The sequence below is a fragment of the Rhea pennata genome, unplaced genomic scaffold, assembly GCF_028389875.1.
Source record: "Rhea pennata isolate bPtePen1 unplaced genomic scaffold, bPtePen1.pri scaffold_32, whole genome shotgun sequence".
Classification (NCBI taxonomy): Eukaryota; Metazoa; Chordata; class Aves; order Rheiformes; family Rheidae; genus Rhea; species Rhea pennata.
The window spans coordinates 3,374,730-3,514,897 of record NW_026907679.1 but is presented as its reverse complement, the minus strand read 5'-3'; the positions used below and the strand labels follow the sequence as shown (position 1 = coordinate 3,514,897).

Genomic DNA, 140,168 nt, shown 5'->3' with positions numbered 1-140,168 from the left:
CTTATCCTTCCTGCAACATATCGACTGGCTCATCACCTGCTCCAAGGCAAAGGTCACTGCACTGCAGCCACTCCTGTGCACAAAGTGCATCTGCACCTCCTCACCATCCCAGCCTGTGTTCTTCAGGAGCCCATTTTCATCCCACCATGTGAGCTGACCATCACATGTGTGTAATTCCACTGGGAGAGGGGAGAGGGAGGTGTCAGTAAAGTGGACATGACTGAGATGTTGAATGTGGGGCCAAAAGAGAGGATGACTCAGAAGAGGTGTCAGGGAGATAAAGATAGAAGTGATATACCTTTAGTATTGGTGGTGAGGTCACCTCTTGTGAGGTGACCACCCTGTGCTGGGGTCTGGTAGGAGCCGTTCTGAGGACAGAAGAGAGTCAAATCATGTCTCATCCCAGCAGAGATGAACTACCCATGGGAGGATGGGGAGAGGCAGGCAAAGGGGACATGGCTGCAGTGTTGATTGTGAGGTCACTTCCACTGCAGCGCCCTGATTGGCCCTCAGCACACGTGCTGGCCAGCCGGCTTTGTAATGTCACCCAGTGCCTCAGAGAGTCCACTCAGCAGAAACGACCACCTGTGGAGGGACAGCAGGAGGTGACGCAGGTGACAGGGCCCTGTCTGGGTGCCGATTGCGAGGGCACCTCTGTTGCAGCCACCCCACCAGCCCGCGGCCAACAGGCAGGCAGGCACGGCTCATGGCCCCCTGCTCAGGACTAGCCCTCTGGAGTGGACCTACCACCAAGCAGCATGTATCTCCTCACCGAGGTCTCCTCTGAGCCCAGTGTGCTGTCCCTGTGGCCCAAGACATCTTGGACACTATCTGGGGGATTGCTCTTGCAGCCCAACCTTCCTAAAGTAATACACAATACATTATTACCGGCTGGAGGGTTTTTTTATAGTGCGATACCAAGAAGGAGTCCTACTGCAGGCTCCAATGAACAAACTGATGATGGATGGGTGAGATGAACTCTGCGAGGCCTTCTGGGATAGTTGTGGCCCACGCTAGAACTGATGCTCACTTGCTTTTATTCACATCTCACTGCCAAGAGGGGACCTTTGTCCAAATTAACCTGAGAGCCACACTTGGGATTTCATCTCAGAGCGGGTTCTCTTGGGAGTCCACAAGTGAGCTAATGCCCTGGCTATGTGTGGGCTGGTCAGGCAAGAGCTGCAGGAACTGCAGGCCTCAACCAGGTCCAGGATACACGGCAAAATGTGCTCAGCCGAGTTGGACCCCTGGACTGTCAGGTCAGAAATGACTCAGAGACCAGAGAAGCATGTGGAAAGGTTAGGGAGCATAATTCTGAGGAGGCTTGCAAGTTATTTGGATAAATTAACTTCAGTTTTGCAAGCTGATTCCCACCTATGACCCCTGAAGTATTTCCTGCTGACTTGCAGGAAAGCACTTGAACATTACTACTCACTGTAGTATGCATGTCCAGCAAAAGTGGTTTTAATGGCCAATTATCTTCTGAAGAAACACTTTGTCTTTGGAAATTTCCCTTATTTTGCCCATTTCAAAAGCTAATGACTATGGCACTGTCACTTGAAAGGGCACCTCTGAGTGCCCCACTGTACCAAGACCATTTCCTTGTTAACTGTGTGGTGCAAAAACAGTCCCACATGATCCAAACTGCTCTCTGAAGCCTCCTGCTGGATGTCAGCCCCTGGATGTCTTGTGTCAGAGCCCAGGGCAATGCACAGTGTGCAGGTTGCACCAGAGAGCCCTGAAACAGAGAGACCTTCAGCAGCCGGGGCTCAGGACCATCTCTGCCCAGCTGTAATTCATTTGATTGGAGAGGGGTTAACTGAATTTTTAATTAATGGCTAATTCAGGGGATACTACAACATTATTAGCAAAGAGTTTCTAGGGGTCATGCCACCCGGATGGAAACAGTGTCTGCACCAATGCTGTATATTGGTAGTATGCCCACATGTAATAGGAGATACTGGGAGAAGCAGCAACTGCTGCACCTCTAGCCTAAAAGAAAAAAGCCAAAAACAAAAACAAAAAAACCGCTTGTCGTTGGCTAGATCTCTGAAGTGTTACATTCAAGAATTTCCAACAAGAAACCCTTTCTGAAAGATGACCCCCGTATACTCCATATACTCTAAGCCACATATTTGTATGCATTTCAGTTTATGTGGGATGTCTGGTTGGAGATCCTGGCAAGAATTATGCAAACTCAACACCTGATCCTCAGCGCACAGAAGGCAGCAGGCTGCCAGCATCCCTGGCTCACGTCAGCAGGGCAGCCTGGGCCAGGTGAGACAGGTCACCTCCTCACATAGCAGCACTCCCCAGCTCCCCAGCCTGATGGTGCTCCCCATGCACAGCACTGCTCTCTCCAGCTACTTCCCCCTGTGTGCAGCACCAAGACACTGGCACCACTGCCCACCCCACCACAGGCTGTGCCATGCTGTGACACACTGCAACCTCCCCATACACATACTTCACACAGAGTTGCCAGACAACACTCATCTCTGCAGCAGGGACATGCAGGGCACAGCACCACACGTGGCAGCTGCCAGGGAACCCCCAGGGGCCCCAAACCGCACAAACCCCAACTCTTCAGCTCTTCCATTCCCTTCATGTCCTCTATAACCTTGCAACAGGCACAGCCTCTGAACAGTCAGGCGTAGCCCTGCACCGGCTCACCTTACACCTCCAGGAATCAAAGGACAGAGATACCCTTCAGATCTTGGAGAAAAATTGCAGAAGCACCCTGGTATTTTTGTGGGGCAGAATTTCTACAGCACATAGACCTTGGAAAGCAGTGATTACTAATGTCACTGCTCACATTAGCACTTCATTCATTTAGCAGTCTACAAATTTTAGCTGGACTTCCTCGTCAGCTGGTGCCAGGCTATAAGCCTATACTCTGTAAGTAGTACATAGTCAAACATCACGTCTGTGCTTACCAGAGAATGTCATCCTCATTTTAAATGTAGCACTACTAATTCATTTTGACAAAGTGGAATAAAATTAGTGTCAGATGGTGAGGAACATTATTGTCTACTTCTTCATTTATTAGTTGCATCTCTATATTGCTGAAGAACTCTGTAAGTGTCAGTTCCTCCTCCCAGCCCACTCACCAAACCCAGAAGTGAACTCACCGCCAACATCCAAGCCATGTGCCTTCTCCCGGTCTATTAGCTGCTCAGATAGAAGTGACTTCACAAGTCCATACTCCCACCAGGTGCCTGCTTATGGCCAATGGGATTCAAAGACAGAAGCTGCCTCAAAGTAACTTCCCTTGGCATGAACAAGCTGCTGCCCTACCAGGTACTCTGACCAAGGAGACCTCACAATCACCTTCAGATCTATCTGCCTGCTGCTGGCCTGCTGGTGACTCAGGCAGATGTGGGCTCACAAGCAAATAACCAAACCATTAGCAAATTGTGACCCTTGCAGAGAAAAGTGGCCTCAGAGCCACTTTCCCAGCAATGTGCCTCTACAGAGCCCATCAGGTACTGCAACAGAGGTGAGCTCACAAACATTTCTCTGCCAGTGCCTGCTGCTGCCCTACCTGCTGCTCTGGAGGAAAGGACCTCAATGTCCTTTCCCACCAATGGGCTTGCTACTGACCACACACACAACTGATCTCACAAGCACTTTCTCCACTTTAGAGCCTGCTGCTGCCCTATCAGCTTCTCACACAGAAGGGACCTCACAGGCACCTTTACGGGCATTTGCCTGCTGCAGCCCTGTAGGCTGCTGGGGCAGGAGTGACCTCAGAGTCATTTCTCAGCCGTGTGCCAGCTGCTGGCCTTCCAGCTGTTGTGTTTGCAGTGACCTCACAAGGAACCTCCCACTCACGTGCCTGCTGCTGGCCTACCAGGGACTCAGAAAGAGCTGACTGCACAGTCACCACCACAGCCATATGTCTGTCACTGGCCTGTAAGCCTCTGAGGCAACAGTCACCTCACAGTAACTTTCCCCAGGCATGAGCCAGATCCTGGCTTATCAGCTCTGCAGGCTTATAGACGCTCAGGCAGAAGTAAGCTCCAAAGTACATATCCCAGCCATGGACCAGCTGCTGCCTCATCAACTGTTCAACTAGAAGGGACCTCACAATCACCTTTCCAGCCATCACTCTGCTGCTGCCAATCAGCTCATCAGTCTGAAATGATCTCACCATCAACACCCAAGCCTTATTCCTGCTGCTACCCTATGGGGTACTCCAGCAAAAGTGATCTCATCCTCAATAGCCCTGTGCCCCCTGGCTGGCCTGTCAGTAGGACTGACTCGACATTGGTGATTTTCTGGCATAACTCTTGCCCAAAGCCATGACCTCCCTGCCCACACCCTGGCCACAGGTCTATTGCTGCCTGCAGCTCCCCCAGCTTCCCCCAAGGCTCAACCAGATCCTGAATGGCTTCCCTGACTCACCTCATGGCCTCATATCATAGTGCAGTGAAACAAACGTTAGGAACTAGTTACTACCTCAGAAAAAATCAGCTTCTGCCTAGGTAGTCTGTACACCTAGCCCACGAAACTTATGAATTGGAAAAAGGCCTGCAACTAATTATTGGCAACGTTGTCTAACAGGAGGATTGCATAGGATAAAATATTATGAAACTGAAGACAGCAGGACCTCACATCCCTGTCAGAGTTAGAAGCCTTCCTCCAACTCACAAGCCTTGTTCCTTCCTTAACTCTGAACAAACCCAACAAATCATCTATGCATTCAAGACAAGAAGATGAAGATGGGGTTGAAGGCCCACACCTTAGCTTAGATGGGTTCCTGGGCTGTGTGTGTGTGGTGGTTCCTGGTGAGGCTGGTCAGGGCTGTGAAGGCCTGTTATTGGCCCCAGAGCCCTGACAACAGCCTGACCAGGAGCAGCTCTGTGGAAAAGGTGCTGGAGGTCCTGGTGTATGGCCAAGTGAACATGAGCCAGCAGTGAGGCCTGGCAGTGAGAAAGGCCAAGAGCCTCCTGCACTGTGTGCAAAGGAGCATGGCCAGCTGATCAAGGTGAGTGATCACATCCCATTACCCAGTGCTCGTTAGATCACATCTAGAGTGCCACATCCAGTGTGGGGTCCTATATAAAGGGAAGACAATGACAAACTAGACCCAATCAGTAGAAGGTCTTCAGGAAGCTCAGACAGCTGTCGCCCAAACTTCTGTGTCCAAGCGGCCAGCCACTCCTGCCTCTCCAGCCAGGCCAGAGGCTGAGGAGACTACATTTCATGACAGGCAAGTCCAACAGGGCTGAGAGGAGTCGTGCCTGGTGGCACGTATTGCTGCAACAACAGGAGCAAAGGAAGCCTGTGGGAACCTCCAAGGTCAAAGATGGACAGAAACCAGGAGAAAATTTCAATAGCTCTGCTCCCCTCAGCCCCTGACATGTCAAGCCCCTGTTCCTCTGGGAGATGTTGGGGGACCCTCTACTCTCAAGACATAGAGCCTTAAACCTGAGAGGGACTCACTCCATGCCCGAAGGCAGTTCTCCACAGCTGGGAGGAAATGCTGGGCACTCAGCCTTTTCCTCCGCACTGTCCACCACAGGAGGCTGGAGAAACTAGATCAGGCAAGCAAGATTCTCTAGACCTGAGAGAATCAGTGAACAGACAGTTATCAGCAGGGAGGTGAGAGGAATCCTATTCACAGAATCTCTCTTGGCTTTCTGTCATGAGTTTGGAGGCCTGAGGAGTTCTCTGCCTCAGTTTTCTTTTCAAAGGCGCATATCCCAGCATGTGACTGACCAGAGATATGGGGAAACCTGTATGCTAGAAGTGTTAAAGTTTCCAGTAGCTCAGAGGTTTCAATCTCCTTTGAGAGCCAATTATGAATAGCTCCCTCTCTGTGGTCCCTAGGGAGAGACCAGCTGCAGCAGCAGCCACCAGGGACTCGTTAGCGCTTTAAATCTCAGGACAGTTTGGAGAGCAGGGACATTCAACGGCTGCTGGACGTGCACCACAGGCACTGCTGGAAGAAGATAGTAAGGGCAGAGAATGCCTGAGCCCTGAGTGCTGGTTTGCAGAGCTCAGGGAAGAGAAGGACAAGGTGGGGAAGAAGCAGAGGGTGAGACTTTGACCCTGATCGTCATTAACCAGCACCATCAGTGCAGTGGTCGTGACCTCCTTCTGAGGATTACAGGTTTGTGTTGTGCCTTCTGAGTCAGGTCTGTTCCTTTTTAGCTGGTGAGGCTTTGCATGGTGGAATCTATGGGAGAGAAAGGTTTGGGGCATGTCCTTTCCTAGGTGTCTTCTGCTCCAGCTTCCTCTTCCCTCCACTCAATTCTTCTGATGTCGTTGTTAGTTGTGCAGAGTTCTGGGGACCTTGCCAGTCAATGATGTGAAGTTAGTTTGTGCCTTTGCTGCCCCTGAGCCAGCTCAGAGCCCCACGAGCACAGCTGGCAGTGCTGAGGTCTAGCTGCTGGGCTGTGCCACGGGGCAGCCCCAATCCCCTCAGAAACCATTGCTGAGAGGGAACTACACAAAGCAGATGATCTTCCCTGTCCTCTTCCTTCCCACCCTGCTCCAAATCTCTCCTCCTCATATTGGCTGATTAGCTCAGGTGTCCATCTTCTCTCAGATCTATTTCACTATTCTCTCTCAAGCCCATGTAGAGACTCTCTGAGAGTTCTCCAAGGAAGTCTACTCTGCAGTGCCATGGATGTCAACTCCTGACCCATGCACTGCTGAAGGAAGCATACAGCCTGTCCCTTCCAAAAAGAAAAACAAACAAACAAACAAAGATCCCTGCTTCAGAGAGCTGAGATCAGTGATTTGGTGAAGTGTCCATCCTCCTACCCTGAGGAAAAGGGCATCTGGCATGATGTGCTCTCATCACAAGGGGTTTCCTTCCTTGGTAGGAAGTGTGGTTGCTCTTTGGAATGAGTTCAGGTGGAGGAGAGACACTGTCTCAGTCTGAGAGAATGTTTTCTCTTTTCTACCTGTACTCCATGTGGGACGTCTGTGCCTCTGAGGAGCAGCTCACAGATGCGCTAATTAACTCTGTGGAAAATCCTAGTTCTCTCCTTTCACTAGTCATGGAGGCCCTAAAGGGAACACAAATCCAGTCAGATGAGTATCAGAATATACATTTTCTTTGATAGAAACTTCCTTCATGATTCTTCTACACAAGAAAGATGTTTCTTTTTTTTCTTTCTTGTAGGTTGCCTTGTTGGTAAAGGAGGAATGAGGGACCTGTAGTGCTACATGGAGAAAGGGGACTTGGACAATAGCACATTGCCAACGGAGTTTATACTGCTGGGAATAGGGAATGTCCCCTCACTCCAGGCACCACTCTTCCTCCTCTCACTCATCATCTACTTGGTAACGATTGTTGGGAACATCCTCGTTGTTGTTGTTGTGGTGGCAGACCAGCACTTGCACACGCCCATGTACTTCTTCCTGGGCAATCTATCCTCCCTAGAGACCTGCTACTGCTCCACCATCCTGCCCCGGCTGCTGGCTACCTTCTTGACTGGGGACAGGACCATCTCTGCTCAGGGCTGTATGGCTCAGTTCTATTTCTTTGCTCTTTTTGCCACTAGCGAGTGTTACCTGCTGGCCATGATGTCCTACGATCGGTATTTGGCCATATGCCAGCCCCTGATCTATGCAAGCCTCATGACCTGGAAAGCATCTCTACAGCTGGCAGCAGCATCTTGGCTAGTGGGATTTCTTATATCTGCAGTAGTCACTTCTTTATTATCCCACTCAAGTTTCTGTGGCCCCAAAGAAATTGACCACTTCTTCTGTGATTTTATCCCCTTGCTGGAGCTCACTTGTGGAGACACCAGGGTGGTCACACTACTAGCTTTCATATTTTCTGTCCTGGATACAGTCTTCCCCTTCCTGCTCACGCTGGCCTCCTACATGTGCATCATCACTGCCATCCTGAGGATCCCATCTAGTGTGGGTAAGCAGAAGGCCTTCTCCACCTGCTCCTCTCACCTCACCATTGTCTCTGTTTTCTATGGCACCTTCATCATTGTCTACTTGCTGCCCAGAACTCCCCAGCTGAGGCAGCTCAACAAAGTGTTCTCCTTTTTCTACACTGTCCTCACGCCCCTGGTCAATCCCCTCATCTACAGTCTGCAGAACAGGGAGGTCAGGGAGGCCCTGAGAAAAGTGCTCAGAGAGCTTTGGCCATCTCCAAGAGCTCAGAGCATTGCTGTGCCAGGATGTTAAAACCACATCTAGTGCATATGTGAACTGCAAGGAGACAGTGGGGGAAGGTATGTGCTCAGTACAAGGAATCTCTCAGGAGGGTTGTTTTGTGGAGTTGAAATGCAAAGGGGGGGAAGAGTTCATTAGAGAAGAAAACAAATATTTCTCTAAGCCACCTAATAAAAGTCTGATGAAAAAGACGTGTGTATACATATGTCTATAGATGGTTAAGATGACATAAGACAAATTTGACACACAGATATATTACCCTTTAATAAGCACAGCTAGTGAAACCCTTGCCATGTCCAGCAATTTCAGGTCTTTGCTAATATCCCATTTTACTGTCTCTATTGCTTCCAAGCCACTGAGCTTCCTTTCCCATCTCTACTAGAGTAAAAGATCTGTTCTCTTTCCTTTAGATTAACTGACTCAGTGCTGAGCTTCTAGAATACCTGTCAACACCGATCATGGAATCATAGAATCAGTAAGGTTAAATCGATGGCCATGCTGTCTTCTGTCAGTCTGCTGCAGCATTTCAAATGACTCTTTTGAAGAGAGAAATTGAATTGAAGAAATGAGCTGAGACTTAGATGTTGGGATCAGAGGAAAATTAAGGTAGGAAGGGACCTCAGGAGTCTCAAACATAACCTCCCAGTCAAAGCTGGGTGAGGTCAGACTAAGTTGTTCAGGGGGTTATCCAGTTGGGTCTTGAAAGCTCCAAAGATGGAGACTCCAACACTTCTCTTGGTTGCTTCTGTCTGTCTGTCCTCCTTGTAAAAAGTTTCTCTCCCTACCCACTCAGAACATCTTTTGTTTCAGCTTATGCCTCTCATCTCCCATCCTCACACTGTGCACCACTTTGAAGAGCTGGGCTCCATCTTCCTTATTACTTCCCCATAGGTATTGGAAGGTTACTCTCAAGTGCTCCCCAAACCCTCTCTTCTCCAGGCTGAACAAGTCCAGCTCCCTCAGCCTGTCCTACAGGACAAGGGCTTCAGCCCTTGAGGACCATCAGAGCCCTCTGCTGAACTTGTTCCAGTTTGTCAGTGTTGTTCCTGTACTGGTTGGGGGCAACTCAGCACATAGCATCTAAATGGTGGTCTAACAAGGACTGAGCAAAGGAGGATGTTCACTTCCCTTGATCTACTGGTCGTGCTCCTGTTGGCCTTCCTTGCTGCCAGGTCACACTACCGGCTCATATTCAGCTTTCAGGGAACCAGGACCCTCAAGGCCTTTTCTGTAGAGCTGCTTCCAGCCAGAATGTCTCCTTGGTGGGTCATTGCAAGGGGTTCTTCCCTCTCGGTGCAGGAGTTGGCAGAGTTTTTCTCTGTTGAATTCCCTGTGCTTCCTGTTTACCTTTTTTTTTCCAACCTGTGGAGGTTCTTCTGGGTGATTGCCCTGTGTTTTAGCATATCATAGTCTTCCTTAGACTTCCTCCAGGTGAGAAAGAAGTAAAATGGGAAAAGTTTGTGTAAGAGTCTGCTAGTTAATGTCCCCACAAACACTATGTCCCTTGAACCACTCTATTTTGAGCCCATTCACTCAACCAGCATTTTATTCAGAGCGCAGCTAACAGAGGCAGCGAACAGACAGTAGTTTGTGCAGCAGATCATGCAAGAGGAGCACAATTAGGTGCAAGAGGACATTTTTCTTTTTTTCCAGTCCTGCTAGTCCCCACTTCCACAAACATGGTTATATCCCGCCGCAAAGCATATTTGCCTGTAGCTATTGAGTTGCTGCATCAGCTGTGTCGGAAGCTTCAATGCAGACAGACCCTCTGACAGCAGATGCAGCCCCTCAGGTCTCAGGCTGCAGGGAGTGCTTGGAGCCTCTCCAGAAGGCTTGGACTGATAGTCAGCCCTCCTGCAAGAGGTGTGCTGCTGTTGACGAATTGTGTTGTCAGGTTAAGTAGTTGTGAGAGGAAGTGAGCAGACTGCAAAGCATCTGAGAAAGTGAGCAGGAGATAGACAGGGGGTTCTTGGAGACCATACTGCACTGGGAGTCCCAATCCCCTGCAACAGGGGAGTTGCTGGAAGGCTCTGCGCAGAGTGAAATAGTACAGCAGAGCAGTGTAGAAGAAGGCTGGAAATTAGTTGCTTCTTGTAGAAGAAGAAGAAGAAAGGCCCCTACTCCTCCAGTAGACTTGGACTTACAGTTGAAGAACCGATTTAATGCCCTCCAGGATGAGGAGGACTCAGACCTGACTTCAAGGGAAGCAACTGGGTCGTCAGACCCTGTGCCTTGCGTGAACACTTGGGAGAGGCAAAGAGCAGTTGTAGTGGGTGACTCCATGCTGTGGGGGATGGAGACACCTATCTGCCGACCTGACCTCTTGTCTAGAGAGGATTGCTGCCTGCCAGGGGCATGGATACAAGATGTTACTGAAAGGCTGCCAAGGCTTGTCCACTCATCAGACCTCTACGCTCTGCTGCTCTTTCACATGGGTGCTAATGATATAGAGAGCAAGCTGGAAACAATCAAATAAGACTTCAGGGCTTTGCACATGGTGGTAAAGGGTCTGGGAGCCCAGGTAGTCTTCTCCTCGGTCCTACCAGTGAGGGGTAGGGATGGGAGGAGGAGCAGACAAATTTTCCAAATAAACAACTGGCTGCAACACTGCTGTTGGCAACAGGGTTTTGGTTTCTATGATCATAGGACATTGTTTGAAGATCAACAACTGGTGGGGAGAGATGGGACTCACCTCACTAAGTGGGGCACCTGTGTCTTTGCCATCAGGTTGGGCAGCCTGGCAAAGAGGGCTTTAAACTAGGTAGGAAGGAGGAAGGGGAGAGGGTACTCAATAAAACACAACTCAATTTGGGAGGCCTCCAATGGGTGCATGCAGCTGGGGATGTCCACGTGGGGCATGGCTATGGGGGATCCCCGTACACCCTTCCTGGGAAACCTGCAGGCATGACCACCTCTCCAAAATGCCTGAACACCAGTGCACGCAGCATGGAGAACAAACAGGAGGAGCTAGAGATCTGTGTGTGATCACAGGGCCATGATCTCATTGCAGTCACAGAGACATGGTGGGATAGCTGACATGACTGGAACACTGTCCTGGGTGCTATGTGCTTTTTAGGAGAGACAGGCCAGGAAGGCGAGGAGGTGGAGTTGCTCTTTATGTGAGAGAGCAACCGGAATGTATCGAGCTCTGCCTAGGGGTGGAGGAGGAGGCAGTCGAGAGCTTATGGGTGAGGATCAAAGGTCAGGCTAACACAGGGGACACTGTTTTGGGTGTCTACTACAAGCCGCCTGATGAGGAAGAGGAAGAGGAAGTCGATGAGGCCTTCTGTAGACAGCTGGAAGTAGCCTCACAATCACAGGTCCTGGTTCTCATGGGAGACTTCAACCACCCTGATATCTGCTGGAAGGACAACACAGCAAGGCACAAACAGTCCAGGAGGCTCCTGCAGTAAATCGATGATAACTTCTTGACAGAGGTGGTGGAGGAAGGGTGTGCTGCTGGACCTTGTCCCAGGCATCAATGAAGGACTGGTTGGAGGTGTGAAGGCTGGGGGCAGCCTTGGCTGCAGTGACCACAAGTTGTGGTGGAGTTCAGGATTCTACATGGAGGAAGCAAGGCAATAAGTAGGGTTGCAACCCTGGACTTCAGGAGAGTGGACTTTGGGCTCTTCAGAGACCTATTTGGAGGAATCTCATGGGTTAAGGCCCTAGAAGGAGGAGGGGTCCAGGAGACCTTGCTGGTGTTCAAGCATCACTTCCTCCAAGCTCCAGAGCGGTGCATCCCAAGAAGAAAGAAGTCCAGCAAAAGGGACATGAGACCTGCATGGATGATCAAGGAGCTCCTGACAAAACTCCAACAGAAGAAGAAAGTACACAGAATGTGGAAGAGGGGACAGGCTACTTGAGAGGGTTATAAAAATGCTGTAAGAGTATGTAGAGATGCAACTAGGAAGGCTAAGGCCCAGCTGGAATTGAGACTTGCAAGGGATGTCAAGGACAATAGGAAGGGCTTCTTCAAATACATCAGTAGAAAGAGGAGGACTCGGAAAAATGTGGGCCCACTACTGAATGGGGCGGGGGCCCTGGTAATGTAGGATACCGAGAAGGCAGAATTACTGAATGCCGCCTTTGCTTCAGTCTTTGCTGCTAAGGGCAGCCCTCAAGAATCCCAGAGCCTGGACGTGAGGAAGAAAGTCTGGAGAAAGGAAGACTTTCCTTTCATTGAGGAGGAAAGGATTAGAGACCTTCTGGGCAGGCTAGACATCCACAAATACATGGGCCCAGATGGGATGCACCCACGGGTACTGAGGGAGCTGGTGGATGTTGTTGCCAGACCGCTCTCCATCCTCTTGGAAAGGTCCTGGAGAACTGGAGAGGTGCCTAAGAACTGGAACAAAGCCAATGTCACTCTAGTCTTCAAGAAGGGCAAGGAAGAGGACCCGGTCAACTATAGGCCGGTCAGCCTCACCTCCATCCCTGGAAAGGTGATGGAACAGCTCATTCTGGGTGTCATCTCCAGACATATGGAGGAAAAGAAGGTGATCAGGAGTAGCCAGCATGGATTCACCAAGGGGAATCCTGCGTAACCAATCTAATAGCCTTCTGTGATGGAATGACTGGCTAGGGAGATGAGGGGAGAGCAGTGGGCGTTGTGTACCTTGACTTCAGCAAGGCTTTGACACTGTCTCCCATAACATCCTCCTAGATAAGCTAAGGAAGTGTGGGTTAGATGAGTGGACAGTGAGGTGGATTGAGAAATGGCTGAAAGGCAGAGCTCAGAGGGTGGTCATCACTGACGTGGAGTCAGGTTGGAGGCCTGGGGCTAGTGGTGTTCCCCAGGGCTCAGTACTAGTCCTGTCCTGTTCAACTTACTCATCAATGACCTGGATGAGGGGACGGAGTGCCTCCTAAGCAAGTTTGCTGATGATACCAGGCTGTGAGGACTGGCTGACACACCTGAGGACTGTGCTGCCATTCAGAGAGACCTGGACAGGCTGCAGAGTTGGACAGGGAGAAACCTCCTGAGGTTCAACAAGGGCAAGTGCTGGGTCCTGCACCTAGGGAAAAATAACCCTAGGCCCCAGTACAAGGTGGGGGCTGAGCTTCTGGAGAGCAATTCTGCAGGGAAGAAAGACACTGGAGTGCAGGGGGATGACAAATTGACCATGAGCCAGCAATGTGCCCTTGTGGCCAGGAAGGCCAATGGTCTCCTGAGGTGCATATGGAAGACCGTTGCCAGCAGGTCGAGCGAGGTGATCCTGCCCCTCTCCTCAACCCTGGTGAGGCCTCATCTCGAGTACTGTGTCCAGTACTCAAGGGGACTCAAGCCCACCAGGGAACACCAGCACTGCCTGACCCTTTTCCTCTTGTAACCTGCACACACGTGAAGGTCTTCAGAGGATGGGGGGGGGGGAGGAAATCCCAAAAACGTGCTAGAGTTGGGGGAAATAAACCTTTCCTGGGCCCAGCAGGGGACCACTGGGTGCTCAAGGGATTGAGTGAGAGTGATGACACTTATGTTGTACAACCATGCTGACAGCATATCTTCATATGCCATTTCCTGCGTTGACTAGGTGCTGCATCTGGCACTGAACAAGCTATGTATGGGGAGCTTTTGGAAAAGACTTCAACAGCCTTCTCCTCCTGCCGGAGGAATGACTGCAGTCTGTGTAGGACCAAGGTTACAGCCAGCTTTGAATCTGAGCCAGCTTGGAGCAGGAACTGGGTCAGACTACCTCCAGAGAACTCTTCCAACACAAATTCCTCCACCATCCTGTGGCTGCACAAGGGCTGCATCAGGTGTGAGATTCAACCTGTTGTCTTCCCAACAGGAAATGCGTGGGCACAGTCTCCACTCCCAGAGGAATGGCTGCTGAGAGTGGTGGGTGGTGTCCCTGTCCTTTCCCACACGAGGCGGGCACAGGGCAGCAGTGTCCAGCAGTGCAACGTGAGTACGGCAACAAACCCTGCAAGCCTGCTTGCTTTGGCCTCTTTGGGACAGCTCATCTGATGGGGCTTAGAAGAGACCCTGAGCTGGAAGAAGCTTACTGTCCACTGCTTCTCAGAGAGTGAAAGCACTGCCATTGCTGTCACTTGTCTCTGCTGTCTGTGTCTCTGGAGGCATCCCAGGCAGAAGAGGAACTGCATCAGCAGTCTTTCCGAGGCATTGTGTATGGGAAAATGCCAAAGAAAGTCAAGAAGACAGGTGATGGAAGGTATCCAGCCTGTTCTGTGGGAAAGGAGCATCAACAAGGCAGGTTGACCCCTAGTCGTGATCATCCTGCTGGGCCTGTGCCAGCGTGGCACTACACCTGGACTTTGAATCAGAATTCACTGTGAGCTCAGTACGTGTACAGTGCATGTGTATAGGACATAAAAACCCCTTCTAGTGCCCCCCGCAGCGTTCCTCAGCGTGGACCGATGCTGAGAGTTCCTTTGGATTCCCCCACACCTTTATTGACTCGATCAGGAAGCTGCTGGGAAATCCGCATTTAGACACAGAGGTAATAAATGCTCAGTATCGACCACAGTGTGCCCCGTGTTTGTGTTTGTGTCCCTGCTGGGGGTCCAGGCATTGCCTCCATCTTGCTCTTACAATTGACGCAGTTGGCAGGATACACAACCACAATGTTGTGGCTGAGGAGAGCAAAGATAACTGGAAACCTGCTGGAAAGACAGGACAGCTAGGCACAGACAGTGCAGGAGGCCCCTGCAGAGCACTGATGATAACGTCTTGACACAGGTGGTGGAGGAGCCACCGAGGAGGGGTGTCCTGCTGGACCTTGTGCTAACCAACAAAGAAGGACTGGTTGGAGATGTGAAGGTTGGGGTCAGCCTTGTCTGCAGTGACCACGAGATGGTAGAGTTCAGGATTCTACATGGAGGAAGGAAGGCAATAAGCAGGATTGCACCCCTGGTCTTCAGGAGAGTGGACTTTGGGCTCTTCAGAGACCTACTTGGAGGAATCCCATGGGTTAAGGCCCTAGGAGGAAGGGGGTTCCAGAAGAACTGGCTGGTATTCAAGCATCACTTCCTCCAAGCTCAAGAGTGGTGCATCCCAAGGAGAAAGAGGTCCAGCAAAGGGGGTAGGAGACCTGCATGGATGGGCAAGGAGCTCCTGGCAGAAGTCCGACAGAAGAAGAAAGTACAGAAAAAATGGAAAAGGAGACAGGCCATTTGGCAGGAATATAGGCATGTTCTCAGAGTGTGCAGGGATGTGCAAGGAAGCCCTCAAGAATCTGGGAGCCTGGAGATGAGACTTTCCCTTGGTTCAGGAGGATTGGATTAGAGATCATTTAGGCGGACTTAACATCCACAGATCCATGGAGCCTGATGGGATACAATGACAAGTACTGAGGGGGCTGATGGATATTATTGCGTGGCCGCTCTCCATCACCTTTGAAAGGCCGTGGAGAACTGGAGAGGTGCCTGAGGACTGGAAGAAAGCCCGTGTCATTCCAGTCATCAAAAAGGACAAGAAGGAGGACCCAGTCAACTATAGGCCAGTCGGCCTCAGCTCTATTCCTGGAAAGGTGATGGAATAGCTCATTTGGGATATCATCTCCGAGCATGTGGAAGAGAAGGAGGAGGTTAGGAGTAGTGAGCATGAATTCATGAGTTCCCCAGGTTCAGTACTGCGGCAAGCGTTATTCAACTCATTCATCAGTCACCTGGATGAGGGGACAGAGTGCTTCCTCAGCAAGTTTGCTGATGATACCAAGCTGGGAGGAGTGGCTGAGACACCTGAGGACTGTGCTGCCATTCAGAGAGACCTGGACAGGCTGGAGAGTTGGGCGGAGAGGAACGTCCTGAGGTTCAACAAGGGCAAGTGCAGATTCCTGCACCTAGGGGGAAATAATCCCATGCACCAGTACAAGCTGGGGGCTGACCTTCTGGAGAGCAGCTGTGCAGAGAAGGACCTGAGAGTGCTGGTGGATGACAAGTTGACCATGAGCCAGCAATGTGCCCTTGTGGCCAGGAAGGCCAATGGTCTCCTGGGGTAAATTAGGAAGAGTGTTGCCAGCAGGTCGAGGGAGGTGATCCTGCCCCTTTATTCAGCCCTGCTGAGGCCTCATCTCAAGTACTGTGTCCAGTTCTGGACTCCTCAGTACAAGAGAGACGTGGAGCTACTGGAGAGAGTCCAGCGCAGGGTTAGATAGATGATCAGAGGACTGGAGCATCTGCCCTCTGAGGAACGGCTGCCAGAGCTGGGCCTCTTCAACCTGGGGAAGAGAAGACTGAGGGGGGACCTTACCAATGTGTACAAGTACATGAAGGGAGGGTGTCAAGGGGACGGGGCAGAACTCTTTTCAATGATTCCAAGTGACAGGAGAAGAGGCAAAGCACACAAACTGAAACACTGGAAATTCCTTGTGAATGTGGGGAGGAATTTCTTTCCTGGAAGAGTGGCAGAGCCCTGGAAGAGGTCGCCCAGAGAGGTTGGGGAGTCCCCCTCTCTGGAGATATTCACAACCTGCCTGTATGTTACGCTGTCTATCATGGTCTAGGTGACCCTGGTTGAGGAGGGGGCTTGGACTGGATGATCTCCAGAGGTCCCTTGCAACCGCGACCATTTTGGGATTCTGTGGTTGTGCACAGGCACCCCAGTGTGTGCACACCCATCAGGGCAGGGGCTCAGGGAGAGCAGCTGCCTGGCCCCAGTGTGGGGCTCCAAAAGCACCCATGAACCCAGGGGTCCTGAGTCTCTGGGGCAGGAAACCACCCTCACTCCCTGAGCTGGGCACAGCACCCCAGTGCCCGAGCTGCCTGGCCTCCTCGACCTACTGCCCCAGCCCCAGACTGAGCCCTTTGGGACAGGGCACTCACCAAGGCCCCACAATAGCCTACTGCCTTCTGCCTCTCCAAAGCCCTGGTAGGGAGCTGCAAGTCCAGGAGATGCTGCCAGGCAGAGCCCAGTTGTGCAGTCACTGTCTGAGGAGAAGGGACCTGGAGGCACCTGCCCTCATAAATACCCTTCCCCACCCCCCCACACACACAGAGGCTAGTTTTGTTGACTGCATTTATTGATCATTGGGGGAAAATGGTCCCGGTCTCCTGAGGATCACGTGAGGCATCCAGGAATGACCATCTCCTCATGCTGCTGGAGGGGGACAGGGCAGAGGGTCATCCACAATGCCAGACTTCAAGGACAGGGAACATGATGTTAATCCAAATTCTGCTGGGAGAAGGGAGAGGTCATCTCCCCACCAGGTCCCTCTGAAATGCTTGGGAGAAGGAGAAGGGGGTTGGAGCCCCCAGTGGCCCCAGGGCAGGGCTGGGATCTCCTTGGTCTATTGAAAACCTAGAGCTGCTGCTGGTCCACGTGGCAGTCCTGGAGGTCTGTATAGACCACAGAGCCCTGCCCCATCCATACCTTGACCCTGGGGGTCCATACAGCACCCAGAGCACTAACAGCACCCAGGCCATCCTGTTGCCCTGCTGGCCTGTGTGGCCCCACTGAGCAAAGGGGAAGGGGCGTGTGTGTGTGGAGAGTGTCTCTGTGCAGCTCTCCCCTGGGGCAGATCTGTCCTCCCACCCAGGGCCAGGTTCTCCCCACCCCAGAGGGCTCTGGGATTCCCCCAGGTCATGGATCCCTTGGAGGGCTGGGGATGCCCCAGTGCTGCTCACCTAGGCCAAGTGGGCTGCAGCTTGGTGTCTCTGGTGCAAGGGCAGCTTCAGATGCTGTGGAGAAAGGGAGTGTTAGGGACACATTGGGGTGAACTGGGTTGTCCTGGGAGGCAGGGAAGGCACTGGGAGCCCTGGGGAATGGGGTCTCCGGGGAAAACACTGTACTACGTGCATGTGCACAGGGCTCCAATGGCCACACTGGGCTGCAGTGTGGTCCGCTGAGGCACACTGGGTGCACGGGAGTAGCCTAGCAGAGGAGGGGAGGGGAAGGATCTTGGGCCTGCAGGAGCTGTGGTACCTACCAGAGCCCTCTCCTCTCGCACGAGGTCTACCTGCAGCAGGAAAGAGACAATTAGTCTGTGCAGGACACCAGCATGTCCCCAGGTCCCAGCTGTAGACAGGGGGGACCAGACCCCCTCCAGCTCCCCAGGCTAGCTGCACCGCAAGTGCACCCTGTTACTTACTGGCACAGCAACATCTCCATCTACAAGCTGACCAGCATCTCCCACCTCCTAGGCAAGAAGAAGCATGTGTCAGTCTGGACTGGGCTGCGGTGGCTTCCCCATTACTCCCTGCCCCAAGGCTCCCCCTGGTCAATTGGGGGCAGGGATGGGCTTCCTTGTCCCTCTGCCCCTTGCACACCTCTGCCCTACCCAGGCCAAAAACAGGAATAGGGATGGGGGTGAGATTTCTGGACCCAACAGGAGGGGATCTGGCACCTGGAAAACAAGGAAGGTGGCTATCAGGTGGATGGTGTCAAGGAGATGTGATCTGGAGGGGACCGAAATGCAGGGTCTGGAGTGGTGGGGGCCTAAGGGGAAGGGATTGAGGCCCCCAGAGCATGGTATTGGGGATGCTGAAGGGACAGGATTGTGGGACATTGTAGGGAGGGCAGTGGGATTCAAACAGAGGGACTTGGAGAGGGCAAGAAGGGTGACGGGGGTGAGCTGAGCACAGAGGATTGGGGGAAGCCAAACCAAGGGCTTTGGGGGACTGGAGGGGTGGGATTTGGTAGCCTAGGTGAAAGAAGGTTCATTTGAAGAGCACAAGGACCCACTGGGGGGAATCAAAGGCAGAGCACTGTGGTGGGGACTGAAAGGAGGTGTCTGGGGGAGACTGAAGGCAGGAGGTTTGGGAGTGTTGGCTGGAGGGAGATCAAGGGCACGTGGTCTTGGGGAGACAGCAAAGAGGGGATGGAGATCTCCAGAATGAAGAGATTTCTGGCCTCCCAGAGAGGGAGTTCTTGCCTCCTCTCCATCAGAAACAAGAGCCATAAGGGTGGTGAAAAATCCCACCTCTGTTCCCCACCCAGGGCTCCCCTGTGGTGTCTGGAGGGGAATCTCCAGGCTCTTTAAGGGCCCCAGACTCCTACCTGGTACCTGGGGTGGCCATCAGGACACTTACCGGAGAGTTCAACACAACGCCTTTGTCTTCCACCTGAAGCGGCCCCACTTGCTGGAGAGACAGGAGAGGGTCAGGGTGCAAGAGGGACCCAGGAGTCTGGGAGGGCACTGTGACTGCCACAACATCCACCTGGCAGCGGAGAGCCACGGCCCCGGAGGCTATGGTAGCCACAGCGGAGCTGGCAGGGCCCCAGCAAGGATTATCCCCCTCCTCTCAGCTCGGCTCAGCTCATTGCACTCATGTCAGGGGGCTGCAGAGGAGGGACCAAGCTGGAGATGGAGACCCATTGGTGAACCCCATTTTGAAGGAAATAGCACCAAAGAAGTTTCTGGCCTAGTTCCCCACCAGGCCCCTGCAGCAGCTGTGTGTCCCTCTGCCCTCCGCAGGCCCAGGAAAGCCATGGCCCTGCAGCCACCCCCAGCCTTGAGCTCATCACCGTGGCTTTGGGGCTCACCACTGCATCTGCTGAGTAGCACAGGATGGCAAGAAGCAGGGCCACGCTAACCACTGCGACCTTCATCTTCCTCCCAGGTCTGGAGAATCCTGGATGAGGCTGCAAAGGGTGAGGAGCAAATTTATACTTCCCAGGACTCCCCGTTGCTGCCTTCCACCCCTGTCCCAAGAGCCCTGGGGCAGCATGGGTCTTGGCAGCGACAACCACCCTGGCAGCCATCCCACCCTTGGCACTGATCCCCCTGCCTCCGGCAACAACACAGCCACCTTCCCTGGCACCAATCCAATATCCTGCATGCGGCAGCCTCATGGAGAAGGACCCAGGTGTCCGGGATGGGCAGGGGACTGTGCCCCTGTGACAGCTGGACCCCCTGCAGTGGCATTCTCCTGCCCAAACCTGTTCCCTTCCTCACAGCCCCACAAAGTCACATTCCCCCAGTCTCCCAGGGCCCACATCTCCCTCCCTGCTCCTTGTCTCCCAGCACCCCTCACCTCCCAGGACAGTTCTTCCCCCCAGGGCTTCCCCAGAGCTGTCACCAGCCTGAAATCTGGGGTCTCCAAGCAGAGCCATGCCTGGCCCCTTCTCCAGATCTTTGGGGTAATGAGATGCTGAGACTGAGTCCTTTTCTAGGGGTACTGAGGACGGTGGGAAATGGGGAGCCTTTGAGGGAAGGGTACTTAGACACATGGGCAATGTGGACACCACAGTGACTGGGCACTGAAGGTCAGTGGGAGTCCTGGGAGGAGGCTCTGGAAATGAGGAGCACTGGTGAGTGGTGGGCACTGGGAGAGCAGGGGTTGTTGGGCTTGGAGCAACTGCTGAGGATGGTCTCAGTGCCCAGCACCAACTCACCTCAGCTCAGCACTGGGGACCCAAACTGGTCCCAGGCTCCAGCTGCAGCCTCCTCAGAGCACAGCACAGCACAGCAGAGCAGAGCAGAGGAGGAATCAGAGGGGAATAGTCCCTGTCCTGGACCTGCCACTGACTAGAGACCATGCCCTCCCGGACAGCCAGGGCCTTCTCTGCAGAGCTGGCCATGCCCAATGACTCCCAGCACCCTGTCTCCAACTAGGCTCCAGCACCAGCCTCTTCCCTGGATGGTGCTCAACCAGGACTCTGTCTCTTCCCCACGGAGTGTCCTTTCAATGCCCTGGTCCCCTGCAAAGGCCTCCGCTGTCCCCAAGCAGGATGTGGCTCTTCAGAGGGCATGCAGTGAAGCAGGTGCTTGTCCCTGGGCAGCCACTTAGAGATAATTGTGCCCATGGAGTGTCTCTGATAAGCCGTGTGTGCCCAGGACTCCAGGCACAAGGACTCTATTCAGGGAGCCGGCCGCCTCTGGAGAGGGCCCATGGGCCTGACCCGGAGGTGGGTGTGGGCTAGAGGGTAGAGCTGCCCGGATGCCTGGGTTCCTTCCATCACCTAGAAAGGCCTACGCTCCCTGGGGTATGGGGCCTGTGTGGGGTAGGGGGATCATAGGAGCTGGGACACTGTTTCATCTTGCCCCTCAAAGTGGGGAAGGCCTAGATGGCCCGGGGAACAGGAGGTTTTTATCTACAGTCCCACTCTCCTAGCCAGGGCAGAGGAAGGAATCAGGTATCTGAGCCCTCATTCCCATCCTATCCTGAGCCAGCAGCCCTTGTGAGACATCCCGCTGGGCTTCCTCCCCACTGGGGCTGCGTCCCATGGCTCAAGGCAGCCCAGACGCTGCGATCCTTTACTCATCTGGGGTGCTGTGCTTAAAATGGAAAGGGAGCCGGTATGCCTCGATTCCTCTCCAGCCTTGCAGGGGGAGGCTGGGCTCCTGTCCGAACCACTGAGGACTCCTTCGGGAGTGATGCAGATGTTTGCTCCCGTAACAGGCCTCTTCAGTACCTCTGCGGTTTTCCTATGTGCATCAGAAGTTACAGAGTTAAAGAATGCTAATTGTTTTCCCTGCTTTGAGACCTTTAATCTCCAGCTGTTACACTGCCAGCACTATGCTGGCGTTTTCTGTCACGTTGCTGCTGGCGTCTGGGCCCTTGTGAGAACAGAAAAGTGCCGACTGTCTCCAGTAACTTGCAGATGGCCAAATGCTTTTTCCTCACTTGCATAAACTACCTCAGCCACAGTCCTATGTTCAGCACACAGGAAAGGAGAGGAGAGGATAGTCCCCGGCCCCGGCTGACTGAAAAGCTGCGTGAGAAATGCTTTTCCTCACAACGGCGGCTCCCCTCCGCAGCAAAGAATAACGGCCTTGCTTTGGAAATGGATAAGCAAATACATAATGTTACGTACACTCAAAAGTGACCTCTTCATGTAGTTCTTCTTGGAAAAGAAGAGGTGAAAGTGCATGAAACAACTAAAATAGCAACCCGGGAGGGATGATCCTGTAGGACATGGTAATGCTGAGGCCTGTGTCACCTGTCTGAGAGTAAAATACTCTGGGCTTGCTCCATCTGTGAGTGCGTGCGAATAATTTCTTTTGATGACACCCAAGACTGGAACCAAAGGCTGGTGGTGAAAAACTGGTTTAGGCTTTGAACCTAGTGGGAGACTTTCCCCAGTTTCAGGGATCTGAGCTGTCATACTGATTTTAGTTCCCCTCATGCTTGTGAGAACTCTTTTCATTTAACTTCTACAGCCAAATGCCTCCATCCTCTCCCCGTGCACCATTCTTTGAACACCCTGAGCCACTGGAGCATGTGGAGCAATGGCCCTGCGCTCCCCTCGTTTGGTGGTTCCCCTCCAAACTCCCTCCTTCTGTGGGGGTGGTTTGTGGCTTCTTCTACACAGCAGTCTTGAGGGATCCATTTCTAACCTACGCGAATGTGGGAACTAATGAATGGACTGAGTTTGTCACTGCCCAACAAATGAACTGTGGGCTCTGAGCAAAGGCATTTTATGGAGTTCTTCCTCCCACAGGTGACATTTCCTTCTGTTGTGTGCCAGACTTAGCTCGTACACTACCAATGGAGAGTCTCCTAGCACCTCTATATTCTTCCACTGTTTGTATTAGGTCCCACCTCCTTCATCGCTGGCCTTTCCTTTTTTTTTAATTTGTCATATTCGTTATTTGAACCACATACCTCAAAGCAGGAGTTTAATTTTTGTCAAGTTCATTGATTCTGAAGGAATATTATTATTATTTAAAAAAAAAGACTAGGAAAGCAGGTGCTTCTCAATTGCCTTTGAGAACTAGAAAGTGTGCCATGAGCACACCCTGACCAGGCAGAAACTCCTGCGAGTGAACCCAGGCGGCAGCAGCAGCACCACAGCCCATGGGGCAGCAGGAGCTGCTAGCTGGCCTGCTGCAGGGAAATGGGCCACCGACCAGCCTGTGAGGGAGGAACCGTCTTCAGCGCACGTCTCTTTTCGGTTACTAAATGGATCAAGCAGGAAACAAGGATCTGAAACTGAGTTACAAACAGAGAAGACATCAAGCTGTCAGATAAATGGGGACACATAGCCTAGCCAGAGGACACGATGACTTCATGGCTATTTACAGGTAGTGCACCCAGGCTGTGCTAAGGCACGAACCTAAAACATAGTAGAGCCATAAAGCATGTTCTTCAAACACTAATATTGCTCATTTTGTGCTGTTAGGGTGTTAGGATAACGAACTACCATGAAACTCTACAGCCTTCCTCACCCTCCATGCAAGCTCGGGCCCTTTACATTTGCCAAATGCTGTCCCATACCCCACACTAGAAGGAGATGGGAAGGATACTGAGAGCACCCTAAACAGCTTAGCAAAAGCTTTGACCACTTCCAGGTCAGGACAAGGATCACCTCTTGTGCCTTCTGAAAGGTAACCACTGAGGTACGTTGACAAATCAGCTCAGATTTTTCTCTCTCTCCACTGCCATTCGCTTCTCCTCCCAGCCAACTTGTTGTCCTGATGGACAAGAGGGCAGAGGCTGCTGGTCCCAAAGAGACAGCTGCCACAGGGAGCATCTGCCAGGCGGAGCCCCCTACCCCCTCCAACCCCCATGGCTTGTGGGGTGAGAGCCGCCCCCTGCGTCCAGCCAAGATTTTCTTCCTGATCGTCCTTTCCAGCTTAATTGCTCCACAGGGAAGGTGCTGGCTACGGCTGTTAAAATGCTCCTGCACTGTCTCAGGTGCCTAGCTGTCCTGCAGGAAGGTGGCCTGAGATCAAAATTGCCACAGCAGAGCCATGAATGCCTCCTTGAGACTGCACGTTCCTCTGTAAACTCCTCCTCTGTTTACTAAGTGTCACTGTAATTCAATATATCATGCTGGTTCCCATTTCTTACTCCCTCCTAAAAACAGGCAGCAGCCTGTGTCACCTGTCTGAGAGTAAAATACTCTGGGCTTGCTCCATCTGTGAGTGCGTGCGAATAATTTCTTTTGATGACACCCAAGACTGGAACCAAAGGCTGGTGGTTAAAAACTGGTTTAGGTTTTGAACCTAGTGGGAGATTTTCCCCAGTTTCAGGGATCTGAGCTGTCATACTGATTTTAGTTCCCCTCATGGTACAGACTCCATCATGACTTCAGAGAGACTCTGTCTAGTTTTATCCAGATGAAAAGAGATAAAGGAAAGACACTGAGACATGGCTCACAAGAGCTTTAAATCAGTCGGCTTATTTCATGAAACATTATATGTCATTTTGCAAGATTACTTCTTGCAGGATGGATGTTTGCTCTTGTCCTTATGGGAGGCTTACCATAACAAGGAGGGCTGCTGTGGATTGCTTGTGAAAAGACTCAAGCAACCCAGCACTGACTCAAATATTTGCTTTGGAAATTGTCCAGAAAGGAAGCAGTCGACTGGAAAATTTTCATTTTGACTGCCTCTGCTTTTTGCGTTATTTGCTGGAAAGCTGAGTTACAAAGTGTTGAATTATTGCTTGTACTTAAATAGGCTGTGACACTATTTGTCTTCTGAAGTTATTGTGAACATAATTAATGAAGTGTATGCATGGCCATAATTGAGGAATATTGGCTTAAGACAGGTCAAGACTCTTTTTGAGAGAAGTCCAAAGCAAACTGATTGCATTCGGTCCTCACTTGACATTAAAGTGCTCTTCAGGGAGGCCCTGTCTGCCCTGCTCTGATGTGAACTAGAGATACATAAGCATATACATCATACATCTACAGAAGCAAAAGCCAATTCAGTAGTATCCAAAAATGCGTATTTCTTTTGGGATAGTAAAACATGAAGAGTTGCCTCGTTCACAACGATGCAAAGCTGAGAGGAGACTTTAAAAGTCACCGAGCCACAGAACGATTGAGGTTGGAAGGGACCTCTGGAGATCATCTAGTCCAGCTCCCCTGCTCAAGCAGGGTCATGTAGAGCACATTGTACAGGATCATGTCCAGGCGGGTTTGGAATATTTCCAGAGAAGGAGACTCAACAGTCTCTCTGGGCAACTTCTTCTAGTGCTCTGAAGCACTGGAACCTCAAGGCATAGCTACTGCTGCTTGTGTTGCCTCCTTGAACCCTCACTAGCAAGGGACAAGAGCACTAAACGGAGGGTTATGCCAGATCTGAAGGTTGCCCATTTTTCTTGCAGAGTCATTTCCCTGAAAAAGTGACCTTATTCCCTCACATACTTCCCAAATAAATTTTAGTGCGGTTGCTCTCTGCAAGCCTTAACCTGCGGTGAGATGTCTCAGAGCTGACAGGCAGTGCATACCAGGAGCTAGACCATTGGAAACCGAGCCATCCGGGCGGTTCTACCCCTCCAGCCCGCACCCACCTCCGGGTCAGGCCCATGGGCCCTCTCCAGAGGCGGCTGGCTCCCTGAATAGAGTCCTTGTGCCCGGAGCACTGGGCACACACGGTTTATCAGAGACACTCCATGGGCACAATTATCTCTGAGTGGCTGCCCGGGGACAATCTTCTGCTTCACTGCGTGCCCTCTGAAGAGCCGCATCCTGCTTGGGGACAGCGGAGGCCTTTGCAGGGGACCAGGGCATTGAAAGGACACTCCGTGGGGAAGAGACAGAGTCCTGGTTGAGCACCATCCAGGGAAGAGGCTGGTGCTGGAGCCTAGTTGGAGACAGGGTGCTGGGAGTCATTGGGCATGGCCAGCTCTGCAGAGAAGGACCTGGCTGTCTGGGAGGGCATGGTCTCTAGTCAGTGGCAGGTCCAGGACAGGGACTATTCCCCTCTGATTCCTCCTCTGCTCTGCTGTGCTCTGCTGTGCTGTGCTGTGGGGAGGCTGCAGCTGGAGCCCCGGACCAGTTTGGGGCCCCAGTGCAATGGAGCTGAGGTGAGTTGGAGCTGGGCACTGAGACCATCCTCAGCAGTTGCTCCAAGCCCAACAACCCCTGCTCTCCCAGTGCCCACCACTCAACAGTGCTCCTCATTTCCAGAGCCTCCTCCCCAGGACTCCCACTGACCTTCAGTGCCCAGTCACGGTGGTGTCCACATTGCCCATGTGTCTAAGTACCCTTCCCTCAAAGGCTCCCCATTTCCCACCGTCCTCAGTACCCCTAGAAAAGGACTCAGTCTCAGCACTCCATTACCCCAAAGATCTGGAGAGGGGGCCAGCCATGGCTCTGCTTGGAGACCCCAGATTTCAGGCTGGCGACAGCTCTGGGGAAGCCCTGGGGGGAAGAACTGTCCTGGGAGGTGAGGGGTGCTGGGAGACAAGGAGCAGGGAGGGAGATGTGGCCCTGGGAGACTAGGGGAATGTGACTTTGTGGGGCTGTGAGGAAGGGAACAGGTTTGGGCAGGAGAACGCCAATGCAGGGGGTCCAGCTGTCACAGGGGCACAGTCCCCTGCCCATCCCGGACACCTGGGTCCTTCTCCACAAAGCTGCCGCATGCAGGATATTGGATTGGTGCCAGGGAAGGTGGCTGTGTTGTTGCCGGAGGCAGGGGGATCAGTGCCAAGGGTGGGATGGCTGCCAGGGTGGTTGTAGCTGCCAAGACCCATGCTGCCCCAGGGCTCTTGGGACGGGGGTGGAAGGCAGCAACGGGGAGTCCTGGGAAGTATAAATTTGCTCCTCACCCTTTGCAGCCTCATCCAGGATTCTCCAGACCTGGGAGGAAGATGAAGGTCGCAGTGGTTAGCGTGGCCCTGCTTCTTGCCATCCTGTGCTACTCAGCAGATGCAGTGGTGAGCCCCAAAGCCACGGTGATGAGCTCAAGGCTGGGGGTGGCTGCAGGGCCAGGGCTTTCCTGGGCCTGCAGAGGACAGAGGGACACACAGCTACTGCAGGGGCCTGGTGGGGAACTAGGCCAGAAACTTCTTTGGTGCTATTTCCTTCAAAATGGGGTTCACCAATGGATCTCCATCTCCAGCTTGGTCCCTCCTCTGCAGCCCCCTGACATGAGTGCAATGAGCTGAGCCGAGCTGAGAGGAGGGGGAAAATCCTTGCTGGGGCCCTGCCAGCTCCGCTGTGGCTATTATAGCCTCCGGGGCCGTGGCTCTCCGCTGCCAGGTGGACGTTGTGGCAGTCACAGTGCCCCCCCAAACAGCTGGGTCCCTCTATCACCCTGACCCTCTCCTGTCTCTCCAGCAAGTGGGGCCGCTTCAGGTGGAAGACAAAGGCGTTGTGTTGAACTCTCCGGTAAGTGTCCTGATGGCCACGTCAGGTCCCAGGTAGGAGTCTGGGGCTCTTAAAGAGCCTGGAGATTCCCCTCCAGACACCACAGGGGAGCCCTGGGTGGGGAACAGAGGTGGGATTTTTCACCACCCTTATGGCTCTTGTTTCTGATGGAGAGGAGGCAAGAACTCCCTCTCTGGGAGGCCAGAAATCTCTTTATTCTGGAGATCTCTATCCCCTCTTTGCTGTCTCCCCAAGACCATGTGCCCTTGATCTCCCTCCAGCCAACACTCCCAAACCTCCTGCCTTCAGTCTCCCCCAGACACCTCCTTTCAGTCCCCACCACAGTCCTCTGCCTTTGATTCCCCCCAGTGGGTCCTTGTGCTTTTCAAATGCACCTTCTTTCACCTAGGCTACCAAATCCCACCCCTCCAGTCCCCCAAAGCCTTTGGTTTGGCTTCCCCCAATCCTCTGTGCTCAGCTCACCCCCGTCACCCTTCCTGCCCTCTCCAAGTCCCTCTGTTTGAATCCCACTGCCCTCCCTACAATGTCCCACAATCCTGTCCCTTCACAATCCCCAATACCATGCTCTGGGGGCCTCATTCCCTTCCCCTTAGGCCCCCACCACTCCAGACCCTGCATTTAGGTCCCCTCCAGATCACATCTTCTTGCCACCATCCACCTGATAGCCACCTTCCTTGTTTTCCAGGTGCCAGATCCCCTCCCTTTGGGCCCCCAAATGCAACCCCCCATCCCTATTCCTGTTTTTGGCCTGGGTAGGACACAGGTGTACAAGGAGCAGAGGGACAAGCAAGCCCATCCCTGCCCCCAATTGACCAGGGGGAGCCTTGGGGCAGGGTGTAATGGGGAAGCCACCGCAGCCCAGTCCAGACTGACACATGCTTCTTCTTGCCTAGGAGGTGGGAGATGCTGGTCAGCTTGTAGATGGAGATGTTGCTGTGCCAGTAAGTAACAGGGTGCACTTGCGGTGCAGCTAGCCCGGGGAACTGGAGGGGGTCTGGTCCCCCCTGTCTACAGCTGGGACCTGGGGACATGCTGGTGTCCTGCACAGACTAATTGTCTCTTTCCTGCTGCAGGTTGACCTTGTGCGAGAGGAGAGGGCTCTGGTAGGTACCACAGCTCCTGCAGGCCCAAGATCCTTCCCCTCCCCTCCTCTGCGAGGGTACTCCCATGCACCCAGTGTGCCTCAGCGGACCACACTGCAGCCCAGTGTGGCCGTTGGAGCCCTGTGCACATGCACGTAGTACAGTGTTTTCCCCGGAGACCCCATTCCCCAGGGCTCCCAGGGCCTTCCCTGCCTCCCAGGACAACCCAGTTCACCCCAATGTGTCCCTAACACTCCCTTTCTCCACAGCATCTGAAGCTGCCCTTGCACTAGAGACACCAAGCTGCAGCCCACTTGGCCTAGGTGAGCAGCACTGGGGCATCCCCAGCCCTCCAAGGGATCCATGACCTGGGGGAATCCCAGAGCCCTCTGGGGTGGGGAGAACCTGGGCCTGGGTGGGAGGACAGATCTGCCCCAGGGGAGAGCTGCACAGAGCCACCCCCTTACACACATACGCCCCTTCCCCTTTGCTCAGTGGGGCCACACAGGCCAGCAGGGCAACAGGATGGCCTGGGTGCTGTTCATGCTCTGGGTGCTGTACGGACCCCCAGGGTCAAGGTATGGATGGGGCAGGGCTCCGTGGTCTATACAGACCTCCAGGACTGCCACGTGGACCAGCAGCAGCTCTAGGTTTTCAATAGACCAAGGAGATCCCAGCTCTGCCCTGGGGCCACTGGGGGCTCCAACCCCCTTCTCCTTCTCCCAAGCATTTCAGAGGGACCTGGTGGGGAGATGACCTCTCCCTTCTCCCAGCAGAATTTGGATTAACAATCTGTGCCCTGTCCTTGAAGTCTGGCATTGTGGATGACCCCCTGCCCTGTCCCCCTCCAGCGGCATGAGGAGATGATCATCTCTGGATGCCTCACGTGATCCTCGGGAGACCGGGACCATTTTCCCCCAATGATCAATAAATGCAGTCAACAAAACTAGCCTCTGTGTGTGGGGGGGGGGTGGGGAAGGGTATTTATGAGGGCAGGTGTCTCCAGGTCCCTTCTCCTCAGACAGTGACTGCACAACGGGGCTCTGCCTGGCAGCATCTCCTGGACTTGCAGCTCCCTACCAGGGCTTTGGAGAGGCAGAAGACAGTAGGCTATTGTGGGGCCTTGGTGAGTGCCCTGTCCCAAAGGGCTCAGTCTGGGGCTGGGGCAGTAGGTCGAGGAGGCCAGGCAGCTCGGGCACTGGGGTGCTGTGCCCAGCTCAGGGAGTGAGGGTGGTTTCCTGCCCCAGAGACTCAGGACCCCTGGGTTCATGGGTGCTTTTGGAGCCCCACACTGGGGCCAGGCAGCTGCTCTCCCTGAGCCCCTGCCCTGATGGGTGTGCACACACTGGGGTGCCTGTGCACAACCACAGAATCACAAAATGGTCACGGTTGCAAGGGACCTCTGGAGATCATCCAGTCCAAGCCCCCTCTTCAACCAGGGTCACCTAGACCATGTTAGACAGCATCACATCCGGGCAGGTTGTGAATATCTCCAGAGAGGGAGACTCCCCAACCTCTCTGGGTGACCTCTTCCAGGGCTCTGTCACTCTTCCAGGAAAGAAATTCCTCCCCACATTCACAAGGCATTTCCAGTGTTTCAGTTTGTGTGCTTTGCCTCTTCTCCTGTCACTTGGCATCATTGAAAAGAGTTCATCCCCATCCCCTTGACACCCTCCCTTCAGGTACTTGTACACATTGGTCAGATCCCCCCTCAGTCTTCTCTTTGCCAGGTTGAAGAGGCCCAGCTCTGGCAGCCGTTCCTCAAAGGGAGGTGCTCCAGTCCTCTGATCATCTATGTAACCCTACGCTGGACTCTCTCCAGTAGCTCCACGTCTCTCTTGTACTGAGGAGTCCAGAACTGGACACAGTACTTGAGATGAGGCCTCAGCAGGGCTGAATAAAGGGGCAGGATCACCTCCCTCGACCTGCTGCAACACTCTTCCTAATTTACCCCAGGAGACCATTGGCCTTCCTGGCCACAAGGGCACATTGCTGGCTCATGGTCAACTTGTCATCCACCAGCACTCTCAGGTCCTTCTCTGCACAGCTGCTCTCCAGAAGGTCAGCCCCCAGCTTGTACTGGTGCATGGGATTATTTCCCCCTAGGTGCAGGAATCTGCACTTGCCCTTGTTGAACCTCAGGACGTTCCTCTCCGCCCAACTCTCCAGCCTGTCCAGGTCTCTCTGAATGGCAGCACAGCCCTCAGGTGTCTCAGCCACTCCTCCCAGCTTGGTATCATCAGCAAACTTGCTGAGGAAGCACTCTGTCCCCTCATCCAGGTGACTGATGAATGAGTTGAATAACGCTTGCCGCAGTACTGAACCTGGGGAACTCATGAATTCATGCTCACTACTCCTAACCTCCTCCTTCTCTTCCACATGCTCGGAGATGATATCCCAAATGAGCTATTCCATCACCTTTCCAGGAATAGAGCTGAGGCCGACTGGCCTATAGTTGACTGGGTCCTCCTTCTTGTCCTTTTTGATGACTGGAATGACACGGGCTTTCTTCCAGTCCTCAGGCACCTCTCCAGTTCTCCACGGCCTTTCAAAGGTGATGGAGAGCGGCCACGCAATAATATCCATCAGCCCCCTCAGTACTTGTCATTGTATCCCATCAGGCTCCATGGATCTGTGGATGTTAAGTCCGCCTAAATGATCTCTAATCCAACCCTCCTGAACCAAGGGAAAGTCTCATCTCCAGGCTCCCAGATTCTTGAGGGCTTCCTTGCACATCCCTGCACACTCTGAGAACATGCCTATATTCCTGCCAAATGGCCTGTCTCCTTTTCCATTTTTTCTGTACTTTCTTCTTCTGTTGGACTTCTGCCAGGAGCTCCTTGCCCATCCATGCAGGTCTCCTACCCCCTTTGCTGGACCTCTTTCTCCTTGGGATGCACCACTCTTGAGCTTGGAGGAAGTGATGCTTGAATACCAGCCAGTTCTTCTGGAACCCCCTTCCTCCTAGGGCCTTAACCCATGGGATTCCTCCAAGTAGGTCTCTGAAGAGCCCAAAGTCCACTCTCCTGAAGACCAGGGGTGCAATCCTGCTTATTGCCTTCCTTCCTCCATGTAGAATCCTGAACTCTACCATCTCGTGGTCACTGCAGACAAGGCTGACCCCAACCTTCACATCTCCAACCAGTCCTTCTTTGTTGGTTAGCACAAGGTCCAGCAGGACACCCCTCCTCGGTGGCTCCTCCACCACCTGTGTCAAGACGTTATCGTCAGTGCTCTGCAGGGGCCTCCTGCACTGTCTGTGCCTAGCTGTCCTGTCTTTCCAGCAGGTTTCCAGTTATCTTTGCTCTCCTCAGCCACAACATTGTGGTTGTGTATCCTGCCAACTGCGTCAATTGTAAGAGCAAGATGGAGGCAATGCCTGGACCCCCAGCAGGGACACAAACACAAACACGGGGCACACTGTGGTCGATACTGAGCATTTATTACCTCTGTGTCTAAATGCAGATTTCCCAGCAGCTTCCAGATTGAGTCAATAAAGGTGTGGGGGAATCCAAGGAGACTCTCAGCATCGGCCCATGCTGAGGAACGCTGCGGGGGGCACTAGAAGGGGTTTTTATGTACTATACACACGCACTGCACTGCACACGTAAGGAGCTCACTGGTAATTCTGATTCAAAGCCCAGGTGTAGTGCCACGCTGGCACAGGCCCAGCAGGATGATCACGACTAGGGGTCAACCTGCCTTGTTGATGCTCCTTTCCCACAGAACAGGCTGGATACCTTCCATCACCTGTCTTCTTGACTTTCTTTGGCATTTTCCCATACACAATGCCTCAGAAAGACTGCTGCGGCAGTTCCTCTTCTGCCTGGGATGCCTCCAGAGACACAGACAGCAGAGACAAGTGACAGCAATGGCAGTGCTTTCACTCTCTGAGAAGCAGTGGACAGTAAGCTTCTTTCAGCTCAGGGTCTCTTCTAAGCCCCATCAGATGAGCTGTCCCAAAGAGGCCAAAGCAAGCAGGCTTGCAGGGTTTGTTGCCGTACTCACGTTGCACTGCTGGGCACTGCTGACCTGTGCCCGCCTCGTGTGGGAAAGGACAGGGACACCACCCACCACTCTCAGCAGCCATTCCTCTGGCAGTGGAGACTGTGCCCACGCATTTCCTGTTGGGAAGACAACAGGTTGAATCTCACACCTGATGCAGCCCTTGTGCAGCCACAGGATGGTGGAGGAATTTGTGTTGGAAGAGTTCTCTGGAGGTAGTCTGACCCAGTTCCTGCTCCGAGCTGGCTCAGATTCAAAGCTGGCTGTAACCTTGGTCCTACACAGACTGCAGTCATTCCTCTGGCAGGAGGAGAAGGCTGTTGAAGTCTTTTCCAAAAGCTCCCCATACATAGCTTGTTCAGTGCCAGATGCAGCACCCAGTCAACGCAGGAAATGGCATATGAAGATATGCTGTCAGCATGGTTGTACGACATAAGTGTCATCACTCTCACTCAATCCCTTGAGCACCCAGTGGTCCCCTGCTGGGCCCAGGAAAGGTTTATTTCCCCCAACTCTAGCACGTTTTTGGGATTTCCTCCCCCCCCCCATCCTCTGAAGACCTTCACGTGTGTGCAGGTTACAAGAGGAAAAGGGTCAGGCAGTGCTGGTGTTCCCTGGTGGCTTGAGTCCCCTTGAGTACTGGACACAGTACTCGAGATGAGGCCTCACCAGGGTTGAGGAGAGGGGCAGGATCACCTCGCTCGACCTGCTGGCAACGGTCTTCCATATGCACCTCAGGAGACCATTGGCCTTCCTGGCCACAAGGGCACATTGCTGGCTCATGGTCAATTTGTCATCCCCCTGCACTCCAGTGTCTTTCTTCCCTGCAGAATTGCTCTCCAGAAGCTCAGCCCCCACCTTGTACTGGGGCCTAGGGTTATTTTTCCCTAGGTGCAGGACCCAGCACTTGCCCTTGTTGAACCTCAGGAGGTTTCTCCCTGTCCAACTCTGCAGCCTGTCCAGGTCTCTCTGAATGGCAGCACAGTCCTCAGGTGTGTCAGCCAGTCCTCACAGCCTGGTATCATCAGCAAACTTGCTTAGGAGGCACTCCGTCCCCTCATCCAGGTCATTGATGAGTAAGTTGAACAGGACAGGACCAGTACTGAGCCCTGGGGAACACCACTAGCCACAGGCCTCCAACCTGACTCCACGTCACTGATGACCACCCTCTGAGCTCTGCCTTTCAGCCATTTCTCAATCCACCTCACTGTCCACTCATCTAACCCACACTTCCTCAGCTTATCTAGGAGGATGTTATGGGAGACAGTGTCAAAGCCTTGCTGAAGTCAAGGTACACAACGCCCACTGCTCTCCCCTCATCTCCCTAGCCAGTCATTCCATCACAGAAGGCTATTAGATTGGTTACGCAGGATTCCCCTTGGTGAATCCATGCTGGCTACTCCTGATCACCTTCTTTTCCTCCATATGTCTGGAGATGACACCCAGAATGAGCTGTTCCATCACCTTTCCAGGGATGGAGGTGAGGCTGACCGGCCTATAGTTGACCGGGTCCTCCTCCTTGCCCTTCTTGAAGACTAGAGTGACATTGGCTTTGTTCCAGTTCTTAGGCACCTCTCCAGTTCTCCAGGACCTTTCCAAGAGGATGGAGAGCGGTCTGGCAACAACATCCACCAGCTCCCTCAGTACCCGTGGGTGCATCCCATCTGGGCCCATGTATTTGTGGATGTCTAGCCTGCCCAGAAGGTCTCTAATCCTTTCCTCCTCAATGAAAGGAAAGTCTTCCTTTCTCCAGACTTTCTTCCTCACGTCCAGGCTCTGGGATTCTTGAGGGCTGCCCTTAGCAGCAAAGACTGAAGCAAAGGCGGCATTCAGTAATTCTGCCTTCTCGGTATCCTACATTACCAGGGCCCCCGCCCCATTCAGTAGTGGGCCCACATTTTTCTGAGTCCTCCTCTTTCTACTGATGTATTTGAAGAAGCCCTTCCTATTGTCCTTGACATCCCTTGCAAGTCTCAATTCCAGCTGGGCCTTAGCCTTCCTAGTTGCATCTCTACATACTCTTACAGCATTTTTATAACCCTCTCAAGTAGCCTGTCCCCTCTTCCACATTCTGTGTACTTTCTTCTTCTGTTGGAGTTTTGTCAGGAGCTCCTTGATCATCCATGCAGGTCTCATGTCCCTTTTGCTGGACTTCTTTCTTCTTGGGATGCACCGCTCTGGAGCTTGGAGGAAGTGATGCTTGAACACCAGCAAGGTCTCCTGGACCCCTCCTCCTTCTAGGGCCTTAACCCATGAGATTCCTCCAAATAGGTCTCTGAAGAGCCCAAAGTCCACTCTCCTGAAGTCCAGGGTTGCAACCCTACTTATTGCCTTGCTTCCTCCATGTAGAATCCTGAACTCCACCATCTTGTGGTCACTGCAGCCAAGGCTGCCCCCAGCCTTCACACCTCCAACCAGTCCTTCATTGATGCCTGGGACAAGGTCCAGCAGCACACCCTTCCTCCACCACCTGTGTCAAGAAGTTATCATCGATTTACTGCAGGAGCGTCCTGGACTGTTTGTGCCTTGCTGTGTTGTCCTTCCAGCAGATATCAGGGTGGTTGAAGTCTCCCATGAGAACCAGGACCTGTGATTGTGAGGCTACTTCCAGCTGTCTACAGAAGGCCTCATCGACTTCCTCTTCCTCTTCCTCATCAGGCGGCTTGTAGTAGACACCCAAAACAGTGTCCCCTGTGTTAGCCTGACCTTTGATCCTCACCCATAAGCTCTCGACTGCCTCCTCCTCCACCCCTAGGCAGAGCTCGATACATTCCAGTTGCTCTCTCACATAAAGAGCAACTCCACCTCCTCGCCTTCCTGGCCTGTCTCTCCTAAAAAGCACATAGCATCCAGGACAGTGTTCCAGTCATGTCAGCTATCCCACCATGTCTCTGTGACTGCAATGAGATCATGGCCCTGTGATCACACACAGATCTCTAGCTCCTCCTGTTTGTTCTCCATGCTGCGTGCACTGGTGTTCAGGCATTTTGGAGAGGTGGTCATGCCTGCAGGTTTCCCAGGAAGGGTGTACGGGGATCCCCCATAGCCATGCCCCACGTGGACATCCCCAGCTGCATGCACCCATTGGAGGCCTCCCAAATTGAGTTGTGTTTTATTGAGTACCCTCTCCCCTTCCTCCTTCCTACCTAGTTTAAAGCCCTCTTTGCCAGGCTGCCCAACCTGATGGCAAAGACACAGGTGCCCCACTTAGTGAGGTGAGTCCCATCTCTCCCCACCAGTTGTTGATCTTCAAACAATGTCCTATGATCATAGAAACCAAAACCCTGTTGCCAACAGCAGTGTTGCAGCCAGTTGTTTATTTGGAAAATTTGTCTGCTCCTCCTCCCATCCCTCCCCCTCACTGGTAGGACCGAGGAGAAGACTACCTGGGCTCCCAGACCCTTTACCACCATGTGCAAAGCCCTGAAGTCTTATTTGATTGTTTCCAGCTTGCTCTCTATATCATTAGCACCCATGTGAAAGAGCAGCAGAGCGTAGAGGTCTGATGAGTGGACAAGCCTTGGCAGCCTTTCAGTGACATCTCGTATCCATGCCCCTGGCAGGCAGCAATCCTCTCTAGACAAGAGGTCAGGTCAGCAGATAGGTGTCTCCATCCCCCACAGCATGGAGTCACCCACTACAACTGCTCTTTGCCTCTCCCAAGTGTTCACGCAAGGCACAGGGTCTGACGACCCAGTTGCTTCCCTTGAAGTCAGGTCTGAGTCCTCCTCATCCTGGAGGGCATTAAATCGGTTCTTCAACTGTAAGTCCAAGTCTACTGGAGGAGTAGGGGCCTTTCTTCTTCTTCTTCTACAAGAAGCAACTAATTTCCAGCCTTCTTCTACACTGCTCTGCTGTACTATTTCACTCTGCGCAGAGCCTTCCAGCAACTCCCCTGTTGCAGGGGATTGGGACTCCCAGTGCAGTATGGTCTCCAAGAACCCCCTGTCTATCTCCTGCTCACTTTCTCAGATGCTTTGCAGTCTGCTCACTTCCTCTCACAACTACTTAACCTGACAACACAATTCGTCAACAGCAGCACACCTCTTGCAGGAGGGCTGACTATCAGTCCAAGCCTTCTGGAGAGGCTCCAAGCACTCCCTGCAGCCTGAGACCTGAGGGGCTGCATCTGCTGTCAGAGGGTCTGTCTGCATTGAAGCTTCCGACACAGCTGATGCAGCAACTCAATAGCTACAGGCAAATATGCTTTGCGGCGGGATATAACCATGTTTGTGGAAGTGGGGACTAGCAGGACTGGAAAAAAAGAAAAATGTCCTCTTGCACCTAATTGTGCTCCTCTTGCATGATCTGCTGCACAAACTACTGTCTGTTCGCTGCCTCTGTTAGCTGCGCTCTGAATAAAATGCTGGTTGAGTGAATGGGCTCAAAATAGAGTGGTTCAAGGGACATAGTGTTTGTGGGGACATTAACTAGCAGACTCTTACACAAACTTTTCCCATTTTACTTCTTTCTCACCTGGAGGAAGTCTAAGGAAGACTATGATATGCTAAAACACAGGGCAATCACCCAGAAGAACCTCCACAGGTTGGAAAAAAAAAAGGTAAACAGGAAGCACAGGGAATTCAACAGAGAAAAACTCTGCCAACTCCTGCACTGAGAGGGAAGAACCCCTTGCAATGACCCACCAAGGAGACATTCTGGCTGGAAGCAGCTCTACAGAAAAGGCCTTGAGGGTCCTGGTTCCCTGAAAGCTGAATATGAGCCGGTAGTGTGACCTGGCAGCAAGGAAGGCCAACAGGAGCACGACCAGTAGATCAAGGGAAGTGAACATCCTCCTTTGCTCAGTCCTTGTTAGACCACCATTTAGATGCTATGTGCTGAGTTGCCCCCAACCAGTACAGGAACAACACTGACAAACTGGAACAAGTTCAGCAGAGGGCTCTGATGGTGCTCAAGGGCTGAAGCCCTTGTCCTGTAGGACAGGCTGAGGGAGCTGGACTTGTTCAGCCTGGAGAAGAGAGGGTTTGGGGAGCACTTGAGAGTAACCTTCCAATACCTATGGGGAAGTAATAAGGAAGATGGAGCCCAGCTCTTCAAAGTGGTGCACAGTGTGAGGATGGGAGATGAGAGGCATAAGCTGAAACAAAAGATGTTCTGAGTGGGTAGGGAGAGAAACTTTTTACAAGGAGGACAGACAGACAGAAGCAACCAAGAGAAGTGTTGGAGTCTCCATCTTTGGAGCTTTCAAGACCCAACTGGATAACCCCCTGAACAACTTAGTCTGACCTCACCCAGCTTTGACTGGGAGGTTATGTTTGAGACTCCTGAGGTCCCTTCCTACCTTAATTTTCCTCTGATCCCAACATCTAAGTCTCAGCTCATTTCTTCAATTCAATTTCTCTCTTCAAAAGAGTCATTTGAAATGCTGCAGCAGACTGACAGAAGACAGCATGGCCATCGATTTAACCTTACTGATTCTATGATTACATGATCGGTGTTGACAGGTATTCTAGAAGCTCAGCACTGAGTCAGTTAATCTAAAGGAAAGAGAACAGATCTTTTACTCTAGTAGAGATGGGAAAGGAAGCTCAGTGGCTTGGAAGCAATAGAGACAGTAAAATGGGATATTAGCAAAGACCTGAAATTGCTGGACATGGCAAGGGTTTCACTAGCTGTGCTTATTAAAGGGTAATATATCTGTGTGTCAAATTTGTCCTATGTCATCTTAACCATCTATAGACATATGTATACACACGTCTTTTTCATCAGACTTTTATTAGGTGGCTTAGAGAAATATTTGTTTTCTTCTCTAATGAACTCTTCCCTCCCTTTGCATTTCAACTCCACAAAACAACCCTCCTGAGAGATTCCTTGTACTGAGCACATACCTTCCCCCACTGTCTCCTTGCAGTTCACATATGCACTAGATGTGGTTTTAACATCCTGGCACAGCAATGCTCTGAGCTCTTGGAGATGGCCAAAGCTCTCTGAGCACTTTTCTCAGGGCCTCCCTGACCTCCCTGATCTGCAGACTGTAGATGAGGGGATTGACCAGGGGCGTGAGGACAGTGTAGAAAAAGGAGAACACTTTGTTGAGCTGCCTCAGCTGGGGAGTTCTGGGCAGCAAGTAGACAATGATGAAGGTGCCATAGAAAACAGAGACAATGGTGAGGTGAGAGGAGCAGGTGGAGAAGGCCTTCTGCTTACCCACACTAGATGGGATCCTCAGGATGGCAGTGATGATGCACATGTAGGAGGCCAGCGTGAGCAGGAAGGGGAAGACTGTATCCAGGACAGAAAATATGAAAGCTAGTAGTGTGACCACCCTGGTGTCTCCACAAGTGAGCTCCAGCAAGGGGATAAAATCACAGAAGAAGTGGTCAATTTCTTTGGGGCCACAGAAACTTGAGTGGGATAATAAAGAAGTGACTACTGCAGATATAAGAAATCCCACTAGCCAAGATGCTGCTGCCAGCTGTAGAGATGCTTTCCAGGTCATGAGGCTTGCATAGATCAGGGGCTGGCATATGGCCAAATACCGATCGTAGGACATCATGGCCAGCAGGTAACACTCGCTAGTGGCAAAAAGAGCAAAGAAATAGAACTGAGCCATACAGCCCTGAGCAGAGATGGTCCTGTCCCCAGTCAAGAAGGTAGCCAGCAGCCGGGGCAGGATGGTGGAGCAGTAGCAGGTCTCTAGGGAGGATAGATTGCCCAGGAAGAAGTACATGGGCATGTGCAAGTGCTGGTCTGCCACCACAACAACAACAACGAGGATGTTCCCAACAATCGTTACCAAGTAGATGATGAGTGAGAGGAGGAAGAGTGGTGCCTGGAGTGAGGGGACATTCCCTATTCCCAGCAGTATAAACTCCGTTGGCAATGTGCTATTGTCCAAGTCCCCTTTCTCCATGTAGCACTACAGGTCCCTCATTCCTCCTTTACCAACAAGGCAACCTACAAGAAAGAAAAAAAAGAAACATCTTTCTTGTGTAGAAGAATCATGAAGGAAGTTTCTATCAAAGAAAATGTATATTCTGATACTCATCTGACTGGATTTGTGTTCCCTTTAGGGCCTCCATGACTAGTGAAAGGAGAGAACTAGGATTTTCCACAGAGTTAATTAGCGCATCTGTGAGCTGCTCCTCAGAGGCACAGACGTCCCACATGGAGTACAGATAGAAAAGAGAAAACATTCTCTCAGACTGAGACAGTGTCTCTCCTCCACCTGAACTCATTCCAAAGAGCAACCACACTTCCTACCAAGGAAGGAAACCCCTTGTGATGAGAGCACATCATGCCAGATGCCCTTTTCCTCAGGGTAGGAGGATGGACACTTCACCAAATCACTGATCTCAGCTCTCTGAAGCAGGGATCTTTGTTTGTTTGTTTGTTTTTCTTTTTGGAAGGGACAGGCTGTATGCTTCCTTCAGCAGTGCATGGGTCAGGAGTTGACATCCATGGCACTGCAGAGTAGACTTCCTTGGAGAACTCTCAGAGAGTCTCTACACGGGCTTGAGAGAGAATAGTGAAATAGATCTGAGAGAAGATGGACACCTGAGCTAATCAGCCAATATGAGGAGGAGAGATTTGGAGCAGGGTGGGAAGGAAGAGGACAGGGAAGATCATCTGCTTTGTGTAGTTCCCTCTCAGCAATGGTTTCTGAGGGGATTGGGGCTGCCCCGTGGCACAGCCCAGCAGCTAGACCTCAGCACTGCCAGCTGTGCTCGTGGGGCTCTGAGCTGGCTCAGGGGCAGCAAAGGCACAAACTAACTTCACATCATTGACTGGCAAGGTCCCCAGAACTCTGCACAACTAACAACGACATCAGAAGAATTGAGTGGAGGGAAGAGGAAGCTGGAGCAGAAGACACCTAGGAAAGGACATGCCCCAAACCTTTCTCTCCCATAGATTCCACCATGCAAAGCCTCACCAGCTAAAAAGGAACAGACCTGACTCAGAAGGCACAACACAAACCTGTAATCCTCAGAAGGAGGTCACGACCACTGCACTGATGGTGCTGGTTAATGACGATCAGGGTCAAAGTCTCACCCTCTGCTTCTTCCCCACCTTGTCCTTCTCTTCCCTGAGCTCTGCAAACCAGCACTCAGGGCTCAGGCATTCTCTGCCCTTACTATCTTCTTCCAGCAGTGCCTGTGGTGCACGTCCAGCAGCCGTTGAATGTCCCTGCTCTCCAAACTGTCCTGAGATTTAAAGCGCTAACGAGTCCCTGGTGGCTGCTGCTGCAGCTGGTCTCTCCCTAGGGACCACAGAGAGGGAGCTATTCATAATTGGCTCTCAAAGGAGATTGAAACCTCTGAGCTACTGGAAACTTTAACACTTCTAGCATACAGGTTTCCCCATATCTCTGGTCAGTCACATGCTGGGATATGCGCCTTTGAAAAGAAAACTGAGGCAGAGAACTCCTCAGGCCTCCAAACTCATGACAGAAAGCCAAGAGAGATTCTGTGAATAGGATTCCTCTCACCTCCCTGCTGATAACTGTCTGTTCACTGATTCTCTCAGGTCTAGAGAATCTTGCTTGCCTGATCTAGTTTCTCCAGCCTCCTGTGGTGGACAGTGCGGAGGAAAAGGCTGAGTGCCCAGCATTTCCTCCCAGCTGTGGAGAACTGCCTTCGGGCATGGAGTGAGTCCCTCTCAGGTTTAAGGCTCTATGTCTTGAGAGTAGAGGGTCCCCCAACATCTCCCAGAGGAACAGGGGCTTGACATGTCAGGGGCTGAGGGGAGCAGAGCTATTGAAATTTTCTCCTGGTTTCTGTCCATCTTTGACCTTGGAGGTTCCCACAGGCTTCCTTTGCTCCTGTTGTTGCAGCAATACGTGCCACCAGGCACGACTCCTCTCAGCCCTGTTGGACTTGCCTGTCATGAAATGTAGTCTCCTCAGCCTCTGGCCTGGCTGGAGAGGCAGGAGTGGCTGGCCGCTTGGACACAGAAGTTTGGGCGACAGCTGTCTGAGCTTCCTGAAGACCTTCTACTGATTGGGTCTAGTTTGTCATTGTCTTCCCTTTATATAGGACCCCACACTGGATGTGGCACTCTAGATGTGATCTAACGAGCACTGGGTAATGGGATGTGATCACTCACCTTGATCAGCTGGCCATGCTCCTTTGCACACAGTGCAGGAGGCTCTTGGCCTTTCTCACTGCCAGGCCTCACTGCTGGCTCATGTTCACTTGGCCATACACCAGGACCTCCAGCACCTTTTCCACAGAGCTGCTCCTGGTCAGGCTGTTGTCAGGGCTCTGGGGCCAATAACAGGCCTTCACAGCCCTGACCAGCCTCACCAGGAACCACCACACACACACAGCCCAGGAACCCATCTAAGCTAAGGTGTGGGCCTTCAACCCCATCTTCATCTTCTTGTCTTGAATGCATAGATGATTTGTTGGGTTTGTTCAGAGTTAAGGAAGGAACAAGGCTTGTGAGTTGGAGGAAGGCTTCTAACTCTGACAGGGATGTGAGGTCCTGCTGTCTTCAGTTTCATAATATTTTATCCTATGCAATCCTCCTGTTAGACAACGTTGCCAATAATTAGTTGCAGGCCTTTTTCCAATTCATAAGTTTCGTGGGCTAGGTGTACAGACTACCTAGGCAGAAGCTGATTTTTTCTGAGGTAGTAACTAGTTCCTAACGTTTGTTTCACTGCACTATGATATGAGGCCATGAGGTGAGTCAGGGAAGCCATTCAGGATCTGGTTGAGCCTTGGGGGAAGCTGGGGGAGCTGCAGGCAGCAATAGACCTGTGGCCAGGGTGTGGGCAGGGAGGTCATGGCTTTGGGCAAGAGTTATGCCAGAAAATCACCAATGTCGAGTCAGTCCTACTGACAGGCCAGCCAGGGGGCACAGGGCTATTGAGGATGAGATCACTTTTGCTGGAGTACCCCATAGGGTAGCAGCAGGAATAAGGCTTGGGTGTTGATGGTGAGATCATTTCAGACTGATGAGCTGATTGGCAGCAGCAGAGTGATGGCTGGAAAGGTGATTGTGAGGTCCCTTCTAGTTGAACAGTTGATGAGGCAGCAGCTGGTCCATGGCTGGGATATGTACTTTGGAGCTTACTTCTGCCTGAGCGTCTATAAGCCTGCAGAGCTGATAAGCCAGGATCTGGCTCATGCCTGGGGAAAGTTACTGTGAGGTGACTGTTGCCTCAGAGGCTTACAGGCCAGTGACAGACATATGGCTGTGGTGGTGACTGTGCAGTCAGCTCTTTCTGAGTCCCTGGTAGGCCAGCAGCAGGCACGTGAGTGGGAGGTTCCTTGTGAGGTCACTGCAAACACAACAGCTGGAAGGCCAGCAGCTGGCACACGGCTGAGAAATGACTCTGAGGTCACTCCTGCCCCAGCAGCCTACAGGGCTGCAGCAGGCAAATGCCCATAAAGGTGCCTGTGAGGTCCCTTCTGTGTGAGAAGCTGATAGGGCAGCAGCAGGCTCTAAAGTGGAGAAAGTGCTTGTGAGGTCAGTTGTGTGTGTGGTCAGTAGCAAGCCCATTGGTGGGAAAGGACATTGAGGTCCTTTCCTCCAGAGCAGCAGGTAGGGCAGCAGCAGGCACTGGCAGAGAAATGTTTGTGAGCTCACCTCTGTTGCAGTACCTGATGGGCTCTGTAGAGGCACATTGCTGGGAAAGTGGCTCTGAGGCCACTTTTCTCTGCAAGGGTCACAATTTGCTAATGGTTTGGTTATTTGCTTGTGAGCCCACATCTGCCTGAGTCCCCAGCAGGCCAGCAGCAGGCAGATAGATCTGAAGGTGATTGTGAGGTCTCCTTGGTCAGAGTACCTGGTAGGGCAGCAGCTTGTTCATGCCAAGGGAAGTTACTTTGAGGCAGCTTCTGTCTTTGAATCCCATTGGCCATAAGCAGGCACCTGGTGGGAGTATGGACTTGTGAAGTCACTTCTATCTGAGCAGCTAATAGACCGGGAGAAGGCACATGGCTTGGATGTTGGCGGTGAGTTCACTTCTGGGTTTGGTGAGTGGGCTGGGAGGAGGAACTGACACTTACAGAGTTCTTCAGCAATATAGAGATGCAACTAATAAATGAAGAAGTAGACAATAATGTTCCTCACCATCTGACACTAATTTTATTCCACTTTGTCAAAATGAATTAGTAGTGCTACATTTAAAATGAGGATGACATTCTCTGGTAAGCACAGACGTGATGTTTGACTATGTACTACTTACAGAGTATAGGCTTATAGCCTGGCACCAGCTGACGAGGAAGTCCAGCTAAAATTTGTAGACTGCTAAATGAATGAAGTGCTAATGTGAGCAGTGACATTAGTAATCACTGCTTACCAAGGTCTATGTGCTGTAGAAATTCTGCCCCACAAAAATACCAGGGTGCTTCTGCAATTTTTCTCCAAGATCTGAAGGGTATCTCTGTCCTTTGATTCCTGGAGGTGTAAGGTGAGCCGGTGCAGGGCTACGCCTGACTGTTCAGAGGCTGTGCCTGTTGCAAGGTTATAGAGGACATGAAGGGAATGGAAGAGCTGAAGAGTTGGGGTTTGTGCGGTTTGGGGCCCCTGGGGGTTCCCTGGCAGCTGCCACGTGTGGTGCTGTGCCCTGCATGTCCCTGCTGCAGAGATGAGTGTTGTCTGGCAACTCTGTGTGAAGTATGTGTATGGGGAGGTTGCAGTGTGTCACAGCATGGCACAGCCTGTGGTGGGGTGGGCAGTGGTGCCAGTGTCTTGGTGCTGCACACAGGGGGAAGTAGCTGGAGAGAGCAGTGCTGTGCATGGGGAGCACCATCAGGCTGGGGAGCTGGGGAGTGCTGCTATGTGAGGAGGTGACCTGTCTCACCTGGCCCAGGCTGCCCTGCTGACGTGAGCCAGGGATGCTGGCAGCCTGCTGCCTTCTGTGCGCTGAGGATCAGGTGTTGAGTTTGCATAATTCTTGCCAGGATCTCCAACCAGACATCCCACATAAACTGAAATGCATACAAATATGTGGCTTAGAGTATATGGAGTATACGGGGGTCATCTTTCAGAAAGGGTTTCTTGTTGGAAATTCTTGAATGTAACACTTCAGAGATCTAGCCAACGACAAGCGGTTTTTTTGTTTTTGTTTTTGGCTTTTTTCTTTTAGGCTAGAGGTGCAGCAGTTGCTGCTTCTCCCAGTATCTCCTATTACATGTGGGCATACTACCAATATACAGCATTGGTGCAGACACTGTTTCCATCCGGGTGGCATGACCCCTAGAAACTCTTTGCTAATAATGTTGTAGTATCCCCTGAATTAGCCATTAATTAAAAATTCAGTTAACCCCTCTCCAATCAAATGAATTACAGCTGGGCAGAGATGGTCCTGAGCCCCGGCTGCTGAAGGTCTCTCTGTTTCAGGGCTCTCTGGTGCAACCTGCACACTGTGCATTGCCCTGGGCTCTGACACAAGACATCCAGGGGCTGACATCCAGCAGAAGGCTTCAGAGAGCAGTTTGGATCATGTGGGACTGTTTTTGCACCACACAGTTAACAAGGAAATGGTCTTGGTACAGTGGGGCACTCAGAGGTGCCCTTTCAAGTGACAGTGCCATAGTCATTAGCTTTTGAAATGGGCAAAATAAGGGAAATTTCCAAAGACAAAGTGTTTCTTCAGAAGATAATTGGCCATTAAAACCACTTTTGCTGGACATGCATACTACAGTGAGTAGTAATGTTCAAGTGCTTTCCTGCAAGTCAGCAGGAAATACTTCAGGGGTCATAGGTGGGAATCAGCTTGCAAAACTGAAGTTAATTTATCCAAATAACTTGCAAGCCTCCTCAGAATTATGCTCCCTAACCTTTCCACATGCTTCTCTGGTCTCTGAGTCATTTCTGACCTGACAGTCCAGGGTCCAACTCGGCTGAGCACATTTTGCCGTGTATCCTGGACCTGGTTGAGGCCTGCAGTTCCTGCAGCTCTTGCCTGACCAGCCCACACATAGCCAGGGCATTAGCTCACTTGTGGACTCCCAAGAGAACCTGCTCTGAGATGAAATCCCAAGTGTGGCTCTCAGGTTAATTTGGACAAAGGTCCCCTCTTGGCAGTGAGATGTGAATAAAAGCAAGTGAGCATCAGTTCTAGTGTGGGCCACAACTATCCCAGAAGGCCTCGCAGAGTTCATCTCACCCATCCATCATCAGTTTGTTCTTTGGAGCCTGCAGTAGGACTCCTTCTTGGTATCGCACTATAAAAAAACCCTCCAGCCGGTAATAATGTATTGTGTATTACTTTAGGAAGGTTGGGCTGCAAGAGCAATCCCCCAGATAGTGTCCAAGATGTCTTGGGCCACAGGGACAGCACACTGGGCTCAGAGGAGACCTCGGTGAGGAGATACATGCTGCTTGGTGGTAGGTCCACTCCAGAGGGCTAGTCCTGAGCAGGGGGCCATGAGCCGTGCCTGCCTGCCTGTTGGCCGCGGGCTGGTGGGGTGGCTGCAACAGAGGTGCCCTCGCAATCGGCACCCAGACAGGGCCCTGTCACCTGCGTCACCTCCTGCTGTCCCTCCACAGGTGGTCGTTTCTGCTGAGTGGACTCTCTGAGGCACTGGGTGACATTACAAAGCCGGCTGGCCAGCACGTGTGCTGAGGGCCAATCAGGGCGCTGCAGTGGAAGTGACCTCACAATCGACACTGCAGCCATGTCCCCTTTGCCTGCCTCTCCCCATCCTCCCATGGGTAGTTCATCTCTGCTGGGATGAGACATGATTTGACTCTCTTCTGTCCTCAGAACGGCTCCTACCAGACCCCAGCACAGGGTGGTCACCTCACAAGAGGTGACCTCACCACCAATACTAAAGGTATATCACTTCTGTCTTTATCTCCCTGACACCTCTTCTGAGTCATCCTCTCTTTTGGCCCCACATTCAACATCTCAGTCATGTCCACTTTACTGACACCTCCCTCTCCCCTCTCCCAGTGGAATTACACACATGTGATGGTCAGCTCACATGGTGGGATGAAAATGGGCTCCTGAAGAACACAGGCTGGGATGGTGAGGAGGTGCAGATGCACTTTGTGCACAGGAGTGGCTGGAGTGCAGTGACCTTTGCCTTGGAGCAGGTGATGAGCCAGTCGATATGTTGCAGGAAGGATAAGAGGGCGCACCAGTCTGGATGACATTCTGGTTGTATTTGTTAAAGGCTGCCTGAGGAAGGAAGAGAAGTAGCTGAAACCTTGTGTAGGTAGCTGGGGGAAGCCTTGTGGTCACAGATCCTGGTTCCCACAGAGTAGTTTAACCACCCTGAAACCGACTGGAAGGGCAGTCGGCCTGGGCACAAGCAGCCCAGGAGATTCCTGGAGAGTGTTGAAAATAATTTCTTGGTCCAGGCAGTCAATGAGCCAACAACAGCTGGACTCTGTCAGTCACAAGCAGAACAGAACTGGATGGGGCTGTAAAAGTTGAGAGCAACACAACTTGATATATCAGAGGGTTGTGCTGCCATTCAGAGAGCCTGGGACAGACTGGAGAGCTGGGCAGAGAGGAACCTCATGAGGTTCAACAAGGGCAAGTGCAGGGTCCTGCATCTAGGGAGAAATAATCCTATGCACCGGTACAGGCTGGGGGCTGACCTGCGGGAAAGCAGCTCTGCAGAGAAGGACCTGGGAGTGCTGGTGGATGACAAGTTGACAATGAGCCAGCAATGTGCCCTTGTGGCCAGGAAGGGCAATGGTCTCCTGGGTACATTAGGAAGAGTGTTGCCAGCAGGTTGAAGGTGGTGATCCTGCCCCTCTACTCAGCCCTGGTGAGGCCTCATCTCGAGTACTGTGTCCAGTTCTGGGCTCCCCAGTGAAAAAGTGACATGGAGCTACTGGAGAGAGTCCAGCATAGGGCTACGAAATGATCAGAGGACTGGAGCATCTCTGTTAAAAGAAAATGCTGCAGGAGCTGGGCCTGTTTAGCCTGGGGATGAGAAGACTCAGGGGGGATCTTATCAATGTCTACAAATACCTGAAGGGAAGGTGTCAAGAGGATGGGGCCAAACTCTTTTCAGTATTGCCATGCAAGAGGACAAGAGGCAATGGGCAAAAACTGTGCCACAGGAAATTCTACCTGAATATGAGGTGGAATTTCTTCACTGTGAGAGTGACACAGCCCTGGAAGAGGTTGCCCAGAGAGGTTATGGAGTCCCCTTCTCTGGAGATATTCAAAACCCACCTGGACGTGATCCTGTCTTACATGCTATAGGTGACTCTGTCTGAGCAGGGAGGTTGGACTAGATGTTTTCCAGAAGCCCCTTCCAACTACAACCATTCTGTGATTTTGTGTTTCTGTGTAGTCTGCTGGCAAGGGGCTGCCAGGCATCCATGCTGCCCACAGGGCATGCTGGGATCAGGGCTTGGGTGGGGCAACAGTGCTGAGGAGCAGTGGCCTGGGAGAGGTTGATGTGGAGATGTCCTGTTGTGGCAGCTCCCAGGACAGCTTCCCCACAGGGAAATGTGAAGGGTGCTGCAGCTGCCCAGGGATCCCCAAACCACCTTGAGACCCTGGAGCAAACCCAGAGTAGCAGGAAGAGGGTAACAAGGGAGGTGTGTTGTAAGGGGCAACGCAGTGGAGAGGGGACTTTCCCCACTGCGCTGTTCTAGGAGCAAACTGCATAGAGCCTGTGCTGAGAGGTGACTTGCTTATTGTTTACTCTGTCAACTACCTACTGCACCCCAGAGCCTATGTTTGCCCCTAGTCCCCTCAGGATCATCTGTTTCCCCCCAGTTGCCTCAGGACCATCCATTTGGCTGTGGCACTGACACTGACATTTGTCCTTTTATCCTCTCACAACACTGTCATTTACCCCCAAGTCCTCTCAGCAGCCTTTGTTTCACCATAGTTCCTGCAACGTTACTGTTTGCCTTCTGGTATCTGTGGCCTTCTAGTAACATGAAGACTCCTAGCTCTGCCCTCTTGTCCCATTAAGTCCACTCTGTTTTCCCTCTGGGCCTCTCAAGATACTTCCATTTGCCTTTGGTTCATCCCAGAGCCCTCATTTTCTCTCTAGTCCTCTCAGAACCCGTCCAATGGCTACCCACTCCCTTCAGGATGCCTGTATTTGTCTTCTGGGGCACCCCAGAGCCCTGTGTTTTCCCTCTCTTCAACCCAGAGGCCTCCATGTGCACTCTGGTTCTTTGGGGATCCTTCTTTGTCTGTTCCAGTCTTATGAAGACAATCCTAACTGCCTATAGTGCACCCCAGAGCCCCCTACATGTCTTTTACTTCCAGTAGGACTCCTAGGACTCCTCTGCTTTTTTTTTTCTTTATTTATTTTTTCCTGATGTACTCTGGAGTCCTCCTTTTGTCTTTGTTGCAGCACATAGCCTGCAGGACCTCTCTGTGTCCCCTCTGCTCGCCATGTCCATGTTCTCTCCAGACCTTTTGGAACCTCCCTGTTTCCCTCTTGTTGAACCTCAGAGCCCTCTATATGCCTTCTAGTCCCCTCAGGATCAATGTGCCATGTAGTCTCCTGAAATCTGCTGGCCTTCCCTGTGCTCCAGTACCTCCAGTTGAGAGTTCTCTGCTTCCATCAAATCTCCTTACAACAACTGAAACACCAAAGGCCAAGAGAGTTGGACTGTTCAGCCTGGAGAAGAGAAGACTGAGGGAGTATCTTATCAATGTGTCTAAATACCTGAAGGGAGGGTATAAAGAGGATAGGGCTAGATTCTTCTCAGTGGTGCCTAGTAACAGGATGAGAGGTAACAGGCACAAACTGAAGCACAGGAAGGACATGAAGCACATGTCTCTCTGAACATAAACATTTTTTACTGCGAGGGTGACTGAGTGCTGGCACAGGTTGCCCAAAGAGGCTGTAGAATCTCCATCCTCGGAGATATTCAAAAGCCGCTTGGACAGGGTCCCGGGCATCTGCTCTAGGTGACTCTTCCAGAGAAGGGTGGTTGGACGAGATGATCTCTAAAGGTCCCTTCCAACCTCAACCATTCTATGATTCTGTGATAACAGTGTCCATGACCTGTTTAACAGATGCTGCTGAGTGGCCACTTATTTAGGACATTATCTGTATGTACGTTGTGCTTTTGTGATATTTTTATTGTTTGCAGCTCCTTGGCCAATATTGCATGAGCAATGGTAGAGCTATGTTTATTACCCTGTGGTAAATGAGTATATTGAATTCCCTACCAGGTGAAAGCAAATCTCTCCCTATCTGCCTCTGGTAGTGGGATCATAAAAACATCCTTGCATCTTTGGTTGCCATCCAAGGAAAAGCATATTCATTCAGAGAACTGACAGTATCTGTTACACTGGGAACAGCCGCAGCAATCCGTTTGCTGGCAGTATTCAGGGTGCTATAATCTACTGTTAGCTGCCACTTGCCATTAGGTTTCTTTACAGGCCATACAGGAGAATTAAAAGGGGAATAAGACTTGATAACGATACCCTGTTTCTTCCTTTTTTTTTTTTTTTTTTTTTTTTTTTTTAATCAATTCAGTAACAGCATGGTGGCTTCAGAAGGTCTCTTGCACTGTGGAGTATTGACTAGCTTGCTACATAATAGGGAACAGCCGTCTGAAACAAGCTTGCAGTTAGGGGTGCATCAATGTGGAGAAATGTGGGATGGGAACGGGGGGTACTATCCCCACCGACCATCCACAAAGCATATGGAGAAGTCCAAGGCACTCAATGCCTTCTTTGCCTTGGTCTTTACTGGTGAGATCAGCCTTCAGCAGTCCCAGATCCCTGAAGCCAGTGGGCAAGGCAGACTTCCTTTGGCAAGGTTCAGGGCATAGTCAGGACTCAGTGGGGATGCTAAGCTTGTTGCAATCTGTGTGTTGGCAGAAATGGATCTGTCCCAGATCTTGCCTCCTACTTTTCTCTCCCGCTTATTCTGGCAGAGAGCTAGGCCAACACATCAAAAAGTGCCCTTGACAAACAAACTGTCTTCATTTAGCCCTCCAAATTCTGCCCCTGGACTAGTGGTGCCTATGATACCATGTAAAATGGACAGAGTTGCAAGGGTGAGCTGCCCTGGAAATATTTATGAAATATCCTGAAAGGAATTGCTCTCAGTGCAGCAAAGGTCATCCAAATCTTTTAGAAAGCCATCATCATCTCTATAATTGTGTCTCAGTATCTAAGAAAACAAATGTTGCCTTGAAGGGTAAAAACCCCAAAGAAAAGAAACCATTCCTTTCCAGGATCTCTCCTGGAGACATTCTCTTTATTGCAATGTTTTGCTGCTACACAGCTTGTGCAATGGAACAGCAAATGTGCAGTCAGACAGCAAGCTCGCAGTGTTGTAACTGCACTGCAGTGTTTCAGAGTGCTCTGTCATGGTGCTCAGGCAAGGAAGTCTTACTGAGTTCTTCTGAACCACTGAGAAAGGAGATCTCTGGTTAAGTACAGTGCAGAGGATCATGACTGGATGGTTTAAAGACACCACACCAAACAACATCCACACAAACAGGGACATGTAGCTGGACACAGAAAACAGAAAGAACTTCAAGTTATTTTGGAAAGCATGAGGTGACTTAAAAATATCCAGTAGGCAGTGCTACAGACAGAGAAAGTTCACAAGCTTTGGACCCTGCTATTTTCAAGTGCAGTCCCAGCCTCCCAAATCAGCTGCCAAGGCTCTGCTCCTGCTTGCAGGCTTTGTCACTGCAGCCCAGCAGCTATGCCTGAATGAAAGGGCAAGTCAGTCAAGAGCCTTCATGGGGCTGTGCACCACAGGAGGAAAGGATAGACTCACCTCTTGGGCAGGTGACAATGGCCATAGCCGGTCACTGCTTGGCACCTCTTCCCTGGGATCACATCGTGCTGCCATCTCTGATGTCGCTTCCATAAAAACTATCCTTGGAAGCCTCCTGGGAGAGACTGTTATGGGAAGAGAGGGGCACAGAGTGACTCCTGACTCTGGCAGAGCAGGGAAGAGGTGGGGACTTCATGGTCCCCAGCTATCTTTCCATCGTGCTCCCTCAGCAACCCCACCCTGCCCCACTGCCCTGGCACGTGCCAGTTCTTTGGGGATGTCAGAGCTCCTGTGGCTGCAGCTCCTCTGCCTGGTGCTGAAGTCCTCTGCTGGTGGGCTGGGGCTGAGCCAGGCTGGCATGCTCTCCTCCTCATGGCCTGGTCCTGGAATGTCACTGTGACAGGGACAGCCCTGGCCCTGACCAGAGTCCCTCACTGCCTTCCCTCCAGCTAGGGCATCCCCTCACCTCTGATGGCCTCCATGTCCTTCTGCTCTTCTAGGCTGATGCTACTGCCTGGATTGTCAGCAAAGCTGGAGACAGAGCTCAGGTCCTCACTTTCTGCATCCTCACTGTCCAGAGAGCATGGCTCACTGCCCAAGGTGCCCACACAGCTGCTGCTCCAGCTGATGACCCTGTGCCTCCCTCTGCAGGGAAAGCAGTTGCAAAGCTGCTGCCATGAGGCATAGGCCTCTGTGCCATTCTGTGCCCACAGTCCCAAATTGGACCATTGCACCATGGGCTCAAATGACAATGATCCTAGCATGGACAAGGACAATGAGGCTCCCTCCATGGGAGGTGTGCCCTCCTGCCTCTCAGCAGGAGACTGGCACTGCACCCCAGAAGGCTCCTTGCAGACCTCTCCTGGCCCTGGTGATACCTTCATGGACCTCAGCTGCATCCACTGTCGCATTGTTTCCATCCTGCAGCTGTGGGAAACAATCAGGAGCTTGGGCTCAGCACTGTGTCTCCCCAAAATACTCCTCCTACCTCCTCCCTGGGATGGAGTTGGGAGCACCTTTTCCCTCTAAAGACACCAAAGAAGGGGAACACGTCAAGTGACCCCAACATATCCCCACCTTCCAGAGAGAGGAATCTCTTCCCCCTTCTTCTTAGCTTGTGGGACCAGTGCAACTTCTCCTCACCTTCCCTCAGGCTTGTCCTCCTGCAGGAACATTTCTCGCTGTTGGGCGAGAATGTGCCCTGGCTATGGCCAGTGCCTGGCCCTGGCATCCACAGATGCTTACTCACGGTTCCCTTTTCCACCCATTATGCCCTTTTCCCAACCCCAAATGTAAGAATGACTCCTCATCTCCTCCAAAGTCCCTCTGGCCAGCCCGCTTCCTTTGGCACATCCAAGCACTCCCCACTGATCTCCCTGCCAGCCTCCTGGTCAGCACAGGGCAGAGGAGGAAGGAAACTGCTCTTACATGCTCTGGGTCACTGGCTCTCACTCTTAGGATGCTCATGCCAAGGACATGACTCTTGCATGGCCCCATGCCCAGACAGAGGGGGCCCTGCACTAAGGTCTCTGTGCAAAGGGCCCTGCTGAGAATATCCCACAAAGGTCAGAGCCCAAGGTGGCACCTGCCCTGCAGCCCCATCCCATGCAGGCTGGAGGTAAGACCCCAGGGACACCTGCTGAGCAGTCTGACTTGCTTCTGTCCACGTGTGCCAGCCATGGACCCATGGCCCAGGGGAGCCTGATGTAGCTGCCTGGGGCATCTTCCTCCCCGTGACACAGCTCCCTCCTGTTGTGTGCATGGACTCACCCAACAATAGGCAGTGGGGCTGCAGCCATGCCCAGTGCCCTCCCCTCTGCCCCAGCCCCTCTTGGGCTGGGATGCACTGCTGAGAGCAATGTTCTGTGACCTGTGTTCAATGACCTGTGAGGAGCTGTCATAGCAGAGGGACAGAGAAGGCCTTGGGGTGGTAAAGTTTCTGCAAGAAAGCGATGTTCTTTCCTGACTCCCGTATGAACAGCTTGGGACCAATGCTGGCTTGTCCATGGTGTCATGTTTGTCCAGTTCCAGCACACAGAACCTGTCTTGCTCTCCCTATTGGAGCTATTTTTTCCCATGAGACAACACAACCGTGGCAGGTACCTAGGCAGCATAACTTGCTGTCAGGAAACAGGATTTTGCAAAAGAAGGAAGATACCATGACACCACCTTCACTGGTGCATAAATAGTTCAATATTTTCCTTTACTTTCCTGTATCTCACTTGCTGGTCACAAGATAACAAAGAGTGGGATTTATTGCATGAGAAATATCCCTGGTTTCTCATTGTCTTGAAGTTTCTGTCCATCAGGTCATAGAAATAGGGCATGTCACCTCAAAACATTCAAAGGATAAGGACATTTAGTTTTCAGCAGATTTGTTCTAAAACTGCACTATTGCTAGGCCATTACAGTTACTAAAAAACAAAACATATTTCTTAGCACACAAAAATATGAAAAAAGGGGAAAAAAAGCACATGTGTGTAGACAGATAGATTCAGTCCTCCCATTTGATTTCTGCAGATTTCAGTTGCTGGCACAGGAATGGAGGTCATGTTCTGGTCTTCAGTAGTCACTTCCTTAACCAACAGTGCAATGTGTCCATCTCTAACAGACAAATGAAAAAATACAACCCTGCATGCTTAGTCCTATGTTTTCAGAGACTGCAAAGTTTTGGTACTATTTTGGGCCTTGGAAAACCACACACAGTGAGAAGTAGCTGTACAACAGTCAAAATGTTTTCTCTGAAATCCAAGAGATGATGGGGACAATGGTGGCTTTCTAAAAGATTCGAATGACTTTCTCGGAAAGTGAGAGCAATTCCTCTTGGCATTCTTGGTAAATACTTGCAGGGCAAATCGTTCTAGCAGCTCTGACATCATATCTTTTTGATGGACAATACTAGTACAGTGGACAATTTTAGAAGAGCAGGTGAAAGTGTTAGAAGGGCTTTTTCTTTCGTTGTAGGGATGTGTGTGTGTGTGTGTTACTAAGTACCCTGCAGAGTGGGTAAACATGGGGTCCTCATTATCTGTTGTGCTGAAACTCTACTTTGCCCTAAGAAAAAACAAACTGTGACATGGTGGGGTGCAGAAGCTTCCTGTGGGGAGGAAGTGTCTCTATTTTGGTAATTCCTACTGTTTTAGGTGAGTAGAAACTGTCTCCTGGGACAGGAGTGTGAGCTGCTTTTGAGATCTGAGGTCTCTCCTTGGCCTGGGCACTTCTGTAAGAGGGGGTGAGGTCCAGAGTTGTCCCTGCCAGGCTGAGGAGGTGGCATGGAGGAGAAGGAGGTGGCTGGGAGTGGATCCATTCCTCACAGCATTTGGGAGACAGAGGCTGCTTTGGCCTGGTGAGGGCTATGTTGTGCCAGGAACAGTCCTTGAACATCTGAGTGCCAGCACAGAGCCCCCAGGAAATGCTCTGGCAAAGTTCCCCTGCTCTGGAGATGCAATATACCTGCCCCTTGCCTGGCCAAGCAGAAATGGCTCCTGGAGAGGGGAGGAGACATTGCCAAGAGTCATGTGCAAGCTAAGAAGGGGGCGGGAAGCATTTCCTTTTACTGTGGGAGGTGGGGATGGATGTAGGTTACTTGATGTGTTCCCCTTCTTTGGTATCTTTTGAGGGAAAAGGGAAAGTGCTGCTCCTGGCATGCCTGGGGGAGAGCAGAGGGAGGCTTATACAGAGAGATGGCACTGAGCTGCTTCCCTCAGGCTCAAGTCCACTTTCCAGCCCAGTCCAGCCCACCCGCTTCTCAGCTCTCCCCACCTACCCTGCCCTCTCCCCAGCCCAGCCCAGGAGAGCATCCCAGGTTGGGGGTGGCCCCACAGCAGTGCCTGTTGCAGGGTCCTGGAGAGCTCTAGGCACTCACACCGCAACCCCAGCCCCAGCTGCAGGGCACGGCCACTCTTGTTGGGCAGAAAGGGTGCCAGCCTCCCCATCAGCTTCAGAGCTGGGGGCTAGAAATGGTACAAGGAATTTGAGGCCAGTCAGCCCCTCTCTCTGCATGGTCTTGTGTCCAGGAGACCTTAACACAGACTTCCTGTAGCCATTTTGTGCCAGCCCTTCTCCCCACGATGACACAAGAGTGCTGGTGCAAGGGCTCCTCAAGCAACTCCACTTGCTCCAGTAACTGAGCAGCCTGCCCTGAGTTGACACATATTGAAACAAGTATTCATTTATACCTCCCCCTCAAGCAAGCGATTACTCCTTTGCTCTTCTCCAGTGATGTGCCTGATCCCCAGAGGACCTTTCCCCAGATGAGTGTGTACGTGCTGGCCTGGCTGACTGGTTCTGCATCCCTCCCCTGTGGTCCTCGCAGGTCCCCAAGCTGGCAGTGGTGCTCTGCCACATGAGTGAGCTTTGGGGCCACTGAGGGACTGCACTGGCCATTTTGGTCATGGCAGGAAGCAGACTCAGCTGGTCCAGCATCATTGCACCTGACAATCCTCTCTCCAGGGTCTGTGGCTGTGGAAGCTGCTCAGAGCAATCACAGGGCATTAAGAATGACTCAGGATGGTTTCACGTGTTCTTTGAAACAGCCCACGGTTCCTCATTGTAGGTAATATGTGAACTGGTCTTGAGGTTCCCTTTCTGTGCCTGCTGAGTTTCCACTGCCCCCTCTGAGATTTATGAGCTGTCATTTGGTGCATTCTTTGGTGTAGCTCTTTACCTTTGGGTGACATCACTTGGTTTTATGAGTCTCCACTCACTGCCCATCCCAGGCACGTACTCTCCCTGGAGATCCTCTGTGCTCTCCAGGTGACTCCATATTCCCTTCCAGAAGGACAGACATCTGTCACCAACCCTGTAATATGTGAGGCAGTCCTCAGCAGATACTTCTTGACACTCTCTCTCTCCAAGGGTACTGGGCACCCACAAGTGAGGGCTCAGTCCAACCCTCATTCCCTAAAACATCACCTCTTGCCCATGGAAAGCCCAAGCACAGCAACAGGGCCTTTTAGGGTGCCATTCCCTGAGTGCATTCTTCGTTCCTGCTCTGAGGAAGATCCCAACCTTCAGGCACAGTCTGGAGAAAATCCCCTTTTATTACCAGATGCTGCTTGGGAGGCCAGCTGACAAAGTGTAATGCAGATTTACAGAAAGCCTCTTGGTCAGACAATGAGGTTTGTGCCTCTGGAGAAGTGATGAATTCAAACATTTGTGTACCAATATAGTTATCACAACTAGAAAATGAAAAGCACAAGAGTTGCTGAGATAAATTGGAAATCACTTACGGAGAGAGATTGGCAGGTTATTGCCGCTGAACTAGTACCAACTGAATCAGTTTCTTCAGTGCACTCTTGAGCTCCTTGTTCCTAAAGCTGTAGATGAGAACATTTGCTGCTGGAGTTATCACCGCGTACAGAACAGCCACCACTAGATCCTGAGCTAGGGAGGAGAGAGGGGGGGGCTTCAGGTAGGCAAATGTGCCAGTGCTGACAAACAGAGATAGGACAGCCAAGTGAGGGAGGCACATGGAAAAGGCTTTGTGCCGGCCCTGCTCAGAGGGGATCCTCAGCACAGCAGTGAAGATCTGCACGTAGGACAGCACAATGAAAATGAAACATCCAAAAACTACAGAAAGAGTAGCCACAAACAACCCAACTTCCCTGAGGTAGAAGTCTGAGCAGGAGAGCTTGAGGATCTGGGGAACTTCACAGAAGAACTGGTCTCTGGCATTGCCTTGGCAGCGTGGTATTGAAAATGTATTAGCAGTGTGCAGGACAGCATAGAGAAAACCACCACCCCAGGCAGCTGCTGCCATTTGGACACAAGTTCTGCTGCCCATGAGGGTCCGGTAGTGCAGGGGTTTGCAGATGGCAACAAAATGGTCATATGCCATGACTGTGAGGAGAAAACACTCTGCTGAGCATAAGAGAAAGAGGAAAAAGACCTGGGCAACACATCCTGTGTAGGAAATGACCCTGGTGTCCAACAGAGAATTGACCATGGATTTGGGGACAGTAACAGAGATGGTGCCAATGTCAAGGAGGGAGAGGTTGAGGAGGAAGAAGTACATGGGAGTGTGGAGGCGGTGGTCACAGGCTACGGCTGTGATGATGAGGCCGTTGCCCAGGAGGGCAGCCAGGTAGATGCCCAGGAAGAGGGAGAAGTGCAAGAGCTGCAGCTCCCGTGTGTCTGCAAATGCCAGGAGGAGGAACTCATTGAAGGAGCTGCTGTTGGACATTTTCTCCCTCAGGACATGGTGAACTGTCCTAGGAGAAAAAAGACAGTGACAAGTTAGGATAAACATTTCAAGAAAAATAAATAAATAAAGCATTCCATTTGTCATTAATAAACACCGCATTGCTTCTCTCTTTACTGCGAGGCCATCTATGCAGTTCCCTTGCTTGAATTCCGGTTTGTGCTGTCAGAGCGTGTTGTGAGGAGCAGGGACACTTGTGCCCTTGGGCTCCAGAGGAGTCCGTCCTGCCGATTAGTAGGGAGTACATGGGAATGAGAGTGAATAGATCTGATACTTACAGTTTCTGTTGAATATAATCCACTCCTCAAGCAGAAGAGCTTTTCAGTATCTTCACTCCTGATTCTGGAGGATGTGAGTTGCAGAAGAAATTTTCAGGTTTTATATATGTGTGTGTGTATATACATATATATAAAATACATATATATGTACATAAAATATGTACATATATACATATATCTTCATACTGATATCATTTTGTGATGCCCCTGTCATACCTGAGGAGTGTTCTTGAAAGGTAACAGTTACTGGCATTTCTACTGTGAGTGCTGAGAGCAAGGATTCACTATCACTTGGTGCAGAGTGACAACAGCTAGTCTGTCTATTAGCCTTGATCTCAGCCGTCCTGTGCTGATGGTGCTTTGAGCTGCAGGATGATCACATTCATATACTACCCTAAAAATAAAAACAGCCACTGTTGAGAGCGGAGGAGTCCACTTTCAAAATGCAGATCTCCAAAATTTTACCCAGTCTCAGGGCACCAGAGGAAGGTCTCCACACTTTCCTTCTGGCCAAAGACACATATGACTCTTCAGCTGCCCATATACAGCCTCTCACCACCATTTCCATACTCTTTGCATCTCTGCATCCTCTTCATTGGTCTCTCGGATATCACAGAGATGCTATGAGACAGCTGTGCCCTTCTGGAGAGCAACTTTCAGCCTGAAAGGACACCACAGGGAAATGGTCAAATGTCCCAAAGATGGCCTCTCCTTAGAGGGAGAGTCAGCTCAATCCCCAGCCCCAGGGACTGCATTTCCTGGAGCCACACAGGTCTGAAGGGGTCTGGGGCAACCTCACTCCCATGCAGACCCATCTGTTGCACAACTTACAGCAGTGATGTGTGAACTGTGGCTGAAAAGCCTCAATCCCAGTAAGTCTGAGAGAAAACCACGAGCAGCATGGCCAGGAGTGGAAACAAGGAGCAATATTATGATCCTGCTGCCAAGGGAGGCAAGGAGGGAGAGAGAGAGAGATAGGCACTCAAGAGAGCCTTCACTTTACCCAGCTGGGCACGCCACTTCACAGAGGGAGGCATCACAGGACAGTCACTCTCAGCCTCATTGTCCGACAGCAAGAAATGAGCCCAGGGCAGGAGAGATGTCTCTATCCTCTGCCTTCTGTCTAGCTGCAGCGGAGGCAGCTTATGCCCTGGACTCCATGGCTGTCAGGGCAGAGGCTCTGGTGGGTGAGAAAGGAGACAGAGGGGGCTTCAGAGGAAGGAGTCTACACTCAGAGGGACTGGTCATGACTTGCCCAAATCCGTTTTCCCATGACATTTCTGTTAGTTCCCTCTTATTCTCTGTTCATCTCTGCAGCCCCGACCTGTCCCTGCTGGCAGCTATTTCTCTGTCCCAATCTCTTTTCCCTGTTGGTGGTCACATACCCCATCCCACCCTCCGTGTTCTCAGTTCTGCCCTACAGAAACCCTCTGAGACAAGGCAAAGGCCAGGGACATGTCTCTGCTAGCAGGGCTCATAAACCCTGATGAGGCCATAAAGGTGATGCTGGTACTGTTTTTATGATGATGTGCAGATGAAGCAGCTTGATGTTCCTTGCAGACCTATTGATCTCTGGAGTGAAGGTTTGGGAGTCCTAGTTCCTTACCAAACCAGAAAACTCTTTTCTTTTTTCTTCCTGCCAAAATTTGGAGATTGAAAGTGTAGACACAGAGGAAAGCTCCTCCCTTTTAGTAGTCTTTTTTTCATCTTCCTCTAAAACCTCTTCAGACAGATCCTCTACATAAGCTTGAGAAGTGAGCAGCCCTGACCCTCACAGCACCCCCCCCAACAGAGAATGAACCCGCTCTGCTGGGGGTCAGTCCTCCCACTCAGAGCTTCTCCCCATAGTGCCATGGGGAGTTTCCTGGGCAGACTGAGTGCTGACCCTCGCAGGCAGCAGAGTCACTTCCTTCGGCACACAGCATCTTGTGGCACAGGGACACTGCTCTGAATTACCGTCTAGGGTAGACCTGTGTGCACTTCAGCTTCACACCCCTGCAACGTCCCTGGGAGAAGGCAGCAGGATGCTCTGCCCCTGATACGGTGTGGCAGGGAATCCCTGCTCTGAAGAATCTCCTCCTCTGCCTCCACACTCCAGGAGCCAGGAAACCAATCTTTAAAAAGCCTATCGGTTGTGAGATAGGAAGGGTTTAGAAGATCACTCCAGGAACCTCAGTAGCATTGCCCTACAGCCAGAGACTCACTGTGTCAAGAGCAGTGAAGATTTCTCCCACAAGGAGCTCCTCTATGTTCTCCCACTCCAGACTGCCTTTCACTTTTCTCTCTTGCCCCATCTTATGTCAGCAAGAACAGGCAGTGCACAGAGTCCTGCTGCTCTTCGCAGAGGAGCTGCTCCTGGACACGTCTGCCTCTCAGAAGTGCTGCTGGGTTGCCGTGAGCTCCCTCCATCCCAGGAGCCTGACTCCACTGGGTAATAGTGGCCCAGCTGAAAATGTGATTTTGTATCTCTTTTGTACTCCCTCCTCCTGGGAAGTGTTCACTGAAATAGACTAAAATAATCACTGATGGTCTCTCTATAGAGTGAAGAGAGGCTGATTCCAGCAATGTAATTGTTTCATCAGAGGATGGTTATGTATGAGAGGTGGAAATGTTCTACTCTAGAAGACCCAATTTTCATCTCTTAACTCCACAGGACACCTAGACAGTGAAAAGAAAGGGAGGTTCAGGTGGTGATTGAGATGAATCAATCTGAACAGTTTCTGGGGTGATGTGGAATTCAGCTCCCTCCTGCAAACTCTGTAAACAAACAGGAGGTGGGATTCCCCTTGCCAAAGATGAAGTGTGCAAAACAGAGATGTCTGCATGCAAGCTCCTTTTCTAAGCTCCCAAGATAATCAATGGAGAGGGAGGATGGGAGTCAGTTGCTCACACACTAACACCTGGAGAGATCTGAAAAGGCAGAGATGGTCCAAGGCATGTACCAATGTCTGCTTGCTGGAGCAAGTTATGAGCCCTCAATACTTCTAAGCATCAGGTGGGGGCCAGGTGGGAAATTTCCTTGGCCATCTGAAATGACTCAAGATGTCTACTACAACTAGAGCTTCACTTACTATGAAGGCGAAACACATGCAGACGCTAATGCTACAAACAGTTGATGTAAAAGGAAAGGTGCTGGGGGATGTGGAAATAAAAAAGGGCCAGTGAGAGAACAGCAAGAATGCAGGGAGCTGTGCCACCGGCTGCACAAGGAGCCAGTGGAGAGTGTTAGTTGGGGTGAAGATTAGCAGGCAGAGCAAGAGGGGTGGCCTTGGAGTGGCTGTGTGCTCTGGAGTGCCTGAAGAAGGGCAGCCTGTGCAAGAGGCATCGAGTGTAGAGCTGGAGAGAGGAAACTTGGTGGTATTCCCAGCTCTCAGCTGCCAGGCAGGCTCCAAAGCTGAAAGCAGAGGCTTGGAGGCAAGGCCATGGTGATGGCTGTCCCCGTGGAGACTGCTAAGGCCTTGTGCTAGAGGTGCCCACAGTGATCACCAGGGCTTGATGAGCAAAGTTCCCATGGTGAGCAGAAGGGCTTTGTGATGGCAGTGGCATGGTGCCTACAAGGCCATTGTGATGAGGTGGTCTCCATGGGGCCTGTGTCCCTGCTGACATAGGTGTTCCCACCATGAGGAGAGCGGATGGAACAGGAGGCAGCAACTGCTCTTGGAGTCTGCAGCAGTAAAGCCTGAAGCAAAGACGACATTCAGTAACTCTGCCTTCTCTGTAGCCTTCATCATCAGGGCACCCAATCCATTCAGCAGTGGGCCCACATTTTCCGCAGTCCTCTTCTTGCTGCCGATGTATTTGAAGAAGCTGTTCTTGTTGTCGCTGACATCTCTTGCCAGATTTAATTCCAAATGGGCCTTAGCCTTCCTTCTCGCATCTCTGCACACTCTGAGAACATTCCTATATTCCTCCCAAGTGGCCTGTCCCCTTTTCCATATTCTGTGTACTTTCTTCTTCTGTTGGAGTTTTGTCAGGAGCTCCTTGCTCACCCATGCAGGTCTCCTGCCCCCTTTGCTGGACTTCCTTCTCCTTGGGATGCACCGCTCTTGAGCTTGGAGGAAGTGATGCTTGAATACTAGCCATCTCTCTTGGACCCCCCCTTCCTTCTAAGACCTTAACCCATGAGATTCCTCCAAGTAGGTCCTTGAATAAGCCAAAGTCCACTCTCCTGAAGTCCAGGGTTGCAACCCTACTTATTGCCTTGCTTCCTCCATGTAGAATCCTGAACTCCACCATCTCGTGGTCACTGCAGACAAGCTTGACTCTAGCCTTCACATCTCCAACCAGTCCTTCTTTGTTCGTTAGGACAAGGTCCAGTAGGACACTCCTCCTCAGTGGCTCCTCCACCACTTGTGTCAAGAAGTTATCATCAGTGCTCTGTAGGGGCCTCCTGCTCTGGTTTCCAGTTATCTTTGCTCTCCTCAGCCACAACATTGTGGTTGTGTATCCTGTGAACTACACCAATCGTAAGAGCAAGATGAGGCAATGCCTGGACCCCCAGCAGGGACACAAACACAAACACGAGGCACACTGTGGTTGATACTGAGCATTTATTACCTCTGCGTCTAAATGCGGATTTCCCAGCAGCTTCCTGATCGAGTCAATAAAGGTGTGGGGGAATCCAAGGGAACTCTCAGCATCGGTCCATGCTGAGGAACACTGCGGGAGGCACTAGAAGGGGTTTTTATGTACTATACACATGCACTGTACACGTACTGAGCTCACCGGTAATTCTGATTCAAAGCCCAGGTGTAGTGCCATGCTGGCACAGGCCCAGCTGGATGATCACGACTAGGGGTCAACCTGCCTTGTTGATGCTCCTTTCCCACAGAACAGGCTGGATACCTTCCATCACCTGTCTTCTTGACATTCTGCATTTTCCCATACACAATGCCTCAGAAAGACTGCTGCGGCAGTTCCTCTTCTGCCTGGGATGCCTCCAGAGATACAGACAGCAGTGGCAAGTGACAGCAATGGCAGTGCTTTCACTCTCTGAGAAGAAGTGGACAATAAGCATCTTCCAGCTCCTGGTGTCCTCTAAGCCCCATCGACTGAGCCGACCCAAAGAGGCCAAGGCAAGCAGGCTTGCAGGGTTTGTTGCCATACTCGTGTCGCACTGCTGGGCACTGCTGGCCTGTGCGTGCCTCCTGTGGGAAAGGACAGGGACACTGCCCACCACTCTCAGCAGCCATTCCTCTGGCAGTGGAGACTGTGCCCACGCATTTCCTGTTGGGAAGGCAACAGGCTGAATCTCACACCTGATGCAGCCCTTGTGCAGCCACAGGATGGTGGAGGAATTTGTGCTGGAAGAGTTCTCTGGAGGTCGTATGACCCAGTTCCAGCTCCGAGCAGGCTCAGATTCAAAGCTGGCTGTAACCTTGGTCCTTCAGAGACTGCAGTCATTCCTCCGGCAGGAGGAGAAGGCTGTTGAAGTCTTTTCCAAAAGCTCCCCATACATAGCTTGTTCAGTGCCAGATGCAGCACCCAGTCAACGCAGGAAATGGCATATGAAGATATGCTGTCAGCATGGTTGTACAGCCTAAGTGTCATCACTCTCACTCAACCCCTTGAGCACCCAGTGGTCCCCTGTTGGGCCCAAGAAAGATTTATTTCCCCCCAACTCTAACGCGTCTTTTGGATTTTTTTCCCCCCATTCTCTGAAGACCTTCATGTGTGTGCAGGTTGCAACAGGAAAGGGATCAGGCAGTGCTGGTGTTCCCTGGTGGCTTGAGCCCCATTGAGTACTGGACACAGTACTCGAGAGGAGGCCTCACCAGGGTTGAGGAGAGGGGCAGGATCACCTCGCTTGACCTGCTGGCAACACTCTTCCTAATGCGCCCCAGGAGACCATTGGCCTTTCTGGCCATAAGGGCACATTGCTGGCTCATGGTCAATCTGTCATCCACCAGCACTCCCAGCCTTGCACCGACAAGTGTCTGCACAGAGGAGACCTCTGCAGTTATCTAGGGTTTTGGGGATTAGTTTGGGGTTTGGCATTTTCCAAGGACAGGATCAAAATCATGTTTCTGCTGTGGGTTGCTCTCCTCATAGAAGCAGGAGGTAGGACAATACAGAGCAGGACGCAGCCTTCCTCCATTGGCATCAAAGCAGGCTCGTTCATTTCAGAAGTCCTCAGCTGGGTCTGGGGTCCTTAAAATAGTGATCATAAGCCAGAAAACAGTAAATATGTCCTTATCACACATCCATCGGAAGGCTTTCTTGAGGACCCTGGTGCATGCTATGCTCCAAAGCCATGGATGAGGCCAAGTAGCAAACCTGGGGGAGTTTTCCCATTTCCCATGAATTATGCCCAGCTTTCCTTCTGGCTGGGTGTGCGGAAAGCTATTTTCACTCTTCAGTTGGGCTTTTCAGCATTGCCTCAGGGCAGTGCTTCTCTCCTGAGTACAGTCCATGGTACCTGCAAGCATCCTGGTTCTCTCAAGGGACTGTACAGTCCTGGCTCCCTGCATCTCCCACATTTTTGACCCTGGGCTTCTCAGGACGTGCCCACATGCTGCAGTGTTGCTGCCCAGGCTCCAGTGCAGAGCCTGTAAGGCAGTGCAGTGCCTCAGGACCTGCATTTTGGCTCATTCAGAAATCTGGGAGGTGACCGGCTCCCACCTCTGCAGCTGCTGGAGCTTGGGAACATCCCTACCATCAACCTTCCTGCTCCTCCTTGTCTTGGCACAGGCTTTTGTAGAGCAGCACAGCACAGTCAGAGATCCCCAAGAGCAGCACGCCCCCCAGCATGGCCCAGGACCCCTCAGGAGCTGCATTGTCTCTCCATTTTCCACATCCCTTGATTAAATGGACAATTTCAACCATCACCTTTACAGCACTCTGGTGGACATTGTAATTTTCCGTTGTTTCCAGTTTTCCTCCTCCCCTTACTCTTGGTTCATTCAGATAGCGAGCTGCTGATTTGCCCTTCAGGGAGCTTTATGCTTGCTCATCTTTCCCTTTAGCCGTGTCCTTAATTGTGATCATATCTATCATTTCTTATCTCTCCAAACGGTTTCTAGTAAGGCTGTCCCTTGTGGAATGTGGACCTCATTGGAGGCAGCTCAGACTTAGCATAGTGTGGAGGAGTGTATTTTTTTTTATGAAACTCTGTCATGCTTTATTCTTTGTTTGTTTGCAATTAAACAAAATGTAAAACCTCTACGTCTGTCTGCAACTAGTTGTTTAAGGAAAGCAAGTGGGAATTGGGGCATATGAGCTGTACAGTTGAGTTGGAAAACTTTGGTGGGAAAAGTTTGGCTTTAGCAAGAGTGATGGAAGTCCCAGGTGGCTGATGAGAGCAATAGTAGGGTTGGGGAGATGGAGAGGAAGACTGTGTGAATGATGCCTTACCACTGGGACACTGCTTTTCCTACATGTCTGGACTTCATTAGGGGACACTCTGGATCAGTATCGACTGGAGAATGTTGCTATCACTTAGTCTTTAACTTGAAAAATAATAATGATAATGACAATAATAAAATTTTTAAAGTACAAATACTTCCATGCTGTTAAAGTCTCCTTTCCTGAAACCTCTACAATTAACCATACAAGACTAGAAGAAAATTCCAGAGAGAGACGAGGTTCCCCAGGGTTTTTTTGCATTTTAATGAGCTGCATGGTGTATTTGGTGCTGAGTCCACCAACCTCAGCTACTGAGAGGAGACTGAACAAAACATTCAAGTCAAAGTCAGAAGCAGAGCCCAAAGTTACACACAGCATTAATGGGTCCCACTGAGGGCCATTAGCAAGAAAGACTCCCCAGGGGCTGATTAGAGCAGAAAGTTGGAAGCACTGATTACAGGTAGTTGAAGGCAACGTGCAGGTGACTCTGATGCTGAATCTCCCCTTGACGTGTTTTATCAAGCAAAATGGCCGATCGCAGACACCCAGCTCCTGAGAAGGGAGATCCTTTCCCCTATAAGTTTCCCAGGGCTGCTCCTGGGGCACTGTGCAGGTGGAGATGTGCAAGCTCAAGTGCAAGACCATGACACAACACCTCCTAGGGTCCTCTGGTAGGCAAGGGGACAGTGAGGTCATGAAGTCTCCTGGTAGGCCTCAGTGACAGAGACAACAGCCACAAAACAAAGACCTCTGCTCTTTCAGGCTCTACTGCATGCCAGTGCCCTCCACTATCTCCACCAGACTGTCCTACAGTGTCCCACACCTCCTGCTGGGTGCCTGCAGACTGTAGATATCCAAGATGCTTCCCCACCTTACTCCCACGTCGGGATCTCCCTCCCGTTACTTATGTCTCCCTGTCCTCACTGACTGTTCCTTGAAACACAGAGCCAGGGGCTGATCACAGAGTCCCTCTGCGTGAGCTTTTCCACCACAGCACTGCTCTTCGAGTGACACTGATTCCTGTTAATGTCTGGTTTGAACCTCCCAAGCAGCAGATTGTGACTCTTTCCCTTACTTGTGCTGCTTCTCACTACCAAAACAAGTGCCTGGGAGACCCATTCAGGGACACACTACTCCAGGTGTCATCAACCCGGGGCTGAGTGGAGGGGGAATAACAGCTCCTCCTCATGCAGCTCACGGTCACTTGGCGTTATTTGCAATGACTGTGCCTCCCTGGCTCACATAGCATTTCTCATAACACCCAGGCCCTTCCCCTCAGGGGCACTTCTCAGCTGATAAAGCCCCAACCTGCCCTGAAGCATGGAGTTATCCTGCCCCAGGTGCAGGACTTGACCCTTCTCCTTGTAAAACTTCATGAGGTTTCTGTTGGCCGAATACACAGGTTTCTCAACGTCCTCCAGAATGAAGCTCGGGTATACCAGCTTGTAATGTGCATGTGCAGGGGACTCAGGCTGACCTGCGGTGCCTCTAAGAAGGTAGCAACAAATAGAATTGCAGAGCAGCACAAGTAATAAAAGGAGGTTCTAGTTTAATGGAATTCCTGCCTCAAATAGGACTTAACAGGGCAATAATCTCAGAAATACCAAGCGAAGATGCAAAACAAGCAAAACCAGGGCCAATGGGGACGAATAAACATGGGTGAGATGTTTGTATGGGAAGGTATTGTCTCTTGTCCTTGAAGCATGGACCATGATAAATAGCCTTGCTTCATCTTCTTCAGGGCCTCCTCTTAGGTACTGGAAGGCTGCTATTAGGTCCCTCCAGAGGCATCTCTTCTCCAGGCTGAACAAGCCCTGCTCACTCACAGATCTAGTGCTCCAGCTCTGAGACCACCTTCGGGGCCTTCTACTGAATTTGCTCCCATTTATCACCATCTTTCTAGTACCAGGGAGCCCCAAAGTGGATGCAGAAGTGTACATTTGCTCTAAAGGAGTGAATTATAGAGAGGGGTCACCACTTACACCAATCTCCTGTCTGTGCTCCTGTTCACACAGCCCAGGACACCCTTGGCCTTCCTTGCTACCTGGGCCCACTATTGTCTCATATTCTGCCTTCTGCCCACCAGGATCCCCAGGTCCTTTTCAGCAGAGCTGCTCCACGACAGCCTAGTCCCCGGCCTGTATCTTTGCACTGTCTTGGTCTGTCCCAGGTGCAAGAACCTGGTATTTATCCTTGTTGAATTTCATGAGATTCCTGGCAACTCATTCCTCCTGCCTGTCCAGGGCCCTCTGTCCCATGCAGACAGGCATTTTAGTGCACACTACAACTTGCGCAAGGTGAATCCCATGTCCCGTGAGTTTGTGGAGTGCATGGGAGGGTCCTGAATCACACTCCATCCCAGGGGTTTCTCAGTGGGCATTAGATGTATTGATTCACTCCTGTAAATCAGTCCCTGAAGCACAAGGAAATGAACTCCCTTCTTGTCCTGGTGCTGGTGTCCTGTCTTCTTATGAGATGGGAGGAGGGCCTTCTAGAGAGAGACATTTCCACCTCTCTTGGAAAACTGTTCTGTATGAGACAAACTGCAGTGCTGGACTCAGTTTCTCCCCACGGTTTAGACAGGGACCATTGGTGATTACTTTAGTCTACTTCAGTGGACATTTCTCGGGGGTGACCTCTTGGCCTTTCAGCAACTGGCAGCCCTGGAGCCCGAGGAACATTGTAAGGGTGCACAGAGGACAGAGGAAGTCATGTCTTCGGCTGATCTTCTGCTCCTAAGCTGGGTCTGGCTCCTGGGACCACGGGACCCACGGCAACCTAGCAGGTATTACAGAGAGACAGATCTGTCCAGGAGCAGCTCCTCTTAAAGGAGCAGCAGGACTAAGGGCACTGCCTGCGGGCACCAGCATGAGATGAGCGACTCAGAAACTAAAGAGAGTTGGGAAAGGGAGGACAGCTGAGAGTTCCCTGCAGGGTGGAATCTTCACAGCCATTGACACAGTAAGTCTCTGGCTGCAGGGCCACATTGCTGCTGTGGTTCCTACTGAGTTCTTCTGGAGCTGACACCTTCCACAGCTGAAAGGGTCTCTCAGGGCAGCTCTGCCAGCTTCTCTTGTTTGGAGGAGGTGGTGCTTTAGAGCAGGCATTCATTGCTAAGTGATCAGAGGGACGGGCCATCACAGCTACTTCCTTCCAGGGCCCGTGCAGGGATGTGAAACCAGAGAGTGCATCCAGCTCTAACCAGGGATGTAATTCAGAGCAATATCCCTGCGCCTCAGTGTGCTGTGTGTCCAGTGGAGTGACTCTGCTGCCCTCCAGGGTCAGCGCTCAGCCTGTCCAGGAGACTCCCAACAGCAGTGCAGGGAGAAGCTCTGAGTGGGAGGAGTGACCCCTGGCAGGGCAGGTTCATTCTCCTGCTGATAGGGTGCTGCGTGGGTCAGGGCTGCTCTCAGCTCCAGCTGACCTCCAGGGTATTTCTGAAAGGCCTTTTCTAGAGGACAATCAAGGCAGGGACAGGGGTTACCTTAAAGATAAGTGCTTTCCTGGGTCTTTCATTTTCCTACTGTTTGCTAAGTGCTGGCTGGGAAAAGACCTAGGAGAGAAAAAAACAGCTCCCAGGAGGAAAAGCTCCAAGCGGTTAAGATATGATCAGTGAATAAGAGGAAACAAGAAGCAGAAATGTGTGTGTTGGGGGTGGGGAGAGAGGAATTTGGAGACCTCCCTGTCATCCCCTTCAATGCAGACATCTTCCTCTAAGTAAGCCCCCTGTATCTTCTCTCCCACCAGCAGAGCCTCTGCCCTCAGGGCCAGGGGTCCAGGGCATGAGCACCCTCCTCAGCAGCCTGAGCTCCAGCAGAGGAGAGGTGCACTTCTCCTGTGATGTGCCTATTTCCCACTGTGCAACAGAGGAGTGGGAGCAACTGTCCTGTGATGTTGCCATCTGGGAGGTCATGTGCTCAGTTGGGTGAGGGGTAGGCTTTCCAGACTGCTTTTCTGTCTTTCAGTGCTTTCCCTTTGGTAGGAGGGTAATGGTATTCCTTGCTTCTCTACCTCTCTGTGCTGCTCTGGTTCTTGCTCTCATGCTCTATGGGCTGAAGGAGGGAGTTCAGCTGCACTTAGGGCATTGACCCTATGGGTCCTGTGTGGAGCTGTCTTCACAGCAGCTTCATAGCCGGGATATGTGTCCAAGCCCTCTTCCACCTTTCTAGAAAGCAAGCCATCTTGTCTGGTGGGGGAATGATCTGACTCTCCTGTAAGGAGAAGCCCCATCGTTAGCACTCTTGACTGTCTCTCCTGGGTGTCCTGCCAGGCTGCAGACTGCCCTCCAGAAGACCACAGCTCTCCTGTATCATATGAGCGAGAGCTGAGAGTCCTTGTGCCCTTCATGTGAGTCAGAAACCTCATCAAATGCTCTGAAGAGCACTCTCTCCATATGTGGGCTGAGAGGGAGGACTTGGAAATCTTCACTTTGAAACTGAACTCCTCCAGTCTCAACTCCATCTCATTTCTTTCTTAGAGTAATTTGGGTGTGACTGTCCTTTAGCTGAGAGAGGTGCAAACACTGAGCAGTGAGGGGCAAGACTCATGCACAGACCAGACATACAAAGTCCTCATGAGCCCTTTTTTCCCCTTGGGATACACGAGAGATCATGCTGAGAGCACCTGTAATGCCAAAGATTTCTACTGCATCAAAAAATGTTCCCATGGTTTGATGGAGGCATCTGAAAACTCTGGAAATACAGAAACAGACCGCTCCATTGCAGCCCATTTTCTGGAGAAAATCAGTGTTTAAATGCTCACAGTCTTTCTACAAAACAAGTGGAGGTAATTGCTGCAGGATGTGTACCCCAGAGTGACTCACTTCCACTGCTGCTCCAGGGCCTGGAGAAAGAGTGAAGGAGGTAAACTGACATGAGAGCAGGGACCATCTCACTGGGACAAAGACATCTGGAAAGTGTTTGGTCAGCCTCTGCCTTTGCTGTACTGTTTCTCTCCCTTGGCAGAGTGAGATGAAGGGGCAGAGTGCCTCCTCAGCAAGTTTACTGATGATACCAAGTGGGAGGAGTGGCTGACATACCCGAGGGCTGTGCTAGCCTTCAGAGAGACCTGGACAGGCTGGAGAGCTGGGCAGAGAGGAACGTCCTGAGGTTCAACAAGCGCAAGTGCAGGGTTCTGCACCTAGCGAAAAATAACACTAGGCACGAGTACAGGCTGGGGGCTGACCTTCTGGAGAGCAGCTCTGCAGAGAAGGACCTGAGAGTGCTGGTGGATGACAAGTTAACTATGAGCCAGCAATGTGCCCTTGTGGCCAGGAAGGCCAATGGTATCCTGGGGTGCACTGGGAAGAGTCAGCGGGTCAAAGGAGGTGATCCTGTCCCTCTATTCAGCCCTGGTGAGGCCTCATCTTGAGTCCTGGGCACAGTTCCGGGCTCCACAGTACAAGGCAGACATGGAGCTTCTGAAGAGAGTCCAGTGTAGGGCTAAAAAGATGACCAGAGGGCTGGAGCATCTGCCCTATGAGGAAAGGCTGCGAGAGCTGGGCCTCTTTAGCCTGGGGAAGAGAAGACTGAGGGAGGATCCTATCAATGTGTATAAGAATCTGAAGGGAGGGTGTGAAGGGGACGGGGATAAACTCTTTTCAATTGTCCCATGTGACAGGACAAGAGGCAATGGGCAGAAATTGAACCACAGGAAGTTCTGCCTGAACGTGAGGGGAAATGTCTTTATTGTGAGAGTGACAGAGCACTGGAACAGGTTGCCTGGAGACGTTGTGCAGTCTCTTTCTCTGGAGATCTTCAAGGCCAACCTGGATGCAACCCTGTCTAACATGCTTTAGGTGACCCTGCTTGAGCAGGGCTGTTGGACTAGATGATCTCCAGAGTTCCCTTCCAACCTTACCAATTCTGTGATTCTGTGATTCTATGAGAGTTGTTGTGATTGACAGCTACAGAAACCCCTGTTCCAGGGGGCAAGGTCTTGAGAGACGAATCCCTCACAAGGATCTCTTTTTTTCAAAATCATCTACCATGTATTTGTCTCTCACAGAGAAAAAAAGACAATATTCCCACTGAGTCATTGGACATAATCCTCTTCACTCAGCTCATGGTGCCCATTCCCAGGTATCCCCAGCAAATACACAAAGCAGTCTGACATTTTCTTTTGCACCTCTTAAGAGAGCAGAGCTGACTCCTAAGGAGCGTATGGACAGAGGCCCTGGCACTGCATGCTCAGCATGAAACAGTGAGCAGGAAAGGGCAGTGAATGAAGGCAGAGGGGAGAGAAAGTTTTGAGGGGGGGGTGTCTGAGAAGTGACATGGATTTTGCTCAGAGAAGCCTGTTCTAACTTATCAACATCTTTTCCTCCTTGGACAGTGTCCTGAACCCCGGCATAGCAAATGTCCAACAGCAGCTCCCTCAACAAGTTCCTCCTCCTGGCATTTGCAGACACGCGGGAGCTGCAGCTCTTGCACTTCTCCCTCTTCCTGGGCATGTACCTGGCTGCTCTCCTGGGCAACGGCCTCGTCATCACAGCCGTAGCCTGTGACCACCACCTCCACACCCCCATGTACTTCTTACTCCTCAGTCTCTCTGTTCTGGACCTTGGCTCCATCTCCACCACTGTCCCCAAATCTATGGCCAATTCCCTGTGGAACACCAGGTCCATTTCCTACTCGGGATGTGCTGCCCAGCTCTTCCTGTTTTTCTTTTCAGTTGGAGTGGAGTGTTCTCTCCGCACTGTCATGGCCTATGACTGCTATGTTGCCATCTGCAAACCACTGCAATACTGGACCATCATGGACAGCAGAGTTTGTGTCAGAATGGCAGCAGCTTCCTGGGCCAGTGGTTTTCTCAATGCTCTCCTGCACACTGGAAATACGTTTTCAATACCACTCTGCCAAGGCAACACAGTGGACCAGTTCTTCTGTGAAATCCCCCAGATCCTCAAGCCCTCCTGCTCAGAATTCTACCTCAGGGAATTTGTGCTTATTGTGGTTAGTGCCTGTTCATTCTTTGGGTGCTTTGTTTTCATTGTGCTATCCTACGTGCAGATCTTCAGGGCTGTGCTGAGGATCCCCTCTGAGCAGGGCCGGCACAAAGACTTTTCCATGTGCCTCCCGCACCTGGCTGTGGTCTCCCTGTACATCAGCACTGGCATCTTTGCCTACCTGAAGCCCCCCTCCATCTCCTCCTCAACTCTGGATCTGGTGGTGGCTGTTCTGTACTTGGTGGTGCCTCCAGCACTGAACCCCCTCATCTACAGCATGAGGAACAAGGAGCTCAAAGATGCACTAAAGAAACTGATTCAGCTGGTCCTAGTTCAGAAGAAGTAAGCTGCCCATCCCCCTTCACAGTTGGCTTCTAATTTTTCTGAAACAGCTCCTGTGCTTTGGGCATTCTCTCTGTGAAAAATCATGTTTGTGCAGAAGTGTTTGAATTCATCCCTTCTCCAGTGGCACGAACTCAATCTGTCTGACTGAAATGCCTGCTGTAAATGTGCCTGTCACTGTGTCAGACTTGGCTTCACTCAAATAAAAGAGAATTTCCTCAGTTCAGTGCTTGAAGATTGGGCTCTCCTTCCAAAGCTGCAGTCTAAAATGTGCTCAAGGACATTCACCTTGAAGAGACTTGTTGCTGTTCCCGGGCTCCCCAGGGTGATGAGCTTATCTCAAGGTGATGAGCTTATCGGTGATGTGTTAGGCATGAGGACTGGATTCAGCTCTCATTTGTGGGTGCCAGGTGCTCCTGGAGGTGATGAATGGTCAGGCCGTATCTCCAATATGACAGGGCTGGAGACAGAGGCCTATCCTTCCTGAAGAGAGCATGCAGCCCCCAGGAGAGCACAGGGCATCTCCAGGGGCACCATGTGCCTTGGGGTGAGCAGTGAATGGAGCTTCACAAAATCTAGGGCAGTCATCCAAAGGTAAAGGGTAAAACCAAGGCTAGTGAGAGCTCTGCAATCTGATGAGGGGCAGTGTGGACCCTGCAGGAACAGGGAAGAGAGCCTGGAGAGTGGTTCTTGTCACCTTCAATGAAATTCGTGTGTTATATTAAACCACACACCTGAACACAGCCTGAGCCATTTGAAATGGCCTGTGATTACTCAGAGCATCATCCACAGCCACAGACTCCTTGGTAGGGGCTGTATGGTGCAATGATGCCTATCCGGCTGGGTCTGCTTCCCATCATGACCACCATGGCCAGTGTGGAGGCAACCTGTGGCCCTGTTGCCCCGCAGTCACTTGTTCTACAGAGCAGCACTGGCAGAGCAGCTCAGAGCCTCATGGGGAGGATGGGGGAGGGTCTAGGAATGGCCAGGCAGGCCAGCACCAATGCAACCCCCCCCCCCGGGAAAGGGCTATTTGGGGAGCAGGGATGTCTCCAGAGAAGAGGAAAGGAGCTGTTGTGTGCCTGGAGGCTGATGGGGCAGCTGACACACACCCCTCACCCACCGGAGCTGCTGCACCCACCTCCTGCTCTGCACCCCCTGCGGGGACCACTGCTGTGGGTCCACCCCCAGCCTGGGCTGCTCTGCTGGGTGGGCTGATGAGAGGGCGGAGGAGGTGAGGAGAGGCGGGGAGAGGCTGGGCTGGGCTGGAGAGGGCCTGGGAGAGGAAAGCACCAACGTCAGCTCAGCTGTGTGAGTGGGAAAGATGAGGACACAGGTCGGGGGGAGGGGTTGTGGTACAGAGCCAGATCTCGTGGAGGGGAACCGAGATATGTTGGGCACAGATGAGAAGATGGCCAGTCTACGCCCTTGGTTGCATCAGCTGACCAGAGAGGTGCCCCTGGGCCTGCGTCACACGCTGGCCTCTCACATCGGCCATTTCCAGCTCTGCCCATGCACCCCAGCTTTCTGGGCACATTTTACTGCGTGGCCGGCTCCGTCCTGCTGGGCTCGTGCCTGTATCGAGAGGAACAAGCAGCCCTGGCTGGCCTTTCTCCCAGCCAGACCCCGGAGGATGATGGTGTGCTATCTCAAATGCGGGACATGACTGGGGCTGGGCAGGGGCCAGGTGCTGGGGGAGGCTGCCAAAGCAGGGGGGCTGTGGGTGGCTGGGTCACTGAGGGCTGTCATGGGGACCGTGCCAGAGGGATTCTCCCCACTCCTGAAGGCCCCACTGCCCTGTGTGGTGCCTGCCTAGCACGTGTGGGTGCAGGGATGAGGCGCAGGTGGAAGCACGATGCTCCTCACCACTCCCCTGTGAAAGAGAAGCTCTCAGGAGAGCTCTCCTAGCCCTGCCCCACAAGCTCTTGCCCCTGCCCCAGCCGTGCCAGAGCAGAGGCCGAGGACCAAGGGATCCTTCAGGCAAAGCTGTGCCAGCCTCGTGGAGCTGGCCCGGAGCACTAGGACAGGTGGGGCACCCTCCCCATATGTCCCCATCCTGCTGGGAGGGTGGAACGGGCACCAGGGAAATGGCCTGGTCCTGCCTGGGCTCAGTGCAGGACTTTGGCATGTTGGATGGATGTGACAGCCACCGCGCTGCAGAAACACCAGCCCCGACCCCTTGCTGCAGTCCCCACTGTCCCCTGCCCCGCTGCCACCCCCATGCTGCCCCATCTCCCGTCTCTTCTCCCCACACTGCAAGGACCAGCAGTGCAGTAAGAGCTGGCACAGCCCCGCAGCCACTGCCCGGGCCCCGGCCCTTCCCCACCTCCTCCACCAAACATTGTATCCGTCTTCAAGAAGGACAAGAAAGAGGATCTGAGGAAGGTTGTGGTGGATATGAAGGTGACCAGCAGTCAGCAGGGTGCTCCTGTAGCAAACACAACCACTGTTACACTGGGTTGTGCTAGCAAGAGTGCAGGCAGCAGGGCAAGTGCAGTGGGACACACAAAAAATCCTGGCAGCTCTGACAAAAAAAGAGGAGCAAAAAAAAAGGAAGAGCAGAACTGTCAGACTGCCCATGCTGGAGAGAGTGGTGTGGCCAACAGAGCGCCCAGGTGCTACAAACACAACGATGAAAACGGCATTTTTGCCCGTTGCCAAGTGGCTGGAGCCAGGTGGGTCCAGGCTTGCTCACGGGGGGTTAGGACTGAACGTCCTGAGGGTGACTATGAGCTACTTGATGCTTTCTCTGCTCTGCAGTGATACTTCCCGTAGTCCCACCTCAGTCTACCCTGAACTCCATTTTTTCCCTTTGTGTAACACATAAATCAAGACTGTGGAGAAAGCGCTGAGTGCAGGGAAATGCCATAGTGATAATCTGGCAGCCAGGGGAGAGCACTGAGAAAGCAAACGTGTGCACGAGGCCTCACAGCAAAGGCCTGGAGAAACCAAGTGACAGGGACCCTCCGGAGCTGCCAAGGATCCCAGCCCTGAGCCATGGGGATGGATATGGCTCCGTCTGCTCATGCCATGGGCTCATGGCACATCCCACACAGTAAGATAAATCTCTGTGGGGGAGGTGAAGGAAGAAAGTAAAAACGAATCAAAAGAGGGGGAATTCAGGCCAAGAGTCCCTCCACTAAACATCTGCAAATACGGGTGGATTTACTCCCTCTCTGGTAAAGCCATTTCTTCCATGGCCAGAAGAACCTGGGGGAAGGAGAGTCTTTTCCTGACATTCCTTCAGAGATGGAAGGCAGCAGGATTTGAGAGACCCCTTGCAGACAAGGGGGAGTTTCTGGGCGTTGAAAGAAAGATTTCTGTCTGAGACATTAAGAACCTGGGTGGCTGAAGGCTCGGCGGTCTCGGCTCCAGAAGTCGTGGGGAAGGCATCAGCGAATGCCAGGCCAACTGCTGCACCCGGAATGTCCTTGTGTTGAAGGAAACCAAGTCCCCAAGGTGCTCCCTCAGCCACCTGGATGGGCATACGTGGGACGTGGCCCTTCCTGGTCCTCCCAAGCCTGTTGTTTGAGGAAGTGCTGGAAGAACAGGCTGGGCAGGATCCTCATGGCACTGCAACGGCTGTGGCTGTGACACTGCCCCTGCACACACTTCCTAGGCCCAATGCTTGGGGGCCAGCAGTGCTTTGGGGAGTCCCTGAGGAGCATGTCCTCAGGATGGTCAAGGAGACCTCAGGCTCTTGTCACCCTCTTCGAGACTAGTTGACTGGTCAAAGGTCTGGCAGGAGGAAGGACCGGCCCCACGGCTCACGAGGGGAAGGTGCTGACACGTGGCTGGGGCCAAGGCCCTGCTACCTCCTGGGCCCTCTCCCAGGTCTGAGAAGCCACTGCAGAAGCAAGGAAATCCCAGGAAAAAACCTTCCCCACATCCCTGGGGGTCAATGACATGGTCACGGCTATGTGAGAAGTCAGACCAGGCCAGAGATGTGACTGGAGTTTGTGCTTGCAGCGTCACTGCTGCCTGCGCACCTGATAGGCCAACACCTATCAGAGTCTGGTTCTCATTGGAGGTCACATGTTTCTCTGGAGCTGATAGGCCAGAAGGAGGATCCTTTTCAGGGAGGTCCTTGTGATGTCACTGCAGTCTCTGCTGCTGAGTGGACAGGAACAGGCCTAACGCTTGGATGCAGGTTGTGAGGTCACAGCTCCCTGAGTGCCTGATAGGCCAAAAGAGGGGACACAACTCTGCTGCCGATTGTGAGGTCACTTCCTGCTCTGGAGGTTCTGTGCCACCAGCAGCCTCCTGGTTCATGGATGTTCTTGTTGTGTCTCTGCTGCTGCTGGGCCAGGAGCAGGTTCATGGCCTCGGTGTAGGCTGCGAGGTCACTTCTGCCCGAGCACCGGAGAGGCCAGCAGCAGGAACAGCATCAGCAGAGCAGCTGTGAGGCCACTGCAGCCCGAGCAGCTGAGCAGCAGCCCCAGGGCTGTGAAATGGCTTGGGAGGACACTCCTGTCCCTGAAGATGACAGGCCAGAAATGCGGTGGCCTTGCAGGGCCGTTCCCTGCTGGGCTGGGGCTCTCCAGGGAGGCCTGAGCCACCCCCAGGCTGTGCTGGGCAGAGGGGCTTGTTCTGGGCTCCTGCTGCTGTGGATCTAGGAGGTGCCAGGAGTCCACTGCACAGACTCATCACTGAGTTCATGCAGGTAGGGATTTGGTTGGCTTCTCTGGGACTTTCTGGATCCTGAAAGAAAGAGGCTGCCGTTGCACATAGAAACACTGATCAGCTGGCAGGAATGAACCACACAGAGCACAGAGCTACCAAAACCCAGTTCCTGCAGTTGTGTGGGGACTCTCTGTTACTCTACACAAGTGTTCTGTCAGGAAATACATATACACACACATATATGCGTGTGTGTGTGTGTATATATATATATATGTATATGTATACACATGCACACACACATTTGTATATACATATGTACAGTATATGTATTGTTCGGGTATCTCTGCACTGCAGAAGGCATTCCTGATCATCATCTCTATTTATTCTTAGAATAATAGGCATTTTCACCACAGGGGAGATATACTCAGCCAAATCAGGATATTTGGGAAAGCTTTGTAGACACTCGTTCACTCTGCTGTGCTGTGTGGTAAGGTCAAGACAAGAATATAGTGTGTTCCCATTAAATCACAAAATGCAAGGGAATGTTTTTCAGCTCAAATTTGGAGGCTGTGCTAGTGCAAGTACCTTCAACATGGACTATGCAGGGAAGTTAGCAAACAGGTCTTGTCTTTCAGGTGGCATTAACCACGTTTTAAATGAGGGTGCAATATATAAAGATGAGTAATTACCTTCAGGGTTCTGAGGATGAACTGCCTCATCAAATGCCTACTAGACAAGAAGAAACATTTCTTAACTGCAACAGGTAAATGTCTGTGTCCTTTGGATTCAAGTTGCTTTGGATTCAAGTTACAAGGACAACTGCCTTGTAAACAGCCTTGACTGTTTTAGGAATGAGGGCTGGGATAGAAGACGGTAGAGAAACATTTCTTCATGGAGGGAAGGTTATATCAGTACATGGAAGAAGTAACTACAAAGCTGAAACTCAGTACTAGAGTTCCAGTAAAGTGCATTCTTATTATTGGTCAAATGGAAGGACTGAGCCTCCACCAGAAAGATCCAACAAGACTCTTAGTCATGTTGATTTAAAAGTATTCCTTAAGGGGCTCAAAATCAAGGAAATGTGTTGTCCATCCTTTTAGGTAAAACAAACAAAAAACACTCTTATGTGTTTGTCTAGTCTGCAGCTGGAGAGCCAGGGTACGGGCAAAGGTCTCTCCTGGACCTTGCAGGATCACATGCTCTGGAGAAGTTGGCAGCTCCTTCCCTGGGCCTGTCAGCTCTGTTTGGTAGCACCACGTCCCCTGGAGAAGGATGCACACAGGCACCTTTTCACTTCTTTAATCTCATAGGCTTCACTGACTCACGTGTGCGTGTTGGGGGTGGGGGAGGACCAGAACTGCCTGAGTGTTGATCATCTGATCAGACACACAGAGAAATGCATCCTGGGAAAGGATTCTTGGACCTGGTTTCAACGTGCATCCATGTCTCTTTTAGAATGAATGACATCAAATGATGATGTTGTGCATGGCCATAGCTTCCATTCCACAGTCAACACAACGTTCCTGGCAGCCCATTCCTCTCCCCTGCTGAGGTCCATCTGGATGGCAGCCCTCAGCCTTATGACCGTTTTCCTGATTAGGTGCCATCTGCAAATGTGATGAGAGTTGTGTCCTCGAGGTCACTGACGAAGTTGTTAAACAGGACAAGTCCCAGTATGGACACTTGCATACTTCACTCGTCACTGGCCTCCAGGTAAAGCCAAACCCATTCACAAAAGCCCTCTGAGCTTGACCATCCAGCCAGCTTTTTACCCATCCGGCTGTCTACCCAGTGCAGTGTAATGCCTTACTTGTATGCAAGAAAATAGTGTGAGATACCATCAGACACCTAGTTAAATCACAGCAGATAACATCCACTCCTCTCCTCTCCTCTCCTCCACAAGTACAGAGCTTTTCTCATGAAAGCAACCAGGCTGCTCAGGAATGATTTATCTTCAGTAAATCCATTACCTCCTCCTCCTCCTCCTCCTTCACATGCCCAGGAATGTGATGCAAGAGGACTCACTCCATGAAACACTCTTCACCAAAATGAGACTGAAGGGCCTGCAGCTCCCCAAGTTGTCCTCATGGCCTTTCTGGAAGATGGGCACAGCATATTCCTTCTTCTAGTCGTTGGGACCTCCCTTGATCTCCACAGCCTTCCAAAGAGGATAACAACTGGCCTTGTTACGATATTGGCCAGCCCTCTCAGTGTCCTCTGATGCAGCCCATCCAGTTCCAGAGACTTGTAGGGGTTGAGTTCTTCCCAATAATAGCTCACTGAACCCTCTTCCACCTTGGCTGTTTTTTCCTCTTAAGTCCTGACTCCAGGCAAAACAGCCCAGGAGACCTTGTTGGTGGAGAGTGGGGCCAAGAAGGCACAGAGCTCCTCAGACCTACCTGCATCTTCTGTTACTAGATTCCCTGCCCGAACCAGCAGTGAGCCCACATTTTCCTTTTCCCTCTTTTGCTGTAACTGAAGAGGCAGCAGCTCTTCTTCATGCCATTGACGTACCCTGCAAGTCCAATCCTAGCAGAGCTTTGGCTTCCCTAAGACCATCCCTGCTTTGCTGGACAATTTTTCTGATTTCTTCTTTTTTTTTTTTAGCTTCTCCCTCCTTCCAATTCTTACGTGTGGCCTTTTTGCCTGGAGCTCAGTCCTGATTTCCCAGCATAGCAAAGCCAGTCTCCCAAGATTTCTGCTAGTTTTACTGAGTATTGCTATGGCCCATTCTTGTGCTTGGCAGGTGCTGTCCTTACAGACCTGCTGGCTTTCCTGAGCTCCTGGCCCCCCACCAGACCCCTGAGCAGGCCCAAGTCTGCTTCTCTGAAGTCCGGGCTCTGAGCTCTGCAGCTATCCTTCCTCATTCTGCTCAGGACATAGAACTCTGCTTTTTCATGGTCACTCTAGGAAAGCATGACGCTGACTGTCCCATCCTTGATCAGTTCCTCCCTGTTTGAAATTCCAGACAGCAGGAAGTATTATTGTCCCAAAATCTGGGTTCTGTTACCCGGTGTGCAAGCAACCAGTAGACACACAGGGTCGAGATATTTGTTTATTTCATTTCTGCGCAGAGATGGGGGCTAGGTGGTAAATCCACAAAGCTAGCACACCTTCTCCCCCTCTCAGTCTTGATTTATACACACTTTTCAGGGAGTATTTTATACAAATCTTTCTATTGGTTACAATTTCACTACCTCAGGTAATTGCTCTGTGCTTGCGCTTTCACATTCTTGTTAATTAGCATAGGAAGCGAAGAAGAGGCGGTAACATCATTATCATGTCATTTCCATCTCATTCTTCATTTAGGGGTGTGAAGTTTAATATGTTAATAAGCCTTAATGAACCTAAGGTCACTTCTGGGTTATTCTGCTGTTTCTGTCTTACCTGCCCTTCACATTCTTCAAAGCGCTGTGGTTTCATCAAGGTTCTTTAGCCGGAGCTGGTTATCCTTTGCAGTACTGTTTTTCTCTCCCCCTTGTCCTTGAGTCTTGTTAACTATTTGCAAGGTTTTTCTCACAGTACTTCTCTAACAATTCCCCCTTTTGAGACTTGTTAATATCACTTATCTAACAAGTCTCATTTAAAAAAACTTCAATTATTCTGACATGGATGTTAAGTTAATTCTAAGTATTTCCCATGGCACGGGTAATCCGGGAGATTTGGGGAATAGAGAAGCAAGCAGTAATCCGAGTCACTTTTTCTGGAGGCCCGTATAAGCCACAAAATCAGGTTAGTTGTACCAATGAGCATGCATAACAAAATTAACAGTGTCCTCATTTTCCATCTCAATTCTATAGCAAACAAATTAAATTAAACAAATGAATATTCTTATAAATCAGCTCTATTATTAACAATACTATCACAATGCAAAATAACACCTAATAACACTTAAGAGCACTCTAATTCCATCTAAAAGAGTTCAATTTTCCAAGGGCAATTCATCACTTTTGTAACTTCTGTATTCTTATCTTGAGAGATATCTTGTGGGTGTGGCAGTCCAAGAGTCATTCAAAGGTGCCTTCTTTATTTGGGCATAGTGGGTCCAGGAACTTATTCCCTCCGTCTTTACTGCAGTAGGAGTTGTCAGAAGCACCAGGTAAGGTCCTTTCCACTTTTCTCTTAGTGGTTCTTCTTCCCATGTCCGAATATAAACCAGATCCCCAGGCTTGAAGTCATGCACAGGGGAATCCAATGGAAGAGGGGTACGTTGATTAAGGTACCTATGTAAAGATGTTGGTACTCGAGACAAAGACAATAAATACTCTCTCAACATTTCTTCCCCTCTTACATGCATTTGATCACTTCGTCCCCCTATTTCATTAATTGGGAAAGTTTTCCTGTAAAGTATTTCAAAAGAGCTTACTCCCTCTTTTATTCTTGGGGTTATTCTTATTCCCATCAAGGCCATTGGTAATACATCCACCCATTTAAGATGGGTTTCCTGACACAGTTTTGAAATATGTCTTTCAAGTGTTTGGTTCATTCTTTCTACCTTACCGCTAGACTGGGGTCTCCATGGAGTGTGTAATTCCCATTTCATCTGTAAAAATTTGGATGTTCCTTGAACCACCTCTGAAATAAAATGAGGTCCATTATCTGAGGATATACCTTCAGGAATCCCAAATCGAGGAATTATCTCTTTTAGTAAAATTTTAATTACTTCTTTTGCACGATTGGTGGAGCATGGGAAGGCTTCTGGCCAACCAGAAAATGTATCTACCAAAACAAGTAAATCTTTAAACTGACCACATTTAGGCAATTCAGAGAAATGTGTCTGCCAGTGTTCCCCTGGGGTTAATCCTCTTCTTAGTTCTCCCATAGGTGGTTTCTTCTGAATTCTGGGGTTATTTGCACAACAGGTGGGGCATCTTTTTACAACAAGGTCAGCATTTGATAGCATCTTTGATCCCACTGCATATCTTTTTACGCTGCTTATCATAGCATCTGCTCCCATGTGAGTTTCTTCATGCAGTCTCTTGAGGAGCACTTCCATCATTTTGGCTGTAGTTAAAACTTTTCCATTTGGGGTGACCCACCACCCTTCAGCATTTTTTGTACATTTTAGCCTTTCTGCCAATTGATTTTCTTTGTCTGAATATTCAGGAGGTCTCATTTGTATCTTTCTACTGGGTACTAAAGCCCCAATCACCTGTCCTGCTAGTGCTGCCTTTTTGGCTGCCATATCTGCTCTCCCGTTTCCTTGTGCCACTTCACTATTTCCCTTCTGGTGGGCTTTGCAATGCATTACAGCTACTTCTCTGGGTTCCATTATTGCTTGTAACAATCTTAAATATCTCTTGTCCACAGTTTATATTACTTCCTTGAGAATTTAAGAGCCCTCATTCTTTCCAAATCTCTCCACAAGCGTGAACTACCCCAAAAGCATACTTTGAGTCAGTATATATATTTACTCTTTGGCCCTTTCCGATTTCAAGGGCTCATATAAGGGCAATGATTTCAGCCTTTTGTGCTGAGGTGTTTTGTGGCACTGGTTTAGCTTCTACTTCTTTCCATTGAGTCACTACTGCCTATCCAGCCTTTCTCTCTCCATTCCATACAAAGCTGCTACCATCTGTATATAGCTGCACATCTGGGTTCTGCAAAGGTTCATCCTTGAAATCACACCGGCTAGAATATACTTGCTCTATAGTGGACAAACAGTCATGTTGTAGCTCTTTTTGCTCTTCACCAGGTAGCAGAGTAGCAGGGTTTAAGGTCAAAACCACCTTTAAGGTAATATCCCCTTGTTCCAATAACGCAGCATGATATTTTACCAGTCTGCTCGGGGAAATCCAATGATGCCCCTTTTGATTTAAAATTGCTGATACTGCATGTGGTACAAAAACAGTTAAGGGCTGTCCCAGAGTCAATTTGCGGGCCTCTTGTATTAATAAGACAGTGGCTGCTATAGCCCGGAGGCAGGCCGGCCATCCTTTACTTACTTCGCCTAATTGTTTAGAAAAATATGCCACCGGTCTTTTCCATCTCCCAAGCATTTGGGTCATTACTCCCAAGGCCACCTGCTGCCGCTCATGCACATACAATTGAAAGGGTTTAGCCATATCTGGGAGTCCCAGTGCTGGAGCTTCCATCATTTTCTTTTTTATTTCATCGAAACTAGCATGGCATTCTGGTGACCACTCTAACCATTCCCCTGGACTCTTTAGGGCTGCATATAAAGGTTTAGTTATCAGCCCAAAACTAGGGATCCATATACGGCAAAATCCTGCCATTCCCAAGAATCCCCTCAGGTGTCTTTTTGTGCAGGGTACTGCAATTCGGCATATAGCCTCTTTTCTTTCCGCTCCTAGTGCACGTTGTCCTTTCGATATTTTAAAACCAAGATACTGGACTTCCTTCTTCGCAATCTGAGCCTTTTTCTCTGAAACACGATACCCGGCAAGTCCCCAAAAATTTAACAGACTCACTGTCGCCTCTAAACATATTTGCTCTGAATCCGCCCCAATCAAAATGTCATCCACATACTGTAAAAGAGTGACATTTTTGTTACTTTCTTGCCATTGGGCTAGTTCTTTGGTCAAGAGCTCACCAAACAGGGTAGGACTGTTCTTGAATCCTTGAGGAAGAACCATCCAGCATAACTGTTCCTTCCTCCTTGTAGTGGGACTTTCCCATTCAAAGACGAAAATTGTCTGGCTTTGTTCTTCTGTAGGAATACAGAAAAAAGCATCTTTTAAATCTAGCACTGTAAAACAATTGTTAGTCTCAGGCACCGAGGCTGAAAGAGTATATGGGTTTGGCACGGTTGGATGGATATCTTTTGTTATTTGGTTCACTGCCCTTAGGTCCTGGACCAGTCGATATTCTTGGGAATGCGGTTTCCTTACCGGCAGGATTGGTGTATTGAATTCAGACTGACACTCTCTGAGCAAGCCATATTGCAAGAAGGCCTTAATTAGGGGTTCCAATCCTCTATGTGCTTCTAGCTTGAAGCATACTACTGATGCACCCTAACTGGCTTCACTCCTGGTTGTAGCTCTATTTTGACCGGAGTCGCGTTTTTTGCTTTTCCTGGCTTTGTTGAGGCCCAAACCGAGGGAATCACCGCATCCAATACACTTGAAGGAATACTTGCACTGTTATCGTCTGGAGCTGATCCCATCAAAAGGCAGATTTGTGCTCTCCATGCCGATTCTGGAGGGCTGTGGAGCTGCATGGAACTCTCAGAAAAAGTCACTTGCGCATTCAGTTTGCATAGTAAATCCCATCCTAATAAAGGGAGGGGACACTCTGGCATAGAGAGAAATTCATGAGTCAATTTAGTGCCTTCAATCGTACGCTCCATTGGTTGCAAAAATGGCCTGAAAGCTTTCCTTCCTGTAGCCCCAACAATGGTGGTAGTAGCCTTACTTAAGGGTCCTTTACAACTTGTTATCACTGAATGAGTGGCTCCACTATCTAATAAAAAATCTACAGTTTCATTCCCCAGCTTTACTGGAACCAGGGGATCAGCTGAGGAAATTCTAATTTTCTCCCCCCATCCCCTTCATCCCATATCTGACTCCTCTAACATAATTAGGTCGGTGTTTGCTGGGCTCTGTAGCTTTGTTATCCTTCTTCGATTTGGACATTCATCTTTCCAGTGCCCTTCCTGTCTGCATATTGCACAAAGATTTGGAACCAAAGCGGGTCTAGGGAGGCCTCCTCCTGGCCTCCCTCCTTTTCCACCTCTTCCTCCTCTGTTACCTCTTCTGCTTCCCCTGCCCCTGCCTTGGAATTCATTCCTCTGGACAGCTGCCAGGAGAGGAGCCTGCAGTTTCATTCCATTTTGTGTTTCTCTTGTTCTCTTTTCATCTCGGTTATTCTATACCTTATACGCTATTTCTATCAGCTGTGGAATAGACATTCCCCCAGCTCCATCCACCTTCTGTAGCTTCTTTCTAATATCCTGAGCTGACTGGCCAATGAAGAGCGTATTAAACAGCCGTTGATTCACTTCCTCATTTGGATCCAGGTCTGTCCATGTTCTGGCTGTTTCGCATAATCTTTCGTAAAAGGCCGAGGGATTTTCTTCAGGCCCTTGCGTTACTTCATACAATTTTGATACATTCTTTGGTTTTGGAACCCCATACCAAACCCCATATAAAATTAGCTATTGATACTGCCTCAAGAGCTCCCTACCCCCGCTCCTATTTGGATCCCACTCGGGATCCTTTCTGGTGGGTAAATAGACCTCAGGATCCCCCTTTCTGTCCCTTCTCTCACCCTCTTCTTTTGCCTTATCAACTACCAGCCTCTTTTCTTCTCCTGTCAGGAAAGTATTCAACAGCGCCTGCACATCTCCCTAGTTAGGATTACGAGTTATCACAATAGTCTCCAAAAGCTGATGCAGCTTCTCAGGATTTTCCCTATATGATCCAATAGACTGCTTCCAGTTTAGTAAATCCGAGGTTGTAAAAGGAACATGTACAAATACTGGCAGCCCTTCTGGTCCCACTGCTTGTCTCAAAGGAGGCTGTACGACAGGTTGTTTCCATCTCCTAGTTTGGCCAGAAACAGGGCTGGACTCTTTGCTTTCTAGCGGGGGTGGGGCGATGCTTCAACTGAGGTGGAATCGTTTCCACAAGAGGAGAGTATTGCCAGTAGTTGTACATCCTCCTGCTCTTCTCCATTCAGAATTTGTCTGTTAGCACAATACCCGCTCTCTTCCTTCTTTCCTACTGCACCCATTACAGATTCCTCTTCACTTATAAGTTCACATTCCCTTTGAATTTCTGGGTCCCTATATAGTGACATAAAAGCCTCCACATAGGGTATTTCATCCCACTTCCCCTTCCGGCAACAAAACAGCAGTAACTGTAATATAGTGTTATGGTTCAAGGTCCCATTTTTTGGCCATTGCTCATCACATTCCAGCTTATACATTGGCCGCCATTGATTACAACATCTTTTCATTCTTTTTTTGTCATCCGATCTCCTCCAAAAATATCCCAGTGTTTCAACATACAACCCAAAGGGCTACAGGGAGGAATCATGGATTGGCTTGATCCCATGTCAATTACCTAGAAATACCAACCTTATTACCTAGAAATACCTTTTTTCCCGTACCTTTGTGAGCACTCAGCTCTGAACCTTCTGGTCAATTTAAGGCAACCCTTGCCAAGCGTCTACGGGTGACTTTATTCCTTTATGCACACTCAGCTCTGACCCCTCTGGTCAATTTAAGGCAACCCTTGCCGAGCGTCTACGTGTGACATAATCCAACATAATCTTCCACGGAAGTAAGTAAATTTTATACTCACCAAACCAAAGATTCACACACACACCCCTTTTGCCCTGGCAGAAATATCTCTGGTCGGCATTGCACCTTTGAGTCTCTTGTCGTCCCGACTTTGGAGGGAGGTGGGAGGACTCCCCAATCAACAGGTCGGTGCGCGCTGGAGCTCGATCCGATCCAGTCCGCTGTCGGGAACGGCAGGGTGATCCAGGCAAGGCCTTCTGGCAAGTCCCACCTGGGTTGCCAAACTGTTGTCCCCAAAATCTGGGTTCTGTTACCCGGTGTGCAAGCAACCAATAGACACACAGGGTTGAGACATTTGTTTATTTCATTTCTGCACACAGATGGGTGCTAGGTGGTAGATCCACAAAGCCAGCACAACTTCTCCCCCCTCATTCTTGATTTATACACACTTTTCAGGGAGTACTTTATACAAATCTTTCTATTGGTTACAGTTTCATTACATCAGGTAATTGCTCTGCGCTTGCACTTTCACATTCCTGTTAATTAGCATAGGAAGCGAAGAAGAGGCGGTAGCATCATTATCATGCCATTTCCATCTCATTCTTCATTTAGGGGTGTGAAGTTTAATATGTTAATAAGCCTTAATGAACCTAAGGTCACTCCTGGGTTATTCTGCTGTTTTTGTCTTACCTGCCCTTCACATTCTTCAAAGCGCTGTGGTTTCATCAAGGTTCTTTAGCTGGAGCTGGTTATCCTTTGCAGTACTGTTTTTCTCTCCCCCTTGTCCTTGAATCTTGTTAACTATTTGCAAGTTTTCTTTCTCACAGTATTTCTCTAACATCACCTGCTGCTCCTGCAAATTCACTCCAAGGTCAACAGCACAGACACAAAGGACTTTGGCCCCTTCTCTGCTGGAGCCCCCCTGCCCCCTCTCACAACTGCTTGATTTTGCCTGTCTTCACAGCATTTCCTGATTCTCTCTGCAGTGGACACGGAGGATTTCTTCTGCTACTCAAGACCTGTGGCAACAGTTTGGGAGCTGATGAGTCAGCAGGTGTCACAGCTTGCAGGCAAGAGTGGGCCTCCTGGATAGCACAGCCCCGATCCCAGCAGCATGCGCTGGTGCCTCCCACCAGTGGGCAACCTCTGGGGCGCCTGCGGCTTGAGGCACCACACTGCAGGGCTGTGACGGAATGGAGTGATGAGAGATGAGATGGCACTGCAGAAACTCTCACTGCTCGTAGAACAGTGGGGAACTGAGTGATCGAAAGGAAGCCAAGGCAGTTGTAGGCAATACTGAATCCTGACTGGATCAACAGATGACTGGGCTTGCAATTGGTTTAAGCTGTGACTTCTGGGGAGAACAACAGTGCGAACTATGAAAGATTAATGCCACCCCCCAAGGTGTGGACCCTGCTCTGGGCAGTGGGACTTCCCCCAAGATTCTACCCAGTGAGAAGTGGATGCCCGCACCGCGAATCCCCCGTGACCGATGGGGCATCTTAATTCAACTGTCTGGGAACAGGAAATTTGTCCTTTGGCTTCTAATGGGTCTGCAATCATGAATGTGGGATGCTTCACTTATATTTCTCTATTAATCATGGACGACTGCAGCAGCAAGGTACTCCCCAATTAAGGGAGGGCCCTGTGGCAGCTTACAGGGAGTTTATACAGGATGCCTTTATCCAGAGAATGTTACTTTTTTAAAAAAATAACAATACCTACCATTTCATTATCAGGGATAGGAGTACATAATACTCTTACCAACTTCTCTACTTTGGTTGCTGTAAACTATGTCTTTATTTTAAAATGTTCTCTCTGCCAAGGACCTAACATCTGTGTCTTCTTAAGAAACACCTGCTGCAGGACATGAGTTCCACCAAGGACATGCATTTTGCTCTACTAACTCATCACAAAGGTATAACCCTAGACATCCCCTTGTGTATAAAGGCTGCAGAGAGAACAGAAGTTGCATTGTGCCTACAGCCCCAATCCCGTGGGGCTGCAGCAAGGAGAAACTCCAACAGGAGAACCAAACTGGCAAAGAGCTGGGCAGAGACAGGCCTGAAATGGCCCGATGCATTACCTCTACCCAGGAGAATGAATACTACTTGGGAACCACTATAGAACTATAGGAATTAACTAACCCTCCAGAGCTTTACCTTCTCTGGAGCGCTTTGTGCCTTATTTATCATATTCCTCACTTGATGGAAGCCTAAATGCTAAGCTCTTCAGAATGCTCCGACTGTTTTGTTTTTTGGTTTTTGTTTTGAGTATTGGCCTTAGTAACTGTGTAGGTGTTGGTTCAGTTTGACTCAGGTTGTGCAAACATTGTTGTGGGAAAGGAGAGAACGAGGCAGAATACAAGCAGGGGGCCGAAGAATGATGCTGAGCATATTAAAGGAAGGAGGAAAGGAAGAATTGCCTGGACTAGCAGTGTCAGAATTTAATTCCCGGAGAAGAATCCTCCCTTTGCAGTGCTGGCAGCTTCAGCAGGTACCTGGAGCTACAGACCTCTGGCTTTGCTTGGTTCAGGTGGGGAAAATGTGGGGCTGTCTTCAGCCACAAATCTCCCAGGGGGCCTTTTCCAGTGAACCAGCACTCCTAAAGGAAGGGGGGAAAAAAGGCACAGTGAGAGCTGAGAAGAGCACGTGACCTCCAGAGCCATGACTTCTGCCTGGGAAGGCAACTAAGGCCTCTCTCAGCAACTTGTTCCACCCATCAGCCAATGACCCATGCTGCCAAAACCCCTCAGCGAGCAGAAGGAGAGGCAAGGCCAATTCAGACTCAGCACACGTTGACCCTGGCCTCCCAGAGCTGCCTTAAGGAGCAGGGAAAGATTCCACTTCACCACTCCTCTGCCAAGCAGAGATGCTGCAAAGGAGCAGCTGCAGGGCATACTGCTTCCTCACGTACCAGTCCAGCCCCACTAGGCAGAGAGAGATCACAGCTGTCTCTACCTTCCTCTTGAGCAGGGCTAAGAGCACCTACCAGCTCACACAGGACTTTGAGCACATGCCCCTGAAGCTCTCGGGGGGCTCTCTCTGGGGGTACCTGCCAGAGTACAGTGCGGCCCACCTTCTGCTACAGCAGGCTCAACTTCTGCCCGGGAAGCAACTCAAAGGCACAGGTGAGCAACTTACAGTGCTCATCTCCAGCCCAGTCTTCTCCAGCAGGTTGCCATGGTCTTCACAAGCTTGCAGGCCCTGGTTGAGGCACAGCAGGCTCTGCTCTTCATTCCCCAGCATCAGGAAAATGTAGGCTTTCAGGTGGTAGACTCTGGGGTAGAAGACGGGGCTTGTGGAGCACCGAGAGAAAACCTCTTCGGCAAGCTGCCGAGAAAACAACAGAGAGGTACATCAGGACAAGTCAGAGAGCCCAGCGATGGCTTGGCACAGAGAAGGGCGTCAAATCCCCAAAGAGAAAAACCAGCCACAAAGAAGGGAGGAGTGCACAGCTAGCAAGGCTGAGGTACCACACAAACCTCTCCTGAGCCCTAACACCTCCTATGGAGCAGGCATTTCAGCAGGGCTCACTAGCTCATGGCTGAGCAAGGCTCTTCTCCTCTCCTGTTTGGGCCAAACAGTCCCACAAGGGAATTCTCACACACCCAGGAAGACTGCCTTCACCTGACTGCCTTCTCGTCCCCCTCTTGCTGACACCTCTGTTACAGGAGTCTTTAGCCATGTTGCTCCCTAAGCCGCTACCCTCTGGCACTACCCTGACTCCATCCTGTCGTGGCTGCTTCTACCTGCACAGGTCAACCCACTGCTGCTAGCAACACAGCTTTCCCCAGAGGGCCCTTGCAGCATGCCCCTCCCCTTCCTCCGCATCCCTTACCCTTAGAGCCCTGCGGCAGCTCTCACGGGCCCTCCACAAGCCATGCTCCATGTCCTTTTTCAGCACCAGGCTATGGCACTCCAGGAGCTGGCTGCATGCTTGGCTGACCACAAGGCAGGCGCCAGTGCTCTTCAGCAGCCTCTTGGCCTTTTCAAAGGGCTTCTGGAAGTTGTCCCACTGCCCAAGCCTTGCAAACCTACATTGTCCAGAGGAAAAAAGGAAACACAGACAAACACACACTCAGGCACATTTTGTAGAGATGAGCAAGTAACCAAGAGGTCTCCTAGGCCATAGGCTCCAGCCCCAACCTGGCTTCCAGAGGCAATGCATCCTCTAGGACAAGGAAGCTACTGGGGGCATACTGGGGGGCTGCGGGGCTGAACCGCAGTGTGTTGTAGCTGCTCTTGATAAGCATCCCTGAGAGCACTGTATTGTAATCAGGCAGCAGTAGCTCAATTCCTTCTCTCCGCGTGAACTTGGTGTTCTCGTCTCCCTGCTACATCACAGCTGAGCAGGAATCTACTGCTGTCCCTCCCGACAGGGTCCTCTCCGCTCCCCTTCCCTCCAGTTTGCTTGACCTGCTTATAAACGTGTGCGCATGCGTGTCTGTTTGTGAGCCAGCGGCACTCAGCACTCCCCCACAGTGATGAGCGAGACCACAGGGAAACTGCAAGGACTGGAACCCAGTCCCTTGCAGGCACCCAGGAGACACAAGCCATGCTAGGCAGGAGACTGGGACAACGCCTGCCTTCTCTCACAAACACAGCATTGCTCCAGGCCCTCGTGCCCTCTCCGAGCCAAGCTCTTGCACTTAGGCACCATTCAGCCTGCATTGCTTTCCTGCGCTGAGAGAGCGCCACACCAGTCCCCCCCCAACATTCAAGGGGAAAAGGAAGGCTGTGGCTGAATGCCGCCAAGGCATCCTTCCCTGGCAGGGCTCCACAGCAGCACAACCTGGGCCTCCTTGCCAGCTTGCTCATCCTGCGTGGCCCCCTGGCCCCTTTCACCACCGTGCTCCAGAAGCAGCCGCCTTGGTGGACATGGGATGGGGGCATGTGATGAACGCAGAGCTCCCCCTTTCCCGGCCACAGCCACTGCCTGGGCCTCTCCCCACTCAAAGCAAGTCTCCAACTTACCAAAGAGCCAGGGACGAATACAGTCCAAGCAGGATGCTGCTCTGCACCTGGAGAAGGCAGTTGGCTTCGTTCTGCTCCACGAACCTCCTGCACTCTTCAAAGGACTTATACTGCCACCCTGCAATACAAATGTCTCTCAGAGAAGCAGCGAAGCAGCACCTCCCTCCCTGGCCTCACCGTGCCTCAGGCATTCAGAGCAGCAGAAAGCTCCAGCACAGCTGGCAAAGTTCTTGGCAGGCAAAGCACTCACAGAGCAACAAACCTCACAGGAAGCAGGCAAGGGCTGCACTTCTACCCTAGCTGCTCAGGGCTGTTCAAGTGCACAGAACTGCCCTTGAATGCAAGGGCAGAGAACATCAGGAAGGAAACAAGAGAACTCCCAGCTCCCCTGACACCATGTCTTGCCCTTGAGAAATCTGCAGCTTTCTAGCACTGCACAAAGGCACGCTGCCACTGAGCAGCAAGGACAGCGACCCCAGAGCACAGGCTCTTAGGTGCCTCCTGCTCTGGCACATGCCAGCGCTGCTAGCCCTGCTTCCTGGGGAGCCAGAGCACAGTGAGGTAGAGAAGAGCTTTCAGAAGGGGCAATCTCAAAACACAGCTAGGAAAGAGCATAACTCAAAGCACTGTCAAATTACTCTTGGCTCCCATGTTAGAAACGCAAAAGGGGAAAAAAATGACGAGGATGCAGGCGAAGAGAGAAATGCGCACAGCGGAAAGCTCTGTGGAGGAAATATAAGGATTGCTGGAGGCTCTGGGGTCATTGTTCTCTCAGGAGAAAAACTGCTTTGGCCAGCACAACTGTTTCCGTGTTTCCAGAGGACAGGGAAACCTGGCAGAACTCTTGTATATTCTACTCCAATCTCTAGAAGTCTTGTACTGACAGTGCACTTCTGCTTGTGCTGGGAGGGCTCTGCCTGTTTACACCTTGCACAAAGTCCCCAGCTCTGGCCCACAGCTCCAGGGGGGCAGCCTTGCCTGCCCAGCAAACAGGCTCTCGGGGGCCCTCCTCACTGAGCACTTACCAGCATCAAGCAAGAGGTCTAAGCAGCAGGAGAAGAAGCATGCCTGCCCAACGATCTCATCTGCTCCAGACACCTGCTCCTCTAGCCTGCGCAGCACTGCCTCACATTCCGGGTACCTGGGGAGGAACACAACGAGCCTCCAGGGAGCCTCTCCACGGGCTGGGAGCCCAGGCAGCACCTCCAGACACTTCCCACTCCCCTTCCCAGCACCTCTCTCTCCCTCGTTTTCCCTTCTTTGCTCTTCCTCCCAACTCCATCCCACTTTCTCCAGCAGGCCTGTTCTCACCCAAAGGTCCCTGACCCCTGACACTGCGCAACCCCCACTCTCTCCAGCACCCTGATTACCTCATCTGGAGAAACAGTGCCGTGAAGAGGGTCCTGAGAACCACACAGCCCAGGTCAGGCTTCTGCAGCTCCATGCAGAGCCTCTCAGCACGATAGCCTGGGAAGAGGACAAGCAGACTTGCACCGGCTCTCTCAGCAGAGATGCCTTCTGGCAGGCGGCGGGGGCAGTACCTACCTACGTCGACGGACAGAGGCAGATTTCCCAGGCTGAGGGTCAGATGGGACAGGGCCTGGGCAAAGCTGGCTGTGTTTAATACCCCTCCTCCAAAGAGCTGCACCTCAGTGCTAAGCTGCATGGCCGCCCGCCCATATTGCAGCCACTCTTCCCGGCAGCCCAGGTTCTGGCAGCACAGCGCATATTCCAGGTAGGACAAGAGGACCTACAAGGGTCCAAACATGACAATGCACATGACTCTGTCTCTCCAGGGCAATTCCCTGGCCTGGAGGGGACAGGCCACAACCCAACTGCCAGCTTCTCTCTTCCACTCTCACAGCGCGCACCCATACGACCAACTCTTCTTCCTACTGCCACTGCTAACTGCAGCCGTGCCAAGACAGGGGCCCCCAGCCTTGCACACCAGCATTATCAAGAGCCACGAGGAAACTACAGAATACACACAGTGGTGCTGCCTTAAAGCCAGAACCACCTCCATGCTCACAATTAGGAAACAAATCCAACGCGAGGGACTACCAAAAGCAGCAACAACCCACACCCTCTGGAAGTTCATCCAGAAAAGGGCAGGCACACATCCATCTTTGGGCTCTTCTTGCCTGGGGCAGGCCCTGCTGGTACTCTTGCCAGGCCAGGGAAAAGGAGCCGTGTCAGGGCGGGTCTGCTGCTGCAGAGAGAAGGCACTCACGTGACTCGCATCCTCGGACTCCTCGGCCGTGTTCACCTTCATGAGTGCTGCCAGGCGGGAGAGCCTCCGACTGCCGGCGGCGCTCTCCAGGCTGAAGAGCTGCCGCAGTAAGGACAGGCAGTGGCTTTGCCGGAACAGACAGGGGAGCCTCTGCCTCCTGCCACACAAGGGAAACTGCTGGGCTACAGCCACTAGGTGCACTGTGCCAAGTCCCACGGGGCGGGGGAAGCAGGGGGATGGAGAAGACAGCTGCACCTCCTTGCAGAGGGGCAGGTGACGCAGGCCCGGCCACAGCGATACAAGCGGCAGAACCAAGGAGTACCACCCAGGAAACGTGACTGCTAAAGACGGTGTCTTGGCACTACAGCGTAGGCAGGCCAAGCAAAGCTGGCCACCAGGAGGAAAAGGGGCCTTGCACGGGAGGCCTGTGCCTGGCTACAGCCTCTGAGCTTCCTCCCTCTCACAGCTCACCTGCGCTTACGCCGACAGGCCCACCTCCTGCTCCTGCCAGCACACTCCCTTCCCCTCCCCACACTCTGCTCCCCACTAACACCTCCCTGCTCTCACCAACACCATCTCCCATGCCAACACCCCAGTAGCTGCCCAATACAACCCACAGCTGCTCCACCCATTAGCCTCCAGCTCCCTCAGCAGCTTTCCCTCTGCCTAGAAGAGCCTTTGCTTTCCCTTCTGCTTCCTACCCTGCCTCCTGAGGAACGGAGGAGTCTCTGTTCTTCTTGTGAGAGGCATGCTCTGACTTTTCCAGCACAAGCTGCAAGGCAGCACCAGTGGAGGTCATGGGGAATTTCCTCTTCAGAAGGCTCAATGCCTTCCTGATCGTTGTCTTCGCCAGCTCCGTTTGTCCCATACGGTAGCAGACCTGCACAGCAAAACGGCTTTCAAGGCTGTCCCGTTTGGCACAAAAGCTCATCCCCAGTGCATCAAGCAGCCCCAGGCACAGCTGGGAGTCCTGAGCCTCCCAGCTACTGGGAACGCTAAGAACAGGGATACTGGGAAGGCTCCCAGAGGGCTCCGATTCAGCACATAACCAATTGCATGTCTCTGTCGGAATCAAGGCCAGGACCTCAGCTGGTTTTGGCCAGGGGGCAAAGGGGCCCCAGGAAAGCAGGCTGAGAGCAACCACAGTTAGGTGGGCCAGGGAGAGCCTGCCCCACCCCACCCTACCCCACAGGAAAGCATTCAACTCCACCCACCGGGGGAGCCCACCAAAACCACCCTGTCACCTTACCTCTCCTTTGAGGCTCAGCAAAGTGGCTTCTTCAAAGCAAGCAAGCGCGTTTCCCTTCTTAGCCACCAAGGTCCTCAGCACTTCTGCTTTCTTCAGGTTCCGGAAGGCCTTTGAACAAGCACACAGAGAGCAGCTCAGCATCGCTGCCAAGCCTGTCCCCAGCCCCAGCACTCCCAGGTGCCTCACCTGCATCTGCCCCTGGTGATGCCCACCCAAGCACAGTCACGCTGCCTCTCACACCACGCACACAAGCACTCCTTTGCACCACCTCCTGGGTGGTACACCTTGCACCAAGGGGCTGCTTCACAGCCCTGTCTCCCTTGCCACAGGAGAGGCAAACAGGAGGCAAACGCTGGGTCTCCCTCCCACCAATTCATCCCCGAGTCCCCACAAAGGCAGGCCCCCAGGCAGGCCCTATTGCAGTGGGGAAATGGGCTTGCCCAGGGCAAGGCACTTGAGAGGACTCCACGGGCAGTGGGCTCTGGCAAGCACGGCAACTCACCAGGTAGTTGTCGGAGACGTGCAAGTAGGCAGCCGCACCCTCCAGCAGATAATAAAAGGCTCTGGCTTCATTGCCCACTGCCATGTAGTGCTGAGCCAAGGGCACAAGCACCAAGTCCACAATGGCCTTGCAGCTGCAGGAACACTCCACACCCTGCGTCCAGTGGGTCTTGCTGGGCACCTTGGGCATCCATTCGGTCTTAGCCAGAAACCGCTTTGCCGCTCTGGAGACAAGATCACGGAGAAAGAAGACACCAAAGCACACACCAGCGTCACCAACACCGCTCCTTCAGCGTACGTTAAAGACAGGTTCTAGCATAGCACGAGGCCACACACACGAAGGCACCGCACGGGAGCTGTGGGTTGCACAGCCTTCCCAGGCGTGCTGAGGGAGCTCGCTCAGTCCTTCTTTCTACCCCACACAACAGTTACCTGCACCCAGAGTTCCCTGGGCCCTCCCAGCTTACAACTGACGCCACTGACTCCAGAGTGGGCTGCAGCCCCCCATCATTGCTATGACTTCCCCCTGTGCTCCTTCCTCCCTTCCGCTCTCGCCTTCTCTCCTCCCTCAAGACCTTTGGCTCTCCCTGCATGGCAAGCAAAGCCAGGACAACTCACTCACACAGCACGCTTTGGCAAGATTTGTTCCCTGACACTGTGGGCACATTGACCAGTAAATGCTGGGCACTCTGAGGAGCCCTGGGGCCTCAGGCAGGGCAGAACCGGCATGAGAAGCAACAGCTCCCCTTTTCAGCAATGGCAAGCCATTCCGTTGGCCACAGTTGTAACAAAGCAGCAGGAGCACTGGTCCTGTTGGCGCCTTTGCTGCCCCGGCTCTGGAGGAGCACTGCTCTTTTAGGCAGGCAGAGAGACCAGCTGGCATTTCTGTCCCCTTCCACAAGCCACCCTGCCTCCAGGGGCTGCTTTGCCCCTGCACAGCTTGCAACACTGCTCTCTAACAGCTAGAAAGCCAGGGCTGCTCCACTCCAAACCACCATCAGCACTGGGATCCCACCGGCTTCCCCAAAGATACACATCCCCATGGCCATCTCAACCCAGCTGCCTCTCACAGGCCTGCTCTTGCCAATGCTAGACTCACAACGGGCAGCCCAAGCGGGGAAATCCGCTTATCTCCTCTGCACACCCTCACCCCACTGCCCCCCAAAATCATCTTCAAAACCTTGGCTCCTCACCGAAAAATCTCCTCCAAGCAGCTCTTCTCTTTCAGTACACCACTTGAAGCATCTGCAAAGAAAGCATGCCATTAAACACCTCCTCACTGCACATGCCGTAGAGCTGCTTCTTGCCATTCTGTAGCACCAAGGGAGGAAGAGCGGAGCCAAAGGCACTGGCGGCAGCTCCCTCTCCAGCTCCTTCCCTGACATCTGCCTTCACTGTGGGGCTCAACTCCAGATTTAACCTAGCTTCACCAAGTGTACTAGACACACTAGCTAATACACCTCAGCCTGCTGAGCCACGCGTGCACCTCTGCCGGGGGATGGGCTGCCCTCCCGTAATTCTGGGAAAATGCAGGTGGACACGCAAGGGGCGAAAGGCGCTACGCTGTGGACACATCATCGCTCTCATTGTGGAGCTGTGCTCAGTGGAGAAATGAACTAGTCCTACAACATTATCCTCCTTGCACTGGAAGCATCCCCACGCTTGTGTGAAACAAGTGTGCGGTAGGAGTGGGCAGGACCCAGGCTCCAGAGCAGGGCACACGGCATACCCATAGAGGCGGGGAGCTCGTCCGACTTCATCTCCTCGCTGGTCGCCAGGGAGGCCTCCCAGTTGCGCCAGGAGCAGTCGCTGCCATGCTCTTCACAGCTCTCGGCCTCCTGCGTGCTGCCGAGGGCCAAGCGGTGGAAGGCAACAAAGTCGCCTCCCCCGCAGCACTGGCACTTGTGCGCGTGCCTCTCCAGGAAGGCCGCACACTTGTGGTGCAGGGCTACCCTCTGTCCCTTTGGCCACAGCTCATACGCAGCCTCCTGCAGCAGCAGGGCGCAAAAGGCCAGCACGCCAGACTCCAGCCTCGCCCTCTTCTTGCTCTCCTCCACGGATGACTTCTGCGCATCTGAAAGGCAACGGGGCTTCCCATCAGCCAGAGCTGGGGCCAGAGCTGGGGCCAGAGCTCAGGCAAGCCATAGCTGCACCATGAAAGACAGGCCTTGGCGTGGGCCCTTGGCAGGAAACCAGCGCTCCTGCACTCAGAGCCTCCGGGCCAGACAGCAAAAGGGCCCACCTTGCCTTCCTCACACTAGCACGGCCAGCGCAACAGGCTGCTGGCCTGCTCTCCCTGCCAACAGGCTGTGCAGCTGCGCTCAGGCGGCAGCTGGGGATGCTGCCAGCAGCAGAAGCAAGACACAGCCAGCTCTTTCTGCCCACTCTGCAAGACACTCCCAGCCTCCTACGCTCCCCCGGCACTAGGGGACAATAAAGAGCAACGCACACTAAATCCCTCATCTGCACACAGCGGGAGGTGGGTCAGCAGGTCTGGGCTTTCCTACTCCCTCTCCTACATGGGCTATGAGCCGCGCTTGCAGGCAGGGCAGCAGAGGGACTCGCAGCACCTCACTGCAATATTGCACAAAGCACAAAGCACAAAGCACAGGCTCCTCGGAAATGGACTTGTCAGAGCTTTTAACAACCCATCCCTAACTCCCCGGGGTGCCATGAGCATTACACACCTCCTCCGGGCAGGGAACATTCTCTGGGGAGCCCCACCAGGGACACAGACAGTGGCAGCAGCAGCCTGCAGTGCTCCCAGGCTCCCCTTACCACCTCTTACCGCTCTCCTCCTCCAGAGAGGTGCCCGACCCCTCGGTGGGAACACTGCTCTCTTCTGCCCCCTTGGCAGCATTCAGCCACTTGAGGATGTTGCATCTCACCAGGGCATTCAGCGCCTTGTTCAGCTTGGCCCTGCTCCACCCGGGAAAGATGTGGAACAGCAGCTCCGTGCTGAACAGCGGCCCTAGGATGGCTGCACACTTCAGAACCATCTGCTCCGAGGGCTTCATGCTGTCCAGCTCAGCCAGCGCAATCCCTGCCAAAAGCAAGCCACACGTCTCTCCCTTGCCCCTCCCCACCATCACAGCCTGCATTAGCTGCAACACTCGAGAGGGTAGATTCTTCCCTAGGGACCCAGCCCCTTGGACAACTGCAACCCAGGGCACGTGTCTTCAAGATGCCTCTGCTCCTGCTTGACTCACAGGAAGCAAGGACGCAGGAAACCTAGATGCTCAGATGAATGCTCCCCCACCACGGATGAGCAGGGCAGCATCCAGCACATGCATATGTCCGGGCATGCAGCTTGCCAGCTCTGCGATCTATTTATGTCCACAGGGCACACAGACAGAGAGCTTTTCCTGCACCGCCGAGGCCAGCTCAGAGATCCCCACAACCCCGCATTTCCCTTGGTCACACAAGACTTTCCCCTTCTTGGACAAAGCAGCTGCTTCAAGAAGAACACTTGGGCACGGGGGACATTTCTGCCACCCACATTCGGCCAGGGCTTGGCTCGAGGGCAGCCATGCTCATTCACAGCTTCCCATCAGCACCCCCTAGAAATGGGGCGATTTCTGGGCCAGCCCAGAAAACAACAGGCAAAGAGAGATGTGCAAGACCGCTTTGATTGGGCTTCAGTGCCTTGAGGCCCCCACAAGCAGGAGAAATTACAAACAGAACAATGAGGTGCGAAGCCTAGTTCAAAGCTCAACCGGAGCCATGACAAATATCCCTTGGAAATGCATTTTCTCTTGCTGAGAACAGTCTGCTCCCAATACCTTCCTTTCTCCGCTCCCTGCCCACCCCACCCCCCCCTCTCAGAGCAGACAACATGCAGGTTTCTCTGTGGACAATCCCACGGGACCAAAGCAACCTGCCCAGCAGAGTCCCAGAGGGGAGAGGCTCAACTCTGCAGCACACCGAGGCCCACACTCTCCAGCTCATGCCCTGGCAAAGGCACCCAGCACTGCTGCCAGCTGCCGCAGCGTGGCTCAGCCCCTCACCTTTCAATGTAGGGGGAAGTACAGTGTTTTGCAGGGTCACAGCCGGCCTCATGGTGCACACCCTGCGGTCCTTCCCCACGCTGGAGCTCCGTGCTGCTGCGGTGGTTGAAGCCTCCGTCACAGAAGCTGAGCGGCACAAGGGAGCAGGGGAAAGCGATTAGCAAAGGGAGACAATTCATGTCATGACTTCCTGCTTGCAAAGACTACAAAATCCACCTCAGCTGGAACAAGGCCTGCCTCAGGTGGCCTGATGCACTTGGCCTGCACCAAACATGCTTGCTAAGACGAGCAAAGCACTTCCCTTGCATACCTTTGTTTCATAGCCCTTCCCTAACATTAGCTGTTGCCAGGCAGTTTCCCCAACTCTCCCAAGTCAAAGGCTCCAGACCTCCTGACTGGGGTAGCAATGCCTCAAGGCAGAAGGCAGCAGTGTTGCTGTCATCCCAGAGGCAGGCACCTTGCCAGTGCAAATGCAAAATCGGGGGTCACTCAGGGCTGCTGCCAGAGCCGTGGCAAGCTGGTTGGCATTCATCCATAGGTCATGTTACCGCTGCCGCCTTCACTTAGTAGCACCTTTGGGGGCTTTCAGACTTTGGCATTCAAGTTCCCAAGGCCTGTGCCTTGCCTCTGCTGGGTTTGATGTCAGACTTCTTTGCAAGTGACCTTCTTTGCCTTCTGCCCAGGGAAACACACGCACATTCCAATGCCTATTAAACAACACGCCTACATCGGCCAGAGAGCAGAGTTCTCCAGGGCATCCCAAGAATTTGGGCGGCGACTCAAAGGGCCAAAGAAGGGATTTTCCACAGGTCAGACAGCAGCACCTCCGACGTCCCCATGAAAATCCACCCGCGTGGGGCATGCTAGAGGCAGAAGCAGCATGCCCCGCTTTGTGCCTAGCCGGGGTCTTGTGTTTAATCTCTCGCTCTCTTTAGCCAGAGCATGCCCAACGCCAGCCTGCGGTCAGGCTGCTCTGCGCCTGCCTGCCCTCGCCCCGCACACGGAGCTTCGTAAGCAGCTGTGCTCAGGGACAGAAATTGCTCTTTCCCACCCCTTCAGGCAGGCTTCAAACTACGCTTTGGCCTACAAGACAGAGAAGGACAGCAGGGGCTCACAAAAGCCAGAGTCCTCAGACCACCGGCTGATGGAGAAGTTTTTTTCTGACCAACAAACACGGTGTGCGGCAGGAACATAAAGTGCACCAATGCCATGTACCCATATAGAGAAGAGCCTGACCCCAGCAGGAGCTCTCCTTGAAGCAGCAGACCAGGCATTGTGGACTCCAGGCATCCATTTGCCTTCCCTTGCCCTCAAGTGTTTTCGCTAACACACTCAACTCTTCAGGCCCTCTGTCTGGTCCTCTAAATGCCTCCCACCCAACATCCCTCAGCTCCCTCCAACCTCAACCCTTCAGCATTCACCCCTAGCAGGCCTTACAGCACCTGGCACCATGTGTCACTGACAGACTCAATCCAGCCCTGTGGCTGTGCACAAGGAACATTCCAGCCACAGGACTCAGCACACTGGCCCAGAAGAAGCACCTGCGTTCCTATGAGTTCACGACAAGACCAGCACTCGTCTGAGTGCCAGGCAGCGGCTCTGCTCCTCCTTTGAAATTGGCTGCCATGGCACCCTTGCTTCTCCTCTCAAAGACACCAGAACTCCCCGGCCTCGGCTTGGGCTGTCCCAGCAGCAAGGCCTGTACAAACCCACACCTGATCCACACCACGCTCTGTATGGCTGCAAGAGCTGACAGTGCCAAGTTCACAGGGGAAGCCTCGGGCAAGAATGCGCTGGGGAAAATGCACCACAGCAACTAGGCAGTCGGCCACAAAGGTGCTTACTGAAGAGGCTCTCCCACTTGTCCTCTCGTTTCTCATCCTTCCCCAGTGGGTGGAACAAGAGCATGTCGTGGCCAAGAAGGTAGCGCAGCAGTTCCTCACAGTAATAGGGGATGCCGTAGCTTCTTTGCGTCAGCAACCTGCAAAGGAGCACATCCAGCACTCACTGACACAGGCAAAGGCAGGTGCACACGCACACGTTTCAGGTGGGTGCTGAGCCACTCGGGCAGAGCACAGAAACCAATGTCTTCACCACAGCTCCACCTCACTTCTGAAAGGGCCACGACTCCCACGGGCTTTGGCGCCTGAGTCACCCGGAAGATACAGCCTTTGCTGGAATCCTCGGGAAAAGCAGTGCAGATAGAGCCCCAAGCAAGCCTTGTCCTTCGTGTCCCCAACAGCCCAGATGCTCTACGGCACTAGTGAGAACCTTTGCCCCGGTGAATCACCCCGCAAAGCCTCACCATGCAGACTAATGCCTTAGCCACCCCTGAGCCATGCCAGCGTGCAGGACCACTTCCTTCCTGCCTTCCAGTGCAACACAGAAGGCTGGACACCTCCCATGCTCTGTGCCTAGGCAGCTGCTCACTCGCTGCTCACGACTGCCAGTATGTCCCACTGGCTAGAGGCACTGGCCCTCCTAGAAGCTCTGCACTGCCTTTTCTAGGGCTTCATTCCCTTTGGCTCTCTGCACAGCTTCAAGCCCTCAGCAAGAGCTCACAGGCCCTGCCTGTGACTTACGTCTCTAGATCTTGGGGCAGGCTGACAACTCCAAGCGCCTGGCAGGCTTTCTGCACTACAGCAGAAGGCTTTAGCTCTCCCAAACGAACACAACTGGTTTTCGGCAACTTCAGGATGTCTACGGCAGCTTGGCAAAGCCTCTGTCTTCTGCAGTGACTGGCAGTGAAGCTCATCACCATGAAGATCGAGACATCCCTGAGCACGCTCCACATAAGACTCCAGGAGGGAGAGTCGATGCAGTGGGCGTTGTCGATGACAAATACAACGCCATCTTCTTCAACAGTCTGAAACAAACAGCTTGCTCTGGGGGAGTTCTGATGGGTTCTCAAGTAGCTTCCATAGCAGCAACTTTGGCCTCTTTCTCTCCCTCTCCAGACAGAGAGGGAGAGAGAGAGACGGAGAGAACGCTCTGAAGCCTCTTTCCTCTCCCCAGCTACTTAGCCATTCAGAATCTTACTGACTTGCACTTTCTCTGAGACTTTAAGGCCTCTTGTGCAAAGTAGGACAGAAGAACCTTGTTGCTCTTCCTGAGCACGTGCCCACCAACTTTATGGGAGGAAAGGTATCGGGGGTATGGGCAGGGGTGCTTGGGCTCTGAAGGGTAAGGACTCAGGTACATCGTCCTCCCGCCAGCTCCCACCACTCTCCTCCTGAAGCCTCCGCCTGTGGCATTGGTGTCTTCCTCTGAGCCCCGAGGGAGAGAAGAGCTCACCTTCTGGAGCACTTTCTTCAAAACCAACTCCAGCTCCATTTGCCTTTGAGTGCCACTCATCTGGGAAACTGCCGTCGAGAGGGGAAACTGCCCAGAAAAGCACAGTCATAGAGAAACAGCCTTCCAGGGCTTGCAGCACACCTACCCACCACACAACACCAACCCAGCAAAATGCCTCTCCTGGCCTCACCATCAGCCCTCTCCCCAACACAGCTGCAAGGAGACAATGCAGTGCCGATACCCCCGGGAGCTGAGAACAGAAGCCCTCTGCTTGTTCGCTTGTGATGGCAGTCCTGGGAGGCAGCGGACCACTCACACAGCACTCAGCTCAACACAAGGTCATCAGCCCCATCTCCAAGCTGCTCTTCAGTGCCTTTTGCCCACCGTGCTCAGGAACAGAAGCCTGCGCTATATGCCCCTGCTCTTCCCTCCAGGGAGCCAAGCGACTCCCCACCAGAGCCTCCAAACTACAAAAGCTCACAAGCAGCCCTTTGCCAGGGTCAGAGAGGGCCTCGCTCTCACCTTAACGAGGAAGATGTCGTTGAGGAGGCAGTAGCTGCTCTCTGCCATCAGCCCTTGGAGCTTTGCCTGCAGCACAAGCTGTCTGGCACTGCACGATTGACATGCCTGCAGGCCCAGGGCCATGGCCAGCACCATACGGAGGGCAGAGTAGACCTGCTTCAGGTCTAGCTCTGTCAGTTCCACGGCCACTACCCTGCCACGCAAAAGCAAAAGGGACCGACATTCAGAGAGCAACGCAAAGAGCTGCAGACTTCCAAGGCAAAACTGTCAGAGAAGAGGCACGTCATCCAGGGCTGTCTGCAAGGGAGCTCTAGACACACAGCCCCAGATGGACTCTTCTACCGCACACCTCCAAGTGCTTCACAGAGGGCCAAGCTTTTCCCGCGTCTTACAAGGAAAAGCCACAGAGGGGCAATGGCTGCCAAGCCCCTGGCAGAGCCACCGCCACACCCTGTGTCTCCACAGCTCTCAGCACCTCCCCCTGCTCAGCAACTTGCCAGCTGAAGAAGCAAAGACTGAGCAAGTTGGGCCTTTGTGTTTGAATGCCACAGCTTTGCCATCTGCCTCCTACACTACGGGAAGGCTTGGCCGCCCCAGGGGCCTTTGGGGATAGAAGCCCAAGGGCAAGCAGCCTTTCTCTGGCAGCTCCACAACACCACTCCCGCCTCCCCCAGCATCTTTCTTCTCTTTACTCTCCAGCTGCATGAAAAGCACGCAGCTTGGGCTCTTGCCAGCCCTTGCAGCCTGGCCTAAGTTTGCAAGAGCAACAGCCCTGGCTCCACAAGCCACTTCCAGCTCCCGCGAGACCTAGTAGGAGAGCGTGCAGCTGCTCCATACCAGCGGCTCCAGGAGGCTTTTCAGGGATGCTGCAGGCCAACGGCCAGCAGCACTAGCAGAGGGGCTCGAGGATGCCACGAACATCAGTGGATGGGCAAGGGAAGTGTCCCACATGTAGTGCTCCAAAACACTCACCTGTGGCCAGCAGCCTGGCCTAAAGATGCCAGCTCAGTGAGTAAATGGCTCTTTCCAGAGCCAAGCACACCCTCAAACGCTAGAATGCTGCTCTCGCGATAAGTCCTGTAGGCTTTCAAGGCACTTTCAAAGAGGGCAATCTCCTCCTCGCGACCTGTGAAGGCAGACAAAAAGCAAGCTGCTGTAGCGAGCTCAAAAGCTAACAACCTTGGGCAGCCTTCCCTCTTGCTGCCACTGCACCTTCCCTCCACCGCACCTGCGAGCCTGCCCGCACCCAGGGCTCCTTCCCACCCCAACAGCTACAATTCTGCAGCTAGGCCTGCCTTAGGGCACTCACAGCCCCACCTTCCTGCTGGAGCCTGGGAGCAACTGTATACTTGCACTGAGCCTGGGAGCAACTGCATTCCTGAAAGCTCCTGACACGCTAACGGTGCAGGAAGGCAGGAAGTACTAGGCGTCTCACTCTGATTCCCACCTCCACTGCTGGCCCAACTCCAACCTTACGAACGAGCTATGAGCCCAAACCTGATGGCCACTGCAGGCAACACCATCCCTTGCAAAAGCATCTTCATTCCCAGGCTGGTACTAGCAGCTACCAAGGGCAAGAAATGGGCATACACAAGAGCAAGGCATTCACCTACCGAGCAAGGGGCCGTACTCTGACCTCTCCTCCATAAGATCCAGGCCAAACATGCTAGCAGGGGGAGAGAAAAACAAAAGTCAGTGAAGGAGGCAGAAGCTGGAGGACAAAGAGTCATGCGTGCAGCTGAGGATACACTCTTGCCTACCCGCTCTTCTTTTGAGCATAATGGCAGCCTGCCCACGCTCCCACCACCAAAGTTCATGCTCATTCAGGAGAGAGTGCAAACACCAAACAAGCACAGGGAAAACTGCCAGCACATGGAAGCCCAAGGGCTTCTGCCCACACTGGCACAGCACACGCTATCAACGTGCAAGCAACAGAGGCCAAAACATCATCCAAAGAGAACCTACAAGCCTGGCCCAGAGGAACAGCTCCAGTTTCACCAGCAAGCGAGCAGGAAGACAGGTCCGGCCACCCACACTTTCCCAGGGGACCAGCACGGAGCAAAGTGCTTTCCAAGAGCTTCTTGCTTAGAAGCAGCCGAGATAATACCCCCTGGGTGGGTCACAATTGCCACTGCATTGCCACTTGCGTGCCAGCAAGCAAGCACAGGGCAGAAAGCAGAGCTGCAGGCCCTCTGGGCAGGGGCTGACAGGCCCCTCTGGGCCTACGGACTCCCATGAGCCCTCTCCACCCCTACGCCATCACTCCCACTCTCCCAACAGCAACAGGCACCAAGGTGAACAGGCAAAAAGCATGGCCGTGCTATGGCTTTCCCTCTTCCCAGCCACAGTGGCGGGAGGCCTGGGGAGGGCAGCAGCTTGGCCTCTTTCTGCACAGCTCCTCTTTTTGCCCAAAGCTGCACCCTGTGTGCCCCCACGCCCCCAGGCAGCCTGCTCAAAGAGCACACTCACAGCTCCTGCGACATCCCCAGGTACTGATAGACAGTGCCAGGATCACCAACCCCCTTCATCTGGGCCTTCGGCAGCTCCTTGAAGTAAGACCGGGGCAGCCGGGACGCTGCGTAGGTCGCCGCATCGCAGGACACCAGCCCCGGGTAGTGCTCCATCAGCCGGGCAGCCAGGTTCACCTTCTGGCCCATGACTGCCACAGAGAGAGAGCACGCATTGACGTCCTCAGGAGAGCAACCCGCACCACCCTTCCAGGCTGCCGGCTGCATCCCCCGCAGCACAGGCCAGCACAAAACCCTGCTGAGCACGAGCGAGAGCAACAAGGAGGCTCACAGCCCATCCCCCGTCGTACGGCAGGACCCACTCCGCCTCCGCCGGTCCCGACGCGCCACCGCAGGCCAAGCCCTCGTCCTGGCCCGGCGCCCAGGGCCCACAGCTTCTTCCCCAACACTCTGCCTCTTCCTGTCATGGACGTGGCCCGGGCACCCGCTCCGCAGACGGACACCTCGTACCTGTGTACTCGTGCCTGACGCGGTGGCCGACGACTCCGCAGAACGCCGTCCTGCTGGTGACCCCCACGGACACTGCCCTGAGGCGCAGGCAGAGCAGCAGGGACTCAGCAGCGCCCGTGCACAGTCCTGCCTGCCCACCGCCGCCCCTTCCCCACGTCCCCGCGCTCTGCCGTCTGCCCCGGCAGCGCAGGCCTCGGGGACCGGCAGAGCCCGGCAGCGGACACGCCAGCTTGAGCGGGCTGCGCGTGCAGAGCAGCCAGGCGCTCTGGCACCCGTCTGCACCCCCCGCCCCAGGCCGTCCCAGGCAGCACGCCTCCCCACTCACTCGATTTTCCCCAGCCTCCTGGAGCAGGCGGTGGAGATTTTAATCGCGCTTTCCAAGGCGCAAACGCTCTCGCAGGGCAGCTTTCCTCCAGGGAGGCCAAACACACACAGCAGCGTGCAGCCCTGCCGAGGACAGAGACAGCACACCTTGCCGCAACGCCTGCACCAAACCCTTCCCGCCCTGAGACTCCAGCCTCTGCCGACCGCAGCAGAGCTTCAGGGCAACCCCAGGACACCCCAGGGTACCGCTCCCAATGCCGAGGCAGAGCTGCTTCTCCTCTCCCACCATGCGAGAGACAGAGCCGCTTCCCTCCTCTCCACCACCACCCTCGCCCTCGTGTGCGGGGGCACTGCTCCTCCACGCTCACCTTATCAAACATGGAGATTTTGTTGATTTCGCCCTTGTGAGGACGGAGGATCTCCGAAATCAGCACGCTGCTGTCCTGGATAGCCTTGCAGATTTGCGTTAGGTTGACCTTGGCAGCAAACTGCAGCTTCACAAAGAGGCAGGTGACCGGCCGCAGCTCGGATAGGCACGCCAGGGGCTGTCTGTCGTCAATCTGGAAGACAGCAGCGGGCCACCTCCACCAGCCAGCTCGCCCTGGGCGCTTCCTGCCTGCAGCAGATACCAAGGCAGAGCGCACAGAGCGGCAGCAGCGGGCGCTCTCAGAGGAATGCAGAAAGCCTCCTCGCAGTGCAAAGCAGGCGTCAGCCTGCGCGAGGCAGATACACAACGGTGCAAGAAGGCACTGGGCATGGATGGACACAAGGGGCCACCCTCAGCAACGCTGTCACCGCTCCGGAGGCATCTCTCTCTTACCCCGGGGCCATGGCCAGAACAACATCAGTGGAAAATGCAGAGGGCAATCCACCCCGCCCTCACTTCCGGCGCTCTCTGCAGGAGCACACAGTCGGCAGGTTTCTGGCCCCTGCAGCACTCCTTTCCCAGGTTTTTGCATACGGGGGCATTTTCTTTGCCTTACCTGCTGTCTGGAGAACTGCCGCTCTGCAACACACATCTCCTTCTCCCCTCCCTCTCCCCCAAAAGGCACCTCCCAGCACTCGTGGCCATACCTTGCGCAGGACACTGGCTGGGATGTACTTCCTCAGCACCTTCCCCTGAGCACGATGAGGGGCCAAGGCAACAGCAGGCCTCAGGACGCCTACGCAAGGAAAATACACGCGGTCACTGGCAGCAGGGCGCTACGAGCCTGGCTATGGGGGCCTCGCAAAGCAGGGGCTGGCACTGCAACTCGGGGAGCAAGGTCCTCCACCCTTTGCCCGTGTGTTCCTCTGGCAGGTGCTCAGCCACAGCAGTCCCCTGGAAGCAGCAGGAAGCAGCCAGTGCCTCTGCTGCAGCACAGCTGCGCCCCAAGCACAACCACTAACTAACTGCAAGGGGGAGAGGGCAGAGGCCAGGCCCCAGCGGCCCCTCCGCAAGCCAGTCCCCATCTTTCTGGGCAGGCACAGAACAAGGCAAAGCCGGGGCACTCACCTGGCATTTCCGGAGAACGGCAGTTCAGCTGGGCTCGTGTGAACTTGGAGAAAAGGTCTTCGCGTTCCGACACAGACATCCGCTGCACGCCTGTAACCTGAAGGCACACGCAGCAGAAGCACTGCCATCGGCCTCCCCAGGAGTCCCAGGGCACGCATCCTACCCTCCCTCCATCCCGCCCTCGCTTCCCAGAGAAGAGGAGAAGATCCCCGTGTAGCAAAGCCACCTTGCTGGATTTGCACCGGGACAAACGCTGGCATCAGCAGCACACGAGCTGTGCAGCCATCAGCCACGCACCCCCGACGTCTACAGAACACCGCCACGACCCCAGCAGGGCCAAACCCTGACACTCCCTCCTGACCCCACCACAAACCCAGCAAGCACAATCCACAGCTAACCCTCGGGTGGAAGGGCAACAGCTACAGCTCTCCACCTCCGCTTTACAGCTACAACCCCCACAACGCCCATCTCCTCAACCTTCGCACACCTTCCTCCCTCACCCCCAGCTCCAGGTGCCCCAAACAGGTCTAGAGGCCATCTCACCCACCTTCACAGCTCCTTGGCCTTTCACTCTCTTGCTCTTCACCTGGCTCTGGTTACAGAGCTCCCAGCAGCTGGCTGACAGGATAACATCACTTGCACTTGCAAGGTTTTGCGCCTGCCAGACTTCACCCACGGCCTTGCCAAGGATCAGGAAGTGCTGCTCCTTGCGGTCTCCCACAGTCAGCAGTGACATGTGCCCTGCAGAGATCCCTGGGGAGAGACAAGCACAACTGAGGCACAGAGCACTTGCACCTCTGCAGCCTCCCGCGGCGGCAACTCTCCACAGGCTCCGTTTCAAGCTCAACCCTGGAGACAGGCTCCTCCTCTCAGCTGCTTCAGCTGGAGGCACCCGTCCTTCATTACAGAGTCCAGCTGGAGTGTCGATGGGGAGGGGGTACAAAGTGGGGCCTGCCAACAGAGGGGCCTGAAACGGGTGCCTAGAAAGAGGCACGTGAAGCTGACACTGACAAAGTCTTCACAGCCACAGCACCCCAGAGGCCCAGCACACCAGCACCTTTGCTGGCCATCTGCTCAGGGTGCGTGCAGGCAGCTTGTAAGCGGCTGCCTGAGAGCACACAACAGCCTTCCAGGCAGAAGGTTTCCACTCGCCCCACGAGGGATCACCACCTCTCCCCCAGGTGGAAAAGCACCCTGTGGCCCTGCACAGGGCCATGGAGCCACACACGGCACAGCTAGTCCAGCACACCCCATACCTATCTTCAGTCGGAGCTTCAGACCCACGTCTGTGTCACGGACGCTGTACTTCTCCTGGATTTGCCGGCAGCACTGCAGCACCAGGCTGATGGTGTCTCTCAGCTGTGTTTCCCTCACTCTCCACAGCACCAGTACAGCATCCCCTGCAGAAAGCAGGGGAACGGGGGAAGGCTCTCGTGAGACCTGACGCTCCCTGAGCTGCACCCCCTGCATGGACAGCAGGAACCGGCAGGCGTGCTGAGGAAGATGCACTCGTCGGAAGGCCTCCTCCGCAACTACAGCTCTCTGGGCACAGGGATGCCTTCCCCTCCCCCAGGCCAGCTACAACAGCAGCCATGCCCACAGAGGATGAAGGTGCACAGTGTGGCTACAGGAACACAGGCACGCCCGCAGCCGATCCCACTCAGGGCAGAGATGAGAGGCCTCTCTCATCCCCTCCTTCCTACCATGCTGCCTCAACCCCCAAGCTCCCAGGCTGCCTCCCCAACACCTCCACACCAGCCCTGTCCCACTGCAGCTTCCCACTTTGGCACCGCGGTGGCAGCTCCCCAGGAGCACCTGCGTGCCAACAGAGCCTCCCCTCTGGGCTTTGCCAGCTCACAGCTCACTCTGTCCTCTCCCCTAGCACGCCTCTGCAGTGGCAGCAGACAGAGAGAAGTTTCACTTAGAAATACGTACCTGCAAACTTCAAGATGTCTCCTCCAAAGCCCAGCAGCTCTGCAGGCGAAAGAAAGCAAGAGAAGAGTTGCCTCTGCACCTTCTTCAAGCAAGCCACGGAAGCAGCCACTCTGCTGCCCGAGCAGCACAAGGGCAGTGCTGCCTGGTGGGGCACCATTCAGGAAAGCACAGCTCCAGCCCCGCCTCTACACTGCTCACAGGCACCACAGCACCGGTGCCTACGGTACTGGGCACTGCCCAAAGGAGCTAGTGAAGATAACACACCCATTTCTCAGCACCAGTGTCCCCCATCACAAGAGCCCACCTGCTCTCGGTGGCCCTCAGCGCCCACAGAAACCCCCAGCACGTGCAAGGAGGCTGCCTAGCGCACCTCTCTGCTCTCCCAAAGAGCAGCCTCATGGCACCGTCCCAGACAGTCCTGCAGAACGGCACTTACCCTCCACAATGTCGCCCATGTAGTCATTGAGCGTTTGCATTAGCTCGTCCGCACCCCGCTCGAGGCTGACGCTCTGGCTAAACTTCTCTGTCAGAGCAGTGAAACCTCAAAGAGGCACAAACAGGCACAGAGGAATCAGCAGGTGCCTACCTGGCCGCCAGCTTCACGCTCCCACCTCAGAGAGCGTGCGCATACATCGTGCCCTGACCTGGCTTGTGACAACAAGCCTGCACCACCCAAGAGAAACCACCACTCTCGCATTGGCCACTGCTCCTGGCAGTGTGCCTTCTCCCACACCACACAGCCTGGAGCAGGGGCCCCCGGCCCACGCGCTCTTGCAGCCCGTGGAGGAGTGCCTAGCACTGGGTACCTCTGCTGAACTCAACTAGCCAACTCCCGGCCTCTTCCAGGCCTCTCCTCTTTTGGAGCCCCTTGTTCCTCCTGACGTCAGCCACCTCTGAGCTCTACTTCCCCCAAAGTGGAAGATGGCAGCAGCAAAGAGGCCTCCTCTGATGCAGTCTCCACCAGAGGTGGCACCGGGGCTCCCAAAGGCCCAGAAAGCCCCAATGCCTCATGTCTCTGACTTCTTCTCAACCCCCGCCCTTCACAAGCCTTGGACCCACCTGAGACGTCTGCAAAGAGCAGTACTCCATGAAAATTCTGAACGCAACGGGCTTCGTGCCTCAAGTCCTCAGATAAAATGAGGTCGGGGACGTAAGCAGCTACTTCCCCGAGTTCTGAGCAGTGCTTGGACCTTCTCTCCCAGGCACAAGACATCGTCAGCGCCCTTGGGGTACACAGGGTACCTCAGGAGAAGACGACCGTGCCCAACCGGGAGCAGGCTAGCACAGCACCGCACAGGGTTGCGCAATAACCCGGGGCCTTGGGAGGGGCTGCTGGCCCCCTGCCACCAAGGGGCAGGTCACAATCAGCCGGCAGTGACATCCGCCACACGTCACCGATTGCCTCTGTGCTGTCATCAGACAAGCGAGCCAGCTATCAGGGACAGCTTCTGCACGTCATCGCTCCCCTAGCAACTGCAGCACGCAGTGGGGCACGTCCTAGGTTGTTCTGTTGTAAAGAGCAAGTGGGTCTTTTCCAGAAGGTGGGGGACAGAGCAAACCTCCAGCCACAGGGCTCCTGGCGGAGGCCAGGAGGAGATGGACAGGGCTGCACCAGCAGCACAGTGGACAGGCATATCGGAGAGGGGAGGAAAAGCTGAAAGATGCGGCAGGAGGCAGCTCCAGCCCCCTGCTCTGCAGGAGAGAGCTGTGTAAAGCTTCCACGCCGCAGGGACACCCCCTCACGCTGGGCACCCCAGCTCACAGGCAGCCCAAGGCTCACTGCTCCCTACGGGAAGGTGAGCCGGGGCTGAGGCTGACACCCTCGCAGGCGGTGCCCTTGCCCACAGGGCGCAGTCCCGTAGAGGCTGAACACGGCATGCACAGCTGGGTGCTGGCCTCTAGCCAGGCAAATTACAGCTGGCGGCTCCGACTTGCTTGTTTTCTGCTCTGTTTTTCCTGGTTTCTCTTTTGTAAATAAACTCAAGAATCCCAGCTCCCTGTGCGTGCAGAGGGCACGAGCTGGGAGCCCCTGGGCTCTAGGGGCCAGCTCCTGCAGAGATTGCATGCCTAAGGCCAGAATGTGAAAGCGCAAGCGCAGAGCGGTTACCTGAGGTAATGAAATTGTAACCAATGGAAAGATTTGTATAAAATACTCCCTGGAAAGTGTGTATAAATGAAGAATGAGAGGGGGAGAAGGTGTGCTAGCTTTGTGGATTTACCACCTAGCCCCAATCTCTGCGCAGAAATGAAATAAACAAATATCTCGACCCTGTGTGTCTGTTGGTTGCTTGCACACCGGGTAACAGAACCCTGATTTTGGAACAACAAAACCCTCCCAGGAGCCCCCCTCCAAACCGCTGGAGCCCCCCCAGGATCTCCCAACTCCCCCCTAACCCGGGGTCCCAACCACCCCCATGGGGGCCCGTAAAACCCCCTTTGTAGCCCCCCAACCCTCCAGAAGGCCCCCCCCAAACCTGCAGCACTCGAGGTGTGGGGCAGCAGCCTATTTCTCCCCCTTCCCCTAGGACAGGCAGATCTGGGTGTTTATTTGCCCCAGGGATGGTTGTTTGCTGGGGGGGGGGCGGTATTTACCCCCGCTCTGTGCCAATACCGCTCTCCCCCACAGCCTCACCCCAACATCAACCCATGATGTACGCCAAAACCCTGCTGCAGCTGGGCATGATGTGACCCCCCCCCGAGATGACACCACCCCCTCGAGGTCACAACACCCCCCGGGGGTGACACCCTCCCCTGCCCCAGGTGTCTCCCCTCCCCCGATGGCTTTTAATACACTGGATTATATTTATTCCCTCCCCACCTGCTGGGGGGGCACTGAGGGGGCAGGGGTGACCCACCAATGGGGGGAGGGGCAGGAGGGACCATCTAGGGGGCGCTGGCTCGGGAGCTGCCCCCCTGGCCTGGCCCCCATTTTACTGTCTGTAATTAAAGATGTTAAAATAAAGTAATTATTGGAAGCCTCGCGGGGGGCCCAGCGTCCGAGGAGGTGTGGGGAGGGGGGAAGGGTGTGGCGGTGCTGGCCACAGACACCTGGGTCCTCTGTACGAGTGCAGGGGAGGGGCGGGGCGGCATGCCCGGATGCCTGGGACCCTCCCGGACGCCTGAGTCCCTTGGAGAACTGGGTTGTCCTGGACTTCTTGCATTGCCTGGACTCCTGGGCCCCTTGGACGCCTGGGCCCCTCGCTCACCCGGGGGAGTGGGGTTGGGGGGGGGTTCAGCATGGGAGCCCTGGACGCCTGGGTCCCCTCTGTGTGGGGGAGAGCGGGGGGTGAGAAGGGGCACCTGGACGCCTGGGTCCCTCAAGGGGCCGTGGTAGAACTGAGACTCGTGGCTGGATCTGGTTGATCATGTCAAATAAAATATTGAATCGGCCACAAGTTTCTATTGCTTAAACCGTGGAACAAGAAGCTGCTCTGGGTCCTTCTTGTGCTCCCAGCCAAGAGGCACCTTATCACCAGTAACAAAACTTAAAAAAAAACACATAGAAATCTTGACTTTTGCTGCTCCTCACTGGTGCCTTCCAATGATCAAAAAGAGAACGGATCATTTTTATCCTTCCAACACATCCGGGAAACGTCCTCTCGGTCACTGACGGCAGGGCTCGGCGGCTGCTTCCCCTTTGGAGAGCGTGGTTTAATTTAATCTAGAGGGGATTTAGCGAAATGCTAAAATGCGACATTGATCTCTAGGCGAGAGGCTGCTTTTTAAGCGTGGGGGAAAGCTCGTTCTGCGACGCGTGTTTGTCTTTGGTGGAAAGCTCGAAGCAGGTGGGAACAAAAAAAAAAGGGAATAAAACATTTTTCCTCATGTAAGACCAGTGCTTTTCCAAAATCCTAAGGACTGTGAGTCATGGAAACTTCCTCAAATCTTTGCTGCATTGTAGTGTTTTCATATCGGATTTAAAATTGCAGTTAAACGAGGGGATTTTTTTGCATGTAAGCAGTGGGATGAAGACGAGCAGATCAGCAGAGACCTCCTCTCAGCGACCGTGAGCGTGTTGAGTGTGGTTTCATCTTGGCAGCCCTTGGTGGGCATGGCTGCTGCTAGAAGCTTGGAGGCAACGTGAGTCGGTTCCACCCCCCCCCAAAAAAAAAAAAAAAGGAGGGAGAAGAAAGGAAAGAGAAGACACACATTTCCAAGACATTTGATGGGACGTTGAGATCCTTGGGCTGAAGGAGGTGCTGCTCCGTGGTGTTGATCCCAAAGGATGAGCCAGGGACCGCAGAGCTCCTGCCCTACCCCAGGGCTCTCCGTGCCACCAGCTGCTGGCAATGACCATCCTCTCCAAATGCAAAGGACCAGGGAGATGTTCACCCAAGGAGACCACCGGTGGTACCACCACACCTCACCAGCTGCAGCAGAAAACAGCCCAAGGGAGCTGCAGGAAACGGAGGCAAGTAGGAGTCTTGCCGCCCAGGTCTCCACAAACAGGACTTGCACCAGATGAGAGCAGAAGAGGGGAAACGGGCGTTTACATCGGCTCTCAATCATGAATGAACGACTCCAACCAGAGAAGACCGTATTCTCTCCATGAATCGTGCAAGATTCCCAGTCCCAAGTTGAGGTAGGATTTCCATCTTTATGTACTTCAGCCGTAACCTCCGTGAGTTCAGCAATTTGTGGAAAATGGCAGGAAGCGGTGAGGAACAGTGAAAAAGGGTGGAAAATATTGGAAGACGAGGCAAAAGCAATGGAAAAATGCATAAAGAGGGAGAAAACAGGGAAAATGATGGAAATTGGGATGAAACCCCCAAAGCAGCGGAAAACACAAAAATACTACAAAATCACCTGCAAAATAAATGCCAAAAATCCCATTAAAAAAATAAAAAAACTTCAGCACAATGTCTCCCACAAAATAAAAGCTACTAAAAAACCCCACAGAGAATGCACAAATAGCAGAAAACAGTAGAAGAATGCCAAAAAGTTGAAAATGTAAAAAGTGAAAGTAGAGAGAGCTTGAGAGAAAACAATAGCAAATGAAGTAAAAGAGAAAGAGAGATTAAAAAACCCCAATATATTCAACGGAAGGCTGAGCATGCATACAGAAGATCAGAAAATGTTTTATAAAAACACAAAAAAGGTGGATGCAATGACACAGAATGGAAAGAAAAGCAACACAAGTGTGAAAAGCACATGAAAAAGAAAAGGAATGATCATAAAGCAGAGGAAAAGAGCAGAAAATGCTAAAGAATGTGAAGACAGTGGAAAATGCAAGAAAGATGGTTAATGCGGGGGAAAAGAAGGGTTGAAAACAGCAGAAAATGATGGAAAAAAAACATACCTGGAAAACTGCAGAAAGCATAATGACTGAAAATGCAAAAAAAAGGCAAAAATGCAAAAAAAAAAAAAAAAAAAAAAAAAGCAAAATGCAGAAAATGCTGGCACATGACAGAAAAATTCAGAAAACATCGTAATACGCAAGGAATGGCAGAAAATGCAAAACCTACCAAAACCTGGCCTCCAAAATAATGGAAAACACCTAAAGCAACAAGGAACACACACAAACACACACACACACACAAACAAACTCCACACAGAAACAAACTCCAAGTGGAATTGAGTGGAAAAGAGAATAAATGGTGGAAAGCAGGGGAGAATGTACCAAAAAAAAAAGAAAGAAAATGCACAGAATTGCTGAAAAAATCAAAAATAAGAAGGTGGTAGAACAAGTAGGAGTTGATGAAAATGGGCAGAAAAAAGCAGAACATGGTGGGAAGGACTTAGAGGAGTAAAAATGGCAGAAAACAGAAACACCAGAAAAGGCAAAAAAAAAAAAAAAAAAAAAAAGAAAGTGAAAAATTCGAAGAACAACTGAAAGCACCAGGGACTGACTAAAGAGCAGAAAATTCCAAAAAGGAAAGGAAAATGGTGGAAATCACAGAAGAAGATGGAGAAAACAGAAAGGATGGGTAACATGAAGAAAACGAAACACCAAGTACACTTAAAATGGTTAAAAATGGTTAAAAATGGTTAAAACGGTTAAGCCAGAGATGTCAGAAAATGCAAAAAAAAAAAAAAAAAAAAAAAAAAAAAGTGGAAAATCAAAAAAAAAGGGAAAACCTGAAAACACTTCAAATGGGACAAAACGCAAGAAATAGAGGAAAATTCACACCCCCCTCAAAAAAAATAATTGCCCAAAGTGTCCAACAGCAGCAGAAATCTTTGGAAAAAATATAAATAAAAAAGAAAGAAATGTGGAAAATGCAAAAAGCTCTATATAAAAACTGTGGGAAATGCAAAAAAAAGGAAAAAAAGTGTAAAACAGAAAGAATGGAAAAAAGAGGACACAAAAAAGGTTGAAAGGGGGAAAAAAGATGGAAAAGGGGAAAGCAGAAATGGTAGAAATGGCAGAAAAGGAGGGAGAGCAGCGACAGATGATGCAGGCACGGCAGAAAAGAGATGCTGCAAAGCAAGAAGTGCAGAAAGCTGTGGAAAATGGTGAAGAGCACCAAAAGAAAGTGGAAGGTGGAGAAACATCAAAATGGAAAATGAGGAAAGCGGGTAAATTGGAGGGGAAAAAGCAAAAAGAATACGGGCAGATGGAGGTCAGAAAACAGTGGGGATGGCCGTGATGTGCCAGCAGAGGAGCTGTACCAAGATGACTGAGGTTCTCCCTGGCTGTTGGCCTCGGGGGCCTCCCTGCTGCTGGATGGGTTGCTGGGTCCACCGGCCAGCTCGTGGTGAGTCTGAGTGCACACCAGAGCTATGCGTCTTGCTGGCTTTCATCCTTCCCGGGCTTCATTCACTCTCCGGTCGAGCCATGCCAGACCACAGGTACACAACAGACCAGGTGGCCTCAGCCAGGAACAGGATGGTCGACAGCTAACAGTGCGGCTGGACGGCCAAGAGAGAACCCGGTGCACAGTTCCACAGCACCCAGGTGCTTCCGGTGTGAGCCTGCAGTGTGCAGGGGCCGTGGTGGGATTGCTGCTGGGGAAGCTGGACTGAACTGCTCCGTGTCCCTGAGCAGCTCCTATGGCTGCTTGATAGTGAAGGGACTGTTCTGCAGCACTGAATTCGCTGAAAGGGACTTGGTCATGCATGGCCCCAGCGCCAGCAGCTCTGGATTACGGGGCGCCCCAGGGAATCAAAGCTGATGGCTCCTGGCTTTTGAGGTCTTTCAAGGGAAAATAGAAGCACATAGTCATGGGGAAGAGGGAGAGCAGAGGAAAGAAGCAATTCCCAGGGACGGCGCAGGGTGGGCAGTGGTGATAGAAAGAGAGCTGCATGGCAAACACCAGCCTGGCCCTTGCACAGCAGATGCAAGGCCTGAGGACAGCGGGTGTCTGTAGAGGCTACAGAGCTTCTCCCTCTTGCCCTTGTGTTTCCTGGTCCAGCAGAGCAACTGCCCTCTTCCCCCTTGCCTTTTTCTCGCTCCAAAAAAAATTAAACACACATGGGCTAAAGAAACAGGACTTTATCTTTGAGGAAAGCAGAGCAAGGGGAAGAAGTGGTAGAACACTAATGGGACAGGATGCGCTTAGAGCTGTCGAGCTGTCCTGTGCTGCGGGAGACACCAGCCATGGCCCAGACCTTCCAGCACACTTGCGTGTCTGCGGTGTGCAGCCCCCCGGCATTGGCACAGCTGTGGCCGTGCTGCTCAAACAGAGTCACCTCCTGGCAGAAGGGTGACACCTCTGCCATGCTCTCTGGAGCCAGTGACCCAGTGCTCCAAAGCTGAACCTTGGTGGCGACCGCTCCCGGGCAGTTCTCAGGTCCAGCACGGTCTGTGTCACCAGGCAACGGACGGAGGGTTCAGCATCAGCTTCCAGGGGCTGGAGGGCTGAGACAGAAAAGATCACAGCACATAACAGACTCCCACAGTTGCAGAGCTCCCTGATATCCTGCCCAAACAGGGCCCGTCCCACCCAGCCCTTCCCAGGCTGGGCAGGCAGCACCTGGGACAAAGGGACCTGCTGCAAGTTGCTGGTCAGGAATACCCCAGGTGACCCACAAATACTCACCTCCTCTCCCCCAAAGAGGCAGACCACACCTGCCTGGCTTATGGCAGGGCCAGCAACTGAAGCTCCCTTCCTGGGCTCCCTCCTCCTCCCTGCCAGGGCCTCCTGCCACAGCTGATCTCACTCGCCACTGCAGATCTGCTCCACCTTCTCCTTCCTCTGCTTCATTTGCTGCCCCATGAGCCTAGGCAAACACCTCCTGTCAGCCCTCATACTCCCCACCAAGACCCCAGCAGCACAGCTCCCACCGGGCCTTGCCAGCCTGCCCACTCATCCTCTTTCCCTTGTGCAAGGTTGGCCTCAGTGTGGTCCCCGGGGTGCAGGATGCAGGCATGCTGTGAGGCACTGCAGAACCTCCTCTCAGCCCACCTGCACGGTCAGGGATGCGACTGGGGTAGTGGCTCACCAAGGAACCTCACGGATGCCTCCCGCAAGGATGCCTCAGGCTTCTCCAAGTATGGCAGGCTCTGGTGCAGGTATTGCTCCGCTCTGCTCCTGTCCCTCAGCACCTGGAGACACCGCAAGGCCGTGGGTTGGCACCGAGACTCCCTCGGGAGTCAGGCTTGACCCTCCTCCCACGACCGGCCTCCTCTGAGATCCCCCCCAAGCCTTCTGACAAGGACAGCCAAGCCAGGGGCTCCTTCAGCATCCCAGGGGGGACAGCAAGGGCAGAGGGGCCTGGAGCAGAGCCCGAGGCGGCTGGGGCTCTGGGCTGCAGCAGTGGGTGAGGGGCACAGCTGTGTGCCCTGCACACTGGGCAGCGGGGCAGGCTTCGTCCGGTCAGGGCCCCGGGACTTTGGCCTTGTCCTTACCAGGTACTCCCCAATCTTCCATGTCTCCCCTGTCCTGGCCAGTTGCTTGAGCTCCTACCACTTGAGGAGCTGTGCAGCGCTGACAAGGGCTTTCTGAGCGGCCTGCAGAGCAGCAGAGACCGGCAGATGCCACCACAGCCAGGACAAGACACCCTGCCTCCCCCTCTTCTTGGCCAGCGTTGGAGCATGTCCCAGCCCACAGTGGGGCTTAGGACCACGGCTGCCCCTCCCTGCTGAAGGCAGCGGCACCTCTGCCTTGTCCTTGGCGACTCAGCAAATTGGACCTCCCGCTCACACGCACTCAAAGGCACACTTGTCAGCAGCCCCTGCCATGGTGCTCAGGCCTCCCCCAGGTCATGTCAGCATCCCTTCCCCAAAGCACTGCTCCATACCTGGGCCGCTCTCTGGTTCTGCTTGCTCACGTGCAGGAAGAGTGGCACCAGGCTCCTCTGCACGGGCTGCTTCATCCTCTGCTTGTTCTTCCCCACCACAATCTCCATCAGGTCCTTGAAGAGCAGCATGGAGAGCTCTCGCACTGTGCTGCAGCTCTGTGAGGAAGGAAGGAGAGCCGGGGAGGCCTCAGCAACGACTGCAGGAGCCAGGCATGAGAAGAAGGTTTTCCTTTGCAAGGCCACGTCTTCTGCAGGCACAACTGTCCCCCTCCCTGGCCAGGGCTCCGAGCTGGGGACAAGCCTCTGCAGAGGCAGCACAACTGTGGCAGGAGGTGCCAATACACTGGCCAGTGGGCACACGTGCAGAAGGACACACAGCATCCAGAGCCACGTCTACAGATGCACCCACACGCCAGAGAGTCCCTGCCTCTCCCACCAGCCTTACGTCTTCAAAGCGTGGCAGAAGCCTCTCCGCCAGCTGCAGAGCCACTCTTTGGAAGCAACTCATACACACACAGTAGGAAAGAACCTGCTGCTCAAGCAGGACTCAGGAACTGGCTCTTCCATTCTCAGCTGCACACTTCCCAAACAAAGCAGAAGGCAAGAGTCAAACTCTTAGATCAGATATGACAAAGAGGAAGGCTTGTGAAAACTTCTGCTTCAGGAGCAGACACTGAAAGCAGGGGTTTTCTTGCTTTTCCATTTCCTTTCCCAAAGAACAGGAGACACAGTAAGGATACTTTGGTGTTTCTTCAACAAAATCGTTCCCTTTCCACTGCTATGCTCCCAAGCCCAGCCGTAACCGACCCTACTGGACAACCTCCCTTTTCAGTCAGGAGCAGAAAACCTTCTTACAACATAACTGATATCCTTGACTCCCCCTTTTACAGAACACACGGAAGAGCTGCTGTGCATATGCTACTCAGGTCACACACAAAGCAGTGGGGGGTGCATGTTAAATGCAGACCCCTTCCTCTAAAAATGCATTTGCATTCAGCACACACTGGTATTGCAGAAGGTAAAGCTCACGATGACAGAAAATGCCCGCATCCTCCAGCTCAGCTTTCAGGCAGAGACACATTTCAAGCTGACACTTCAGTCACACCTCGCCAGCATCGGTGTCCCAGCAGATACAAGGCACAACCCAGCCTTCTCCAGGCGATGTCCAGGGATACCTACAAGCAGGGTGAACAGGGGCTGGGGAAGCACTGGGCGAAGGAGCGGCCCCGGCAGGGCAGGGCTGTTCCCCATGCACAGGGGGCTGCGTGGAGCAGGGCTGCTCAGAGCTCCCGCTTGCCCCCAGGACACTGCCTGGGGCGTCTCAGGAGGAAGCTCCGGCAGGGACGACACCAAAGGCAAAGCGCTTCCCCGAGTCTCTGCTTTCAGGTCCCTGCCCGTGGGGTGTGGGGAAGGGAGAAGGAGCTGCCCAGGCTGGACAGGAGTCCCAGACTCCGAAGTCCATGGAGAGACCAGCAGGTCTGCGAGGCAACTCCGAAAGTGCCTTCGCCCACGCTCTGCCCAGGCACAGCAGTGCTGGGCCCGTGCCCTGCTCTAGCAGCGGGGACGGTGCTGAGAAATGGTCATGCAGGCAGCTCCAAGCCGCAGGGCCACCAGGAGAAGGGGCGCAAGAACCAGGGGGTCCGGGGGCCGGAGATGGCCCAGGCCAGGCCAGGCCTTGCCCACCCGCTGCTGGCACACGGCCGGGCCGCAGCGGCTACTGCCGCCCCCGTGCAAATGGCCGCTCGCTCTGCCCAGCCCTCAGCCCCGCAGCCGGGGCAGCAGCTCGCAGCACTGCGGCTAAAGGCTCCAGGCGCCCCCGGGGCGGGAGACGCTGCCCCGCGGCAGCAGCCGCCTCTCGCCCCCTCCCTGCCCGCAGGGCCCGGGCAGCCCCGGCCCCCCCCACCCCTCAGCCGCCTCCCCAGCCCCAGTGCACATGCTCCGCCCTGCCCCGCCCCTCCTGACCCTCGGGGCCCCGCCCCTTGTCTGCCCTGCCCGCTTCGCCCCCGCACAGCGCATGCTCACTGCTGCCCCCTCCTGCCCCTCTCTCCCAGGTCCCGCCCCAGGAGGCCCCGCCCCACCCCACAGGAGCCAATGGAGGAGCTTGGGGTGGGAGGGGTCACAGCATGGGAGGTGTCACTGCTGTAGATGGGGGCGGGGCCTGTGTGTCCATGGCCCCGCCCCTGGGCCCGCTGGCCCCGCCCCCGCCGGGCCCCACCACGGCTCCGAGCTGCCGGCCCCTTCTGCACGCCCTTCTCTGCAAACCACTGCATCAGGTCTCTGACACTATCGCTTTCACTCACCGCCAGGGAATTGCTTTGAGACATCATCCCAGCTCTGGGAGGACGGGCTGCAAGCAGAGTGCTCCAGCTGAGGAGCACTGCGGCCCAGCAGTCGGGTGTCAGCTCCTGGGGAGCTCTGTGGCATGGCACCAGTTTCTGTGACGGCACCGCGTTTTCCTGTCCCTTCCTTTCTGTCCCTTGCCTGTCCAAAGACCCCTTCCAGTCACAGCTCCTGCTGTCCCACACCGATCACCAATGTCCACTGCAGCTGCAGTGCTGGCAGCACTGACCAGCAACCACAGAAAAAACGGCCTCTGACTCAGGCCCCTGTGTGCGGATTTGGTCCAAAGCAGAGGTCATACTACAACGACAGTGTTGCATTATGTGGCTGTAGTACCCCTCTCACTCTGCCATTACTACATAGAGTTACATTTAGATTAAGTTTCCATCTTAGGGTTAGTGTGACTTGATTACCCACTGCCAGTCCCTGACCTCGTGCTGCTGCAGGCGGCACTCGTCCGCTAAGTGTAGTTTTAAAGAGAGGCTGTGACCGAGCTTCAATACCCGTGTTGTGCCAGGGGCAACAGCAGAAGGCAGGAGCTGTTCAGGACAGGTTTGGGGTATCTGTTGCAGTTGTCAGTGTGCCCCCGGTGAGAAGGTAACACCCCATGTCCCTGCAAGAGGAGACACCCAGGTCTTGCTCATCGTGAGCACGTCACGTCTGGTGAACTTGGTGCCTTCAGCGTCTCCCGCAGAGTTCCAGAGGGCAAAAATCTATCCAGCAGACACAGGGGAACAGATTACCGGTGGGATAATACTGCCTGCATTTGGGGAGCACTGTGCAGAGCGAGTGGCTGTTTGTAGCTTGCATTTCTTCAAAGAAGAGAGCTCTGGTTTCTGTTTGGACTGAGCAGCTCCTGCAGATGTTCCTAGGAAGGACCTGGCAGAGCTGTGATTCTGTGCGGCACATTTTCCTGTTGTGTTGCGTTGTTTCATCGGAGCTTCGTAACGGAGACGCTCCTGCCACGGAGCACGCAGTCAAGGTGTTTCGGGGGTATGAAAGCACACTGCCAGCCTGAAGTCCCGGGCTCCAGAAATAACCACTTCCACCTGCTCCGAGTTTAACGCTGCATTTCATAGTTTGGCTGAGACAGAGAAGAAAGCAAAACTGTCTCTGAAGCTGGTCAGGAGTGTGGGGAAAACGACTTCTTGAATCCAGATGGCGTGGCCGGTGCAGCCCGGGCTCTGGGTCGGAGCTCCCCGTGGAGGGCTGGGGTCGGGGGAGGCTCCAGGGAGGGCTGCGGCTCTGCTCGGGGTTCCCGGGGAGCGGCGCTGGTGGGGGCTGGCTGTGGGGGAGGCGTGGGGCTGCGGGCGAGGGCTGCGGGGCTGGGGCAGGGGGCGAGGGCTGGGCGCGAGCGGGGAAGGGCCGAGAGCGGCGGGGGCTCCGCGGGCGGAGCAGGGCGGCGGCGGTGGCGGCGGCGGGGCCGGGCGCGGGGCGGCTGCGCCGGCCTCAGGGCGGCACCGAGCCTGCCCGCCCTCAGGGCTGCCGCCCGCGCCTGGCCAATCAGCTCGCAAGGGGAGTCCGTGAGCCAATGGGGGCCTGGGGGGCGGGCTGTGCCCTGAGCGACGTGCCGGCCGCCCAATGGCGCCCCCCGGCGGGGCTGTCCCTGCTGCCAGGGCCGGGGCCGGCGGGGCGCAGCGCCCCCTGCCCGCCGCTTCCTGCGCCTGGGCCAGGGCTCGCCCGGGCCCGGCCCGTGGGCGGGTGGGGGGCGGCGGGGGCCTCTGCCCCGCGGCCGCGCGGGAGCGGCCTGCTCTGCGCAGAGGGAGCAGGAGAGGCGGCGGCACAGGATGGCGGAGCAGGAAATTCCGCCGGAGCGCAGGAAATCGCTTGTTCACTGTGAAGGGGCCGAAGGCGGGCAGAGGTTCCCCGAGAGGCTGCGGAGTCTCCGCGCCGGGAGAGACTCCAGACCGGCCCCTCCTGCTCCAGGGCAGCCTGCTCCAGGGGACCCTGCTTGATCCACGGGGCTGGACCAGACCAGCTCCCCAGGTCCCTGCCAAGCTCGGCTGCTCCGGCCCCTCCCAGTCCCTGCACTGCTGCTGCCTCGCAGGGTCGGCGGGAGCCCAGCGCGCGCGTGGGCCGAGGGGTGGCAGGTTGGGTGGTGAGTGCGCGGGTGGGGCTAGCGGGGAAGGGGGTTGTGTTAGCAGTTAGGGTCGAGGCTGCTCCTTGGGGTTTCTGCTTGGGGGTTGGTGTTGCGGGTGGAGCCGGGGACGGGGGGTGGCTGTGCTGGGTGGGGGCCGGGGGGAGGATTGGGGGGAGGTTCTGCTGTGGTGCTTCGGGGTGCTGGTGCTGGTGCTGGTGCTTGTGGTGAGCGCTGGCGAGCTTTCTGGGGGACTGGGTGATGGCTGGAGGTGAGGGCCAGGGGGAAGGTTGGCGTGGTGATGCTGGGGCTGGGGGTGGGGGTGAGGTGAGCGCCAGGGAAAGGGGTGAGAGGTGTGTGTCTTGGCTCAGCAGTGGGGTTTGGGCTGAGGGGTTGGAGTCGGGGCCGGGGCTGGTTCAGGAGCAGGGCTTGGGGTTAGCGGTTGGTGCGCGGTAGGTGAGTGGCTGCAGCGCCTGGTCCGTCGGGGCTGAAGCGGGAGGGAGGTGGCCGTGCGCAGCCCCGCGCTGCCCCTGGAGCTGCCTCCCGCTGCCTCCGGCAGCTCTGTCCTCCGCGGGGCGGCGGTGCTCGGGCCCTGGGGCCACGGCGGCGGCGGCTGCTGCTCATGGAGCCGCTGCAGGCAGCAGAGGTGACCTCAGCGCCGCCACGCGCGGGGCCACTGTGACCCGCCTGGTGACCCGCTGCGGCCCCGCAGTGTCCGGGAGGACGGCGCCGGGAGAGGGCAGGAGCGCGCGGGGCTCGGGCAGGAGCCGACGAGCACAGCCGCGACTTTCCCTGCCGCACAGGCAGCCCTGCGGAGCCGAGGCATTTCCCGAGGCCTTCCCACCTCCCGTGCTGGGTGGGAGCCACGGGGCTGGGGCTGGGGCTGGGCAGTGTGGGGGGGCCACGGGGGCCCTCGGCCGTGGCGGGGCAGAGCCTTGCGGAAGGGGCTGTGGGGCAGGAGAGCTGGCGCCAGGGCCAAGGCGGGCGAGGGGACGCCGCAGCGCCGCCACCACCCCTGCGGGGACCTGCCCGGCTCTGCCTTAAAAACTCTCCCCCTCTGGCCTCTGCTCTGCCCCGCAGGATGGAGGAGAGACCCCCCCAGCCACGCCCGGGCGGCCTGGGAGAAGGAGGGCGGTCGCCCGCGCAGTCCCCAGGCACCCCAGGAGCGGGACGGGACTCCCCAGGGCAGCAGCTCTCCCCAGGCGTCCTCTGAGTGCTGCAGGGCCCAGGCGTCGCGGAGCCCGTGGAGCAGTGAGTGAGGGGCCACGTGGGGCTGGGCCGGGCCGGGGCCGGGGAGCGCGTCCTGCTCTGCACAGGGCTCCTGTCTGCCCGCACGCTGGCACTGGGGTGCCCGGGGCGGTGGCACGGAGGCCGAGCTCGGTGCGCTCAGTGTCTCCAGGCCTCCTGGCTCTCTGGCTTTTGCAGGGGCCAAGTTTTCCATCTGCAGCTGGTCGGAGCTGTCGAGAGAGGATGAGGAAGCCCTGGAGTTCATCCAGGCCTTTGTGAGTGGCACACAGAAGGTAGCTGCAGCCACGTGCGGCCGGGCCAGGCCTGAGTCTCCCTGTGGGTCGCGCCAGCTCTGCTGCCAGGCTGCGGGGGGGCTGCTGGCTGTGCAGAGCTGCTCCCAGCCAGGGGACACACGCACCGCTGCAGCCCCCTCGCTGCTCTGCTCCTGCTGCTCTTTCCCCTGCCCTTCACGCTCACTCCGTCTCTCTTCCCCGTGCGTCAGGAAGAGGTGCAGAAGCTCAAGTTCCTGGAGTGCATCTGCACCCTCTGCAGAGGCAGCAGCTCCAAGGCCTTGTCGTGGGGCCTGGATGTTTTCTGCTGCACGTACGACCTGGCTGAGCATATCAAGGTGAGGGCACATGCAGCAGCTGTGAGTACGGGCTCAAGGGCAGCTGGGCACAAGCACAGCTCTTTGGAGAGGACTTGGGCACTGGGAGGACTGGGGCAGATAGGCATTGGCAAAGAGCTGGGCATCCGGGTGGCCTTGAGAAGCCCTGCGAGCTGAGACCTCAGAGGGGGGGTCATTGTGGGCTGCAGTGCAGTGATGGGGGCCTCAGGCCTCTGCTAGCCTCACAGAGTGCTGCTGGGAGTGCTGGCCCTGGGTGGTGGCACTTTCGGTGTGGCATCCCGGTTGTACTCTCCAGGTGCTGCTGGAGGAGGAGCCGATGGAGCAGCTGGGCACAGCAGTGCGTCAGCAAGCCATGCTTGCTCTCACGGCGATGAGGTACGTACGTCAGCCCCTGGTTTGGCCCAGACCTCTCCAGAGCATGGTCCTGATGGCACCGTGCCTGCCTGGGAGGTGTCCCCCCATCGTGGAGGGAGGCTGGTGGTTCTGCCCGCTGGGCCTCTGCTCTCCCCGGCCCCGGATTTGTCCTCAGGGCAGATGGGAGGGCACAGGGCTACCTGCAGCTGCCCAGGGCACCTTGGCCTTCACCAGAGAAGGGGAGGCAGATGGTTGAGGAAGCGTGAGGCCTACCAAGAAGGACTGTCCTCTGTCCCAGGAGCAGTGTCATGGAAGGAAGGAGTACCCCCCCCCAACACACGCAGGGCTGCGTGTGGCAGCGTCGGACCAGCCCGACGACTCCTGCCCCAGAGGTCCACATCCACCTTGCCAGGGCATCAAGGCAGTGCTGCCAGCGCCAGTGTTGAGCAAGCGCCTCTCTCTCTTTGCAGTGCCGTGGAGCTGGTTCTGGAGGGCAAAAAGAGCATCCTCCTGCACACCTGCTTCAGGAGTGTCTTCTTGCTTCCTGCCAAAGAAGATATGAAGAACCTGGACACCTGCCTCTATTCCAAGGTATGCACTGGGCAAGCGACGGGGAGCCTGTCAGCCCCTCTGCTCTTGCCCCTGCCCGGCCTGTGCTGAGAGACAACTACAAGATCACAGGCAGGGCCTGTCTCAGCTTTGCTTTCCCACCCTCCTCCCTTCTACCCCTTCCTCTAGGTCTGGCCACGGGAAAAGCCCAGAGGCTGGTGTGTGCCAGGGAGCGGTGAAAGAGTGTCACAACCCTCTGTGCTCCTTGCAGACCCTGGACAGCATGGATAACATGCTGGAGGTGCTGGTGCTCAACTGTGCCACTTCCAGCCTCCTGGAGCTGCAGAATATCTTGCAGGTGTGGCATTTGCAAAGAGTGGGCTTCACAGGGACTGTTCCTCAGCTCAGGGGGAAGCAATACCCTCAAGTGGCCATTTCCTATCTCAGTGCCATGTGGAGGCTGCAGAGTGCAGGGAGGGAGCCCACCTCCCTTAGGTGACCGGGAGGTGCCTGTGCAGTGATCCTGGGGTGCGCTGGCTGCAGCCCAAGTCCCTTCTCCTTCCAGAGACTCCTCCGAGGTCATGAGAAAGCCTTGCCCGCTGCACTCCAGGGCCAACTCTGCCCTCAAAGCCTTTCCTGCACCAAAGATGTGGGAGGAATTGTGTCCTTTTTCTCTCAGCACCACACAGACGGCAGCTACTGCTGCGATCCCCCTGCCTGCCCCTCATCCCTTGTCCTTTGCTCTCCAGATCTGACTGGGGCAGGGCCCTCCTAGGACTCGCCCATCCTGTAAGGGCAGCCCAGCTGAGAAGGTTGGTTCTTTTGCCATCCAGGAGGCCATAGCCCAACCTCCCCAAGCAGACCGCCAGGGAATGTCCTGCACGCAGGGCGATGTTCTGGAGGGGGTGTGTCTGAGAAGGGTGCCTGTGCGGGGGGTGTGCGGTTACCTGCCTTCCTGAACTGTATCAGTGCAGCCAGGGGCTGAGGAGAGCTGCTTCTGCTGGAGCAGGTGTCAGCTCCCCAGGCAGACCAGTAGGCTTTGTCCTCCCAGCTCCTGTTGCCCTTCACCAACTCGGAGAGAGCAGCTGTGCGTGAGAGGGCCGTGGGGAGGATTGGGAGGCTGAGCAATGTGCTGTCCAACTATTCCTCGCTGGAGGTAAGGAGGCAGGCGCCTCCCAGCCACCCCTTTGCCCCTTGCCTGCAGACCAGAGCAGCCTTCAGCTCCGGGGTGCCTGTGAGGGAAGTCTGGCCAGAGGTCAAAGCGCTCAGCAAGGCCCTGCCCTGAGGCAAAAGCTCTCTGTTCCTCTTGCCATGAGCTTCTCTCTGCAGGCGTTTTTTTCTGAGGCCCCAGCTGTGCCCCAGCTGTGTGCAGGGCAGGAGTGTGCAGGGAGCACGATGTGAGGCGAGGTGTGGCAGTGCTGCCTTGCTGGTTTGGGAGGCCAGGCCTGCAGGGCCCTCCGGAGCTTTGACTCACCTGGCATGCATGCCTGGGCAGACTCTTGGCTTCAGGGCTTTGGTGGCGACTGCCTGCCATCAGTCCTTCTAGCTGTACCGCCCCTTTGGAGGAATTGAGGAGAGCCCCACCGGCTATGGAAGGGTCTCTGTGCCCATAGTGGGACAGCTGGTGGGGTGTCTCATACTTTGCTGTGCCTGTGAGGATGCAGAGACCAGCCGTGGGGCTTTGGACGCTCTTCATTGCCTCTTCAGATTTGTGGTGCAACGAAAACGTAAGAGAAGCTGTGGTGGGCTGCATCCTTGTGGAGCTGGAGAGCCTGGCAGGGACAGGGAGGGCATCAGCCTGCCTCGGCCACTCTGCTCCGTGAGACACAGGAGCAGTAAAGAGGGCTGATGGAGCAGTAGGGCAGCGGGATGTTAGTGGCTGTGCTGGACTGCCCTGCTGTGGAAAATGCTCAGCAACCCCTGCTTGCACTAGGGATGCTGAGGTGCTTCACACCACAAAGTCCCATTGAACCCCCCCCAGGCCTTTGGTAGCCTTCAGAGCAGTTGCCCCTTCTGTCCCCTGCAAGGGGCCCCCAGCCTCCCGGGGAATCCTGCTCCCCAGACGTTACTGGCATGCTCTTCTCCTCCGCCAGGCTGCTTTCTCCCTGCGGCCATCAGTCTGCCCCCTCCAAGGCTCCTCCACTCCTCCTGACTGCTCCGTTTTTCTGCTCCTGTTCAGGCAGCGAGCCGTTGCAGGATAATCAAGAGCATGCGGAGAACCCAAAGGAGTGGGAAGCTGACGACGAGCTCTGCGTGTCATGGACCAGCAACCGCAGTGTCATCATGCATGTGAGGAGCACCTCCCCTGCTGGGACTCTTGGCCATGGGGTCATCAGGGGACTTGGATGAGCAGAGGGCTGCCTAATGAGCAGGGCTGAGGGGGTATCACGGTTCATGCAGAGTGGGCAGGGTGCGTGGTGGAGAGGGAAGCAGCTCTCAGTGGCACCTTGTGTAAGGCTGCACTCTGGTAGCAGCCCTGCTCTCCCCCAGTGCCGCTTCCACTGTGCCGGAGTGGGGAGTGGGCAGGGGCTGCACTCCAAGAGTCCCAGCAGCAGCTGCAGCCTTGAGGGCCACCGTCAAGCTGTGCTTGCCTGCAGAGCCAGTGCACTGTGACCCTGACCGCGACAATCCTCCCGAGCCCTGATGGCTCTGTGGCCACGTGCCCCACAGTGCCGCTGCACAACCCAACAGTCGCCCCTGGCTCTGCTGGGACCACAGTGCCAGCATTACCCCGCCCCCCTCTCCCGAGCCACGTCCACTGCTCAGCTAAGCACCATTAATGTGGCACAGAGCGTGACATTTCTTCCCTCACCTCCTTTCTCCCATAAGCTGTTTGTGAAAAACCTTCAGCCCTCCGAGGGCATAGACGTCATTGTCACAGCCATCGAGGGCATGAGGAACTGCAGCAACTACAGCACAGTGGTGGCTGCCCACATGCTGAACATGTTTGTGGTGGGCGCTGTCTCTTCACTGGAAGATGTAAGCAGGCTGCAGGTGGCGTGCATGGGACAGGAGCCCTCTGGGACATGGTCTTACCTCGCCAGAGCCAGGGGTCTGGGGCACCCAAGAGCCTTGGAAGGCAGCAAGGAGCACTGGGAGCCGTGGAGAAGGAAGGGGATGTCAGTGGGAAGTGGGGTAATGGCTGCTCTCTGGTAGCAGCCCCACTCTCACCCATGGGTCTTCCAGGTGCCACGGATCATAAGGTGCCTCTACAGGAACCTGAGGTACGTCAGGGAGTTGTCGGCCCGGGTCACCCTGAACAACATCCTTTGCCAGCTGTGCTGCTCGAACCCTGACGAGGTGACCGTGAGCCTGCTCTACTGCTCCCCGCTCTGCAACAGGTATGGGGCCCGTCAGGCTCGAGGGCTCATCGCAGATGGGGAGAAGGGCCCAAAGGGGGCCAGACCCAAGGAGACTCCCAGGACATGCCTGCAGGGCAGGGTCCTCTGTCTGTGCCACCACTGCCCAGTCCCCATGCATTAGGTAGCTCTGCAGAAGGCAGAGCTGAGCAAGGGAGCCTGCTTTCAGCAGGCAGCGGCCATGCTCCCTGCCTTCCCCACAAGGCACTTCAGCCTGGTGCTGTCCAGCCTGCATGGGCAGGCCCCCTTTAGGGCTCCCAGTGAGGAGGGGGTGGGCAGGGTCAGGGCTGCTGGACGTCCAGGGAGCTCCAGGGCATGCCCGGGCTCTGGCGCTGTGGCCGAGGAAGTGCCACTGACAGAGCGCTCTGGGGCTGCAGCATCGCCACAACCAGCTCTTCCTGGCCCTGCTCTTTCAGATGGTCTTCACAGCAGGGTTCACCCGCCAGGAAGCAAACATCTTCCTGAGGGAATGCCAGCGGGATGGGTCCCATGCCCCCAGCCGCGTCAGGTGCTCGATCCCACTCCTCCTGTCTCGGCCTTGGAGTCGGAGGCAGGGCCAGGCTGCCAGTGTGACCTGGGCTTTGCTCTGCATGCAGGTGTGCCATGGAGGCCATGAAGGGTCTCTTCCACTGCGCTGGCTATCGGCACGTAGCCCTGGCTGTGGAGAAGAATGGCAGCTGGGAGCTGTTTCTGCATGCAGAGACATCTCAGAAGGGAGTGTCCGTGCTGGCCAGGTAGAGCCCTTTACACCCTGCTCTCCCCCCGCACCTCTTCCGTGGATTTGGGGTGCCCACACAATGTCCTTCCTTGTGGACGGGGGGTGGGGGCGAGCTCTCCAAGAAAGGGGCTGCAGCCTCCCCACTTGTGGCAAGGGCTCACACAGCAAAATGGCCATGGGAGCTCCCTGACCCACTACTGCCCAGCTTTGAGAGCTGTTGGGGGAGTAGTTGGTGTTAGTGGTAGTGCGAGAAGGTCCCTCGCAGGAGTGGTGCCCTCCCAAAGCTCCGGAGTACCCTCCGGTGGGGCCTGGGCTCCCATCACAGAGAGGATTGGGGACGTTCTGGCTGCAGTGGCAGCCAAAGCCGAGCCCCAGGAAAGGTGCAAGCTGGGCAGAAGGACCTGGGAAGGCCCCCGGGGCAGAGGAATGCCAAGGGGTGAGGACACGGCATGTGTGGGAAGGCCATGACTTGCAGGTAGGAAGGGTGTTTCTCCAGTCTACCACCCAGAGGAACATAATGGTTACTGAGCCTGGCTTTCTGATGGCAAGGTGTGGTGGGGAAAGAGCGGCCCTCCAGGAGCACATGCTGCTGGCTGCCGTGGCTGCGTGCCAAGCACTGCCTTGAGCTGCCTTCAGTGTGCTGGGGGAAGTGGCTGAGGGGGCCAAGCAGGCCCAGAGCAGGTTTGCCTGCTCAGCTGAGGACCAACAGTGCCTTCTTCCTTCTGCCAGAGCCATGAGGAGAGCTCCTAGACACATGTGTCGCTGGATCTTCCACCAGCTGTCAAGGCTGCTGAGCGAGGAGGACCAGTTTCGCCAGAGGCCCGCCATGGCTTTTTTTGTGGAGGTGAGCCTCATGGCAAGCGGTGCCTCTCTGGAGGTGCCGCTGAATGCTCTCTGCTCACATTGTGCGCGTGCCTGGTGGATGACGTTGGTGAATGGAGCTGGGGCAATGCACGCGCTCTTGTTAGCAGCCCTGGCCTTGGCTCGTTTCTGCTGGGCGACCGCTCGCAAGCACTTGCCTTTTGGGCCTCCTTTGCGACAGCTCTCTGGGTTCAAGTGCTCCTCCAAGGGCTGAGGACAAGAGGCTGCAGAGGGCTCCGAGGCCGTGGGGTAGAGGCGAGCAGTGCGTGCAGTGTGCTGAGAGGCCCAGGGCTGGGAGCAGGGCCTGCGGGTGTCTCCACAGTGGCCCCTGGCCATGGCGTGAGCCGTGTCAGGGGCTGGTGCCCTTGGCCTGAATGGTGGGTGGGACGCAGGGCTGCACGCTGCAGGCAGTGCTGGTGGCTCTGCCAGTCCGTCAGTGCTGTGTGCATTTCAGCTGCTGGGCGGCCTTGACCTTGCCGAGATGGACGATGCCGCGCTGCCGCTGCTCTGGCGCTACATGCAGACTGAGGGCCTGGAGCTGCGCAGACTGGAATTCAGAGGCCTCCTGAGCCTGCTGAAGAGGCCCGAGATGGTGAGCAGGGGGGCAGCTGGGTGAAGCCATGGTGGCAGGCTGGGGCTTGGCAGGTGGTGCTGGGTCACAGAGTGGCCTGGCCTTTGCTGGCCCTCAGGAGGTGTGCTAGCTGCTCCCACGTCCCCGCTGCCCTCTTGATGTGCCCCAAGTCTTTCATGGCAGCCCCTGGGCTGTGCTGCACAGGCAGAAAGGCACCAATGGCCCTTGGGAAGAGCTCCGCTGTGCCAGGCGGAGATCCTGGCCCAGCAGCAACAAGCCACTTCCAAACGGCCTCCATTGTGTGAATGCTGTGGCCAGAGCCCTGCTGGGAGAGGGACGATGAGGCAGATGACAGGGTTGGGCTAATGCAGTCAGCTGCTGCTGGTGCTGGAGGCAGAAGCCTTGCTCCCTAGAGAAGCCCTAGTGTGCTCGGAGCCCCCTTGGAGATCTCTGCCCTGCACTTCAGCCTCTGTGCCCAAGCCGTGGCTGTGTGCAGAGCCCTGGCCGTGGCCCCTGAGCCCTGATGGGAAATCAGCCCCCAGAGCACTTGTGGCCAGGGGGCTCCGGCCTTGCTTCACAGAAGGAAGTTGTGTCTTTCTCACAGGCAGGGAAAATGCAGAGCCTGCTCCCAGACATGGCGGAGTGGCTGCAGGATGCCCGCAGGGACGTGCGTGCAGGAAGCTTGCTGTTGCTGAGAAACATCCTCATCTACCTGGACCAGAAGGGCTCCAACCCCATCGCTCTGCAGCTGGCGGAGAGGCTTCCGCCACGCTTTGATGACGTAAGGCTGGAGGGAGAGCCAGGGGCTCTCTGGCGTGTGGGTGGGTCTGTAGACGTGGCTCTGGATGCTGTGTGTCCTTCTGCACGTGTGCCCACTGGGCAGTGTATTGGCACCTCCTGCCACAGTTGTGCTGCCTCTGCAGAGGCTTGTCCCCAGCTCCGAGCCCTGGCCAGGGAGGGGGACAGTTGTGCCTGCAGAAGACGAGGCCTTCAAAGGAAAACCTTCTTCTCGTGCCTGGCTCCTGGAGTCGTTGCTGAGGTCTCCCCTGCTCTCCTTCCTTCCTCACAGAGCTGCAGCACAGTGCGAGAGCTCTCCATGTTGCTCTTCAAGGACCTGATGGAGATTGTGGTGGGGAAGAACAAGCAGAGGATGAAGCAGCCTGTGCAGAGGAGCCTGGTGCCACTCTTCCTGCACATGAGCGAGCAGAACCAGAGAGCGGCCCAGGTATGGAGCAGTGCTTTGGGGAAGGGATGCTGACATGGCCTGGGGGAGGCCTGAGCACCATGGCAGGGGCTGCAGACAAGTGTGCCTTTGAGTGCATGTGAGCGGGAGGTCCAATTTGCTGAGTGGCCAAGGACAAGGCAGAGGTGCCGCTGCCTTCAGCAGGGAGGGGCAGCCCTGGTCCTAAGCCCCACTGTGGGCTGGGACATGCTCCAAGGCTGGCCAAGATGGGGGGAGGCAGGGTGTCTTGTCCTGGCTGTGGTGGCATCTGCCGGTCTCTGCTGCTCTGCAGGCCGCTCAGAAAGCCCTTGTCAGCGCTGCACAGCTCCTCAAGTGGGAGGAGCTCAAGCAACTGGCCAGGACAGGGGAGATACGGAAGATTGGGGAGTACCTGGTAAGGACAAGGCCAAAGTCCCGGGGCCCTGACCGGACGAAGCCTGCCCCACTGCCCAGTGTGCAGGGCACACAGCTGTGCCCCTCACCCACTGCTGCAGCCCAGAGCCCCAGCCTCCTCGGGCTCTGCTCCAGGCCCCTCTGCCCTTGCTGTCCCCCCTGGGATGCTGAAGGAGCCCCTGGCTTGGCTGTCCTTGTCAGAAGGCTTGGGAGGGATCTCAGCATCCCTAGGCCACCGGGGGTCATGAGGAGGAAGGAAGAGGAGGCCAGTCGTGGGAGGAGGGTCAAGCCTGACTCCCCAGGGAGTCTCAGTGCCAACCCACGGCCTTGTGGTGTCTCCAGGTGCTGAGGGACAGGAGCAGAGCGGAGCAATACCTGCACCAGAGCCTGCCATACTTGGAGAAGCCTGAGACATCCTTGCGGGAGGCAGCCGTGAGGTTCCTTGGTGAGCCACTACCCCAGTCGCATCCCTGACCGTGCAGGTGGGCTGAGAGGAGGTTCTGCAGTGCCTCACCGCATGCCTGCATCCTGCACCCTGGGGACCACGCTGAGGCCAGCCTTGCACAGGGGGAAGAGGATGAGTGGCCAGGCTGGCAAGGCCAGATGGGAGCTTTGCTGCTGGGGTCTTGGTGGGGAGTATGAGGGCTGACAGGAGGTGTCTGCCTAGGGCTCATGGGGCAGCATATAGCAGAGGAAGGAGAAGGTGGAGCAGATCTGCAATGGTGAGTGAGAGCAGCTGTGGCAGGAGGCCCTGGCAGGGAGGAGGAGGGAGCCCAGGAAGGGAGCTCCAGTTGCTGGCCCTGCCATAAGCCAGGAAGGTGTGGTCTGCCCCTTTGGGGGAGAGGAGGTGAGTATTTGTGGGTCACCTGGGGTATTCCTGACCAGCAACTTGCAGCTGATCCCTTTGTCCCACGTGCTGCCTGCCCAGCCTGGGAAGGGCTGGTTGGGACGGGCCCTGTTTGGGCAGGATATCAGGGATGTCTGCAACTGTGGGAGTCTGTTATGTGCTGTGATCTTTTCTGTCTCAGCCCTCCAGCCCCTGGAAGCTGATGCTGAACCCTCCGCCCGTTGCCTGGTGACACAGACCGTGCTGGACCTGAGAACTCCCCGGGAGCGGTCGCCACCAAGGTTCAGCTTTGGAGCGCTGGGTCACTGGCTCCAGAGAGCATGGCAGAGGTGTCACCCTTCTGCCAGGAGGTGACTCTGTTTGAGCAGCACTGTCACAGCTGTGCCAATGCCGTGGGGCTGCACACCGCAGACACGCAGGTGTGCTGGAAGGTCTGGGCCATGGCTGGTGTCTCCCGCTGCACAGGACAGCTCGACAACTCTAAGCGCATCCTGTCCCATTAGTGTTCCACCACTTCCTCCCCTTGCTCTGCTTTCCTCAAAGATAAAGTCCTGTTTCTTCAGCCCAGGTGTGTGTAATTTTTTTTGGAGAGAGAGAAAGGCAAGGGGGAACAGGGCAGTTGCTCTGCTGGACCAGGAAAAACAAGGGCAAGAGGGAGAAGCTCTGTAGCCTCTACAGACACCCGCTGTCCTCAGGCCTTGCATCTGCTGTGCAAGGGCCGGGCTGGGGTTTGCCATGCAGCTCTCTTTCTATCACCACTGCCCACCCTGCGCCGTCCCTGGGAGTTGCTTCTTTCCTCTGCTCTCCCTCTTCCCCATGACTATGTGCTTCTATTTTCCCTTGAAAGACCTCAAAAGCCAGGAGCCATCAGCTTTGATTCACTGGGGCGCCCCGTAATCCGGAGCTGCTGGCGCTGGGGCCATGTGTGACCAAGTTCCTTTCAGTGAATTCAGTGCTGCAGAACAGTCCCTTCACTGTCAACCAGCCATAGGAGCTGCTCAGGGACACGGAGCCGTTCAGTCCAGCTTCCCCAGCAGCAATCCCACCACGGCCCCTGCACACTGCAGGCTCACACCGGAAGCACCTGGGTGCTGTGGAGCTGTGCACCGGGTTCTCTCTTGGCCGTCCAGCTGCACTGTTAGCTGTCAACCATCCTGTTCCTGGCTGAGGCCATCTGGTCTGTTGTGTACCTGTGGTCTGGCATGGCTCGACCGGAGAGGGAATGAAGCCCGGGAAGGATGGAAGCCAGCAAGACGCAGAGCTCTGGTGTGCACTCAGACTCACCACGAGCTGGCCGGTGGACCCAGCAACCCATCCAGCAGCAGGGAGGCCCCCGAGGCCAACAGCCAGGGAGAACCTCAATCATCCTGGTGCAGCTCCTCTGCTGGCACATCACAGCCATCCCCACTGTTTTCTGACCTCCATCTGCCCATATTCTTTTTGCTTTTTCCCCTCCAATTTACCCGCTTTCCTCATTTTCCATTTTGATGTTTCTCCAGCTTCCACTTTCTTTTGGTGCTCTTCACCATTTTCCACAGCTTTCTGCACTTCTTGCTTTGCACCATCTCTTTTCTGCCGTGCCTGCATCGTCTGTCGCTGCTCTCCCTCCTTTTCTGCCATTTCTACCATTTCTGCTTTCCCCTTTTCCATCTTTTTTTCCCCCTTTCAACGTTTTTTGTGTCCTCTTTTTTCCATTCTTTCTCTGTTTTACACTTTTTTTCCTTTTTTTTGCATTTCCCACAGTTTTCATATAGAGCTTTTTGCATTTTCCACATTTCTTTCTTTTTTGTTTGTATTTTTTCCAAAGATTTCTGCTGCTGTTGGACACTTTGGGCAATTATTTTTTTTGAGCGTGGTGTGAATTTTCCTCTATTTCTTGCATTTTGTCCCATTTGAAGTGTTTTCAGGTTTTCCCTTTTTTTTTGATTTTCTGCCACTTCTCAGTTTTTCCACTTTTTTTTACTTTTTTTTTTTTTTTTTTTTGCATTTTCTGACATCTCTGGCTTAACCATTTTAACCATTTTTAACCATTTTAAGTGTACTTGGTGTTCCATTTTCTTCATGTTATCCATCCTTTCTGTTTTCTCCATCTTCTTCTGTGATTTCCACCATTTTCCTTTCCTTTTCAGAATTTTCTGCTCTTTAGTCAGTCCCTGATGCTTTCAGTTGTTCTTCGAATTTTTCACTTTTTTTTTTTTTTTTTTTTTGCCTTTTCTGGTGCTTCTGTTTTCTGCCATTTTTACTCCTCTAAGTCCTTCCCACCATGTTCTGCTTTTTTCTGCCCATTTTCATCAACTCCTACTTGTTCTACCACCTTCTTATTTTTGATTTTTTCAGCAATTCTGTGCATTTTCTTCCTTGTTTTTTTGGTACAATATCTCCCCTGCTTTCCACCATTTATTCTCTTTTCCACTCAATTCCACTTGGAGTTTGTTTCTGTGTGGAGTTTGTTTGTGTCTGTGTGTGTGTGTGTTCCTTGTTGCTTTAGGTGTTTTCCATTATTTTGGAGGCCAGGTTTTGGTAGGTTTTGCATTTTCTGCCATTCCTTGCATATTACGATGTTTTCTGAATTTTTCTGTCATGTGCTAGCATTTTCTGCATTTTTCTTTTTTTTTTTTTGCATTTTTGCCTTTTTTTTTGCGTTTTCAGTCATTATGCTTTCTGCAGTTTTCCAGGTATGTTTTTTTCCATCATTTTCTGCTGTTTTCAACCCTTCTTTTCCCCCGCATTAACCATCTTTCTTGCATTTACCACTGTCTTATCATTCTTTAGCATTTTCTGCTTTTTTCCTCTGATTTATGATCATTCCTTTTCTTTTTCATGTGCTTTTCACACTTGTGTTGCTTTTCTTTCCATTCTGTGTCATTGCATCCACCTTTTTTGTGTTTTTTTAAAACATTTTCTGATCTTCTGTATGCATGCTCAGCCTTCCGTTGAATATATTGGGGTTTTTAAATCTCTCTTTCTCTTTTACTTCATTTGCTATTGTTTTCTCTCAAGCTCTCTCTACTTTCACTTTTTACATTTCCAACTTTTTGGCATTCTTCTACTGTTTTCTGCTATTTGTGCATTCTCTGTGGGGTTTTTTAGTAGCTTTTATTTTGTGGGAGACATTGTGCTGAAGTTTTTTTTATTTTTTTAATGGGATATTTGGCATTTATTTTGCAGGTGATTTTGTAGTATTTTTGTGTTTTCCACTGCTTTGGGGGTTTCATCCCAATTTCCATCATTTTCCCTGTTTTCTGCCTCTTTATGCATTTTTCCATTGCTTTTGCCTCGTCTTCCAATATTTTCCACCCTTTCCACTGTTCCTCACCGCTTCCTGCCATTTTCCACAAATTGCTGAACTCACGGAGGTTACGGCTGAAGTACGTAAAGATGGAAATCCTACCTAAACTTGGGACTGGGAATCTTGCGCAATTCATGGAGAGAATACGGTCTTCTCTGGTTGGAGTCGTTCGTTCATGACTGAGAGCCGTTGCAAACGCCCGTTTCCCCTCTTCTGCTCTCATCTGGTGCAAGTCCTGTTTGTGGAGAGCTGGGCGATGGACTCCTACTTGCCTCCGTTTCCTGCAGCTGCCTTGGGCTGTTTTCTGCTGCAGCTGGTGACGTGTGGTGGTACCACCGGTGGTCTCCTTGGGTGAACATCTCCCCGGTCCTTTGCATTTGGAGAGGACGGTCATTGCCAGCAGCTGGTGGCACGGAGAGCCCTGGGGTAGGGCAGGAGCTCTGCGGTCCCTGGCTCATCCTTTGGGATCAACACCACGGAGCAGCACCTCCTTCAGCCTGAGGATCTCAACGTCCCATGAAATGTCTTGGAAATGTGTGTCTTCTCTTTCCTTTCTTCTCCCTCCTTTTTTTTTTTTTTTTTTGGGGGGGGGTGGAACCGACTCACGTTGCCTCCAAGCTTCTAGCAGCAGCCATGCCCACCAAGGGCTGCCAAGATGAAACCGCACTCAACACGCTCACGGTCGCTGAGAGGAGGTCTCCGCTGATCTGCTCGTCTTCATCCCACTGCTTACATGCAAAAAAATCCCCTCGTTTAACTGCAATTTTAAATCCGATATGAAAACACTACAATGCAGCAAAGATTTGAGGAAGTTTCCATGACTCACAGTCCTTAGGATTTTGGAAAAGCACTGGTCTTATGTGAGGAAAAATGTTTTATTCCCTTTTTTTTTTGTTCCCACCTGCTTAGAGCTTTCCACTAAAGACAAACACGCATTGGAGAACGAGCTTTCCCCCACGCTTAAAAAGCAGCCTCTCGCCTAGAGATCAATGTCGCATTTAGCATTTCGCTAAATCCCCTCTAGATTAAATTAAACCGCGCTCTCCAAAGGGGAAGCAGCCGCCGAGCCCTGCCGTCAGTGACCGAGAGGATGTTTCCCGGATGCATTGGAAGGATAAAAATGATCCGTTCTCTTTTTGATCGTTGGAAGGCGCCAGTGAGGAGCAGCAAAAGTCAAGATTTCTATGATTTCTTTTTTTTTTTTTAAGTTTTGTTGCTATCGATAAGGTGCCTCTTGGCTGGGAGCACAAGAAGGACCCAGAGCAGCCTTTTGTTCCACGGTTTAAGCAATAAAACTTGTTGCTGATTCAATATTTTCTTTGACAAGATCAACCAGATCCAGCCACGATTCTCAGTTCTACCACTGCCCCTTGGGGGACCCAGGCGTCCGGGTGCCCCTTCTCACCCCCCGCTCTCCCCCACACAGAGGGGACCCAGGCGTCCAGGGCTCCCATGCTGAACCCCCCCAACCCCACTCCCCTGGGTGAGCGAGGGGCCCAGGCGTCCGAGGTGCCCAGGAGTCCAGGCAACGCAAGAAGTCCAGGACAACCCAGTTCTCCAAGGGACTCAGGTGTCCGGGAGGGTCCCAGGCATCCGGGCATGCCGCCCCGCCCCTCCCCTGCACTCGTACAGAGGACCCAGGTGTCCGTGGCCAGCAGCGCCACACCCTTCCCCCCTCCCCACACCTCCTCGGACGCTGGGCCCCCCGCGAGGCTTCCAATAATTACTTTATTTTAACATCTTTAATTACAGACAGTAAAGTGGGGGCCAGGCCAGCGGGGCAGCTCCTGAGCCAGTGCCCCCTAGATGGTCCCCCCTGTCCCTCCCCTCCATTGGTGGGGCGCCCCCCCCAGCGCCCCCCCCCAGAAGATGGGGAGGGAATAAATACAATCCAGCGTATTAAAAGCCATCGGGGGAGGGGAGACACCCGGGGGGGGAGGGAAGGTGTCACCCCCAGGGGGTGTTGAGACCTCGAGGGGGTCGTGTCATCTCGGGGGGGGGGTCACATCATGCCCAGCTGCAGCAGGGTTTTGGCGTACATCATGGGTTGATGTTGGGGTGAGGCTGTGGGGGAGAGCGGCATTGGGTGCGGAGGGGGGGTAAATACCGCCCCCCCCCCATGGCAAACAACCATCCCTGGGGCAAATAAACACCCAGATCTCCCTGTCCTAGGGGAAGGGGTAGAAATAGGCTGCTGCCCCCCACCCCGAGTGCTGCAGGTTTGGGGGGGCCTTCTGGAGGGTTGGGGGGCTACAAAGGGAGTTTTATGGGCCCTCCTGGGGGTGGTTGGGACCCTGGGGTAGGGGGGAGTTGCGAGATCCTGGGGGGTCTCCAGGGGTTTGGAGGGGGGCTCCTGGGAGGGTTTTGTTGTTCCAAAATCTGGGTTCTGTTACCCGGTGTGCAAGTGACCAATAGACACACAGGGTCGAGATATTTCTTTATTTCATTTCTGCGCAGAGATGGGGGCTAGGTGGTAGATCCACAAAGCTAGCACACCTTCTCCAACTGTCGTTCTTCATTTATACACACTTTCCAGGGAGTATTTTATACAAATCTTTCTATTGGTTACAATTTCATTACCTCAGGTAACCGCTCTGCGCTTGCGCTTTCACATTCTGGCCTTAGGCATGCAATCTCTGCAGGAGCTGGCCCCTAGAGCCCAGGGGCTCCCAGATCGTGCCCTCTGCACACACAGGGAGCTGGGATTCTTGAGTTTATTTACAAAAGAGAAACCAGGAAAAACAGATCAGAAAACAAGCAAGTCGGAGCCGCCAGCTGTAATTGGCCTGGCTAGAGGCCAGCACCCAGCTGTGCATGCCGTGTTCAGCCTCTGCGGGACTGCGCCCTGTGGGCAAGGGCACCGCCTGCGAGGGTGTCAGCCTCAGCCCCGGCTCACCTTCCCGTAGGGAGCAGTGAGCCTTGGGCTGCCTGTGAGCTGGGGTGCCCAGCGTGAGGGGGTGTCCCTGCGGCATGGAAGCTTTACACAGCTCTCTCCCGCAGAGCAGGGGGCTGGAGCTGCCTCCTGCCGCGTCCTTCAGCTTTTTCTCCCCCTCTCTGACATGCCCGTCCGCTGTGCTGCTGGTGCAGCCCTGTCCATCTCCTCCTGGCCTCTGCCAGGAGCCCTGTGGCTGGAGGTTTGCTCTGTCCCCCACCCCCTGGAAAAGACCCACTTGCTCTTTACAACAGAACAACCTAGGACGTGCCCCGCTGCGTGCTGCAGTTGCTAGGGCAGCGACGACGTGCA

General features: G+C 53.6%; 4 protein-coding genes and 2 long non-coding RNA genes across 6 annotated transcripts; 2 read left to right on the top strand and 4 right to left on the bottom strand.

Annotated features, from left to right (window-relative positions):
* The first annotated feature begins 7,179 nt into the window (after positions 1–7,179).
* LOC134154580 (olfactory receptor 5B21-like) lies at positions 7,180–8,157 on the top strand. The gene has a single exon (XM_062601256.1). The coding sequence runs from the start codon at positions 7,180–7,182 to the stop codon at positions 8,155–8,157; it is 978 nt and encodes a 325-aa protein (XP_062457240.1).
* Positions 8,158–18,200: 10,043 nt separating this feature from the next.
* On the bottom strand, positions 18,201–19,676 carry LOC134154610 (uncharacterized). The gene is made up of 3 exons (XR_009961367.1): positions 19,592–19,676; positions 19,138–19,188; positions 18,201–18,245 (listed from the first exon to the last, which is right to left on the bottom strand). It is a non-coding gene; the product is annotated as an uncharacterized LOC134154610 (long non-coding RNA).
* Positions 19,677–26,576: 6,900 nt separating this feature from the next.
* LOC134154619 (uncharacterized) lies at positions 26,577–28,059 on the top strand. The gene is made up of 3 exons (XR_009961368.1): positions 26,577–26,661; positions 27,065–27,115; positions 28,009–28,059. It is a non-coding gene; the product is annotated as an uncharacterized LOC134154619 (long non-coding RNA).
* Positions 28,060–38,098: 10,039 nt separating this feature from the next.
* Positions 38,099–39,076, bottom strand: LOC134154579 (olfactory receptor 5B21-like). Its single transcript, XM_062601255.1, has one exon. The coding sequence runs from the start codon at positions 39,074–39,076 to the stop codon at positions 38,099–38,101; it is 978 nt and encodes a 325-aa protein (XP_062457239.1).
* A 17,027-nt stretch (positions 39,077–56,103) lies between these two features.
* LOC134154578 (olfactory receptor 14C36-like) lies at positions 56,104–56,694 on the bottom strand. Its single transcript, XM_062601254.1, has one exon. The coding sequence runs from the start codon at positions 56,692–56,694 to the stop codon at positions 56,104–56,106; it is 591 nt and encodes a 196-aa protein (XP_062457238.1).
* A 31,540-nt stretch (positions 56,695–88,234) lies between these two features.
* Positions 88,235–110,519, bottom strand: LOC134154577 (adenylate cyclase type 10-like). The gene is made up of 32 exons (XM_062601253.1): positions 110,366–110,519; positions 109,743–109,847; positions 109,307–109,345; positions 108,628–108,771; positions 107,919–108,124; positions 107,372–107,468; positions 106,951–107,039; positions 106,245–106,436; positions 105,878–105,999; positions 105,553–105,629; positions 105,044–105,233; positions 104,188–104,240; positions 103,547–103,700; positions 102,575–102,767; positions 102,053–102,139; positions 101,341–101,624; positions 100,603–100,739; positions 98,759–98,884; positions 97,540–97,794; positions 96,481–96,825; positions 95,945–95,996; positions 94,753–94,975; positions 94,251–94,358; positions 93,703–93,881; positions 93,002–93,158; positions 92,317–92,521; positions 92,142–92,238; positions 91,797–91,912; positions 90,772–90,889; positions 89,636–89,831; positions 88,939–89,127; positions 88,235–88,399 (listed from the first exon to the last, which is right to left on the bottom strand). The coding sequence occupies exons 1-32, from the start codon at positions 110,517–110,519 to the stop codon at positions 88,235–88,237; spliced, it is 4,854 nt and encodes a 1,617-aa protein (XP_062457237.1).
* Between the last annotated feature and the right edge of the window lie 29,649 nt (positions 110,520–140,168).

Bases quoted from the DNA above. Each gene is read 5' to 3' on its own strand.
- LOC134154580 (XM_062601256.1), top strand. From the start codon at position 7,180: ATGGAGAAAGGGGACTTGGACAATAGCACATTGCCAACGGAGTTTATA.
- LOC134154578 (XM_062601254.1), bottom strand. From the start codon at position 56,694: ATGGCATATGACCATTTTGTTGCCATCTGCAAACCCCTGCACTACCGG.
- LOC134154579 (XM_062601255.1), bottom strand. From the start codon at position 39,076: ATGGAGAAAGGGGACTTGGACAATAGCACATTGCCAACGGAGTTTATA.
- LOC134154577 (XM_062601253.1), bottom strand. From the start codon at position 110,519: ATGTCTTGTGCCTGGGAGAGAAGGTCCAAGCACTGCTCAGAACTCGGG. The intron at 106,437-106,950 runs GTATGGCCACGA...GCTGTCTTCCAG, and splicing joins CAGCCAGTGTCCTGCGCAAG to ATTGACGACAGACAGCCCCT. The intron at 94,976-95,944 runs GTGAGGAGCCAA...TCTTGTCTCCAG, and splicing joins TGCTTGGAGGAGATTTTTCG to AGCGGCAAAGCGGTTTCTGG.